Below are 123,369 nucleotides of genomic sequence, written 5' to 3'. Positions count from 1 at the left end.
GTGAGGGACGATTAGTACTCTTGTGGAGGACCAGGGAAGCCTTTCTGGAAAATGTATACAGAAACTGAAACAGACAAGTGTAAGAAAGCATTCTAAACAAAAGGAAAAGCACGTAATGTGCCTCAGGAGAGAGGAAGATCCTAAAGGCTAAAGTATTTTGGTATGGCTAGAACCTATTTAAGGGTGAAGGTGGCAAGTGCTGAAAAATGCAATTCGTTTATTATGGTGGTACTGTTGTTAGACTGCAAACAATGCTAAAGAAAAAATATAAATAGAATAATGCAATCTTAGATTTGGAAGAAATTTCAGCCATGATTACTAGCCTCATGTGTTAGGCATACTCTCTGGAACATCACTGACAGGTGATCATCACATCCTTTTCTTAAACAATTACACCAACAGGAAGTCACCATTTCCTGGGAAGCCCATTCCACTGCTAGACATCTCATTCAATAAATATTTCCTTGGTACCTCCTGTGTGTCACAGCCCAGCTAAAGGTTCAAATGCTGAACAAACTAGACATGGAGTCTTTCCACAGGAAGCTTTTAGTTAAAGGTGATACAGCTGAATCATCAATAGTTACAATACAGAGTGGTGAATACTACTTTTAATCTATTTCACAAATATTTAATGTGTCGGGCACTATTTAAAATGCTTGGACAATAGCAACTCATTCAAGTCATACAAATCTTAAGAAATAGTTATTATCCCTTTAACAGATGGAAAAACTGAGAAAAAGAGAAATCGAATTGCCTGAGGCCACCCAGGCAGGGGGTGGTAGAGCTACTTCTGTTTTGTTTTGTTTTTACCAATTCCTTTTCTAAAAATAGACTCTATTTTTTAATAGCAGTTTTAGGTTCACAGCAAAACTGAGAGGAAGGTACAGAGATTTCTCATGTACCTCCTGCCCCCACACGTACATAACCTCCCTCATTATCAACATCCCACAACAGAGTAGTACATTTACAGTTGATGAATCTACATTTATACATTATTCCCACCCAGAGTTCATAGTGTATATTAGGACTCATTCTTGGTGTTGCACATTTCATGGGTTTGGATAAATGTATAATGTCATATTTCCAGCATTTAGTATCATATAGAGTAGTTTTACTGCCTAAAAATCCCCTGTGTTCAGACTATTCATCTCTCCCTCCCTCCTAACCCTGGCAACTACTTATATTTTTACTGTCTTCATAGTTTTGCTTTTTCCAGAATGTTATATAGTTGGAATCATACAGTATGTAGCCTTTTCAGATTGGCTTCTTTCACTTAGTAATATGTATGTAAATTTCTTCCATGTCTTCATGGCTTGATACCTAATTTCTTTTTAGCACTGAATAATTTTTCATTTTCTGGATGTACCAACATTTCTTTATTCCAGTAGCTATTGAAGGACACGTTGGTTGATTCTAGGTATTGGTGTATTATTCTGTTCTCATGCCACTAATAAAGACAGACCCAAGACTGGGTAATTTATAAAGGAAAGAGGTTTGATGGACTCACAATTCCACATGGCTGGGAGCCCTCACAATCATGGTGGAAGATGAAGGAGGAGCAAAGGGACATCTTACATGCTGGCAGGCAAGAGACCATGTGCAGGGGAACTACCCTTTATAAAACCATCAGATCTCATGAGACTTATTCATTACCCTGAGAACAGCGTGGGAAAAACTTGCCCCCATGGTTCAATTACCTCTCACCGAGTCACTCCCATGACACGTGGGGATTATTACAATTCAGGGTAAGATTTGGGTAGGGACACAGAGCCAAAACATATCAATTTGCAAAGGAACACAGTTGCTATAAACATCTATGTGCAGGTATCTGTGTAGACATAAGTTTTCAACTCCTTTGGATAAATACCAAGAGCATGATTGCTGGATCATATGGTAAGTGCTATTGTTTGGATATTTGTCCGTTTCAAAATTCATGTTGAAACTCAATCCCCAATGTAACGGTATTGAAAGGTGGGGCCTTTAAGAAGTGATTGGGTCTGTCCTCATGAATGTATTGACCCATTCATAGATTAATGGGTTAATGGATTCATTTAGCTCCTTTACCATGTGATACTCTGTGCTGCCTTGGGATTCTGCAGAGTCCCCAGTAGCAAGAAGGGCCTCACCAGATATGGCCCCTTGACTTTGAAATTCTGAATCTCCACAATTCTAAGAAGTAAATTCCTTTTCTTTATAACTTACCCAGTTTCAGGTATTTTCTTATGAGTAACATTAAACAGACTATGACATTAAGTATAATGTTCAGTTTTTTAAGAAACCACTAAACTGTAGTCTGAAGTGGCTGTGCCATTTTGCATTCCCACCAGCCATGAATGAGAGCTCATGTTCCTCCACATCCTTGTTAGCATTTGGTGTTGCCAGTGTTCTGAATTTTGGCCATTCTGATAGGTGTGTAGTGGTATTTCATTGGTATTTTAATGTGCATTTTCCTGATGACATATGATGCACCTTTTCATATGCTCATTTGAGTACTATGTATCTTCTTTGGTGAGGTGTCCATTAACGTTTTTGACCCATTTTTAAATTAAGCTGTTTGTTTTTCGACTGTTGAGTTTAAAGAGTCTTTGCTTATTTTGGGTAATAGTTTTTATTGCACATATCTTCTGTGTTTTTCTCCCAGGCTGTGGCTTGTCTTTTCATTCTCTTAAGAATGTCTTTTGCTGTGTAGAAATTTTTAGTTTTAATGACACCCAGCTTATCAATTTATTCTTTCATAAATCATAACTTTTGTGTCGTATCTAAAAGATTATTGCCAAATTAAAGATCATCTAGATTTTCTCTTATATAAACTTCTATGAGTTTATACTTTTGCATTTACATTTAGGTCTGTGATCCATTTTGATTAATTTTTGTTAAGGGTATAAAGTTTGTGCTTAGACTGATATTTTTTTCTTATTTATGGACATTCAGTTGTTCCAGAACCATTTGTTGAAAAGACTACATTTGCTCCATTATATTGCCTTTGCTCCTTTGTCAAAGATCAGTTGACTTGATTTATGTCGTTCTATTTCTGAGCTCTCTATTCTGTTCCATGGATTTATTTATTTCTACTTTCACCAATACTATACTGTTTTAATTACTGTATTTTTGCTGTTGTTTGAATGTGTCCCCCTGAATTCATGTGTTAGAAAATTAATACCCAATACAACAGCATTGAGAGGTGGGATCTTTAAGAGGTGATTAGGTCATGAGAGCTCTGTCCTCATGAATTGAATTAATGCCATTATCACAGGATTGGTACAATATTGAGGGAGTGAGTTCCTGATAAAAAAGTGAGTTCAGCTCCCTTCTTTTGCACATATGCCTGCACTCTCTTGCTCTGTGAACTCCTGCCATCAGATGACACAACCAGCAGGTCCTCACCAGATGCAAGCTCCTCAATCTTGGACTTTTCCAGCCTCCAGAACTGTAAGAAATTGATCTTTGTTTTTTATAAATTACCAAATATCAGACATTCTGTGATAGCAGCACAAAATAGACTGAGACATGTACGCTTATAGTAAGTCTTAATGTCATGTAGTGTTAGTCCTGCAACCTTGTTCTTCTCATCCAATGTATTGGCTGTTCAGGTTTTTTTTTTTTTTTTTGCCTCTTCATATAAACTTTAGAATTATTTTGTCGATATCCACAAATTGCTGAAATTTTGACTGGGGTTACATTAAATCTATAGATCGAATTGGGAATTACTGATATCCTAACAATATTTAGTCTTTCTATTTACTAACAGGGAATATTTCTTCATTTATTTAGTTCTTTGATTTCTTTTATCATACATTTGTAGTGTTCCTCATATAGATTTTGTAAATAGTTTGTTAGAGTTATGACTAAGTATTTGTTCGTGTGTGCTAAACGCTATTACATTTTTCATTTTAAATTCTACTCGTTCATGGTTAGTATATAGGAAAGTAATTTAAAGTAACTGACTTTTCTATATTAACCTTGTATCCTGCAACCTTGCTAAAATCATTGATTAGTTTCCGAAGTTTGTTGATTCTTTGGATTTTGTACATAAATAATTATGTCATTGGCAAACAAAGACATTTTTCTTTCTTTCTTCTCAATCTATAAACCTTTTATTTTCTTGTCTTATTGCATTAGCAAGGACTTCCAGTATGAAGTTGAAGAGCAGTGATGAGAGGGGCATCTTTGCCTTGTTCCTGATCTTAGTGAGAAAGCTTCCTGTTTCTCATCATTAACTTTGTAGTTAGCTATAGCTTTTTTTGTAAATATTGATATATTTATCAATATCTCAAGGAAGTTTCCTACTATTGCTAGTTTATTGAGAATTTTTGTCATGAGTTCATTTTGGATTTTGTCCAGTGTTCTTTCTGGATCTATTGATATATGGTTTTTCTTCTTTAGTCTATTGATGTGATTTATTACATTAATTGATTTGCAAATTGAACCAGGCTTGTATTCCTATGTCTGAGTTCATTTTCTGATGCTTATAACAGAATACTTGAAACTGGGTAATTTATAAAGAAAAATATTTAATATTTACAGCTATGGAGGCTGAGAACACAAGGTTGAGGGGCTGCATTTGGTGAAATACCTTCTCGCTGTTGAGAACTCTGCAAAGTCCTGAGGCAGTGCAGGGCATCATATGGCAAGAAAGTTGGTCATGCTGGCTCTGGTCTCTGTTTCCCTTTTTACTAAGCCCTTTAGTCTCACTCCTGTGATAACCCATTAATCCATTAACTCATTAACCTATTAATCCATTAATCTATGAATGTATTGGTTCATTCTTGAAGACAGAGCCCTCATAACCCAATAATCTTTTTAAAGCCCCACCTTTCAATACTGCCTCAATGGAATTAAATTTTAACATGAATTTGGAGGGGACAAATATTCAGACTAGAGCAATCTGGAATAAATTCCACTCCATCATGGTGTGTAATTATTTTTATACATTGTTAAATTCAATTTGCTTAGTATCTTGTTGGGGAATTTTGTATCTACGTTCATGAGAGACATTGGTCTGTAGTACTTTTTTTTCTTGTAATGTTTTTGCAGGATTTTGGTATTAGGGTGGGTGTGGAGTTGTTCATAGTATTGCTCAGTTATCCTTTTAATGTTCATCAGATCTGTAGTGATGTTCCTTCTTTCATCTCTGATATTGATAATGTATGTCTTTTCCCTTTTTCTGTTAGCTTGGCTAGAAGCTTATCAATCTTATTTATGCCTTAAAAGAACCAGCTTTTGGTTTTATTAATTTTATTAATTTTGTTTACAATTTTATTGATTTCTGCTCAAATTTTTATTATTTCTTCTGCTTTCTTTGGGTTTAATTTGCTCTTTCTTTCTAGTTTCTTACAGTGAAAGCATATGCGATTTTAGATCTTTCTTCTTTTCTAATATATTTTTTCAGTGCTACAAATTACCTCTAAGCAATGCTTTGCTGCATCCCACAGATTTTGCTAGGATGTTTTCATTTTCATTCATTTAAAAATATTTTCACATTTCTTTTGATATTTTTTTCTTTGGACCATGTGTTATTTAGAAGTGTGCCATTTAATCTCTTATTTTGGAATTTTATGGTTATCGTTCTGTTATTGATTTCTAGTTCAATTACTAGTGGTCTGAGAGGAGGCATTACATGACTTCTATTCTAAATTTATTAAGGTGTGTTTTATGGTCCAGAATATAGTTTATTTTGGTAAATGTTTCGTATGAGATTGAGAATATGTATTCAGCTATTGTCAAATAATGTATAGATGTCTTATTACATCCAGGTGATTGATGTTGTTGACTTTATGTCCTTACTGATTTTCTGCCTGCTGAATCTATACATTTCAGATAGAGGTGTTTTGAATTCTCCAACTATAGATAGTAGATTCATCTATTTCTTCTTGTCATTCTATCAGTTTTGTCTCGTATATTTCTATACTCTCTTGCTAGGTGTATATACATTAAGGATTGTAATGAGCCACCATGCCTGGTCAGCACTTGAAATTTTAAGGAAATAATACTCTAATTCCATATGCTTTTTGATTTAGATAAAAGCTAGCAAATTTAAAAATGTATTTTTAATCTACATTGATCATGGAGTAAGACTGAAGATACTGAACTGTATTATTTTGTTCTCTGTATAGATGTTATTAGAAACACTGTTTTTATTTTTTTTATTGACTCTCATTGTTGTTTCTTTTCTATACACACTCAATTGATCTTTTCTATAATTCAAATTTCAGATTCAGATAATTGTGCATGAGAAGCATTAAGAGAAAACCAAAATGATCCACACGTAAAAGCTAACATTGAAAGGTAGAAAGATAGACTTTACTTCATTAAAATGTAAAATAGGGCAACTGAGAAATTTGCTAGATAAATGTCCAAGGATTAAAATCCTAGATGCACAGGGAGCCATTCAGATTTCCTAAGAGGCCAGGTGTGGTGGCTCATGCCTGTAATCCCAGCACTTTGGGAGGCTGAGGCAGGCAGATCATGAAGTCAGGAGATGGAGACCATCCTGGCCAACATGGTGAAACCCTGTCTCTACTAAAAATACAAAAATTAGCTGGGTGTGGTGACACATGCCTGTAGTCTCAGCTACTTGGGAGGCTGAGGCAGGAGAATCGCTTGAACCCGGGAGGCAGAGGTTGCAGTGGACTGAGATTCTGCCACTGTACTGCCGCCTGGCAACAGAGTGAGACGGTCTCAAAAAAAATAAAAATTTTTAAGAAAGTGAATAACAGCAGCACCATTAGAAAAATAGAGGTGGAAAATGAACCAGTAATTTACAAAAAAAAAAAAAAAAAGGCTAAATAACAGTGTAGTTGAAATATTCATCCTGCATCTACTCTTCACATATAGGTATGATGGACTATATATAACTAGATTCCAGGAGGAATTTGGACCTCTGGAACTAAAGTATCATTTGTGTTCATTTGTTTTCATGCTGCTGATAAAGACATACCTGGAATTTGGCAATTTACAAAAGAAAGAGGTTTAATTGGACTTAGTCCATGTGGCTAGGGAAGGTCTCACAATCATGGCGGAGGGCTAAAGGCACTTCTTACATGGTGGCAGCAAGAAAGAATGAGGAAGAAGCAAAAGCAGAAACCCTTGATAAACCCACCAGATCTCATGAGACTTATTCACTATCATGAGAATAGCACAGGAAAGATGGGCCCCTATGATTCAATTACCTCCCCCTGGGTCCCTCCTACAACATGTGGGAATTCTGGGAGATACAATTTAAGTTTTGTGTGGTGACACAGCCAAACCATATCAGTCTCTAAAAGACCAAGCCATAAAATTGAGTATAAATCTGAGACTATTTATATTAAAATTTGACTCCTGAATGCACATTAGTTCTGTATTCATTAAGTCAATATGAAGTATGGTCATATGTTTGAAACCACTTCCTGTAATCTTTTCATCAAAGGTGAAAATAACATTCCCTAGCCTTTCTTAATAACTCTCAAACAACATATTGGTAAATTGGAATGTAGTTTATGAAAATATGTTTAGCTTTATTAGCAGTTCAAGGAATAAAAATTAATAGCATCTACCTTACTGAGAATTATTGAGGGAATTACATAAGTTATTATTTGTAAGGCACTTAGGGCTTGGCATAGTGCAGGCATTACTGTTAGGTATTACTATTATTAAGTTTAAATTCTCTTATTTTCACTCATTGAATTCACAAGGACTAAAAGTAATTATTAACACTTAGCATGGTGCCAGATATTATGCATGCTTAATAAATGTTTTTTTTTATATTAGGTTTCATGAGAGCATGCTTAATAAATATTTATTGAGTTATTCTTATAATAATCAATGTAGTTTCCCTAGCTGCAAGAAGCAAACCCAATGAATATAACTCTAGGTGAGTTGCTGGTAGTTTTAGTCTGGAGGACATTGGCAAGTGATATGTTGTTTTCCTGAGAGAAAATGGGAGTTCCACTAAAAGTAATGATAACAGAATTTATTTATTTCGCCTGCTACAGTTAGTGATCACAGGTAAATTTAATTACAGTTTAAATTACCTAGTTTTAACTAAGCCAACCATCTCAAAATGATCACATATCCTGGAAAAATTGCCGAGAGGAAATTGCCGATTCAATATAGTTGCCAAGATACAAATGCAAGCAAATAATATAAAACTGTGAGAAGTGTTTCTTCTTATATTCCTGGCATAAACATCTCTTTAACACTTATTTTTAAATTTATTTCTACCTCATCCTTTTTAGGTTCAGTCGTTATGTATTTTGTAATATATTACTTTATTATAAAAATATACATGGTACATTTAGTTCAATGTACATATAGTACCTTCTGATTTAATCTAAGGGTTACTACTTCCACATTTGTTAGATAATGTCCTATTCTGGGTATGTTTTCTTATGTACTAGGAAACCTCCCAGTCTCAGGCAAACTAGGATTTTTGGTCACTCTACAATTTTTTTTTTTTTTTACTGAGCGGGATGTATCATCATCATCATCATCATAAACTACAGAGAATACTGTTTAAACTATCTCTTCACCATTTCTCCCAAGAGGTAGAAAACTGGCCCAACTATTATTGACAAGTCTGATTTCTTTGTCTCATATTTTGAAGTGATTCAGCAAATTCTGGGAACACACACTTATTTGAGTTTGACAACCCAAACTTGTCCTAGCAGGACAAGAGAATCTCCAGAAAAATTCACTACTTAAATCTTGAGTTAACTATTCTCAGTAGTTTGAAAAAGCTAAGCCTAGAGCAGTTTGTCTAGCAATTCCAAACTAACTGAAATAGGAGGGTTACTTAGAGTCGCTATTAACAGTCTACTCAGAGTAAAGGAACCTCAAGCAATGACAGGCTTCCCAAGATGTCCTGTCAAGAGGCTGTTGTTAAGATCACAAGACAGGCTTCCCAAGATGTCCTGTCAAGAGGCTGTTGTTAAGATCACAAGAAATAAAAAAGACATATCCTTGGCCCAGAATTTTCTCTTCTTGACAGTAAGAGGAAGACCCACTAATAAGATGGAGACGCTCTGCCTTTCTAGCCTCTGCTCATAGCTTTAGCATGGACCAAAGTCCTGTGAATAGACTCCATTTTCTGAGAACTGTCATGACTTGAAAGTTCCTATAGCAGTGCTAATTTAACACTCTTTGACAAGTACTTCTTCATCAGGAAATATGCTTCTGTAAAAAAATTTTTAATTTTAAATTTTAATCTGACTTAAAGAAAATCATATGCTCTTGAATGAATAAGAAGTATAAGGGGATAAATGAGTAATTATATTAAAAATCAGAGGATGTTTTAATTATTAATGAAAATGTTTAATTAAAAATCCGTGAAGATAACAAAATGATAAACAATGCAATAGGTAGAAAACTCTACATACATGTGAATTTACCTTTAGGTTATTTCATACCACAAGTTAAAAAACAAGTAATTATGAATGAGAATTTTAACAATGCAGTAGTTAAACAAATAGCAAAAGCTTACATTACTAAAAAGATAAGACTCTATATGCATGACGTCAAATAGCAATGTGATGGTTAATTTTGTGTGTCAATGTGGCTAATCTACAGTGACCAGTTGTTTGGTCATACTAGTCTAGATGTTGCTTTAAAGATTTTTTTTTTTTGTAGATGTGATTAAAATTTATAATCAGTTGACTTTAAGTAAATCAGATTATCCTTTTTGATGTGAGTGGATCTCATTCAACCAGTTGAAGGCCTTAAGAACAAAGATGAGTTTTTCTAAAAAGAAATCCTGCCTCCAGACTGCAACATAAAACATTTTGCCTGAGTTTCCAACATTTGGACTAGACACTGCAACAGCAACTCTCACTTAAATCTCCATCCTGACAGCTTACCCTAAAAATTTCCATTTGTTAGCCTACAGGATCCTGTGAGCCAATTACTAAAAATCTCTCTCTGCCTCTCCCCATCCCACTCTACCTCTTCCCCTTTCTCTCCTTCTCCCTCTCCATGTCTCTCTCCCCTATTGGTTGTGTTTCTCTGGAGAACCCTGACAGATATAAGAAGATGTAAATATAAAACTACTTGGCTTCTTTATAAAAAATAGCATCAATTGGCCAGGCGCAGTGGCTCATGCCTATAATCCCAGCACTTGGGAGGCTGAGGCAGGTGGATTGCTTTGAGCTTAGGAGTTCAAGACCAGCCTGGGCAACATGGCAAAACCCCATCTCTACAAAAAAAATGCAAAAATTAGCCAGGCATGGTGGCACGCGCCAGTGGTCCCAGCTACTCGGGAGGCTGAAGTGGGAGAATTGCTTGAACCCGGTAGGTGGAGGTTGCAGTGAGCCAAAATTGCACCATTGCACTCCAGCCTAGGTGACAGAGTGAGACCCTGTCTCAAAAAGAAAAAAAAAGTATCAATCACCCAGCTATGTGGAAATTCCTAGATATCTGACAGTATATAGCAAACAACGTTCAGTTCTATTAAAAATACATTTATAATGATTAAAAATAGTACATATATATATACACACACACACACACACACAAATATGTCTGTGATGGTTAATATTAAGTGTCAACTTGATTAGATTGGAGGATGCAAAGTATTGTTCCTGGGTGTGTCTGTGAGAGTGTTGCCAAAGAAGATTAACATTTGAGTCAGTGGATTGGGAAAGGCAGACCCACCCTCAATGTGAGTAGGCACCATCCAATTGGCTGCCACTGTGGCTAGAATAAAACAGGCAGGAGAAGGTGGAATGAGCTGACTTACTGAGTCTTTCAGCCTTCATCTTTCTCCTGTGCTGGATGCTTCCTGCCCTCAAACATCAGACTCCCGGCTCTTTGACTTTTGGACTCTTGGATTTACACCAGTGGTTTACCAGGGGCTCTCGGGCCTCTGACCACAGACTGATGGCTTCATTGTAGGCTTCCTGATTTTGAGGTTTGGGGACTTGGGCTGAGCCACTGCTGGCTTCTTTGCTTCTCGACTTACAGATGGCCTATCATGGGACTTCACCTTGTGATTGAGTGAGTCAATTCTCCTTAATAGACCCGTTTCATATATGCACATATCCTAGTAGTTCTGTCCCTTTAGAGAACCCTGCCAAATACAGATTTTGGTACAAGGAGTGGTTCTAGAGGAATAGAATTTTAAGGATTGATTTCTTTAGTTGGTTTTAGGGTTTCCGGAGTTGGATGCTTAATCTGATTAGACCCAAAGCAAGCAATATACCTTCACTGTCCTACCTGGGGGTATATCAGCTCTCCAGCTTTGTGTCCTAATCTTGTTTGCAGAAATATTGATCACTTTTCCCTTTCACAAGATATCACACTGGCCCATTACATTGATAACATAATGCTGATTGGATCCAGTGAGTAAGAAAAAGCAAACACACTGGACTCACTGGTGAGACATTTGCATGCAAGAGGATGGGAAATAAACCCCATTAAAATTCAGGGACCTTCTACCTCAGTGAAATTCCTAGAGGTCCAGGGCTGTGGGGCCTATGGGGATATTCCTTCTAAGGTGAAAGATAAGTTATTGCATTTGGCCCCTCCTATAACCAAAAAAAAGGCACAATGCTTAGAGGGCCTATTTGGATTTTGCAGACAACACATTCCTCATTTGGGTGTGTTACTCTGGCCCATTTATTGGGTAACTTGAAAGGCTGCCAGTTTTGAGTGTGGGTCTAGAATAGGAGAAGGCTCTGCAACAGGTCCAGGCTGCTGTGCAAGCTTCTCTGCCACTTGGGCCATATGACCCAGCAGATCCAATTGTGCTTAAGGTGTCAGTGGCAGATAAGATGCTGTTAGGAGCCTTTGGCAGGCCCCCATAAGTGAATCACAGTGGAGACCTCTAGGATTTTGGAGCAAAACCCTGCCATCTTCCTCAGATAATTACTTTCATTTTGAGAGAAAGCTCTTGGCCTGTAAGTGGGCTTTAGTAGAAACTGAACGTTTGACTGGGTCATCAAGTTACCATGCAACCTGAAATGCCTATGATGAACTGGGTGGCCCGTCTAGCCATAAAGTTGGGCATGCACAGAAGCATGCCTTTCTGACCCATCTAGCCATAAAGTTGGGCATGCACAGAAGCATTTCATCACCAATTGGAAGCAGTATATACATGATGGGGTACAAGCAGATCCTGAAGGCACAAGTAAGTTACATGAGGAAGTGACTCAAATGCCCATGGTCCCCACTCCTGCCATCCTGCCTGCTCTCCCCTAGCCTGCATCGATGGCCTCATGAGAAGTTCCCTGTGATCAGTTGACAGAGGAAAAGAAGACTAGGGCCTGGTTTACAGATGTTTCTGCATGATATGCAGACACCACCTCAAAATGGACAGCTGCAGCACCATAACCCCTTTCTTGGTATCGCTGAAGGATGCTTGTGAAGGGAAATCTCCCAGTGTGCAGAACTTCAAGCAGTGCACCTGGCTGTACACTTTGCTTGGAAGGAGAAATGGCCAGATGTATGATAATATAGTGATTCATGGGCTGTAGCCAATGGTTTGGGTGGGTGGTCAGGGACTTGGAAGAAGCATGATTGGAAAATTGATGACAAAGAAATTTGGAGAAGAGGTATGTGGATGGACCTCTCTGATTGGTCAAAAACTGTGAAGGTATATGTATCTCATGTGAATGCTCACCAAAGGGTGACCTCAGCAGAGGAGGATTTTAATAGTAAGTGAATAGGATGACTCATTCTGTGAACACCACTCAACCTTCTTCCCCGGCCAGCCCTGTCATCACCCAATGGGCTCATGAACAAAGTTGCCATGGTGGCAGGGATGAAGGTTACACATGGGCTCAGCAACATGGACTTCCACTCACCAAGGCTGACCTGGCTACAGCTACTGCTGAGTGCCCAGTGTGGCAGTAGCAGAGACCAACACTGAGCCCTTGATAAGGCACCATTCCTTGGGGTGATTAGACAACTATCTGTGGCAGGTTGATTGCATTGGACCGCCTCCATTACAGAAAGGGCAGTGATTTACCCTCATTGGAATAGACACATACTCTGGATCTGGGTTTGCCTATCCTTCACACAAAATGCTTCTGCCAAGACTACCATCCGTGGAATCACAGAATGTCTTATCCACCATAATGGTATTTTACACAACATTGCCTCTAACCAAGGCACTCACTTTATGGCTAAAGAAGTGCAACAGTGGGCTCATGCTCATGGAATTCACTGATCTTACCCTGTTCCCCATCTTCCTGAAGCAGCTGGATTGATAGAATGGTGGGATTGCCTTTTGAAGTCATAACTACAATGTCAGCTAGTTGACAATACTTTATAGGGCTGGGGCAAAGTTCTTCAGAAGCTATATATTCTCTGAATCAGCATCCAATATATGGCTCAGTTTCTCTCATAGCCAGGATTCACGAGTTCAGACATCAAAGTGGCACCACTCACCATCACCCCTAGTGATCCACTAGCAAAATTTTTGCTTCCTGTTCCCATGACATTACATTCTGCTGGTCTACAGATCTTAGTTCCAGAGGGAGAAATGCTGCCACCAGGAGACACAAGAAGTATTTTGTTAAACTGGAGGTTAGGATTGCCACCTGGTCACTTTGGGCTCCTCCTACCTCTAAGTCAACAAGCTAACAAGAGTTACAGTGTTGGCTGGGGTGATTGACTTAGACTATCAGGATGAAATCAGGCTGGGTATGGTGGCTCACATCTGTAATTCCAGCACTTTGGGAAGCTGAGGCAAGTAGATCACCTGAGGTCAGGAGTTTAAGACCAGCCTGGCCAACATGGTGAAACCCCATCTACTAAACATGCAAAAATTAGCTGGGTGCAGTGATGGGCACCTGTAATCCTAGCTACTTGGAAGGCTGAGGCAAGAGAATTACTTGAACCCAGCAGGCGGAGGTTGCAGTGAGCCAAGATTGTGCCACTGCAGTCCAGCCTGGGCAACAGAGACTCCGTCTCAAAAAACTAAACAAAAAAAACCAAAAAGATGAAATCAGCCTACTACTCCATAATGGAGGTAAGGAAGAGTATGTATGGAATATAGGAGACTCCATGGAGCATTTCTTAGATTTGCCATGCCCTGTGATTAAGGTCAATGGGAAACTAACAACCCAATCCAGGCAGGACTACAAATGGCTCAGACTCTTCAGGAATGGAGGTTTAGGTCACTTGACCAGGAAAAAAAGTTCATCACCCACTGAGGTGGTTGCAGAAGGCAAAGAGAATACAGAATGAGTAGTAGAAGAAGGTAGTCATGAATACAATCACGTGACCAGTTGCAGAAACGAGGAATGTCATTGTCATAAGTATTTTCTCCTTATTTTGTTAAGAATATGTTTGTGCATGTGTACGCTTGTACTAAGAAAGTATCTTCATTTTATTCCCTCTATTTTTCCTTTATCATGTGACATAAGGTTTATTGACTTCATTTAGACATTTAAGTGTTGTTAACTTTATGTAATAACATTTAGGTTAACGATGAGAGCACTTCCAGTTGTACAAAGGATAGCTGTAAATTAGACATAATTATAGCCTTATTATTGTCTTTATTTGGAGATTATATATGATTTCAGGAGATGTGTATTTTTCAAGTAGACAAGGGGTAGACTTGTGATGGTTAAGTCAACTTTATTGAAGGATGCAAACTGTTGTTCCTGGGTGTGTTGTAAGAGTGTCGCCAAAGGAGATTAACATTTGAGTCAGTGAACTGGGAAAAGCAGACCCACCTCAATGTGGGTGGGCAACATCCAATCAGCTGCCAGCGTGGCTAGAATAAACCAGGCAGGAGAAGATGGAAGAACAGACTTGCTGAATCTTCCAGCCTTCATCTTTCTCTCATGCTGGACACTTCCTGCCCTCAAACATCAGACTCCAGGCTCTTCGTCTTTTGTACTCTTGTATTTACATCAGTGGTTTACCAGGGGCTCTCAGGCCTTCAGCCACACACTGAAGGCTGAATTCTCGGCTTCCCAACTTTGGAGATTTTGAAACTTGGACTGAGCTACTGCTGGCTTCCTTGCTCCTCAACTTACAGATGGGACTTCACCTTTCGATCGTGTGAGTCAATTCTCCTTCATAAATTCTGTTTTATACATGCATATAAGCTAGTAGTTCTGTCTCTTTAGAGAGCCTTAATACAATAGCTGAAGGAAGCTGGAGCTTGCCTTAGTTGAGAAGAAAAATAGATAATTTACTTCACAGGAGTCAACAATTCAGCAGTGATGATTTTGAAAACTGAATTTATTAAATATTTTTTTCTTCAGAAAAAAGAAATGCCAGAATTGAATAATTCTCTGGTTTGTAGAGATGTTGTTGCCTATACTAATTTTGTATGGCTTTTAAAAGATATGCTGTTAACATCCTGTTATTTTCTATGGGGCATATTTAAAAATAAATCTCCAGAAGAGTGCGACTTTAATTTGCAGAACATATATTTACTTTTTAAAGGTTGAAAATTTAGTTAATTTTCCTTTTGAATTTAATTCATTGATTTATTCCCCCAACCACTGATTATGTCCATAATGTATAACATTATATGCTATCTGAAAAAACTTTCCTCAGTAACATTTTGTTTCTGAATGATGTTGATGGTATTCATAAAGGAAACTGCTAGTATATAAGGAAACTAATATCTGAAATGACTTTAGTTCTCTAAATGTACTATAACTAAAATGGAAATCCATTCTCATTAGAAAATTAAAGAGTGGAACACTTTGGTTATATATATGGATTTCTAATTTAAAATAATCTTAAGACTTTATTCTACTGCCATCCATTTTCCATACTACAATACATTTTCTGAGTTAAAACAAACATTAAATTTAGGTATCAGGAAAGAGTGTAGAAGATTCAATAAAGAATCAAACTGATGATAAGTTAAACAATAAACTATTCTTTTATTTTAACATTTGATAATTTCTTTTGTATATAAATGACATTAAAAGATTTTCAGAAGAAGAAAACTTAGGCTGAATGGATTAAAGGCTATCTGCTGAGGTGCTCTCCCCATTGGCTTCAGAAATGGATTTTCTGTCAAAAATGAAAACAAAACCAGAATAGTTAAGAGTTCAATTCATTTTCAATGGGAGAAAATAATCTGATTAATACTAAAACATTTTGATACATACGATTAGGTATAATAAGTTGTGGAGTCCCTAAAGTAAAAATAGAAGTTAATATTATAAAATGTTATAAAACAAGAAAAGATATTTCTTTGCTTTTGTGGCTTTTAGAATAAGACAATCAACTAACAAAAATTAGTTTGACTTTTTAACAAGAAAATGAAACCTTCCTACTCAATCCTACAGTATTTAAAACTCTTTATGATGCTTCCTACCAACAGTGTTATGTCAACAAATATTTCTTTTTTTTTTTTTTTTTTTTTTTTTTTTTTTTTTTTTGAGACGGAGGCTCGCTCTGTCGCCCAGGCTGGAGTGCAGTGGCCAGATCTCAGCTCACTGTAAGCTCCGCCTCCCGGGTTTACGCCATTCTCCTGCCTCAGCCTCCGGAGTTGCTGGGACTACAGGCGCCCGCCACCACGCCCGGCTAGTTTTTTTTTTGTATTTTTTAGTAGAGACGGGGTTTCACCATGTTAGCCAGGATGGTCTCGATCTCCTGACCTCGTGATCCGCCCGTCTCGGCCTCCCAAAGTGCTGGGATTACAGGCTTGAGCCACGGCGCCCGGCCCCCTCTTTTTTTTTTTTTTTTTTTTTGAGACAAAGTCTCGCTCTGTCGCCCAGGCTGGAGTGCAGTGGCGCGATCTCGGCTCTCTGCAAGCTCCGCCTCCCGGATTCACACCATTCTCCTACCTCAGTCTCCCCAGTAGCCGGGACTACAGGCGCCCGCCACCACGCCCGGCTAATTTTTTGCATTTTTGGTAGAGATGGGTTTCACCGTCTTAGCCAGGATGGTCTGGATCTCCTGACCTCGTGATCCACCCGCCTTGGCCTCCCAAAGTGCTGCTATTACAGGTGTGAGCCACCGTGCCCGGCCATCAAGAAATATTTCTAAAATACCTCTTGTGTTGAAGGCACAAAAGTTAAAAACAGACAAAGCTATAAAGTAGTTAACTTTATTTTTCCCACTCTTTCATTCCCAATTCAAGTCCCTGAAGAAAGGTAATTTGTTCATGTTGAATTTTTTGTATGCCAGAACTATTCATTAACAATCTCATTCATTTCTGTAATGTTCCTTACTCCAAATATTTCTCAATGTCTTTTCCACATCAAACTTTCCTCCCCAGTTTACCATTCTAATAGCATCTAGCACTTCATTAGGAAATAATCTACTTAAAAAAATAATTAATTTTTTGACCTTCTACTACATATTCAGCATGATTCTAGCTTTGGATATAATGGTTACCAGGAAAAAATAAAATCCCTTTTATTGTGGAAAAATGAGGAGAGAAAAATCTATACTCAATTTTAAAATTAAATAAATAAATGAGTAAAAATGATAATGTCAGAGAGCAATGAATGCTACAAAATATAAACTGGGTTAAATGATAGAAAATTTGGAACTTAGTTATAGTAATAGCTAAAATGTATTGAAAAATTACTTTTTGGGAGGCTTAAATAATTTTGTGTATTTAATCAAATGTAATTCTCTTAATCACCTCTTGAGTTAAACCATCTGATTCCAAGGTCTATATATCACTGTTATGCTATATTTCCTATCTCAAATAAGCAGCAAACCAAGATAAAATATGTTTTCTAATAAAGACTGATCAACAAAAAAGAGAAAAAGTACAAGTCAAAAGTAATAGGACATAAATGAAACATAACTACACACGAAGTACATGTAAAAATATAAGAGTATTTCATTGAAATGTGGATAGAACAGAAAATTTGCCAAAGTCTTCCACAAACCCAAATATCCCATAATGATTAAAAAAAATTAATCAGTAATTAAAATTACACAGAACACACTTGCATTAGAACAAAATAGCTTTACAGAGAATGTCTCCTAAACATTCAAAAATTAAATAATCAGAATCTTATACAAACTGTAACCAAAATACTAAAGGAAAAATTATTTCCAAATGCCAACTTTTTAAAATGAGGCTAATACAACCTTGAAGTCAAAATCAAGGAAAAATGCAGGAGGAAAATTATATGGCCAAGCACAATTCTAAAAATAAATGCAAAAAATTGTAAATAAAAAGTTAACAAGGATCTAGTCATCTCTTAAGGAAACCTCATGACCAAATTGGATTTATCACAAGAATGAAAGAATAACGTAATATTGTATTACTGGGACATCACTTAACTCCTGGTACCTTTTGAAATTTTACAGTGTAGCTGTGTTATATTAGAAACCCTTTGATACAGTTTACAACTTTAAGACATTAAAAGGAAAGAAATAGCATTTCAAGAGATGGAGGAAAAAATTGTTAAAGTTAACATTTATTCAAATTAAAAACTCAGCAAAATAAGGAAAAGAGAAAACTTTTATAACCTGGCAATGAAGACCAATGAAAATAATCTAAAACAAATATACACAATGGTGAAACATTGTCTCTGAATTCAAGAATAATAGAAGGGTGTGTCTACTGTTACAGCTTATGCTCAACATTGCACTGGAGAAATGGACTGTCTGTTAATATTTGTGAAATAAATAATGAATATAAAGAGTAGAAGAAAGAACAAAACTTGCATTATTTTTAACAGAAAAATGATTTGTCATCATATAAAATCCAAGAAAATCAATAAACTGTCAAATAATAAGAGAGTTTGGTAAAACTGTTAATAGACTAATATACAAAAGCATTTACATTTTTAAGCCAATAAAATCAATTATAAAATAAAATTCTAAAATATTTATAATAACAAATATATTACAAAAAGGACTATAATTTAATGTGCAAGACCGTCCTGTGGTACACGATGTGGAGATGGAAGATGGTTATATTGATGACTCCGATCCTGTGTAGGCCTAGGCTAATGTGTGTATTTGTATTTCAGTTTTTAACAAAAAGTTTAAACAGTAAAATAAAAATTGTAAGTGGAAAAAAGCTTATAGAATAAGGACATAAAGAAATAAAATACTTTGATATAGCTATAGAATATGTTTGTGTTTTAAGCTAAGTGTTACTACAAAAGAGTCAAAAAGTTTTTTTTTTTCCTCCTAGGAAGTTGTTGTTTAGGATCCTAATTCTAGTTTAGAGCTGCATTCTAAAGGATCTTGTCCATTGCCTTTTTCTAAAGCCAAGGAGAACCCCTGCCTTTTGGGTAACCTATTTGGTTTCCACTTTGGAGGTATATTCTAAAGTGTCTTCTCCCTTAATTTTTCTCCCAAAATTAATCTCAATTGGCTTGTCTGTGCATTTTTGTAAGAAACTAAACTTTCATTTTTATAGATAAATGAGAGACCACCTCAGCTCTGAAGAGAAAGGACATTTTGTTACTCCCAGCTGCAAGCTGCCCCTTGGGTGACTGGGGGCTGAGTGGGAATCGTCTCGGTGGTTTACCCCTTTTGCCATGCAGTGGCCCTACGGGGAACCCTGAACAAAATTAGTTTTAAAAGACTCATTCAAGAAATGCATATAGAGCTGTTCACTTGGCATTTTTAGCCTTCTCAGAGGTGATAGACCTCTGGAGAGAGAAACTGAGACACATAAGCAGGTGGAAATGACTCATTTGTACAACACTGCAGTCTTATCCAAAATCAGCACACATTGATCTACCACACAAAAAAATCCTAGGCCACAGCTCCATTCCTCCTTTTAAGAAAAAAAAAAAGTGGGCAACAATCTGAAAATGAGGAAAGACAAGGAGAATGATCCACTTTGGGGCGCCCTGTGAGTTTTAGGGTGCCTCTCTTTGCGAGTGTTTGTGCAAAATGAAAAAGTTTGAGGGCATGCCAAGATTACTAGTACTCAAACTAGTTACATATTATGGTCTGTTTTGCACATTTTAAGCTGATGGGCAAATTACATCAAAGAAAAATTCATAGCCCAAAGGTCAATCTGCAACTCAAGAGTTCCTAAGTTCTCTACTTCTCTATTTTCTTTTCTGCCTGCTTTAAATCTGCTGTTACTTTTCTACTGAGACAAAGCCCACTGTTTAGATCCAATCTTCTTCCTTTTTGTAAACCGGTGAGTTCGTATTAATATCTTATGGCTAGAGTTCTGAAATAAAAAATAGGATCTTTCTATGATGCGCATGTATGTGTTTATGTATTTTGTTATGGATTGTGGCCACAAGGTACCAAATTGGCTTAAGAGTAACCATAAATTAAATAAATAATAAGCCCATATGCTTTTCAAATTCACATGAATGTCAGGCCTCTGAGCCCAAGCCAAGCCATCACATCCCCCGTGACTTGCACGTCCGCAGCCCCTGTGACTTGCACGTATATGCCCAGATGGCCTGAAGTAACTGAAGAATCACAAAAGAAGTGAAAATGCCCTCCCCGGCCTTAACTGATGACATTCCACCACAAAAGAAGTGAAAATGGCCGGTCCTTGCCTTAAGTGATGACATTAACTTGTGAAATTCCTTTTCCTGGCTCATCCTGGCTCAAAAAGCTCCCCCACTGAGCACCTTGAGACCCCCACTCCTGCCCGCCAGAGAACAAACCCCCTTTGACTGGAATTTTCCTTTACCTACCCAAATCCTATAAAATGGCCCCACCCTTCACCGACTCTCTTTTCGGACTCAGCCTGCCCACACCCACGTGATTGAAAAGCTTTATTGCTCACACAAAGCCTGTTTGGTGGTCTCTTCACAGGGACGCACATGACAATGACTTAAGTAAAATCTTTAATAAATAAACTGGCTTTAAAACTCTTGGTAAAGTAACATTAGAATTAGAACTGTAGCATTTTTCTTTCTGTTTATTGATCAAGTGGGTTCATGTTTATCCCTGGCAAATATTATAAGGTGTCAAAATTTTGCATAAGGGTTGTAAAACTATAAAGCCAGCCCAAAACAGAATAATCTTTGCTTGTGTAATTTTTGCTGAATAAGACATTTGGTATTGTTGGTTTAATGAAAACAGCTACATACTGAATTATTGGTAAAATACTCATATAGTCAGCCTTAAGTTTATTTCTTGAGTAAACACCCACAATTCATAGGCTGTAAAAATGATTAACAGGGAAATAATTTTAAATGATGACTATCAGTCTTTATAAATACACTAGGTGAACTATTAAATAAATTAATGAGGTAAATGTAATAGAATAAATGTTTGTAAACACACTTGTCTAAAGTTTGTTTGAATCTAAAGTTATATTTAACATTGGATATTCATTAACTGGGCAATGTCTAGTTTGAAAAATGATAGGAAAACATTTTTTTAAAAATGTGTTCTTATTGAAAGGTAAATAATGTTTGTTTAATTCAAAGGTTATTTAAAAGTTATATGCAAAAGAAGGTAAAAGGAACCAGGAAATAAGAGAGACTTAAAGGAAGTTATACATATTAAGAGGTATTTTTGGTAAGAAAGGTTAAAAAATATTTTTGTATGAGAAATAATCTTGTGTGGTAAATTTTTGTCCTAAAATAAACTATCTAGTTGTTTAAGAAAGGGGGATGTTTAAGACAAACCTGAAAATTCAAACTTTTCACGAATGGTCTGTGTAAGTCATAATAAGATTAGCCAAAAAAAAAAAAAATTATATTTAAGTTACATTTAAGTTGGCTATAGTTAAAAGGAAATTTTAATAGTCTTTCTAGAAATTGGACTTTGATATTAAAATACACTGATACAAGACTATAAAATTGGTTAGAACAAGCTGTTATTAAAAATATTGACTTTTAATGGAAGACATTTTTAATTTTTATTTTTTGAATTTTTAAGTTCTGGGATACATGTGCTGAATGTGCAGGTTTGTTACATAAGTATGTATGTGCCCTGGTCGTTTGCTGCACCTATCAATTAATTTTTAAATTCTATAACCTGTTTTAATTTTAATTTTAAAATTCTTTAGATTGATGTCACAGAAGTTCAACTTACGCTGTACCCTGCTGCTTTAGCTCTTTCTAACTTTTGAGAAGTCCTGGGATGGTAACTCTTTCCTTCAATTTTAGTTGGCTCCTGTAACTTTTTAAAATTAATAGTCTAAAGTAAGGAAAAGAATATATGAAAACAGGCAAATAAAAAATCTTATAGGATCTGCTTTTGTTTGTATGTCTGTTTTATCTGTATGTTTATATGTGTCATATAAAAGTGATATTTCACTACCAAAATATGCAAGAGCTCTAATTAGTTGGCTTAAAGAGAAGTAAGTGCATATGAAACTAATAGAAGCTAACTCTGATACCTTTTAGTTCACATGACTTTAGTAATATTCATTCAGATTAATTTGGTAAATTTAATCTCAAAATTATCTCCAGTAGTTTAAAATCTCAAAGTCATGTTATGTTAAGTTAAATAATTTGTTTTTCCCCACTGGGAATTTGGGATGTTAAAAGCTAAAATAGCAGGAGAGTAAAAAGTGGTTTTTTTTTTTTTTTTTTTTTTTTTTTTTTTTTTTGGTGAAGTTTATAGAAACATAAGGATGTGATTTTTGCTAAAGAGAATATAATATTTTTGTTAGTTTAGAGGCTATTTGAGTATCTTTAAAATAAAGGAAACAAATATGCAGATAATACCAAATGGATGAAGAGAAAATTATAGGGTGGGGAGTAAGAAACCTTTGACTCTTGGGTGGCTATGTGGTCACCCATATTAAGGAGCTGCAGCTGGACTGCATTCAGTTACTAAAGGTAAAAGTTGCCAGTGCAATTTAGAGATGAATCATAGTCATACTCCCAGAGAGTTAGTTCACTGAATGTGTAAGAGAATGCAGACTACTAAGAAAAAGGCAAAATATTCAATCCCTTGGTTATTGTTATTTGTAATAGGTATAATGAAAGTGAAAGAGTGCTGTGTTTGGCCTGAAGGCTGGACCAAATTCAGATGTAAGTTAGCTCAGGCCACTATCCTCAAAGCTACCCACAAAGGGAAAAATTAACCAAGGCCAGTAAAAATTACCTCTAAGACCTGCGGTTACTAAGAAAATAGTCAATGTTGGCGAGCGGCAAAACCAAGCAACTATTAAAACCAGAGGGTATAAAGTAAAAAAAATTCTTCCATTTGGTAGATTCATATCATCAGATTCCTGAGAAACCTTTAGTATAATGGATTGTAAAAATAACTACTTTAAGGACAGTATCTTTAATTTTAAATGCTATGCAATGAAAGAGCATGTTTGGGTCAATGTAGGACCCGTAGTTCACTATTAAACAATTGATGAGTATACATGTGATATGGATGCACAGGAGGTTATTCCTGAGACAATGACCAGTCTAGTGGATTGGATAAATGCTACTGTAGGTTCTGTTTACCCTGAGAAGGAGACTGCCCAACTCTTCCTGTAAAATGCCAAGTGGAGGACCCCAGATGAGGCAGCTGAAATGCTTCATATGCAAGCCATGTGGGACTGGCTTTATGATGATGAGGATATTCACTCACCAAATATGGCTATTACCAAGGTCATGGTAAATGCTGTGCTTAAGGGAGCTCTTTTTACAGGGCACCCCAGATGACATTACTCCTATAGAACTGAACAACTGTTTGAGAAAACTTATCAAATTTGCTTTCCTTCATGGGTCTCAGAGATGCTAATAAAACATTAAGGTAATTAACAACAAAAAAGAGAAAGGTAAAAGGGAGTCAAAGGACTCATCTCAGAAGAGTGGAAATCTTTAAATGGTTATTAATAAATGAAATAAATAAAATGAAAATTCATGGAGTTCAAGGTCTTTACAACACTATCAAAGACTGGGTGGACCAAAGGCAATCACTGTCGATCCTCCAACATTAAATAGCACCACACCAGTGTTCTGCATTTGCCCCCAGATTGGGGAAATTTAAGAAAAATCAAAGGACAGATATTATAATGAGAAAGCTGACATTGCCTGGGGCACTGTTGAGGCAAATTTAGATGAAGATTGACAAAAGAGACTGAGTTTCTTGGCTTAATCCCCTGCTGGGAACCTAAATACATATTCATTAGTAAAGGTAAAATAGTCTAGTGGTAGAGAAGAACATTTCCTAGGACCAGAACATAAAAATGTAAAGGTTGATAGTATTATGAGATTTGAAATGTTGAAACAGGCTTTACGTAAGGTAGTTGTGACCTCCTTTACCTACATGTCTTATGAAACTGGGTATTAGATCTCACTGGGGATGTTTCCCTATGTAATACTATAAATCTGAAGGCATGAAAATCTGCCCTTTGTGAAATGTTAACTGGATATGCTAAAAGAACTAGTAAGGCTGCCCGAGCCCACAGAATATAGGGTAGAAGCTGAGTGCTGCTCAGGACAAATCTTCCACTTGATAACTCCTTATGGAGCATTTATTGGGGCCTATGGCAAAAATCTGTGAGCATTTCTTAATGACAACTACAAGGACTGTGGACTAGAGAATTTCCACTTATGGGGCATTTACTGCCTTGCTATGGGGTGTTAACTGAAGCTACCCTTGTGTTAATATAAATAATGGTGCCCCCAAAATTTTATGATAAAATAAAAATGGTTTATAAATGGTTTATATAGGATCTTGCTACCTGGGGAAACAAGGAGGAGGTCATGACCAGGAGGCCTCTTTTGCCCCTAGGTCTCACTCTATGTGAGGAGCTGCTAGATTCTACAGTTCCTGATAAACAGCTCTCATCTGACAAGAGCTACTTGGCTTGTGAATAGAAGTTCCAAGGTGAACAAACAGCATCTTATATCGAGGGCTGCTTCTCTGGTTAAAGAAGAGGCAAGAAAATCTTTTTCTTTTGAGTGACTTATGGTTTAGAGTAATTGGGTAAAGTACACTTTTGTGAGAAAATTTACCTTTCTCTCTACCTGAGTTCTCCAAAATTCAAAACAGTTCCTGAGTATTCTGATTTTATGACAATATAGTTATTTGCGTAAATCTACTAAGAGTCTTCTCTTTTCAAAAAGCACAATAGAAGACACTGGTTATTTTACCAAGGCTTTAACTAGAATAACATATGTTTAGATAAAATTACAGCAAAGCCAAATTGAAAAAAGTCTATATGGCCGATCAATTCTTGTTGCACTTTATGCGAATGATCAGGCCAAATAATAAACCTAAAACTTACTTTGCACACAAATTGGTTTTACTATAATTTCTCTTTAGTAGTAAAGGAGGATTAGAGAAAGAGGTAAATTGTTTCAAAGGAAAACTGTAACACTTGTTACTCAATTCTGGTGCTGACTTTTGTTGTTGAATGCAAATTGAATTATGAATCTCTCTTTGCTATAGTGATCCTCTAAAGAGTACCAGGTTATAATTTTTTATGTTTTTAGTTAGTGCTCTAGGGGAATAGTTTCCTTTTTCTGTTCTAACACACACATTCTTTTTTAATTGTCAAATTATTAATGTGATTGATCGCTCATGGTTTTCCTTCTTCCAGGAAAACCAGAATCATGGCATTCTGAGGACTACAGATGATTTGACAAAACCTGCAAATCTTCCTCATTTGGAATCCCATTGAGCCTGATCTGCTTTTCATTGCATATGCTCTGTTGCTAAAACAATACAAATACCCTCCCTCTAGGCCCAGGGACTGTTGTGCAAGAGGTGGTTGCATGAGATTACAAGGGCTGGTTTTGAGGGATATAATTAGTTCAGCTCTTCTCAATCAAGGATAGGTACACAGATGCCTAAACAGCTGGTAAAACAGGAACTTTGACTTCTGAGCTCTTATGTGGCACCTTTTAATCCATTCTAACCATAAGTAATTTGCTGCTTCCTGTAGAATTTTTTTTTTTTTTTTTGAGACGGAGTCTTGTTCTGTCACCCAGGCTAGAGTGCAGTGGCCGGATCTCAGCTCACTGCAAGCTCCTCCTCTCGGGTTCACGCCATTCTCCTGCCTCAGCCTCCTGAGTAGCTGGGACTACAGGCACCCGCCACTTCGCCCGGCTAGTTTTTTTTTTTGTATTTTTTAGTAGAGATGGGGTTTCACCATGTTAGCCAGGATGGTCTCGATCTCCTGACCTCGTGATCCACCCGTCTCGGCCTCCCAAAGTGCTGGGATTACAGGCTTGAGCCACCGCGCCCGGCCTTCCTGTAGAATTAACAACAAATTATTACTGAAAGAATATAAAGATACCCATGACAAAGCCTCCTGGGTATAATACTCCCAGTTGTGAGATTTATGCAGATAATTATATATAAAAAATTTTTATCAGACACCTTAGGACACATTACTAAAGACAACAAAAAGAAATGTGGCACAACAAAAATCTCTAAATTCCTTAGCTTAAAAGGTTTTAATAATGCTTATGTTTTGTGTAGCTAATTGCTGTTAAGTCTGTAACTAAAACCAACATTATAGCAGCTCAACGTATAGAAGTTAAAGGTAAGTCAATTTTGTATCTTCACCTTTGTGTTTTTGTTGGTTGGCTTTTATATTACTTTAAAAAATTTAACAGTTAGTGAATGCCTGTCCATGTCCATTCCCATCTGGGCTGTAACATTTAAATTGGCTATAAATTTTTGGATCTAGGTCCTTTGGCAATAGGGATTCCGCTGAGGGACAGGATGAACCTGGGGCAGGCAGCCATGCCACCCTGGCAAAACTATGGGATAAAGTAAATGTTTACTGGCCGTTGACTTTGCCTCTGGCAAATGTTGGCCAGAAGGAGGATAATGTAAACCAGAACTAGAATTCTAAGTCCCCCAACCATCTGAATGGACCCCTACTTTTGGCAAAGGGCATTCCAAAGTTAACCTGAAAAACTAGTTCAGGCCATGATAGGAAAGGGGAGGTCAGACATGTCCTGTTATACCTTCCTCCCTTTTTGGAATTCAGAAAAAGCTTTCCAGCATTAACACCAATACAGATCTTAAGTCTAATAGAAGAGACTCTTTCAATCTGATAAGAAGCATTTACAATCTAGTCTCTCAGAAGCCTGATACCTTGAGGTTTCATCTACTTAATAAACCCTTGGTCTCCACAACCCCTTATCTTAACCCAGCTATTCCTTTCTATTGATTGTAAGCCTTTAGACAATTACTTAACCAATTGCCAATCAGAACATCTTTGAATCTACCTTTGACTTTTGACTTGCAAGCCCCACTTCCAGTTGTCTTGCCTTTCTGGACAGAACTAATGTATATCTTGCATGTATTGATTGATGTCTTATGTCTCCTTAAAATGTGAAAAACAAGTTGTAGCCTGACCACCTTGGACACATGTTCTCAGGGTCCCTGAGGGCTGTCTCACAGGTCATTGGCCACTCATATTTGCTCAGAATAAATCTCTTCCAATATTTTGCAGAGATTGACATTTTGTTGACGCATGGCTCCATTTTTTTTTTTGCTCTGGTCTCACTGCCCAAAATTTATACTTTTAGCCTTTAAAATCATATTTGTTTTGAGAATGAAAAAGTTGATCATGAAAGAGAAACATGTTAGTTTTAAATCATAATTACTTTGGACATTGACTAACAAATTACTTCGGAATGGATTACTATTCTAATAACTAATAAAAGGAGGTCAATGAAAGCAAGTAAAAATAAGAAGCATTTCAACACAGTTATTTTCAGTGCAGCAGCAAATTGAATCATGGTTGTACCTCCTTCCTTTATGCTCTTTAGCTTCAGAGGGAGAGTAGTCAGTGAAGACAGCAAGAATCATCTGAGTTTAAGTATTAAAATTTATGACAAATGATTTATATCATCAGATAACAACAATCAAATCTTGTCCCTAATTTGTAAACTTGAGAAGCCAAATTTTAAAATATAATAAATATATGGAATCTTTACTCTTTAAATATAATATTATTTTTTGCTTACTGCAGAGGTTCTTTACACATTTATCTTCTTTCGAGCAGAGAGAGCAAGATTCTCCTTTAGAGTAAGGAGACGTATTTGCAAAATTTCCTCTGTAAAAAAGAGAAACATTGATTAGTCAAGTGGCTGTTAATTTCTCCAATTTTTTTCACGCATGTATGCAAGTTGTTTTAGTCATTCATTAAGTCATAAACGTTGAAAATGAAAAATAATATGTCTCAATTTTATTTTCATTTCTTTTGTTAAACTATTAAAACAATTCCTTACAGAATGAACCACATGGAAGTTCTATTCTTGAATATTCTATAGAACAATAATGAGATCTGGACCCAGTGTAATTATGCATGTGATGGTTGCAAAGTTTTTGTCATAGATAGTATGACTATTTCTTCATTCGGTACATGAAATAAGTAATATTTAAATTGCAAACATAAACATGTGTTTCATGTTTTAATTTTAAATTATAATATCATAGTCCTTATCTAGTTCTCTTTGATGATGTATGACTTGACAGCTATTATGCCTGATTTTTAATAGTATAAGTCATAAATTTTTCAAAGGCTCTTTATCTTCTATCTGTGAAAGACTTAAAAAATGTGTTACTTAGAGTACACACATAAAAACATAACAACATGAGTAGTATTCCATTAAAGAATATGCCACAATTTAGTTATATATTCTTCCATTGATGGGCATTTGGGTTGGTCAAGTTTTTGGTCACTACCAATAGGGTTGCTATGAATGTTCAAAGCATTCATACATACATCATTACAGGGACACAGATCTAACAGTGCGTGAGAATACCATAGCCTTCACATTGTCCCCAGCATTTGGCATGGCCACCCTCTAGCCATTCTAATAGTAGTGTAGTGGTATTTATTGTGACCTTAATTTGTATTTTTTAAATGACTAATGATGTTGAGCATTTTTATGTGTGTATTTGTTACCTATATATCTTCTTTGTATTAAAAACATTAAGATTGAGTTGTAAGTTTTCTTTATATTGAGTTGTGAGAATTCTTCCTATATTCCAGGGTACATCCTTTATTTGATATATGTTGCTGTTATTGTTGCTGTTTACAGACTTTCTTCCAGGTGGCTTGTCTTTTCATTCTCTTAACAGTGTCTTTGAATAGTAGTTATTTTTAATTTTAATGACATTAAATTTATATATCATAGTTTTAGTGTGGTAGTTTAAAAATCTTTGGCTATCTGAAGGTCATAAAGGTTTTTGTTCATCTTTTCTTCTAAAATTTCTGTAGTTTTAGATTTTACATTTAGGTCTGTTGATATGGTTTGGCTCTGTGTCCCCACCCAAATCTCATATTGAATTGTAATTCCCATGTGTTGAGGGAGGAACCTGTAATCCCCACGTTTAAGGAGGGAGGTGATTGGATTATTGGAGTGGTTTCCCTCATGCTGTTCTTATGATAGTGAGTGAGTTCTTATGAGATCTGATGGTTTAAAAAGTGTTTAGAAATTCTTCCTTTACTCTTCTCTCTCCTGCTGCACTGTAAGGAAGGTGCTGGCTTCCCCTTCACCTTCTGTCATGATTGTAAGTTTCCTGAGGCCTCCTCACTCACGTGGAACCATGAGTCAATTACATCTCTTTCCTCAGCTAAAACGGGCTGAAGTACAGCTTCAGCTCTTGCTTCAGAGGGTGCAAGCCCCAAGCCTTGGTGACTTCAATGTGATGTTGAGAGTAGCAGAAGGCAGCCAAATGCCTAGGCAGATAGGCTTGGGTCCCTGGTGAAACCCCACCTTCAAGCCAAAGACAGTTTATAACCTGAAAGCCAAGCTACAAGTTAAATATTTGGACTGGATTGAGAACTTGTTTTCTTGTTTGGTGCACTTTCCTCTGATTGATACCCACCCTTCACCTATTTTACATATGCCAACCCTTTCCTAATTAGTTTTCTATACTGTTGTCTTTACTTTAACTTTTTTTTTTTTTTTTTTTTGCATATTCACAGACCAATCAGCACATACTCTTCATTCTGAGTCCATAAAAGGCCCCAGAATCAGCCACAAGGGGGTACTTTCCAGCCTTTGGGTAGGGGAACCATTCCCTTCTTGCCACATTTCTCTTTGTTGAGAGTTTCTCTTTTGCTTAATAAATTCTACTCCACTCACTCTCCAGTATCCACACACCTAATTCTTCCTGGTTGTGAGACAAGAACTCAGACCTATCTGAGCTAAGGGGCAGAAAGACTGCAACGTGTTGGGCCTGTGGGTGCACAGAAGTTAAGAACTGAAGATTGGAAACCTCCACCTAGATTTCAGAGGACGTATGGAAATGCCTGTATATCTAGGCAGAAGTCTGCTGCAGGGGCAGAGCCCTCATGGAGAACCTCTACTAGGGCAGTATGGAAAGAAAAGGTGGGATTGGAGACTCCACACAGAGTCCCCACTGGGGCACTGCCTAGTGGAGCTGTGAGAACAGGGCCACCATCCTCCAGACCTCAGAATGGTAGATCCAATGGCAACTTGCACCATGCACCAGGAAAAGCCACAAACTTTCAGTAGCAGCCCATGAAGGAACTGCCCAAGGCTGTGGGAGCCCACCTCTTACATCAGCATGCCCCCAATATGAGACATGGAGCCAAAGGAGATTATTTCAGAGATTTAAGATTTAATGACTGCCCCACTGGATTTTGGACTTGTGCAGGGCCTGTATCCCCCTTGTTTTGGCCAATTTCTCTCATTTGGAATGGGAGCATTTACCCAATGCCTGTATCCCCATTGTATCTAGGAAATAACTAACTTGTTTTTGATTTTACAGGCTTATAGGCAGGAGGGACTTGCCTTTTCTCAGATGAGACTTTGGACTATGGACTTTTGAGTTAATGCAGAAATCAGTTAAGATTTTGGGGAACTGTTGGGAAGGCATGATTGGTTTGGAAATGTTAAAAGACATGAGATTTCGGAGTGGCTGGGGGCAAAGTGATAGGGTTTGGCTCTGTGTCCCCACCCAAACCTTATCTCTAATTGTAATTCTTATGTGTTGATGGAGGGAACTATAATCTCCACATGTTGAGAGAGGGAGGTGATTGGACCATAGGAGTTTTCCCCCGTGCTGTTCTCATGATAGTGAGTGCTCATGAGATCTGATGGTTTTAAGACTGTTTGGAAGTTCCTCCTTTTCTCTTCTCTGTCTTGCTGCACTGTGAAGAAGGTGCTTGTTTCCCCTTTGCCTTATGCCATGATTGTAAGTTTCCTGAGGCCATGTAGTCAATTAAACCTGTTTCCTTTATAAATTACCCAGTCTTGGATATTTCTTTATAGTAGTATGAAATGAACAAATACATCTACAATTCATTCTGAGTTAATTTTTGTCATTGTGTAGATCCAAGTTACTTTATGGATAACTAATTGTTCTAGTATGATTTATTAATTTTTTTTTCACTGAAATACCTTTGTTCATTTCTGAAAAATTAGTTGAAAATATGTGGTCAGCCATGTGTGGGTCTATTTCTGATCTCTGTATTCTATTCCACTAATCTATTTGTCTAACTTTATGCAAATACCACAATGTTGGGATTATTTTACAGTTTTAATAACTTTTGAAAACCATATTATTAGCACTTGAAAGCAATAGTATTAGTCCTTTAAATTTATTCTATTTCAGGTTGTTTTGGTTATTCAAAATTTTTGTGTCTCCACATGAATTTTTTGATCAACTTGTCAACTTATGTGGTAGAATTTTTGCTGGGATTGTCTTGAATCCATAGATCAATTCAGAAAAAAAAAAAGGACATCTTAAAAATACTGAGTCTTCTAACTCATGAACAACGTCTATCTCTCTAATTATTTGTGTCTTTGTTAGTTTCTCTCATGATATTATGCAGTTTTCAGTATATGTCTCTTTCTTTAGATAATTTATATTTTTGATGCTATTTTAAATGATATTTTCACTCAATTTCTGCTCGTTAACTGTTAGTATGCAGACATGTCATTAATTTTTGTATACTTATTTTGTATCCTAAAAGCTAAACTTATTAGTTTTAGATGAGTTTTGGTAGATTCCAGTGGATTTTCTATAGAGTAGCAATCAGCACAGTATGGCCCAGAGGCCAAATCTGTCCTGTGGTCTGTTTTTCTGTATTTTATATTTTATCTGTTTTATGCAGTCTGTAAGCTAATATATATATATTCACATACACACACATATATATAAAATATATATTATAAACCATATTTTTAAACCATATATATAAAAAATATAATATATATTATATATGTTATATATGGTTAATATAAATGGGATAATTGAATATATGGTTTAAAAACATGTATAAAACCATATATAAATATATATTATATAATATATAATGTATATCATATATAATGTATATAATATATATTATATATTTTATATATATATGCCAAGGACATGAACTCATTCCTTTTTATGGCTGCATAGTATTTCATGGTGTATATGTACCACATTTTCTTTATCCAGTCTATCATTGATGGACATTTAGGTTGATTCCATGTCTTTGCTATTGTAAATAGTGCTGCACTGAACATACATGTGCATGTATCTTTGTAATAGAATAATTTATATTTTTCGGGGTATATACCTAGCAATGGGATTGCTGGGTCAAATGGTATTTCTGGTTCTAGATCTTTGAGGAATTATCACACTGTCTTCCACAATGGTTTGACTATTGTGGAGTTTACATTCCCACCATCAGTGTAAAAACATTCCTGTTTCTCCACAGTATCTCCAGCATCTGTTGTTTCTGGACTTTTTTTTTTTTTTTTTTTTTTTGAGACGGAGTCTCGCTGTGTCTCCCAGGCTGGAGTGCAGTGGCGCGATCTCGGCTCACTGCAAGCTCCGCCTCCCGGGTTCACGCCATTCTCCCGCCTCAGCCTCGGAGTAGCTGGGACTACAGGCGCCAGCCACCACACCCGGCTAATTTTTTGTATTTTTAGTAGAGATGGGGTTTCACCGTGTTAGCCAGGATGGTCTTGATCTCCTGACTTCGTGATCCGCCCGTCTCGGCCTCCCAAAGTGCTGGTATTACAGGCTTGAGCCACCGCGCCCGGCCATTTTTAATAATTGCCATTCTGACTGGCATGAGATGGTATCAAATTGTGATTTTGATTTGCATTTCTCTACTGACCAGTGATGTTAAGCTATTTTTTTGTAGTTTGTTGGATGCATAAATGTCTTATTTTGAGAAGTGTCTGTTCATGTCTTTTGCCCATTTTTGAATGATTTTTTGTTTTGTAAATTTACTTAAATTCTTTGTAGATTCTGGATATTAGAACTTTGTCAGATGGATAGATTGCTAAAGTTTTCTCCCACTCTGTAGGTTGCTTGTTTACTCTGATGATAGTTTCTTTTGCTGTGTAGAAGCTCTTTAGTTTAATTGATCCTGGTTGTCCATTTTGCTTTTGCAATTGCTTTTGATGTTTTTGTCATGAAATGTTTGCCCATGCCCATGTCCTGAATAGTATTGCCTAGATTTTCTTCTAGGGTTTTTATAGTTTTGGGTTTTACATTTAAGCTTTTAATCCATCTTGAGCTAATTTTTGTGTAAGTTGTAAGGAAGTTGTCCAGTTTCAATTCTCTGCTTATGGCTAGCCTGTTCTTCTAGCACCATGTATTAAATAGGGAGTCCTTTCCTCATTGCTTGTTTTTGTCAGGTTTGTCAAAGATTAGATGATAATAGATGTAAGGTCTTATTTCTGAGTTCTCTATTCTGTTCCATTGGTCTGTGTGTCTGTGTTTGTACCAGTACTATGCTGTTTTGGTTACTGCAGCCTTGTAGTATAGTTTGAAGTCAGGTAGTGTGATGCCTCCAGCTTTGTTCTTTTCTGCTTAGGATGTCTTGGCTACACAGACTTTTTTTTGGTTCCATATGAATTTTAAAATAGTTTTTCTAGTTCTGTGAAGAATGTCAATGAGTTTAATGGGAATAACATTGAATCTATAAATTACTTTGGGCAGTGTGGTCATTTTCATGATATTGATTCTTACTATCCATGAACATGAATGTTTTTTTCATTTGTTTGTGTCTTCTCCAATTTCCTTAAGCAGTGGTTTGTAGTTCTTCTTGAAGAGATCCTTCACTTTTTTTGTTAGCTGTATTCCTAGGTATTTTATTCTCTTTCTAGCAATTGTGAATGGGAATTTATTCATGATTTGACTTTCTGCTTCTCTGTTGTTGGTGTACAGGAATGCTTGTGACTTTTGCGTATTGATTTTGTATCTTGAGACTGCTAAAGTTGCTTATCAGCTTAAAAAGATTTTGGGATGAGATAATGGGGATTTCAAGATATAGGATTATATCATCTGCAAACAAAGACAAAGACAATTTGACTTTCTCTCTTTCTATTTGAATACCACCCCCCTTTTTTTTTCTCTTCCCTGATTGCTCTGGCCAGAACTTCCAATACTACATTGAATAGAAGTGATGAGAGAGGACATTTTTGTCTTGTACTGGTTTTCAAGGGGAATGCTTCCAGCTTTTGCCCATTTAGTATGATATTGGCCATGGGTTTCTCATAAATGGCTCTTATTTTTTTGAGGTATGCTCCTTCAATTCCTGTTTTATTGAGAGGAGTTTTTAACATAAAGGAATGTTGCATTTTATTGAAGGCCATTTGTCATCCATTGAGATAATTATGTGGTTTTTGTCTTTAGTTCTGATGATATAATGAATTGCATTTATTGATTTGCATATGCTGAACCAGACTTGCATCCTGGGGATGAAGCCAACTTGATTGTGGTGGATAAGCTTTTTGATGTGCTGCTGGATTTGGTTTGCCAGTATTTTATTGAGAATGTTTGCATCAATGTTCATCAGGGATATTGGCCTGATGCTTTTTATTGTTGTTTCTTTGCCAGGTTTTGGTATCAGGATGATGCTGGCCTCATACAATGAGTTAGGAGGAGTACCTCCTTTTCAATTGTTTGGAATTTTTTCAAAAGAAAGGGTATCAGCTCCTCTTTGTTATTCTGGTAGAATTCAGCTATAAATCCATCTGGTCCTGTGCTTTTATTTGTTGATAGGCTGTTCATTACTGCCTCAATTTCAGAAGTTGTTATTCGTCTATTCAGGGATTCAACTTCTTCCTGGTTCAGTCCTGGGAGGGCATATGTTTACAGGAATTTATCCATTTCTTCTAGATTTTCCAAGTAATTTGCACAGAAGTGTTTATAGTATTCTCTGATGGTTGTTTGTATTTCTGTGGGGTCAGTGGTGATATCCCCTTTATCATTTTTTATTGTGTCTATTTGATTCTTCTCTCTTTACTTATGTATGATAACAGCTAGTTAGCAGTCTATTTGTTTTATTAATCTTTTCAAAAAGCGAGATCCTGGATTCATTGATTTTTTTGAAGGGTTTTTCATGTTTGTATCACCTTGTTTCACTCTGATCTTGGCTATTTCTTGTCTTCTGCTAGCTTTGGGGTTTGTTTGCTCTTGGTTCTCTAGTTCCTTTAGTTATGATGTTAGGATGTCAATTTGGGATCTTTCTAGCTTTTTGATGTGGGTGTTTAGCACTATAAATTTCCCTCTTAACACTGCTTTAGCTGCATTCCAGAGATTCTAGTATGTTATCTCATTGTTCTCATTAGTTTCTAAGAACTTCTTGATTTCTGCCTTAATTTCATTATTTACCCAGGAGTCATGTAAGAGCAGGTTGTTTAATTTCCATGTAGTTGTGTGGTTTTGAGTGTTTCTTAATCTTGAGTTCTAATTTGACTATCTTTTGTTCTGAGAGACTGTTATGATTTCAGTTCTTTTGCATTTGCTGAGGAGTGATTTACTTACAATTGTGTGCAGTTTTAGAGTAAGTGCCTTGTGGCACTGAGAATAATGCATATTCTGTTGTTTGGTGTGGAGAGTTCTGTAGATATCTATCAGGTCCACTTGATCCAGAGCTGAGTTCAACTTCAGGATATCTTTGTTAATATTCTGTCTCTATGATCTGTCTAATATTGACAGTGGGGTGTTAAAATCTCCCACTGTTACTGTGTGGGAGTCTAAGTCTCTTTGTAGGTCTCTAAGAACTTGTTTTGTGAATCTGGGTGCTCCTGTATTGGGCGCATATATATTTAGGATAGTTAGCTCTTCTTGTTGAATTGATTCCTTTACCATTATGTAATGCCCTTCTTTGTCTTTTTTCATCTTTATTGGTTTAACGTTTGTTTCATCAGAAACTAGGATTTCAACCTCTGCTTTTTTCTGTTTTCCATTTGCTTGGTAAATTTTCCTCCATCCCTTTGAATCTATGTATGTCTTTGCATGTGAGATGGGGTCTCTTGAATGCAGCTCACTGATGGATGTTGGCTCTTTATCCAGCTTACCATTCTGTGTCTTTTATATGGGGCCTTTAGGCCATTTACATTTAATGTTAGTATTGTTATATGTGAATTTGATCCTGTCATCATGATGCTAGCTGGTTATTTTTCAGACTTGTTCATATAGTTGCTTCATAGTGTTGTTGGTTTGTGTACTTCAGTGTGTTTTTTGTAGTGACTGGTAACCATTTTTCCTTTCCATATTAGTGCTTCCTTCAGGAGCTCTTGCAAGGCAGGCCTTGTGGTGATGAATTCCCTCAGCATTTGCTTATCTGAAAAAAAGTCTCATTTCTCCTTTGCTTATGAAGTTTAGTTTGGCTGGAAATGAAATTCTAAGCTGAATTTTTTTTTAAGAGTATTAAATATTGGGCAGGCATGATGGCTCACGCCTATAATCCCAGTACTTTGGGAGGCCAAGGAGGGTGTATCACCTGAGGTCAGGAGTTCGAGACCAGGCTGGCTAGCATGGCAAAACCTTGTCTCTACTAAAAATACAAAAATTAGCTGGGTGTGGTGGCGGGCACCTCTAATCCCAGCCACTCAGGAGGCTGAGGCAGGAGAATCACTTGAACCTGGGAGGCGGAGGTTGCAGTGAGTCAAGATTGTACCAGTGCACTCCACCTTGGGTGACAGAGTGGGACTCCATCTCAAACCAGAATGTTAAATATTGTTCCCAATCTCTTCTGGATTTTAGGGTTTCTGCTGAGAGGTCTGCTGTTAGTTTGATGGGCTTCCCTTTGTAAGCAGCCTGGCCTTTCTCTCTGGCTGCCCTTAACATTGTCTCTTACAGTTTGACCTTGGGAGAATCTAATGCTTATGTGTTTTGGGGTTGATCTTCTCATGGAGTATCTTACTGGGGTTCTCTGGATTTCCTTAGTTTGGGTGTTGACCTTCTTGCTAGGTTGAGGAAGTTTTCCTGGATGATATCCTGAAGTGTGTTTTCCAACTTGGTTTGTTCTCTCTATTTATTTCAGGTACCCCAATCAGTCATAGGTTCAATCTTTTTACATAATCCCATAGTTCTCACAGGTTTTGTTTGTTCCTTTTTTCTCTAATCTTGTCTGCCTGCCTTATTTCAGCAAGATAGTCTTCAAGCTCTGATATCCTTTCTGCCACTTGGTCTGTTTGGATATTGACACTTGTGATTGCATTGTGAAGTTCTTATGTTGTGTTTTACAGCTTGATCAGTTCATTTATGTTCCTCTCTAAACTGGTTATTCGGGTTAACAGCTCCTGTAATATTTTATCATGGTTCTTAGCTTCTTTGCAATGTGTTAGAACATACTCCTTTAGCTCAATGAAGTTCATTATTATACATCTTCTGAACCCGATTTCTGTCAATTCATCCATTTCAGCCTCATCCCAGTTCTGTGCCCTTGCTGGAGATGTGTTGTGATCATTTGTAGTTGAAGAGGCACTGTGGCTTTTTGAGTTTTCAGCATTTTCGAGTTGATTCTTTCTCATCTTCAAGAGTTTATCTACCTTTGATCTTTGAGTCTGCTGACCGTTGGATGGGGTTTTTGTGGTCTAATTGATGCTGTTGTTGCTTTCTGTTTGTTCTTCTTTTAGCAGTAAGGCCTCTCTTCCCTAGGGCTGCTGTGATTTGCTGGGGGCCTACTCCAGACCCTGTTCACCTGGGTCCCTCTGACCCCGGAGGTGTCACCAGTGGAGGAGGCAGAACACCAAAGATGGCAGCCTGCTCCTTTCACTAGGCACTCTGCCCCAGAGGGGCATTGACCTAATGCCTACCAGAATGCTCCTGTATGCAGTGCCTGGAGACCCCTGTTGGGAGATCTCACCCAGTCAGGAGAAATAGGATCAGGGACCCACTTAAATAAGCAAGAATTTCCCTTATCCAGACTACCCGGACTCCTCAGCGTTTGCCAGCAGAAAAGGATAAGATTGCAGTCCATGATACCGTGGCTTCCTGTCCTCCTAGGGGCTCCTCTCATGGAAATCAGAGATCTGTCCATAAACCGCTGGCTGGGGGTGCTGAAAATCCCTCAGGGAGAGGCCCTGCCTGGCAAGAAGGAATGTGTCAGGGTCTTGCTTAAAGAAGCAATCTGGCCACAAACTGTCACAGTACCTGTGTTGCACTGTGGGGAATTTCTCCTGGTCCAAATCACTCAGTCTTGCTGGCACCAGCAGCAGGGGAAAATGGTCAACTGGAGCCACAGTGGTGGTGGGCACCCCTTCCTCCTGGGACCCGGTCTTCTTAGGTAGTCTCCAGCCTGTCCCTCTGGCCAGGAGGCAGTCCAATTTAAGGAAATCAATTTACACTAAAGTTGTATCACAGCTAACTGATATGAATTTTATCTTTTTGGATATTTTTTCCCCTATGGATTCTATCTTGGATAATTTTTTTCTTTTCTTTTTTTAAAGAGATAGGGTCTTGCTCTGTTTCCCAGGGCAATCATGGCTCACTGCAGCTGTGAACTCCTGAATCACTGTCTTGGATAATTTCTAATGTTATGATTTTGAATTCATTCATCTTTCTTTTCTGGAATGTCTAATATTCCATTAATTTTAACTTCTAAAAAGTCTCAGACATTGTAGTCCTCTGTTTTGAATATTTTTCATCTTTGTTTAACATTTAAAAATATGGAATACAGTTATAATCATTTTAATGTCTCTCTTAATTATAACATCTGTGTAAGTTCTGCATTCGTTTCAACTTATTGATTCAGCTTCTTATTATGTCTTATTTTTTTCCTTCTGTATATGGCTGGCAATATTTCATTAGATTCCAGACATTGTGTTAGGTGCTGGGTATTATGTATTTCTGTAAACCTCCTTGAGTTTTTTGTTGTTGTTGTTAAAGTTATGTTGTTCTTTTCTTTAAAAGTATGTGCTTTTATAATCATTCTCAATCATTTCTTATGCGAGATACAGTCAGATTACATGGGAACATTTTGATCCTTTCAGGTTTTACATTATGAATTGTTAGGTGGGTCTGGAGCAGTTTAGTTCTGCTCACTGTGTGAGTGCCAAGAACTGTGTCCTCTTACTGTTTCAGATGCTTCTTAATCTGGCCTGTTCACATGCACGTGCTAATCAATACTCAAGGAATACCTTTTGTAGATCTCTAGGGTTCTCTCTGTGTAGTTCTCTTTTCTCTGGTACTCTTTTCCGTGAACTCTAGCTGTATTAGTATTCTTATACTTTTAGCTCCATTTCTTCAACTCAGGGAGTCAGTCGGTCAACCTCTGTCTTAGTAATTTCATGTGCCATGACTTGAAAGCTCTCATTGAGACAGAAGGCTGGGGGAATTATAGGGCTAACTTTTTGTTTGTTAGTTTTCAGAGATGACAGCCCTTTGTTGTATTATAACCAGTGTCTTTAAAACCATTGCTTCATGTGCTTCGTCTATTTTGCTTTTTTTGGCTTTTGTTTCAAGTGACAGGGTATATTGCTCCCTACCACTTGGCCAGGGGTGACATAGCAATATCCTCATATGCTTTCACAAGACCCATAAGAAATCTGTTATGTACACAGTTTGTTTGGACCCCAAAACCTGACTTATTCAAAGCAATATGATGCTTAACTGCTTTTTCATTAAATCTTGAGCCTTCATCCCCTATTATTGTTCTCTTTCCATTTCAAATCTTGTGATTAGTCTCCTTAAGAGAAAAGATAATGTGTCAGTAGTTTTATAATTTCTCTGAATCTATAGCAACTCTACTTTTCCCAAGCTATAAAAATTTGTATTTATCATTCTTGTTTTTGCTTCCAAGTGTAAGGTCATGGAAGAAAATACAGAGAGATATATACACATTTCTGCCTCTCTCTAGTAACTTTGGCATATCTCAGCTCCTTGTAGTCAATTTTGCATATTTATTCTCTGTCTTTGTTTTTATCTTTTCTACTGCTTGTTTTTAAATTGATATTTGTTGAACAGCTGGGTTATTAACTGTTTTTATATTCTTCCTAGTATAGATTAACTGAGATTAGAGTTCTAGAATTTCATTTTCGGAGTTTCCCTTTAAGCTTATGCTATATTTTCATCTAGATATGCAATTATCAGCAAGACAATTAAAGTTATGTTGTTCTTTTCTTAAAAGTATATGCTTTTACAATCATTCTCAATCGTTTTCTTATTCCACTTATTTTATATTATATTAGAGAAGCATCTGCCAGCCTTTTTGTGTTTCAGTATTTATATATTACTGTGGCAATGTATTTTATATTATCTCTTTTTTTAAACTTAACAGTCTCCATCATTTTCTCTCTCAAGTTTAAATATTTTATGACAGGTATAGTTTTTCTTTAAATAAGGCAATATTCTGCCACCATCTTCTATTTTCACCTATCTCATTTGATTAGCACTTTAAAGGGAGACATTACTTATCAAAAATACACTTGTCTCTACTATAAGATCCTCTTATTTGGCAACCATCATCAACATTAATTTCAATTAAATTATTTTTAAGAGAAAATAACTCACGCAGGTCCATAGTTGCATATAAACATTGCAGTTGAAGCTTCCCCAAGGTCAGGACACATTGCAACCGCGCAACCGACATAAAATGAATTGGCCCAAACTAACTATAAAGAAAAGGAATGTCAAGATAACATATGGAAAACAATTCTATTCTATGCAAACAATGCATTTAGAGAATTAGTATAATCTTTGTCATGCTACAAAAAATAATGTACATAAATACTTATTAGCTACATATTTTTTCTAATTTTTATATTTAGTTTAAAATTCTTATATTGTTATGGCTGATTTTATGAGAGCTACCAAGCTAGTTTTTCCATACTGGTAATCCTCATAAATCAAAAGGAGACTATAATATATAACCAAACTCATAATATAATATACAGCCAAAATAATTTCTTCTAGATTATTTATGAAATACATTTTTATTCTATCCATGGGAATATCATACAAACAATATTAGAATCAGACTATAAATGAAAACAATAACTTACATTTATTTGTTTTTCTCAGAAAAATTTTACTAATTACGTTTTAAATTTTGCAATCTTAACCATATTCTTACCTTTGTCAAGTCACAAGACATAGGTAAGAATTAAAAACATATTGAGTTGATTTTCAAAGATGCCTGCCATAAGGATGGTGAATCTTTATTTTTATCTATTTCCAAAGAATAGCAAAGTTATTCAAAAGGAAGAAGACTTCTATGGAAAACTAGTTACAGTAGATAGATAAAGAGGTAAGGAACATTACTAGTTTTTTGTGACAATGATAGAATAAATTTTTTTCATTTTCCAAATAAACAAAAAAGGGAAGAAAATACTGATTTACTCCATTTTGAAAATAACCCAAGGAATTTAGACACAGAATAAATTTTGACAACACAAATTTCGGATCTCATTTATTTTACAACTTTATTAGCAAAACGTACTAACGTATTTTGTAAATTGATGTATCAATTTTTTTCATAGGCTTGTTCTAGCCAGAATCAATAGTTTTGCAAAATATATTTTACTGGCTTTTTTTTTCCTGAGAGGCAGCAAAAGTGCAAGAAAAATCACAGTGAACTGAGAATTTAAAAATGAGTTTTGGGAGGTCGAGCTGGGTGGATCACGAGGTCAGGAGTTCGAGAGCAGCCTGGACAACATGGCAAAACCCCGTCTCTACTAAAAATACAAAAATAAGCCGAGCGTGGTGGCATGTGCCTGTAATCCTAGCTACTTAGGAGGTTGAGGCAGGAGAATCGCTTGAACCTAGGAGATGGAGCTTGCAGTGAGCCGATATCACACCACTGTGCTCCTGCCTGGGTGACAGGGTGAGACTCCGTCTCAAAAAAAAAAAAAATTTTGCTTTCAGCCATCTTTGTGGTTTTGGTGAGTAAGTGACAGATCAATTCTGAGGTAGTTTCCCACTTAATGAAATGAGATAAAGTGAGAAGATTAAAAGAGCATTTTTCCTTTTGAATGTTTTAAACAATTAATAAAAAATACAACTAAAATATATATATTTCCAAAAAATCATGTTTAACAATTTGACTTATGCATAACTAACTACACCATTAAATTCTATCTAAATTTTGACTTTTTGGGGCTTTTGAGATGGTGAGAATAAATATTCACTATGTAGGTTTATGATGTATTGGTTTCATTAAAGAAATTAGATGTAATATTAATATGAACATTGGATGTAACTCCAATGTGAATATCAATAGGTGGTAAATGCAATAAAATTTTCTCTTATTTTGTTTGGAACATTAAGCAAGATATAGTTGTTGATTTTATAAGAATATAACCATTCCTAATTATTTAACCTTAAGTGTAAACTAGTCAATAAAAAGTAAGCTCCCCTTTCTGATCTAGCAATACGAAGGGAGAAGGGGCATTTGAGAACCGGCTTTTCTTTTTTTGCTTTACAGCAAAAGAGAAGACAAAGGATATATAAAAGCTATGACTCAGCCTTGATGCCATATTATTAGGGATATTGCATCTTTTTTGTTGTCAGGACGTCTGACACTTGATTCATTCTTTCAATTTTCCCAGTAGTAGCCAAACCATATTCTTTACCAACATCTTTCCTGATGTCCTGGAGAGTGTCTAGACTTAGAACATCCTGTTGTTGAACGAAGAGTGAACATAAAGGGAACGTGGAAGTTGCTATTATTTGTTCACTGCACCTCTGATAAGAACGACTTGTTTTAAGACCCTATGTATTAATTCAACTTATACAAATGGGTAAGTCTAGAGAAGAAGGTGAGCTATTTATATTGCTTAAACAGGCTTTCCTAGGGGCTTAGTACCATGTCTAGCATTAAAGTTTGGCCGAAAGGTGAATTTTAGACACATTTACACTTCTACCTGAAATAATTTTAAAAATTGGGAAAATGATAGGAAGTAATGGTTTTCAAGACATTAGGCAACACAACGTAATACCCCTGAGATTTGGGGAAAAAAAGATGGAAACTCTATAATTGTCCTTGTATATTGCCTGGAGACAGTTTCTACATTATGGCTCAGAAGAAGTTTGATAGACTCTCATAATTGAGAGAGTCTGATTGAGAGTCTTGGGGAGACCAAGGATGCAGAAGTTTAGATGGCATAGTTCTGAAGAGGTGAGAAATGTACAGTGACACACTAGGACAATGTGCAGAGGGTCCTCATCATCTATTCAGCAAAGTACTAATCAAAACATGCATGTGAAGAAACTAGTCTAACCCATTTACAAGAACTAGAGGAAATAATACCAAGGTTTACACAAAATCAGAAATTGGACCCATTCCCACTTTCTGAATTGGACAACTTCATAATTCTCAGTGTGTTAGGTAGAGTATGCAGAAGAATCTTGCCTGGGTAGTGAGAGATCATTATCAGCTCTGGACTAAACACTACTTTTGCCGGGCGCGGTGGCTCAAGCCTGTAATCCCAGCACTTTGGGAGGCCGAGACGGGCGGATCATGAGGTCAGGAGATCAAAACCATCCTGGCTAACACGGTGAAACCCCATCTCTACTAAAAAATACAAAAAAAACTAGCCGAGCGAGGTGGCGGGCGTCTGTCATCCCAGCTACTCGGGAGGCTGAGGCAGGAGAAGGGGGTAAACCCGGGAGGCGGAGCTTGCAGTGAGCTGAGATCCGGCCACTGCACTCCAGCCTGGGTGACAGAGCGAGACTCTGTCTCAAAAAAAAAAAAAACAAAAAAAACAAAAAAAAAACCCCACTACTTTTATTCTACCTAACATATTTTAAAAGCAGGAACAAAGAGGATCGAATATGTCTCAGGTAACTTAGCTGTACCCAAAAAGATAGCTCAAGAATATTTATAGTATACAGATGAATCCAGCACCCAACAAGGCAAAATTTACAATATTGGGAATATAATAAAATTTACCCAACATAATATGAGGGAATAAAATTTGATGCATAATGAAGAGAAAAATCAATCCATTGAAACTAACACAGAGTTAACACAGATACTAGAGCTAGCAGGGAAAATATTAATTATTACAACTCTATCTCATATGCTTAAAAAGCTAGATGAAAGAGCAAACATATTAGGTATAGTCATTGAAGATGTAAAAATATTAAATTTGTAGAGATACGAACTTTAAGGTGCAAGAAGGAAAACAAACTGAATGGGATTAACAGGAGACTAAACATTACAGAAGAATAGATCAACAAACTTAAAGATGCAGCGATAAAATTACTTGAAATTAATCACAGAGAGAAAAAACCAAGAAAGAAAGAGACAAGAGCATCAATTTATGTGGAAAAACTTCAAGTGACTTTCTACATGAGTAACTTGAAGAGAAGAGAACTTCCCACTTCGAGGGAAGAGAGAGAGTGAGAGAAAGAAGTATTTTCAGAAACAGTGGCCAACATTTTTCTAAATTTGATTTAAGCTATTGACTTATGACTTCAAAAAGGCCAGTGAACTGCAGCACAAGAAACATACAGAAAACTTTGGTATATTATTATTAAATTGCTCAAGACCTATGATAAGGGAAAAAATTTAAAGGCAGCCAGAAAAATAAAGGCACTTTACACACAGAGAAATAAATTCTGGCAATTAAAATATACACAAATAAGAACTAATCAATAAAGATGTCAAATATTTACCTGTGTATAATGGCCACAGACTCTGGAACATGACAGATTATCAAAATCATAATATTGGCTTTCATTGTACCAAGCCATAATGGCAAGTCTTGGTGTGAATGACTTTATTCCACCTAACCAGATATTTTCTCCAACATATTCAAAAGCTGCATAGCATTTAAATGATTTATCCAAACAGTTGTTATGTTCAAATTTGCACTCGTCTGCCCATGTTTTAGCCATCTTTGCTAAACCTTTATCCCAAATCTGAAAGATAAAAATAATTTAAATTGAATTGTGCATAAATATTTGCATTAAATTATTCTAATGATTGTAATCAATTAATTTTTGCTTACATTTATTATTTTAATAAGATGTAGTTTTTCTTTGGTATTTATTGTGTTCACAGTTAGTCATTTCTCTGTAGTTCTACTTCAGAAATACTTATTTATACTCACTCTATGACAGTTCATTGTTATATTACCAGTACTTAGCAGATGGCCTGATACATTAGAGTCACTGAAGAAATAAATCGGAATGTGATTAAAATAATCCAGAATTTAAAGTCTAGTAATTCAGAAGTTCATGTTAATTTATTGCAATTAAAGGATGAATACACATTGATAATTAAAAAGGGCAAAAAAATAGGAATAGAAAGAAAATATGCCCTTAATTTGATCAAGATAATCTACAAACAAACAGACAAAAATCTTATAAAATGGTGAAATATTATAACTTTCCCTCAAGATTAGGAATAAAACAAGATATCTGCCCTCGTTATTTCTACTTATTATTATACAAGAAGTTAGGAAGTATAATAAAATGCATGAGTTGTAAATACATAAGACAAAACACGTTAAATGTATTGGGATTGTATCTATCATTATTCATAGATTACATGACTGGATGCATAAAAATTTAAATTAATACATAAACAATAGTATAAAAATAAATGAAATTATCAAAGTTGAAAGATACAATGAAAGTATGCAAAAATCTATTATATCTCTATGTATATTCTACAAATGAATAGCTCCAAAACATCCAATATGTATTAATAAATTTAATAAGTGATATACAAGACCTCTATGCTGAAAACTGCAAAAACGTAACTGAAATAAATTTTGAAAGACTTAAATAAATGGAGAGATATAAAATGTTCATGGACCAGAATATTCATATTGCAAAAGAATATTGATTATGACATATAATTTTATTTCTAATCAAATTCCAAGTAGCTTTTTTGGGGTAGAAATTGATTACAAAATGTATGTGGAAATGCGATGTTCCAAGTAAAGCTAAGACAATCTTTTAAATGTAGAATAAAACTGGAGAATTTCTCTCCCATATATCAATATTTATCATAAAGCTACATTAAGATATTGTCATATTGACACAAGGGTAGACAAATAGCTCAGTGGAACAGAACAGAGTCCAGAAACAACTCATGACAAAAGCAACAGGCTTAATGTAGGTATAATTGCCAAGGTTATTTTTAAGCATCTTTATTTTTAACTAATTATAAATTCACAAGAAGTTACAAAAATAGTACACAGGGGTCCTGTGTAGACTTCACCTAGTTTTCCCAATGGTAATGTTTTTTGTAACAATAGTATAATATCAAAATAATAAATTGACATTGGTATTATCCACAGACTTTTTAAAGATTTCAACAGTTTTACTTGCATTTATTTTTGATTATGTGTAGGTTTATGTGATGTTATCACATGTATAAATTGAAGTAATCAATCCCACAATATCTAGATACAGAACTGTTTCAACGCCACAAGGATCCTTCATACTATCCCGTTAAATCACAACCACTCACTACCCATACTATCTTTAATCCCTGGCGATCATCAATATGTTCTTCAGTTCTGTAATTTTGTTATTTCAAGAATGTTATATAAATAGATGGCAAGGCCTGGTGGCTCACGCCTGTAATCCCAGCACTTTGGGAGGCCAAGGTGGGTGGATCACCTGAGGTCAAGAGTTCAAGACCAGCTGGCCAACATGGTGAAACCCCATCTCTACTAAAAATACAAAAACTAGCCAAATGTGGTGGCTGGTGCTTGTAATCCCAACTACTCAGGAGGCTGAGGCAGTAGAATTGCTTGAACCCAGGAGGCAGAGGATGCAGCGAGCCAAGACTGTGACATTGCACTCCAGCCTGGGTGACAGAGTGAGACTCTGTCTCAAAAAAAAAAAGAAAAAAAAAAAGAAAAAAGAATGTTATATAAATAGAATCCTATGGTATGTATCCATTTTGAGATTGGCTTCTCTTCACTCAGCATAATGCCTTTGAGAGCCATGGAGATGTTCCATGTGTTGATAGTTTGTTCCATTTTATGACCAAGTCATATTCCATAGTGTAGATGTACCACAGTTTAACTTTCATCTATTGATGGAAATTTGGATGTTTACAAGTTTGAGCTATTACAAACATATATAGAGTCCCTAAACTCCTGTTTCTCAAGAGCATTGAATTGGGAGTATCCATAAATGTTTCTGAGCAGATTTTTATGTAGCAATAAGTTTTCCTTTTTCTAGGAAAAAAAGAAAAGGAAAAAGTGCCCAGCAGTGCAATTGCAAGTCTAAGTCATATGTAAGTGTATGTTTAGGTTTTTTTTTTTTTTTTTTTTTTTTTTTGTAAGAAACTGCCAAACTATTTCCTAGAGTGGCTATACCATTTTGCATTCCCACCAGAAAAGTATGACTGATCAATTTTCTCCATATCTTCACCATATCTTGATATTGTCATTATTTTTTATTTTTGCTTTCCTAATTGGTGTGTAGTGATATGTCCTTGTGGTTTTAATTTGCATTTCACTAATGGCTAATGATGTTTAACATGTTTTCATGTGCTTATTTTCCATCTGTATATCTCTGTGGTGAAACGTTAGTCTTCTGTTCGTTTTCTAATTGATTTTTTTTTTGAGACGGAGTTTCGCTCTGTCGCACAGGCTGGAGTGCAGTGGCTGGATCTCAGCTGACTGCAAGCTCCGCCTCCCGGGTTTACGCCATTCTCCTGCCTCAGCCTCCCGAGTAGCTGGGACTACAGGCGCCTGCCACCACGCCCGGCTAGTTTTTTGTATTTTTTGGTAGAGACGGGGTTTCACCGTGTTAGCCAGGATGGTCTCGATCTCCTGACCTCGTGATCCACCCGTCTCGGCCTCCCAAAGTGCTGGGATTACAAGCTTGAGGCACCGCGCCCGGCTTTTTTTTTTTTTTTTTTTTTTTACTGTTGAGTTTTGAGAGTTCTTTCTCTAGACAGGAGTTCTTTCTTAAATATATAGTTTGAATATATTTTCTCCTAGTTTGTAGTTTGTCCTCTCATGTTCCTAACAGGGTACTTTATAAAGTAGAAGTTTTTTACTTTGATGGGGTCAAATTTGTTGACTTTTTAAAAATAGTTTTTGGTTTTGAAAAAAATCAAAATAATTCATTATATTAGGAAGTTTCATCTAGCTCTGTCCTGAGGATTTTCTCCTGTTTTTCTTCTAATAATTTTATGCTTTGCATTTAAATTTATGATTCATTTTGTAAGATAATTTTTGCTTTTCAGGTCAAAGTTGTTTTTCTTTTCTTATAGGTATTAAATGGTGTTTCAACACCATTTCTTGAATAGACTGCTCTACTGAATTACTTTTGCACCTTTGTCAAAAATCTACGCAGAGGAAAGGAAGTCATTTTATGAAAAAGATACTTGCACATACGTTTATAGCAGTACAAGTTGCAATTCTAAAAATATGGAAACAGTCTAAATGCCCATCAACCAATAAGTTAATAAAGAAAATATGGTATGTGTATATATATATTTATACATATATATACAAAATATGTGTATATAAAATATACACATATTATATATATGTAATAGAATATGACTTAGCCATAAAAAGAAACAAAATAATGGCATTTACAGCAACCTGGATGGAGTTGGAGACCGTTATTTGAATTGAAGTAACTCAGGAATGGAAAAAGAAACATTGTATGTTTTCACTTATAAGTGGGAGCTAAGCTATGAGGATCCAAAGGCATAAGAATGATGGACTTTGGGGACTCACTGGGAAGAGTGGGAGTGGGGTAAGGGATAAAAGAATGCACATTGGGTACAGTGTACACTGCTCGGGCGATGGGTGCACCAAAATCTCATAAATCACTAGCAAATAACTTTTCTGCTGGGACAACGGGCTAGCCATATGCAGAAAATTGAAACTGGGCCCCTTCCTTACACCTTATTCAAAAATTAGCTCAAGATGGATTAAAGACTTAAATGTAAAACCCTAAATTATAAAAACCCTAGAAGAAAATCTAGGCAATACCATTCAGGACATAGGCATGGGCAAATATTTCATGATGAAAACATCAAAAGCAATTGCAACAAAAGCAAACATGGACAAATGAGATCTAATTAAACTAAAGAACTTCTGTATGGCAAAAGAAAGTATCATCAGAGTGAACTGACAACCTACAGAATGGTAGAAAATTTTAGCAATCTATCCATCTGACCAAGGTCTAATATCCAGAGTCTATAAGGAGATTAAATAAATTTAAAGAACTAAACAACCCCATTAAAAAGTAGGCAAAGGACATGAACAGACACTTCTCAAAAGAAGACATACATGTGGCCAAAAAACAAATGAAAAAAAGCTCAACATCACTGATCATTAGAAAAATGCCATCAAAACCACAATTGGATACCATCTTAGGCCAGTCAGAAAGGCGATTATTAAAAAGTCCAGAAACAACAGGTGCGGGCAATGTTGCAGGAAAAAAAGGAACATTTTTACATTGTTGGTGGGAGTGTAAATTAGTTTACCCATTGTGGAGGACAGTGTGGCAATTCCTCAAAAATCTAGAGTCAGAAATACCATTTGACCCAGCAATCCCATTACTGGGTATGTACCCAAAGGAATATAGATCATTCTATTATAAACATACATGCACATGTATATTCACTGCACACTATTCACAATAGCAAAGACATGGAATCAACCCAAATGCCCATCAATGATAGAGTGGATAAAGAAAATATGTGCTACATATACACCATGGAATACTATGCAGCCATAAAAAGGAATGAGATCAAGTCCTTTGCAGGGACATGGATGGAGCTGGAAGCTATTATCCTCAGCAATCTAATGCAGGAACAGAAAACCAAACACCACATGTTCTCACTTATAAGTCGGAGCTGAGCAATGAGCACACATGGACACATGGGGAGAATCAACACACATTGGGGCCTGTAGGCAGATGGGGGTGGGAGGAAAGAGAGCTTCAGGAAGAATAACTAATAGATGTTGGGCTTAACGTGTGGGTAACTGGTTGATCTGTGCAGCAAACCACCATGGCATATGTTCACCTGTGTAACCTGCACATCCTGCACATGTACCTAGAACTTAAAAATGGAAAAAAAAAAAAAAAAAAAAAAAAAACCTTTCCCATGCAACCAAATAACACCTGTTTCCCAAAACTATTATTTAAAAACCTACAGGATAAAATGGAAAAAAAATGAAACAAAATGATTTGATGTAGCGTTTTGCCAAATGGTTTTCCTGACTCTATTCAGATGATCATATAATTTTTCTCATTTAATCTATTAAGAGTGGCAACTTGTAAATAGCAATTAAATTCCCCCAATCCAAGTTGGATTTCTCACAGTTTTTTCATTTTCTGGGGAGTTTTCTGTTAATGGTATTTCTAGTTTTGATCCTGATTATGTTGATTAATTTTCAAGTCCTAATCCAACTTTTTATTCCTGAGATAAATCCCATGATATAATATTCTTTATATGTGTTGCTGGATTCAATTGATTATAATTTTGTTGAAGATTTTTTGCATCTACATTGAGCTATAATTTTCTAACCTGTAATGTTTTGTCTCATTTGGTGCCAGGGTAAAACTTGGCTCATAAAGTTCCAAAAGGTTTTCTCTTTCAGTTTCACAAAAAGATTTGTATAAGATTGGTGTTGCTTTTTTCTTAGAATTCACGTGCATTTTCTGTTAAGAATATTTTACATTACATAATTAATTTATGTAATGGCGTTAAGACTATTTAGATTGATGAAGATGCAGACGAATGATCTCATTAATAAATTGGTTAAATATCCCTGTTAAAAGATTTATATTGGGTTCAAAATCAGTCTGTAACCCAGGATTCTTTCATTTGTACAAGACAAAGAATACAATAGTCAAAAAATAATAATAGAAATCAAAGAAATAAAAATAATGAGCAATACTTTTATTAGGCAAAGGTCAAGGATTTAATGTTACTTTATAAAACACATAGTACAGAATGTAATATTTATGAGACTTTATGTGTTAAATAACATGGCATCCATATACGAAATAAAAATTCTAATCTTGATGTAGGTAGTTTCACTGACATATACATACGTAAAAAAATTGTACATTAAAACTAGTGCATTTTATGCATTTATGCACTAGTAATCCTTCAATAAACAACATATCAAAATATTGTGTCAATTTTATAGAATGTTGATTTTCAATACATTTGTCTATTTATTTTCTTTATGTTGTCAAATTCATTAGTATAAAGTTGTTCAAAATATTCTCTATCTATCCATTTAATGTTTGGAGCTTTTTAAAAGTGATTTTCCATTCCTAAAATTTATTTTTGAGTTGTGTCTTTCTTCATTAATCTTTTTTTTGCTACTGGTTTATCAATTTTATTAATATATAGTTTTAAAACCAACTTTTCATATTATTGATTTTTGTCCATCATACTTTTACTTTCAATTTCCTCAAATTATGATTATCTTTAGTTTTTAAAAAAATTTTCTTGTGCTTAATTTACACTTGTTTCCTACCTTCTTGAGTTGAAAGAATAGGTCTTGATTTTTAACTATTCTTCTTTCCTAAAATATTCATTTAAATCTATAAATATGCTTCCAAACACTTCTTTTGCTATATCCCACAAGTTTTGATATGTTGTGTTTCCATTAACATTCAAATCTAAATTATAGTAATCTCTATTGTTATTTCTTCTTTAACTTATGGACTATTTAGATATGTTCTGCTTGATTTCACATTTTGGGAGATTTTCCACACTTTATTTCTAGTTTAAGTCTATTTTTTTTTCAGAAAATATAGAACAAAATTTCAAATACTTTTAATTTATTGAGACTTGTTTTGTGGTTCAGCATATTGTTTATATTGATGAATGTAATGCATACTTGATAAGAATTTGTATTTTGCAGTGTGGTATAAATTGTTTAATGTCAATTAGGTAAAATTGTTTGATGTTCAAATCTTTTTTATTTTTACTGATTTTTACCTACTTGTTCTCTTATTCACTAAGATTAAAATCTCTATGACGGTTTTGTCTCTTTCTCCCTTTACTTTTGACAATTTTTGTGTATTAAAATACATTATTACATTTATTTGCATTGAAGATTGCTGTGTCTCTTGTTGAATCGGCCCTTTTATTATTCCTTAATGTCCCCTTTTATTTCTGGTAGTTCTCCTTGTCTTAAAATCTACTTTGGTAGCTATAAATATAGCTACTCTATCTTAATTTTAGAGTTTGCATAATGTATTTTTTCCATCTTTTTACTTTAATCTATTCATGATATGTTTCTGTTACAAAAGCATTAATCCAGTCTAATAATCTTTATTTTAAATTAAAGTATGTAGTAGTCATTTGCATTTAATATAATTTTAACATGGTTAAGTTTTAGTCTACCATTTGCTATTTTTAATTGATTCCCTCTTTGTTCTTTTGTTCCTTGTTCCTGTTTTCCAAAAATTAATCAAGGACTTTTAGTATTCTATTTACTGGATTTTTAGCTCTACTTCTTTGTATATTTTTAGTGGTTATTCTAGATATAAAAACATGCATTCTTAACTTCTCACAGTCCATCCGGAAATATTATTGTGATTCTTAACAATATAAGGAAGTTTCAGCAGAATAATTCTATTGACACTTCACTTCATTTTTAATGCATCAGTTATAATGTGTTTCTTTTCTACATTATTATAAACCCCACAATTCATTGTTATCACATTTTGCTTTAAAGAGTCAATGAGTACAAAAGAAATATAAAGAACATTTATTATATTTAACCCCACATTTACTCTTTTTTTTATCATACAATATACAATAAAACTCTAAAGGCATCACCCATATTACTACTAATATTAGTATTTCTGAATTCAGTTGAAGATTTATTTCTAGTTAATTTATGCCTTGGACAACCCCAAGCTGGTAAACATTATATGTTAAAATATCTTAACAATTCTGCATTAAAGAGATTAGTTTATTCTTGTTTCATTTCCAATATCTATTTGAATCTTTCTCCTCCTTCAAAATATAATTTTCTTATACAGTAGACTAGTACAGTTTTGAACTTATTTTAATGCCTGAGTTGTGATTTTATAATTACTATTATTTTGTTTTCCACTGGATAGAAAAGGAGAAAGCTGGAATAGACATGAATTACACTGTATCTATATCTGCATAGTACATAAAATAGACTAATACTATCAACGTTTATGCTCATAATGATGCATTTATAAACAAGAAAGAGTTATAATGCAAGGGAAATTTCCAATCACACAATTCATAGTCAAATATTTAACATTTTGTAAGTTCTATGGATTATTTTAATAATCCAATGCTTTTTATGCTTATTCTTCCATAGAGTACTGTCTTTTGCCTTATTTTCTATATGATGGAGGTCTGAAAGGACACAATTAGTTTAATGTTTTTGGAATTAAATTTCATGCATTTATTATTTTTCATGAAAACGACCATCTGATGTAATTCAATTCCTGATTTCAATATTCTCATCCTTGTAATATTTTTTCAAATAATACTACACATAAAGTTTTGTTTTGATCTTGGATTCATATGATATAAAAATAAGTAAGAAAACAAGAGAATCTCCATTCTTGGGCTATTTCTTTGATATCTTGTATCTTGGTTGTGGGTGATGCAAAGTGCTAGCCAAAAAATGGAGGAAAGGAAACAAAATAATCCTGTGTTAAGTACTTATAAACTTAGTGGTGCAACAAAGCAACTTCCAAACACCGCTCCAGCATCCCCACCTTCCCGGCGAGAGACAAGGAACAGCTTCAAGTTTTCCTTTCTTGTTCACTCCTATGACTGTGGAGGAGACAGCCCAGCCAAAGTGCGATTTTCTTTTTTTTTTTTTTTTTCTTTTTCACTGCCTATATATGAAGTCTGCACTGAATTAGTACAAGTTAAGTTTGTGAAATTTACCACCCAGATGCCTTAGGATGAGTCAGGGATTTAAGAGCCCAGCCCTGGTTCTTTCTCACCATGTATTTCATGTTGGCCGCGGGAGGGTTGACTTTGCCACGCCATTCGTTGTGGGCATCGAGGCAGTTGTTTATAAAGTTTGGGTCAGTGATGGATGGGATTTTGGTACTGGCTACCAAATACAGACCCAAGGTCCATAAACAACTGAATTTCTTCTTCAGAGCCATGGAAGGAGGTGGACGATACCCTGACTGCGCGGACCAGTAACGGCTGCGGCAACGATTTCTCCTCCCCTCCCCCTCCCCGCACCACGATCTCCCTTGGCTCCATCCTCCCGCACCGGCTCGAGCCCAGCGCGGGGATGCCCAGCAGGCTGGATCTGCTTGTCAGTGTCGCTGTGGGGAGGAACAAGCAGCAGGGTTCGCCTTCCACAAAGCTCTGAGCTACAGGGGAAAGCTGTGAGTCGCCCTCTGGTGGAGGGAGTTTCAACCATCCAAACTGCTTTCTGTGGATCCAATCTGTAATCTGCAGAGCGCGCCTGGATTGTAATGCAGATTGCAATATGCAAGCCACACAAATTAGGTAAAGAACAAGTGCGGGATGCTGACAATGGGCCAGTGGAGTGCAAAGTACTATATATTAGTTTTTTAGACGCAGCTTCCTTGTATAGATTTTTATTGTTCTAAATAATCTAGAATCATATTGCCACTTCCCTCAGAGATTAGGAATATAGTAAGAATAGGCAATTCTTATATAGTGACAATACCGTGATCTTAAATTATCAACTTGTCAAACAATTAATTTCCTTCTTTTTTCCGTCTGAAGAGACCGATTGCTTAGATAGATAAAAATAGATGCCTGGAAAACGTAGCCAAGTAATTTCTCTTGACAAATCTTCCGTTTTTGATAGTTTGGAACAGAGCCACTGTTTGGTGACTGGTAGACTCCAAGAGTTGCTTTAATTGATATGCTGAGACTGGGATGGACAGAGTACATTTGATTGTCTATTTTACCTGCAATGCAATAAACCAACTTCATTTGGCTTAATGTTTTAAATTCATTACGTCACTTATATTGATATTCAGTAATAAACCAGCATTTTCCCCCATGACATTAATTTTTTTAGTATTTCTGTTTCAAATAAATATCTTTACTTAGTGATTCGAAGTTGTTTACAATGTCATTTAATTCAGGTGAACACATATTTACATCTGCTGAATGTTCTGCCATAGTCAACCTTGACACAAAAAACAAACTACTTTGATGCGGCTGTTATCTTTTTAAAAATAAAAAGAAAATTAGAATATAAAAAAAGAAAATTGCAAGGATCCTAATGGAAATTCTACTGGGCAATAGATAATATATTTCCAGTCTACTACCAGCTAATGGAGAATTGCTGTATATACTACTTTCTTATCACATACATAGTCCAAACTGAGCTTCTGATATCCCACACCCAAAGACATGAACATATGCACGTGTATGTGTATATGTTTGCGTGTAGGTATACAGATAGATAAATCGATACAGATATGTACACCTGCATGTGTCTATACATATAGATCTCTTCCTGGATATACAGATGTCTATAGGCATATACTCATATACATATACACATATGTGTGTGTATATACACACATACATTTATATATGTAAAGTTCTCTATATAAATCTGTGTGTGTACACATATATGTATATGTATGTATGCCTATGGACATATATACATCTACACACAGAGAGAGATACAGATGTCTATAGGCACATGTACATATACATATGTGTGTATACAGAGAGAGAGAGAGAGAGAACTTTTAAAGACTTGGCTTCCGTTACTATGGGGGGCCACAATAAAAAATCTGAAGTCCTAGGTATGGCCCAAAAGACACTACATAATCTGACCATGGCTAGTTCTCTGGCCTCTTTCCTGCATTCTCTCCTGGCTTATTCTGCATGGGCCACATCCATCAGCTTGATAAGGATGCCCTCACCTCAGCTTCTTTGCACTTGCTGTTACTTTTGTCTGCAATGCTCTTTATAGAGTTCCCTTCAAGTGAAGTCTTCCCTGATCATCCTACATCTCCTATCTGTCACTGTCTATCCACTTAACCTGTTTTAGTCTTCTTCATTGCATTAATTACCTCCTGAATTTATGTTATTTATTTTTTTAACATCTGCCTTCTCTATCAGGTTGTAACCTTCACCACAACAGTGGCTTTGTTTTCTTCATTGCTATATCTCTAGCACCTTGAACAGGAACTGAACCTTTAGACCCTCAATAAAAATTGGTTGAAAAAACAAATGAGTTCTCTTTAACTTTCTAATAATGTGGTATACAACTGTAAGCTTCTTGAGAGCAGAAACTATATTTTAATTGTTATATATATGTATATATACATATGAGGGGCTCAATAGATATTTTTGACTTAATCGTATAACAGGAAATACTGGGTAGGCTTATATATTTCACTTTTTCTAACATTGGGTTTATGTGAAGATAGAAGGTGTTCAGTGGATGTTTGTCAAATACATAAGTGGCTGAATGAACAAATAAATGCAAATATAAAGTAAAATATTTTCAAGTAGCAGGTACTCAGTGAATGTTGAATGCATTAATGAATGATCAAGTAAATGAAAATTTAAAGTTGAGCTTCAAATGCAAACTATTTTGGAACTGCAAAACAGGAAAGGTTGATAGGGATAAGGTTAATAAGGATAAAGGTTAACAGCTAGTTTAGTTTCATTTAGTGTATAGAGAAATTAACTGCCTATAACAACAACAGGAATTTCATAAAGTAATGGATTTAAAGATTGGCAAAAGTAGAGAATATATAGTCAAAACATAATCCAAGATTATTGCTCTTCTAATAGACGTTTATAACAAAATGTCTGAATTGTATACATTATGTTTTTTAGACCATGTTCCCAATGGCGTAGACAGCTATATTCAGAAATACTAAAATAATTTAGGTGTAAAAAGTCTAATTGCCAGGATTAGACTCTGTGCACGTCCTAATGTTATTTTCTTGAACATCTATTTGTGGAATGGACAAGTTTAGCTGGGGCACCAGAATTTTTAAGGTCTTTTATAACTTTTTAAAAGTTAAATTTAGTTTTCTGTTTTATTTTTATGTGTGTTTTCTGCTATTTATTTTTGCTTTTCTTTCTATGTGGGGGTAATTGGTGGATTAATTTTATGGAGTGCAGCAGAAAAATACAGAGTGATTACATTATACCTCATTTACTTCACTACTTTTATACTTTAAAAATTTATTTGTATTTTTACTCCCAAACTGGCTCCAGGAAATACTGGAAATATTCATGTTTTGATACATACATTTTGAGGGGAGATAATTTTGAAAAGTTACTGCAGATTAGAAAAACAGGATTATGAAAGAACTGGATTAACCTTCATAAACTCTTACTTCTAATTTGAATATCTGACTCTTGGCTGTGTAATTTAGGAAAGTTAGTGCATGTTAGAGTGGAGTAGAACCTTGGAATTATCTCAAACCAGCTTTTTCCCTTTATAGATGAGGAGTAGATGCCAAGACACTGTGTACAGAGCATACATAAAAATATTTGGGCCGGGCGTGGTGGCATCCCTGTAATCACAGCACTTTGGGAGGCTGAGGTCAGGAGTTCGAGACCAGCCTGGCCAACATGGTGAAACCCTGTCTATACTAAAAATACAAAAAATTAACCGGGTGTGGTGGCGGGCGCATGTAATCCCAACTACTTGGGAGGCTGAGGCTGGAGAATCGCTTAAAGCTGGGAGGTGGAGGTTGCAGTGAGCCGAGATCGCGCCACCGTGCTCCAGCGTGGGCAACAGAGCCAGACTCCGCCTCAAAAAAAAAAAAAAAAAAAAAAAAAAAATTGGCAAAGAATAAAATGTAGGTTTCTTGATATCTAGGCCTTTGCCCTTTCCATACATCATTTTAATTTTTAATTATATATACACACAAATACACATACATGTATATGCAATTATTCATGTAATCATCTATATGTACATGGTCACACAAATTTAAAGTAATATCCAGTCTAATATCTATAATCTCTGTATAATATATTGCAGTCTTTTTAAAAAAAATAGTGCAAGCTCCTTGAGACAGATATTGCAGCATATGCTTAAATTTCTTCCCCTCAAAACATCATTCTGGGCCCTGCGCACAGACAGGTGCATTATGAAACATGCTAAATAAAATTCAATTAGACAAAGATTTACACAACAATCGCCGTGGATCCGGGCCGGGCTTTGGTCCTTTCCTTGCTCAGGAGAAGCGCAGGTGAGCGAGTCCGCTCCGGCTCCTCGCCGGGGTTTAGGGGGGCCGCGGAGCCAGTTCCCTGGGAAGCTCTGGCGGCTGCAGCAGAGATTTCACCCCTTTGAGTTTTCCAGTCAGCAAGTACTTCTCAGAGCGTGGCGGGGTCTTCGGCCACACGCTCAGTTCCGGTCAGCCAGACGCGGAACTGAGGAGGCAGATTGGCGGGGGCAGGAAGTGCCGTAGAACGTACAAGGGACTTGGACCGACCACCTTTTCGTCCCTGGAGGTAAGAGTGTAATCCGAGGTCCTGCGCTGCGGCGCCAGTTGCCGGGCAACCTGCAGACTCAGGCCTGGACTGACCAGACTCACCTGTCTGAAGCTTTCTGAAGGCGGTTTTTGGAGGAATCGCGCTAGTTATTTTTCTAGCCCTTCTAACTCTGAACCTCTTCTTACTGAGCTGTTAGGTGAAATCAGGCTAGCTGTCTCTTGTGCCCCTCGCCTGTCCTGTGCAGGAATCCCAGATAGGTAGGGGATGGGGAATTCCTTCTGCTACACTGCAGGTGCTCTGAAGTATAATATAATTTGGGAGCCAGGGGAGTGATGTGGGTGAAAAAGGTGTTACTCTGTTTTGTTTGAAATTAGGAATGACCTAAGTTTGAATTCAGATATCTGGGTCTGTAGTCGTGTGGGATCCAACATAGACTTGGTCCGTACCTTCATGTAGCTTAAATACTAATTGTATTTACAGCTCTTTCTTTTTTTCCTTATTTATGAGCTGAATTAAATCAGTTTATTTTTTTTTTCATTTTTTTTCTGATTTGGTATAAGTAACATAATAGCCAGTAATACTACCAAGAGAGAAGGGATAATAATTGGAAGTGGAAATAGTCATCCTTAAAAAAAAAAATGAGGGAAATGGGAAGTGTGTTCAGTTATTTTTGGTAGCGCTAAAGACATTAGCCAACAGTATTTATTATATGCTAGCAATATCACCCCATGACATGCAGCTGTTTGGGGACAGAAGCCATTTAGAAGTGCTATCCCTTCCTTTTGCTACTCCCTAGCTCCAATATAGCCCAGCTGGATATTCAGTGCTTAACGACAAAGACAACCCTTGGCATAGGTTTCAAAGATTTGCTCACAGCCAGTTGTTTGCTGATTCCTGTGCCACCAAGTTTAGATTTCTAATTCTTTAGTCCATATAGCTAATTCCCCTTGGATTCTTCTATTACCTGTACCAGTGAGGATGTAGTACTGAAAAGAGATCTGAAACCCAAGTAGTGAATTCGGGTCTGCAATAACTGGCAAACCATTTAGCAAAGTACAGTTCACTTTTCTGGGTCTCAGCTGGCTCGGTTTGAAAATCAGAAGATTGAGCTGTTTTTGTCTTTGAAGCCCTGTCAAAATCTTAAAATCATCTACATAGGGTGTCAGTTGCCTGACTGCTCTAATTCTATAGATCCGGAAGTGTTCCATATATGACGGCATTGCCCTTTGAATACTCTTACTATATCTACGTTAACCACTTTTGTGTTATGCCATTCTGATTTAACTGACTTTACTTATTTAATAAACATTTGTTAAGTTCCTACTACGTTGTGGGCTTTCTAAATCCTGAGACATAGGGTGAGCAAATATGAGGCTTACAGTCTAGCATTAAGGACTAATAGTTATAATGCAATGCTTTAAACATCTTATCTAATTGAAGATAGAATTTATATGTTGGCATTGTGATTATGTTACAGTTAGATGCAGATAAATGAAAGGAATCTAAGAATATGTGTAAAATGTATATATGTATTTTGCTATGCATTAATTTACTATTGACTAATTATTTACTACCTATGCTTTATTTAAGGGCAGGAGACACGAACTTTCATGGTCTTGACAGTTTATTAGGGAAATGAAAATCTAATGACAGTGAAGAGTGAAGACTGTCCTGATTGGGGAAGTAGAGGAACTGGGGGTCCTGGACATTTGAGGATTTAAATGTTGCTGCTTTTTAAATTTGCAAATAAATTATACTGATTTGAAATGACCTATAGTGATTTGAAATAGCTATAACTGTTACTAGGATATAAACAATTGAGAGACTAATGTGTGGAGAAAATCACTTTGCTGATTGTTCAGCATCCTTATCTCAACTTGGGTTGGTTAGCGAGTAATCATCATTGCAAATACAATAATTTGTGTGATTAAACAACCAACCTAACCCTGGCCTCCAAAACAAAACAATAGCAACTTTTAAAAGTTGCTTGTTTGTGAAAAATAGCTCTGGAAAGAAAGCCATCTGTAGTGCTATAGGAGAATTTTTGAGTCTAATGATTTGTATTTTTTTTCCAGAATATGTTTACTATTGGTTGATAAGTCTCCTGACTTGACTTAGAGTGGAATTCTAGGCTTATGGCAAGGAATTTTTAGAGGAAGAGGCTCTAGGGATGGGGTGAAGAGAACCATATAGATAAGTTAGTAAGGAATTGGGATATCTTTCAGGTAAGATTTCATTGGCCATGAAATAAAAATATATTTTAATAATAATGATGGCTACCATTTATTGAATGTTACATTATTCCAACAGGAAAAGTACTAACATTAAATTCATTTTACCTATTATGTAGAAACATTGGTTCATAAAGATTTTTTACTCTAACTTAAATTATGTGAAAGTGGCAAAAATCAGGATTACAATGTATGTCTGTCTAATTCCAAGCTGGCAGGATGTCACGCTATCTTTCCTTTAAAAAACAAAACAGAAATAATTTATTGTTAAAATAAATCCAAGACTATAGAAAAAGAAAGTATGAATAAATATCTAAATGTGAAATTGTCCTTAGTAATATAAAGGTGAAGTATAAAATATACAAAATTTCAATGAAATGTATTCATTTGATTTTTATTTTGTACATATTTGCAAGTTGATTACTTTCTTTTTCTTTTTCTTTTTTTTTTTTTTTTTGAGACGGAGTCTTGCTCTGTCGCCCAGGCTGGAGTGCAGTGGCCGGATCTCAGCTCACTGCAAGCTCCGCTTCCCGGGTTCACGCCATTCTCCTGCCTCAGCCTCCCGAGTAGCTGGGACTACAGGCGCCTGCCACCTCGCCCGGCTATATTTTTGTATCTTTTTTAGTAGAGACGGAGTTTCACCGTGTTAACCAGGATGGTCTCGATCTCCTGACCTCGTGATCCGCCCGTCTCGGCCTCCCAAAGTGCTGGGATTACAGGCTTGAGCCACCGCGCCCGGCCAAGTTGATTACTTTCAACATCCTTTTGTAAGCATTTTTACCAATCACCACATTATTACTAATTGGACCATTTACTCCATTTTATTCTTTGTTCTAGATGAAGAATACTGCTTGTTAAAAGTATTTTCATCAGGCTACTCTGGCAAAACCGAAACTCATAAAGGTTTGGGAAATGAGTAAAGGAGATAAAGGTATATCTCATGGTGGTAGTACAGAAGAGGGAGATGCATTGGTTTTCTATTTTTGCTGTAAAAAAATTTAAACTTACTGGTTTAAAACAACATACATTTATTTTATAGTTGAAGATCAGAAGTACAACATTAGTCTTAAGGGGCTAAAATCAGGCTGTCAACAGGGCAGGTTCTTTCTGGAAGCGCCAGAGGAAAATCCATTCCTGCCTCTTCTGCCTTCTGGAGGCTGCTCATGACCTCTTCCTCCATCTTCAGAACCAGAATGCTTGACATCTTCACCCCTCTCTGTCGTATGCTTCCATCCTTACATCTTCTCTGTTTCACTCTGTTCTTTCTGCTTCCCTCTTATAAGGATTCTGGTGGTTACACTGAGCCCACGAGAGAATCCAGGATAATCGCCCCATCTTAAAATTCTTAATTCAAACACATCTGAAGTCCTTTTTGTCATGTAAGGTGGTATATTTACAGGGTCTGAGCATTAAGACATGGCCTTCTTTGGGGGCCCATTATTCATGCTAACACAGGGCATAATGTGATTGCCCTACAAAAAGTTGATATTGGTAAAAGCACCAAAAGTGATTAACCATATGATTTCTTTCCAGGTAAACTTGTTAGGTAATTTGTATGACTTATTTAAAATTAGAGTAAGAATTATCATTTAACATTTACTCTACCTTTTTCAAAGTATACTGCATGATAAATACAGGAACTTGAATGGATTTAGAGGTTAAAGGAGTTGCTGCCACTTCTAGGAGCCAAATTCAGCCATTCTTTGGAAGAAAGAAGCCACTACAAGTATGTGAACTATATAATTTTCTTCTTTCAGGATGACTTATTAAATAATTTTTTGACCTTTTCTTCGTGTTTTGTGATTACTTATATTTACAGATATTTAGGATCAGCATTTTCTAGATTTGAAGAATGGAACCACCAAAATTGAAGATAATAATTACTTGAAAATTTGCCACTGCTTGAATTAGTTTTATTTTTAAAAATTAAACTTATTGTATAATTATTGTTATTTAAGAGTATCTGTTTAAGGAAAATATAAAAAAAGACAAAAAGTAGAATGTAATTTTTACGGTTGCTACCAATATCACAAAAAAAGCACAAGTCAGGTAACATTTCAGAAATAGGGTGTAAGTGCTGATGGGTGAATTATTTTCTATTTTTTTTTAACTTGAAGTTCTCCTAAGACTCATATATATCTTCTATTTCATGGTGGCTAAGCTTGTTGTAATTTTCATGCCTTGCACAATGTTTTTGGCAACAAGATGGAATGTTGACAAACACATGCATGTGTTTGTTACTTTCTTTCTCAAACCCTTCACTGTCTTCCCATTACCTTAAAAACAAGGTCCAAGTTCCCTAACTTGTACTATAATGTAACAACTTGGCCCTACCCCCCTCACACTCTGGATTTTACCCCTTTCCAAATGCTGACTCTTATCTGGAGGCCTGTGCAGCACAAGTTGTTTCCTAGCTGAATCAATTTTCTTTCTTCTCTTTTCTTCTCGCTAACTCCTCCTTATCTTTCAGAACTCCTGTTAAAGGTTGCCTTAAGAAAAAAACAAAACAAAACAAACAAAAATAAGCTTCCCAAATTCCCTAGAGTAGGTTGGGTATACTGCTATGTAGTTACTCTGTTACAGTCTGATTTTTCCCATTACTGTTTATTTGAGAGAACGTCTCCAGCAGAGTGCTATGTGGGTGGGGATTATCTGTCTTGCTTGCCATTTTATCTGTGTCTCAAGCACAGTAGGAAGGGGCTTAATACGCATTTATTATATGGCGTTTACTGAGAAAAAATATAATTAGCCTTATTGCATTGACTCATTGTATATCTCTTAAAGTATAAAGGGTATATTCATGTTCATACCGATTCAAAATTTTTTTTTTTAAATTAAAGCAAAGGTGGACTTCTGAATCATGGACAAACCGGAATTCTTGCCCATCAGTGTAAGTTACGTTTCTTCACATTTGGACTGTTTAATGGGCACATATTTATCATACATTGACTAATTAAAAAAAAAAGCAAAATTATATATGTAGCTATGATTGTGAACCACAGAAAAATCTATACACATATGGATAGCCTGAAAATTACTATACCAAAATTAAAATAGCTTTTGTGATAAGATGGTAGAATTATAGGTAATACTTCTTTGGTTTTTTTATTTTCCTTAATATGTTTTACATTTTCCTGAAAAAGTGAAAATATTATTTTATTTGGAAAATTCAACTATATGCATTTATTAAAGAGATATGTAAATGTTTATCCTTGTATAATTCATATAGTTGACATGAATTTAAGGATAATTATGTCTGTTTTAATTTTGAGGAATATGACAATTTTATCAATCTTAAAATTATTTTATTTTTGGTTTAGAATATATTAATTTGTGTTTTATGTTATATGTTATTTTGACTTTTAAAATTTGAAATAATACGATTTTTCTATTCTTTCAAGTATTTTAGATTATAGAGGCTTTTTAAAAATACAAATTTAAAAACTTAGTAATTTACTAGGCTAAACCAGAGAGTATTGACATTTCTGAAGATCAAAATGAATAAACATCAACATTTATGTGGTTCTGTGTGACAGATTACCTGTGTGCTCATCTTGACATAAAGAATAGAGTTAGGTGCAAGCACTAGATCCAAGATATTGAGTATGTAACAATGGCTGTGTTGTTTGTGTACAGAGAAAAGTTTAAGGACTGGTTTTCTGAAAGTGTATTATAAGTTTATTGTAAATTTTACTTGTTTATTATAAAGAAATTTAAGCATATATTAAGTTGATTGTAGCTTTTACTGATATAAAGGACATGTAGCAATCAATTTACAAATATTAATCAAATATATAGTCTCTCTTGTAGATTCCATATAGCCAGTAGATTTTCACATAATTGTCTCTCTGTTTTTTTGCTGAACTCTGTATCTCTAGCTAACCTATGGTTGCAATTGATGAACCTGTGTAGTTCCAGCATGAATATTGGTTAATATTTTTATTTACTTTAAAAAGTGACATGAGTGATTTCTTTGCTGAGTCAAATAATAGTTTTGACTATAAAACCACATTTCTTCAGTGTGTTTTGAGGCTATTCACTGTGTGACAGGTATAGACATGATATAATTTTAGGTTGAATCTGCATTGTTAACATTTTTCTCCAACACTTGTTACAGTTTCAGAAATCAACCAAATATTAAACCAAGTCCTATTCATAGCATTTGCCAATTGCAGTGTAAATAATCCCACCAAGGCTGATTTCAGTGTACCTATATGACATCACTGAGCACAGAATTGGAAAGAGGTGCACACTATTAAACTACCATAGAGATAGGATAGACATAGATAATCTCTAGAGCACAGATAATAGCAAAGTACAGTGACATCATTGGGAAGTGATGAATTTTGAGTATTTATTTTTAATATAACTTAATTGTAAATTTATATATATTTTTAATGATGGATGGGTTTAACAACCAGCTTGACAAATTACTGAGCATTTAACAAAAGCCTATCACAAGCCAGTAGAAGCCACGGCACCATTGGTTTCAGTGTACCTATTTATAAAAGATGTAACACATAAGATTTGCAGTTGTTAAAATTTCATGTTAAAAAGTTACGAGATACTTAGATTATTTCTTTCAGGGTCCCACGACTTGATTTGGGAAGCCTTGTTGACTCTGATGATGAGGTAATTTTTATTTAGTATTTAATATAATAAACATTAAAACACAATATTACACATAGAATATAAGAAGTATCATTAATTTTATTTTTTAGGACAATTTTTCATATATTCCACTTAGTACAGCAAACCCGCCAAATTCATCTTCTACTCTTGGTTGGGTCACACCATGTCAAACTCCATATACTCAGCATCATCTAAATAAATTGGCTAGTATTTATTTGCTTATCAATTTTCAGAATTATAGTATGCATTATTAGCACTGGATTTAATCTCAATAAAATTAAAAAATTTTGTTATGTTCAATCGATGTTTTGCCAAGTTTAAATATTTTATGTGTTAGAATACCAAACCATAATGTTAGTGAAATGATTTTTACTTGTTTTACATCTTGTCACACATTGAAATTGGTATTTTAAAATTTTTACATGAAATCAGTAAAGTACAGGTATATCCTTATATGGAATTGAGGAATTTTTTAAAATATGGCAAACTCTTAGATCAGATATTGCTAGTTTAGCAATGTAAGACTGGTCTCCTGGAAACTGATTCATACTTTAGGCTACTGGGATACTATGGAGTAAGTAGCTATGCTCATTCCAAGTTGTCTCCTTGGGACATGTTTATGCTTCAAACATATCTAGTGTTTTGTTCACAATGTGAATATAAATCCTGACTAGTATAGGAGGAGGGCTTTTCTGTTTTTGTTAGTCTTTTCATATGGCTGACTCTATTCATGTTCTTAGTTTCATTTTGGAAAACTGCATGAATAATATCCTGAAGCTTTGCTTCATCCTTCTCTGGGTTAGACATGGATATCCTCAACACTTTTCAAGGATTGGACTGGCTGTATAAAAAAGCTCCTTTTGGAGTGTGTGTCCCTCCCTGGGTCAATACAGTATGCCCTTGTATTTGTATAGCACTTCTTTTAGATTTCTCTTATCCACTGACTCCATTATCTCTCACTCCCATGGAAATATGGTAGGGAACCAAATAATATTTAGGTCACTGTTTTCTATTGGGAAAATAGAATGAAGTTTTCTGTAAGCACATGCTTTACTGAGTGGCAGCAAAATGGTTCAAAATATTTTTTAAGTAAAACTTTTATTTCCTTGAATGCAAATTCAAATGCGGACATTTGTTTACTTTTGGTTTAAGAGAAAAACAAATTTTATTTGCAAATGTTTCCATGTTTGCAAATAGATAGAATATCTTGATATTCTAGAAATGACAACCAATGCTCAGTATTAGTGATCTTCAATTGCTATGTCTATTATGAAAAGAAAGATTAACAGTGGAGTTCTTCTGAGGCAGAAGAAAAGCTTATCTAAAAATCCTAAGAAGAAAGATAAATCAATTTTTCTCCTCTTAAATGCTATTGGAACCAGAATGGATCTTCAGCTAGGAAACAAGGTACAAGCTTACTAGTATTTAAGGTAAGTGCCCATTCTTAGCAGTTCTGTCTGCTCTGATTGGTCAGTGATGCTGTCTATACCAGTTGAATGTCTAAATACTATCTCTGCTTAGAACATTGACTATAATGGTCATTTTTAAGGAGTAAATGCTAAGATAAATGATAAACCTGTTAATTCCAATAAGGAAAATTAGTAATTTTTTCTGACAGCATTCTTTTTTCTTTTTACCTATAGGATCAGAACATGATACCTGAAAATTTGCCAGCACCAACAGACAAATATAAACTAAAATATCAGCAATATAAAACGGAAATGAAAGAGGGCTATAAGCAGTATAGTCAGATAGATGCAGAGAATACAAACTCAAACGTTACACATCAACAGTCTCCAAGAAACAAGATAGATGAAAAGGTAATGTATGAGGCTTTAAAAAATTCTAATTAAATTTAAAGAAAACTGCATGTATTATAGAAATCTCTTTTTGGGTGACTTGTCTTGCTATTAGTCATAAGTATAATAGGTAACGTTTATTTCTGTTTATCAAGGACTGTTGTAAATATTTTAGTTATATTAGCTAGTTTGTTCTTCACAACAAATTTAACGGGTTATTGTAATCATTTTCTGACAAAAAAGTTATAGCCATATAGTTTAGTCACTTTTTCTCTGATAGAAGTTTTTCACGTACCTTGGGATTAGAAATAAGACAGCATTACGTATTTTGTTGACGTAGCTGTCTTGAACTCAGTTGGTCTGACAGTCTATATTTTAAAATTGATAAGTAGTTTGAGACTTTATAGTCTGTTTTGTGCAAAAACTACCATCACTTCATTACTGTCTTTTGTCACATTATGGGAAATGGTTTTTTAACATCATGAATTGCTGAAATTGTTATGTTTTTATGTAATATTAATTGGGTATAAATTCATTATTAATGAATATAATAATAAACATCTTAATTGTAATGGCTTTCATAATCATACATAAAAAGTCAGTCTTGATTTTTGGAAGGAATAATTTGAAAAATAGGATACTAGTGGCCATAAAGAAGAGAATATATAGATAGAATTTTTAATTCAGTTAACTTTTTGTAAGAATAATGTGTTTTCAGGATGGTTTTAATGTTGTATTTGCTTAGCATTTTTCTGTAGCTAAAAAATAATAAATTTATAAGTAGGTATGACATGTCAGCTATTTTTTAACCCGGTAGAAACTATCTAGAATTAAATAAATTACATAGTGTTTAGCTGAAAGAGTAACAAAATTAATGGGATTATTTAGTCTTTCTTATTTTAAAAACATTTTTGTAGACCCAAATATAAACACAGAAATATGATAATCTGGTGTCTATAATACTAGGCAAGATAATTTCATAACCTTTTAGCATCTCACCATGTATTGTTTGCAGTATATACAAAGTGATATTTAGATAGATCACTGTATAGATATTGGGAAAACAGAATGAAGGTTTCTGTAAGCACATGCTTTACTGAATGGCAGGAAAATGGTTCAAAATATTTTTTAAGTAAAACTTTTATTTCCCTGAGTGCAAATTCAAATGAGGACTTCTTTTATTTTTGGTTTAAGAGAAAAACAAATTTTATTTGCAGATTTTCCATAAAATTGGTAAGTATTTATATAGTAAGAATAAAGAGTTTTATAGAAGCCAATATGCACCTAAATTCTTCTGGAAAATATGCTGTTTTGCTGCTTTGATTTTTAGAATCTATATTAAAGGTGTGAAATTATTAAGTTTAATATGTTTTTAGTGGTTCTTTTAGAAGAACTTCTAGTTAAAAAGCATTTCTGTAGATTCTATATAATAATTTTGTGCTTAAGGGGTTTGAGGAACTTACTTGATGTCTTTTTAAAATATACCATTATGAGAATCAAAACTGCTATATAAGTGGCCTATTAGTAAGTTCTATTACAATTATATGAATTAACACTAGTAATCTCTGGAAATAGAAGACATCCCTGATATCAGAAATATAAGCCCCTCTTTAAAGCAGGGATCAACATGTAAATTGATTCTCTTTACTGGCAAAGCAAAGCTAAGATTAGAAATATTTAGGATCCAGGGCAATCACTAAAGGCTATAGTTGCTAACTAATCAGTCTTATACATGAGTCAACTGATAATCAGTTGAACTGTAAAATAGAAGTTTGACTTTGCTTGATTCTTGTCTTAGTTCATTTTGTGTTGCTGTAAAGAAATACCTGAGGCTGGGTAATTTATGAAGAAAGAAGGGTTTATTTGGCTTCATGAGTCTGTTGGCTAGAAAGCTGAAGACTGAGCACCTGTTAAGAGCTTCAGGTTGCTTCTACTCATGGTGGAAGGTGAAGGGAAGCCAGCATGTGCAGAGATCACTTAGCAAGATAGGAGACAAGAGAGCACGTGGAGGTGCCAGGCTCTTTTGAACAACCAGCACTCTTGGGAAATAATAAAATGAAAACTCACTCACCTCCAAGGGACAACATTGATCATGAGAGATCAACCTCCATGACCCAAACACCATTCCAACATTGGGGATGAAATTTCAACATGAGGTTTAGAGGGGACAAACATCCAAACCATGGCAATTCTAATGGTAAATTTCCTTTGTTGAGTTTTCCTTCCACTTACTATAAAAGCTGATGAATCTCTTGTCAGATTGTTTTGTTACCTAAAATGCAAATTTATGTGTACATGTCTATTTTTAAAATAATGAAACATCTTGAAATTAAACATGAAAATCATTAAACTTCAATTTTGTTGAAAATAATCTTAATTTCCTAATCGTACTTATTATTCATTCCAAATACATCTTTTTTCACTCTAAAGAAACCTTTTTAATTGTATAAATGATCAATATAATTTATTCATTTATTATTTATTCTTTCAACAAATAGTTGCTGAGTTCTTAACTTTACGCAATACCCCTGTCCAGGCACTGGGGGTAAGTCAGTGAATAAAACAGACAAAAATTTCTGCCTCTAAAGAGCTTATATCCTAATGGAAGGAAATGGCAAGGAGAAAAAAAAATCAATCAATGGAATGATTAATCATTCAGCCCAGCTAGTATGACACATGTGAAAAGTGTGGTGTATAGAAGGGATCTAGGAAAGTCAGGGCTTTGGGTATGGGATAGCAATTTGTATAGGATCACAGGGGAGACCTTTAGATAAGATAGCATTTTAGCACACACCTGAGGAGCAAGCTAGTCAGGAGAAACTCTGTGTCATGAGTAGGGGTGTTTAAGAAATATTGAGGAGGACAGTGTGGTCAGAGGAGGGAGAACAAGGGAGAGATGGAAGGAGGTTAGTCAGAGAGTTAAAGGGAGTTTGGGAGGCAGCTCAGGGAGGTCACCCAAGCCATGTAAGGACTTTGTCTTTTTCTGTGAGGCAGAAAGCTACTTTGTTCTTTTGAGGATGGTCTTTATTGAGAATAGGACAAAGATGAAAGCAGGAAGACCTTTGAGGAGGCTGTCACAATAATCGAGGCAAAATTTGATGATGATGGCTTGGACCTAGGTGATGGTAGCTTCAGACTCGGAACGTTGTAGTGTCTCACAAAGTCATATTGTTGATAGATTCTGAAGGTAGGGCTAAGAAGATTTTTGAATGGATTAGTTGTAGACTTGAGAGAAAGGGAAGACCAAGAATGACTCTACAAGGATTAATTTCAGGACATTAAACTAGGCACAGAAAGACAAATACTCTATGTTTTCACTTATATGTGGACTCTAAAAAAGTTGAGCCCACAGAAGCAGAGAGTAGAATATTGGTTGCCAGGGACTCGGGGGGAGGGGTTGGGAAAATGGGGACTTGGTCAACGGATATGAACTTTCAGTTATACGATAAATAAATTCTGAGGAACTACTGTATTTGTGGTGATTACGGTTAATCATACTATATTTTTTTCCTAGAAATTTGATAAGAAAGCAGATTTTAAGTGTCTTAATGACACACACACACACATACGCAGACAAATACAAATGGTAACTGTGTGGTGATGGATGTATTAATTAATTTGATTGTGATAATCATTACATAATCTATCTGTATATCAAATCATCATATTGTACACACTGCATATTTACAATTTTTATTGTCAATAAAATATTTTAAAATAAAAAAAGAATGGATCCAAGGCTTTTGGCCTAAGAGGGTTACCATTAACTAGAGGTAGGGGAAGACTGTAAAGAAGTCTGCTTTTGGGAGGTTAAATTTGAAATATTAAGTGGAAATATCAGTTTTCCTTTTGTAAAAGGTTGAAAACAAGGTGACACAAAATAAAATTATTTCGAAAGTGTTTTCAACCTGAACAAAATACAGTGCTTTGCTTATATTTGAATATATGCATTAAATTAATCTGCTTAATTTACCTATATAATGCTAAGCATTTTTTGGTGCCTGTTTAAATAAATCACTATTTAGAAAGAAGTATATTAGTGGGTAAACAAATAAAATGGTAAAGTATCCTCATAAATTGAGTTTTAAATAGTAAATACCTAAGCTAGGTTCATTATTCATTTATTGAATAAATATTTATCGAGTGCTCACGTTGTATTATCCTGTTCTGCAACCAGGGATATGGCAATAAAAATGACAGACAAGGTTCCTGCTTTCATGGAACTTACATTAGGAGAGGCAAGCAATAAAGCCTAAACAAATATATAACAAAATTTTATGCAGCAATCAAAGGTCATAAAGACAGAGAGGAGTATTAGGGTAGAGTATGACCTTTCAAGGAAGATCTAAAGTAAGAATAAGCCCTGGGAGGAAGAAATCTTGAAACCTGTAAAGGTTTTGACAAGTTGCTATCTTATTGGAACCTTTTTTTTTGTTTTGCTGAGGTAGCATAAACACATCTCATAGTCAAAGAACAATTTGATGTTTATCTCTTTAGTATCTCAAATAATCTTTTACCTCGAAGGTTACACTCATCTTTTAGTATTTTATTTCTGAATTAAATTTTATAATGGAGTAGACATACCCACATTTATTAATTTTTCAAAGATTCAAATTGGGCAATAATAATTATAATAGTTGCTAACTTTTATGTAATGCCTACTGTGTCAAGTAGTTTTTATAAAGTTTTGGGCATGTATTATCTCTTAATCCTTTTTGTTTCTGGTGAAGTAGTTTCTATTATTAATTCACATTTTATCTATGAGTAAACTGAGACACAGAGAGGTCATCTAGCTGGCAACTGGAAGAGCTGGATTCAAATATAAGCAATCTGATTTTCAGAGCCTGTACTTTTAACTGCTGTACAAATAGTCACTGAGATATTCCATGGTTATCTATTCCCATATTTTGTTAAAAACAAACATTCTAAATATGTGTATGATGCTTCATTTATTTCTTTCATGCATAGTGCGTGCAACATAAAGAAGCCAACACAGATGACCTTACAACTCTGGATAGGAAAGCCCTCTTACAGCAAGGTTATGCGGACAACCCTTGCGATAAACAACAGAGGGCAAGAAAATTGGATGCAGTAAGTTGTTAGCATTTTTACTTATTTGGTGAGCCATTAATCTAATTTGATTTCTAAGATTTTAAAGACTGAATGGAATAAATAATTGCAGCAATTGAATTTGGACTCAGGTGAATATTCATTAATGGAAAATTGAGTCCTCGTTTTTATAAATGATTGAATTGTGTTTGGTATTATTGTATATTATTATATATATCATATATAATATATATATTGTGTATAATATTATATATTGTGTTGGTAGAAAATTGTCTTGAGTCTTTAGGTGTTTGAAACATTTATTTTATACTGTTCAAAATGTGAGTTGGCTGCTATTTATGTTAGTGAGTTTATTTGGTGTCACCTCCTTGCCCCCGAAAAGCAGCCTGGTTATTTTTTTTGAAGTAGTGAGCTACTAACATTAGATACATTCAGGCTAGTTAAGGAAATTCCAGAAATAAGTTATTTTTCTTTTTTAGGAAAAGTGAAACAAAACTCCAGATGCTCAATATTAACTTTCAATTATGTCTTTTACAGAATCAATTAGGTTGGCAAGTATAGTTTAGCCCAGTTCTGGCACAAATAGATAATTAAAACATTTCTGTAATGTTCTGGGGTAAAGGTACCAAGCTGCTTGGAACTGGAGGTCACTGACCACCTCAGACACCCAAATGATTAATGTCTTAGGCATACTTATAACAGATTGTTGGAATGCCAGTGTGGTGGCTCACAAGTTGGGAAAAGTCTGGTTTTGATAGCATAAATAGTAACAAAGCAATATGGATATAGTTAGTTACATTACTATTATCATTGAGTGGAGATTCAATATATGTTTTATTTGGGTCACTGTCATCCAGAATCAATTATGTCTGAATTAATAGCAATATATAATCAATCTCTGGACTATGTGAACTGATTTTCTGTGGATGTCCTAAGTTGCAAATTTGTGAGTTCTTTTACTTAAACCACATGCACATTTTTTTCTTTTTGGTGCCTATTATTATTTGGGTATTTATGTTTAATAGAATGAGTATTATCAGGATTATCCTAAAAATTAAAAAATGCTACTTTTTAAGGAAAAAGTGTTTCAAATAAGGCTTATTTTGATATATCCCTGAAGTTATATTTGAAATGGGTGTTACAATAATTAAGGCTCATTGAATATTGTTCTTGATGTAATTCAAAGCAATCTGGATGTTAATGGATTTCTTTTCCTTACAACTACATTATTAGGAACAATGTTTCTAAATTCATTATCAAGTTTTATTTTATTTTGGTAGTACTCATTTAACTGTCTCCTCCTTCCTCTGAGGAAACGTTTACATGAGTAAGCTTTCAAGGCATCTGAAATTAGCACCAATTTGTTTTAAAAATGTAGGTGAAAACTTCTTTATTTAATTGTACACCTCTTAAGTGAAAATAGAAGCAATGAAACTACGTTTTTTGTGTCCACCGCATCCAGCTCCTTTTTCATTTTTTAGTGTTGATAGATCCTTGCATCAGTGTCACTTCTGCTTCTAATCTGCTTTATGTTTATACAGATCTCTAAATCAGTGTGCCTATGGGTTCTAACCTTTCCTACAAAGTATAAGCCACCATAAGCTTCCACACTCAAGGTGGGCTTTCTGCATGGGCTCTATGGTGTTAATTAATCTCCCCTCTTTGGCTTCTATCTGGGTTTTACATCTGTAAACACATCTGTGTTTGGCTGATGTGGATCTTTTCTGTGTATAATTTTAATGTTTTAGTCAGTGTCCACTTTATGAATCACTCTTAGATATTAAAAAATATACCTTGCTTTACTTTTAGGTTGTGCTAATTTTTAAACATTTATTTGCTGTTTTAAATTTATTACTAGATAAAAATCTTATAAAGCATCATGAGCTTAGAGAGTGACACAAGATGTATTAAATAACGTAAGCTTTATGTGGGACATATTAAATGTGTAAACTATACATTTTGAATTTCTACCAAACAAAAATACTAAATTTAGTGTAGGCTAAATAACATTTAAATAATGTTAAATAATAATAATGTTTAATAATAATTTAGGCTAAATAAAAGTGTTATTTAGCCTACATTTAAGTTTAGTTTTAACATTCTTATTAAAATTCTTATTAAATTTTGTTTTAACATTATTATTAAAACTAAATTTAAGGCTGGCCATGGTAGCTCATACCTATAATCCCAGCACTTTGAGAGGCTGAGGCTGGGGGATCACTTGAGACCGGGAGTTCAAGACCAGGCTGACCAACATGGTGAAACCCCATCTCTACTAAAAATATAAAAGTTAGCCAGCCGTGGTGGCATACACCTGTAGTCCCAGTTACTTGGGAGGCTGAGGCATGAGAATCGCTTGAATTTAGGAGGCAGAGGTTGCAGTGAGCCATGGTAGTGCCACTGCACTCCAGCTTGGGCAACATAGCAAGACCCTGTCTAAAAAAAAAAAAAAACCCAAAAAACTAAATTTAGTGTAGGCTAAATAGCATTTAAATAATTGTGCCCAACTTTTCCAATTTTCTTGCAAGTTTTACTTTTTGTTTCTATGATATGTCTTTAGACATTCTTATTTTATATTTTGTCTCAGTTTTAAATAAAGCACTTTTTCTAAGGTTACAAAGCCTCTATCTTAATTTCATTTATTGGAATGATCAATGGGGATGACAGTAATTTACATTCTAAAAACAGAACAAGCTTTATTTTGACTTCTTAATTTTTTAACCTCTTTTATTTGCCCCCTAAAGGTAAATTTTAGTCATTATAGCTGCATGACAATATAATTGGAATTGAATGATTACCAATATTTCAATTAGATATGACCTAAAAAAATCATAAAAATAGTTTCAGATGAATTGGAAAAGTGAAAAATAGTATGAAGTGGGGGACGCCCAAGATGGCCAAATAGGAACAGCTCCAGCCTCCAGCTCCCAGCACGAGTGACACAGAAGATGGGTGATTTTTGCATTTTCAACTGAGGTACCAGGTTCATCTCACTGGGGCATGTCAGACAGTCGGTGCTGGTCAGTGGGTGCAGCCCGACCAGCGAGAGCTGAAGCAGGGCAAGGCATCGCCTCACCTGGGAAGTGCAAGGGGGAAGGGAATTCCTTTTCCTAGCGAAGGGAAACTGAGACACACAACACCTGGAAAATCGGGTAACTCCCACCCTAATACTGTGCTTTACCAAGGGTCTTAGCAAAAGGCACACCAGGAGATTATATCCCATGCCTGGCCTGGAGGGTCCCATGCCCATGGAGCCTCCCTCATTGCTAGCACAGCAGTCTGAGATCTAACTGCAAGGCAGCAGCAAGGCTGGGGGAGGGGCGCCTGCCATTGCTAAGGCTTAAGTAGGTAAACAAAGCCTCTGGGAAGCTCGAACTGGGGGGAGCCCACTGCAGCTCAAGGAGGCCTGCCTGCTTCTGTAGACTCCACCTCCGGGGACAGGGCATAGCTAAACAAAAAGCAGCAGAAACCTCTGCAGATGTAAATGTTCCTGTCTGACAGCTTTGAAGAGAGCAGTGGTTCTCCCAGCATGGAGGTTGAGATCTGAGAACAGACAGACTGCCTGCTCAAGTGGGTCCCTGACCCCTGAGTAGCCTAACTGGGAGATATCCCCCACTAGGTGCAGACTGACACCTCACACCTCACACGGCTGGGTACACCTCTGAGACGAAGCTTCCAGGGCAAGAAAAGACAGCAACACTTGCTGTTTAGCAATATTCTATCTTCTGCAGCCTCCACTGCTGATACCTAGGCAAACAGGGTCTGGAGTGGACCTCAAGCAAACTCCAACAGACCTGTAGCTGAGGGTCCTGACTGTCAGAAGGAAAACTAACAAACAGAAAGGACACCCACACCAAAACCCCATCAGTATGTGACCATCATCAAAGACCAAAGGCAGATAAAACCACAAAGATGGGGAAAAAGCAGTGCAGAAAAGCTGGAAATTCAAAAAATCAGAGCGCATCTCCCCCTCCAAAGGAACACAGCTCATCGCCAGCAATGGAACAAAGCTGGATGGAGATTGACTTTGACGAGTTGAGAGAAGAAGGCTTCAGTCCATCAAACTTCTCAGAGCTAAAGGAGGAACTATGTACCCAGTGCAAAGAAACTAAAAACCTTGAAAAAAGAATGGATGAATGGATAACTAGAATAAGCAATGCAGAGAATTCCATAAATGAACTGATAGAGATGAAAACCATGACATGAGAACTATGTGACAAATGCACAAGCTTCAGTAACTTAACTTGATCAACTGGAAGAAAGAGTTCAGTGATTGAAGAGCAAATGAATGAAATGAAGTGAGAAGAGAAGTTTAGGGAAAAAAGAGTAAAAAGAAATGAACAAAGCCTTAAAAAAATATGGTATTATGTTAAAAGACCAAATCTACATCTGATTGGTGTGCCTGAAAGTGATGGGGAAAATGGAACCAAGTTGGAAAACATTCTGCAGGATATTATCCAGGAGAATTTCCCCAACCAAGCAAGGCAGGCCAACATTCAAATTCAGGAAATACAGAGAATGCCACAAAGATACTCCTCGAGAAGAGCAACTCCAAGACACATAATTGTCAGATTCACCAATGTTGCAATGAAGGAAAAAATGTTAAGGGCAGCCAGAGAGAAAGGTCGGGTTACCCACAAAGGGAAGCCCATCAGACTAACAGCAGATTTCTCGGCAGAAACTCTACAAGCCAGAAGAGAGTGGGGGCAAATATTCAACATTCTCAAAGAAAAGAATTTTCAACTGAGAATTTCATATCCAGCGAAACTTAAGTTTCATTAGTGAAGGAGAAATAAAATCCTTTCAGATAAGCAAATGCTGAGAGATTTTGTCACCACCAGGCCTGCCCTACAAGAGATCCTGAAGGAAGCACTAAATATGGAAAGGAACAACCAGTACCAGCCATGGCAAAAACATGCCAAAATGTAAAGACCATCGATGCTAGGAAGAAACTGCATCAACCAATGAACAAAGTAACCAGCTAATATAATGACAGGATCAAGTTCACACATAACAATATTAACCTTAAATATAAATGGACTAAATGGTCCAATTAAAAGACACAGACTGGCGAATTGGATAAAGAGTCAAGACCTATCAGTTTGCTGTATTCAGGAGACCCATCTCACATGTAGAGACACACATAGGCTCAAAATAAAGGGATGGAGGAAGATCTACCAAGCAAATGAAAAACAAAAAAAGGCAGGGGTTGCAATCCTAGTCTCTGATAAAATAGACTTTAAACCATCAAAGATCAAAAGAGACAAGGCCATTACATAATGGTGAAGGGATCAATTCAACAAGAAGAGCTAACTATCCTAAATATATATGCACCCAATACAGGAGCACCTAGATTCATAAAGCAAGTCCTTAGAGACTTACAAAGAGACTTAGACTCCCATACAATAATAATGGGAGACTTTAACACCCCATTGTCAACATTAGACAGATCAACAAGACAGAAACTTAACAAGGATATCCAGGAATTGAACTCACCTCTGCACCAAGCGAACCTAATAGACATCTACAGAACTCTCCACCCCAAAGCAACAGAATATACATTCTTCTCAGCACCACTTCACACTTATTCCAAAATTGACCACGTAATTGGAAGTAAAGCACTCCTCAGCAAATGTACAAGAACAGAAATTATAACAAACTGTCTCTCAGACCACAGTGCAATCGAACTAGAACTCAGGACTAAGAAACTCAATCAAAACTGCTCAACTACATGGAAACTGAACAACCTGCTCCTGAATGACTACTGGGTACATAATGAAATGAGGCAGGAATAAAGATGTTCTTTGAAGCCAATAAGAACAAAGATACAACATACCAGAATCTCTGGGACACATTTAAAGCAGTGTGCAGAGGGAAATTTATAGCACTAAATGCCCACAAGAGAAAGCAGGAAAGATCTAAAATTGACACCCTAACATCACAATTAAAAGAACTAGAGAAGCAAGAGCAAACACATTCAAAAGCTAGCAGAAGGCAAGGAATAACTATGATCAGAGCAGAACTGAAGGAGATAGAGACACAAAAAACCCTCCAAAAAAATCAATGAATCCAGGAGTTGGTTTTTTAAAAAGATCAACAAAATTGATAGACCACTAGCAAGACAAATAAAGAAGAAAAGAGAGAAGAATCAAATAGATGCAATAAAAAATGATAAAGGGATATCACCACCAACCCCACAGAAACACAAACTACCATCAGATAATACTATAAACACCTCTATGCAAATAAAGTAGAAAATCTAGAAGAAATGGATAATTTCCTGGACACTTACACTCTCCCAAGACTAAACCAGGAAGAAGCTGAATCCCTGAATAGACCAATAGCAGGCTCTGAAATTGAGGCAATAATTAATAGCCTACCAACCAAAAAAAGTCCAGGACCAGATGGATTCACAGCTGAATTCTACCAGAGGTACAAGGAGGAGCTGGTACCATTCCTTCTGAAACTATTCCAATCAATAGAAAAAGAGGGAATCCTCCCTAACTCATTTTATGAGGCCAACATCATCCTGATACCAAAGCCTGGCAGAGACACAACAAAAAAAGAATTTTAGACCAACATCCCTAATGAACATCGATGCGAAAATCCTCAATAAAATACTGGCAAACTGAATCCAGCAGCACATCAAAAAGCATCCCTGGGATGCAAGGCTGGTTCAACATACGCAAATCAATAAACATAATCCAGCATATAAACAGAACCAGAGACAAAAACCACATGATTATCTCAATAGATGCAGAAAAGGCCTTTGACAAAATTCAACAGCCCTTCATGCTAGAAACTCTCAATAAATTCGGTATTGATGGAACGTATCTCAAAATAATAAGAACTATTTATGGCAAACCTACAGCCAATAACATATTGAATGGGAAAAAACTGGAAGCATTCTCTTTGAAAACTGGCACAAGACAGGCATGCCCTCTCTCACCCCTCCTATTCAACATAGTGTTGGAAGTTCTGACTAGGGCAATCAGGCAAGAGAAAGAAATAAAGGGTATTCAATTAGGAAAAGAGGTGCGTGCTCGTTGACCTTTCTGACTTGACTGCAGGTTTGTGGTGGTCTGAGGCATCTGTCCTGCGCCAAGATGCTTCAAAGTATTATTAAAAATGTGTGGATCCCCATGAAGCCCTACTACACCAAAGTTTACCAGGAGATTTGGATAGGAATGGGGCTGATGGGCTTCATTGTTTATAAAATCTGGGTCGCTGATAAAAGAAGTAAGGCTTTGAAAGCCTCGGCGCCTGCTCCTGGTCATCATTAACCAGATTTACTTGGAGTACATGTGAAAGAAAACATCAGTCCGCCTGTAAATTTAAGCAAGCCGTGTTAGATGGGGAGTGTGGAACATCCCAGTACACTTGTATAAGTACCATTTACTTCATGGCATGAATAAATGGATCTCTGAGATGCACTGCTAAAAAAAAAAAAAAAAAAGGAAAAGAAGAAGTTAAATTGTCCCTGTTTGCAGATGACATGACTGTATATTTAGAAAACCCCATCATCTCAGCCCGAGATCTCCTTAAGCTGATAAGCAACTTCAGCAGTCTCAGGATACAAAATCAATGTGCAAAAATCACAAGCATTCTTATACACCAGTAACAGACAAACAGCCAAATCATGAGTGAACTCCCATTCACAATTGCTTCAAAGAGAATAAAATACCTAGGAATCCAACTTACAAGGGATTTGAAGGACCTGTTCAAGGAGAACTACAAACCACTGCTCAGTGAAATAAAAGAGGACACAAACAAATGGAAGAACATACTATGCTCATGGATAGGAAGAATCAATATCGTGAAAATGGCCATACTGCCCAAGGTAGTTTATAGATTCAATGCCATCCCCATTAAGCTACCAATGAGTTTCTTCACAGAATTGGGAAAGACTGCGTTAAAGTTCATATGGAACCAAAAAAGAGCCCACATTGCCAAGACAATCCTAAGCCAAAAGAACAAAGCTGGAGGCATCACGCTACCTGACTTCAAACTATACTACAAGGCTACAGTAACCAAAACAGCGTGGTACTGGTACCAAAACAGAGATATAGACCAATGGAACAGAACAGAGCCCTCAGAAATAATACCACACATCTACAGCCATCTGATCTTCGATAAACCTGAGAAAAACAAGAAATGGGGAAAGGATTCCCTATTTAATAAATGGTGCTGGGAAAATTGGCTAGCCATGGGTAGAAAGCTGAAACTGGATCCTTTCCTTACTCCTTATACGAAAATTAATTCAAGATGGATTAGAGACTTAAATGTTAGACCTAAAACCATAAAAACTCTAGAAGAAAACCTAGGTAATACCATTCAGGACATAGGCATGGGCAAGGACTTCATGTCTAAAACACCAAAAGCAGTGGCAACAAAAGCCACAATTGACAAACAGTATCTAATTAAACTATAGAGCTTCTGCAAAGCAAAAGAAACTACCATCAGAGTGAACAGGCAACCCACAGAATGGGAGAAAATTTTTGCAATCTACTCATCTGACAAAGGGCTAATATCCAGAACCTACAAAGAACTCAAACAAATTTACAAGAAAAAAATCAACCTCATCAAAAAGTGGGCAAAGGATATGAACAGACACTTCTCAAAAGAAGACATTTATACAGCCAACAGACACATGACAAAATGCTCATCATCACTCGCCATCAGAGAAATGCAAATCAAAACCACAATAAGATACCATCTCACACCACTTAGAATGGCAATCATTAAAAAGTCAGGAAACAACAGGTGCTGGAGAGGATGTGGAGAAATAGGAATACTTTTACACTGTTGGTGGGACTGTCAACTAGTTCAACCATTGTGAAAAACAGTGTGGCGATTCCTTAAGGATCTAGGACTAGAAATGCCATTTGACCCAGCCATCCCATTACTGGGTATATTCCCAAAGGATTATAAATCATGCTGCTATAAAGAGACATGCACACATATGTTTATTGCGGCACCATTCACAATAGCAAAGACTTGGAATCAACCCAAATGTCCAGCAGTGACAGACTGGATTAAGAAAAGGTGGCACATATACACCGTGGAATAGTATGCAGCCATAAAAAAGGATGAGTTCGTGTCCTTTGTAGGGACATGGATGCAGCTGGAAACCATCATTCTCAGCAAACTATCGCAAGAACAGAAAACCAAACACGGCATGTTCTCACTCATAGGTGGGAATTGAACAATGAGATCACTTGGACACAGGAAGGGGAACATCACACACTAGGGCCTATTGTGGGGAGGGAGGAGGGGGGAGGGGGGAGGGGTAGCATTAGGAGATATACCTAATGTAGATGATGAGTTAATGGGTGCAGCACACCAACATGGCACATGTATACATATGTAATAAGCCTGCACGTTGTGCACAGGTACCCTAGAACTTAAAGTATAATTTTAAAAAAGTGAAAAAAAATAGTATGAAGAAAGCTTAATCAAACTAGTAATTGAGAAAAGTTTATTAAATATTATTGATGCATTATATGCAGAGAAAATATTATACTTTTGATGAGGAGAGTTTTTGTTTTGTTTTTCCTTGTTTTAGATTTTTGATGAAAGGTCAAACAATTCAAACTCAGTTTTGCCTTCTTTTGCTGTGAATAGTGTTAGACTAAGCTTACTTTGTGTCAGTGTTGGTAGTCTTCTTGGAGCGGTTTAACATGCCTTTTGCAGGACATCTCTTGAGGGGAGGAATAGAATGGAAGGATGCCATAGTCTCTTTCTCCTTTAGTCTGCCCCGTAAAATGCAAAGGCAGCTCATGAAAATTCTGATAATTTTTACTGAAATGTAAGTGCATTATTTCTTAGAAAATAAATGATATTTGTAGATTAAATGACTGAAATTTAAATTTAGTAATGATGGAAAGTAATCTATAATCTATAATAGTAATCTGTTTCCATCTATATGTAAGATGGAAATCAGAGATATTTAATTTATGTTTTAGAACTTTTGTGTTAAATATTGTATGGTTCTACTTTATCGATGGGGAAATTGTCTTTATTTAATCTTCCCAGGAAATTGTGGCTGCAGAGAAGAAGAAACAGATTGTTGCAGAGCAAGTCATGATAGACCACTTATCTAGGTGAGAATTAGCAACTCACAATAGAAATCAATTCAGAAAATTTTCATTAAATTTCTTTTCATGCCTGACACTCATATCCTTGGTCAATTAAAGGTTAGCTAACTCAGAGGTTCCCAGACTTTCTTTGTTCACTGCACTGTTAGTGTTTTAGTAATTTTTTCACAGCACTCTTAGACCAATAGAAATACCTAACAGTTCTATTTGTTAAGTATTTTTCTCTAAACAACTTAATAAGTATTTATTTGCTAACAACTAATGACCATTTAAAAAATAATACACATAAATTGAAAGAAGATATCCTTACTTTATTCTTACCAAGGATCTGTATGCATCTTATGGGCACTGCACAGTCTCTCAAATCCTAGAATCATTTACAATGCTGCCACTTCCACTTTATATTCCATATTGATTTTTCACCTGATATTTGCTTTTTATCATAGCAACTATAGAAAACTCAGCTCTGCAAAGATGTAACATCGTGGAAGCAGTATAGTGTGCTGTCTTGTTGAAGCTGTGAGCTACCCTGAGGTTGAACTGGTAGTTTACCTGGTGTGTAAGTGATGTCAAGTATCACTGAGTTTCCCTCAAAAATTAAAAATATTCCATAGTACCCCTGTGAGTTCACTGTGTTACCTCAGGGTTCCTTGGTGCAGTTCGAGAACTGTGAGACTGTTAAGAATTTTAAAACTCGTTAGAAAACTAAAATTTTAACATATGCATTGCTGAATTGCATGATAATATGGAAATATGGTAGAATTTCTGAAGAGGTTGGAATTATCTACTTCAAGTAAAAAGTAAGACTTAGCTTTGAAAAAACTGTTTAGTTACATGGCAGAAGGAATGAATGACAGAAAGAATGATGCATGCTTCTACATTCACGTTTTTCAGTGAATTCTTTGAAATACCTAGAGTCTCCCTTGTCCCTCCTTCCATTGTCTCATGAACTTAGTGTTTTCACCTCCACCATGCCTCCAACAACTTTTTTCCAGAAGTAGTGAGATCCATATTGCTAGACTAACGGTTTCTCAGTTCTCATTTACTTGGCCCATCTGCAGCAGCTGTCTCATTTGAAACCTGATTTTCTTTGAGGCAGGTTTTTTGTTTTGTTTTTTTTCTGCATGGCTTCCCGCACGCGACACTTGACTGTTCTCCTACCTTTCTCCCCTTCTCAGAATCTCTTGTGGTTCTTCTTCATCTTCCCAGTCTTTAAATGTGGGTGTGCCCAAGAGCTCAGTTCTTGGACCTCTTTTGTATTTGCTTTTTAAGTGATCTCATCCAATAGCATGCCTTTAAAAACCACCTATATTCTGATACTTCTCTAAGATTTCAATTTAACTTTCTCCAATCTGGGTGTCTGAAGCTTTACTGCCCTCTCTTCCACCATGACCAAATCTTTAACTTTCCTCCATGGCAAGTCAATTCTTCTTGTTCCTAAGACCTAAAATCCTAGTGATGCCTTTGACCCCTCTTTCTCTCAAATACCATATCTAGCTTGCCAACAAACCCTCTCAGTCCTACCATCAACATAGATTTACTCCCTCTGCTGCCACCATCCTATTCAAACTTATTTTGTGTCCCCTGGATTATTTCAGGGACTACTTAAATGGCCTCATTGTTTCTGCATTTGCCGCTTACTGGTTTATTTTCAACCCAGTACCCCATAGTTAATCTATTAAAAGGTAAGCCAGATAAAACCCTCCAGGAATTTCTCATTTCAATCACAGTGAAAGCTACAAGGCTCATGTATTAATTATGTGTTGCAACAAAAATCACTAGCTTAAAAGAACAGTAATTTTTGCTCATGTGTCTTTAGGTTATCTATCAAGGCTAGGCTTGGCTGGAAGGTCCTTACTTTTTGTTTTGCCCAGTTGTATATGAGCAAAAATGGTCTTAGGTTTGATCTTAGGCCTTAAATGATCTCATGTGTTTCCATTTGCCCTTTAGTGCTTCTGCCACTTTTGAGAGAAGAACACTGCTTGGCTAGTCTGGTAGTCTCAAGAAAAAGGTCCTTCTAGAAATGCCACTGAGCTACTTAGCTGAGACCATCCTAGATAAACAGATTTCCAACCAACCCGCATTTGTATGAGTTAGTTCAGTTGAGATTAGCAGAGTCATATAGCTGTGTGTAACTGACCAAAGCAAGTCAAAAGCTCAAGGTCAAGGGGTAAGAAAGTACACACCACCTGTAATGAGGCCATAGCAAGGATATGGATCAGGATTACTAAAAAATTTGGGCCAATAACACAATCTATCCAAGCCCACCATTAGACCTTGGACCTTGGACCTTGGACTTTTCTCCCTCTTTCCTACTCTCCTCTAGCCATTTGACTTCTCCCTGTTCTGGAACATACCAGGTTCCATTCCTGTGTTAGGTACTTTGCATTTATTTTCCCCTCTTCTTGGAATGCCTTTTCCCCAGAAATTTGTATGTCTGCTTACTCATTTTAGCTCCTGTCTTTACTTAGAAGTCACCTTGGTGAGGCCTGCCTTGGCCTTACTATAAATAAACCATAAATAAATTTAAATAAATAAATTGACCATAAATAAATTTATGATCCCTTGCTCAAAATTTCACATCTTCTTACCATTTCATTTTTTCCTCCATAGGGACATGTAATTCATGTTGTATTTTCTCTGTTTATCATGTTAATTATCTTTCGGCCTCTTCAGAATGTGAGCTTCATGAGGGCAGAGCACTTTGGAAGTTTTGCTCACTATTACACTCCCATTGGCTAGTGTAGTAGCTGTATAGTAAAACTTGTTGAATAGGCAAATGAATGAATGAACTGGAAAAGAGGACTTAAATAGAGTCAGCAGAATTTGGTTTTAGGTTTAGCTATGTGACTAATTCGCTGTTTGAGCTTTCATATTTTCCTTCTGTATGTCTTGATTTTTGCTTCTGCCAAATTAACATTAAGATTTCTTATAACTCTAACATTCCGTGTATGTATATTTAACACAGAACTGATAAATAACGTGTGAGAATAGAATAGGTGCCACTTTTTATAAATGCCAGCCTTTTTCATTTGGGAAATTTAAAAAATATCTTAATGCTCAATTTAAAAAGAGGATTTAGTTCCTAACTTGGCACACAAATGAACAGAATCTACAGTATATGGTAGACATGACTAAAGCTTTTCCTGAATGTTCCAGCAATGGAAATAACTCAATAAATTCGTAAGTTCTATCTTTGAATTGCTGTTTCATTTTCATAGTTTTGAAGGTTCATGATACCCTTTAAAAAATGTCTGCTCATTTATTCTTTTATCTAGTTATTCATCAAATTTATTCAGACTTAGGGTTTTTCCAGGCAAGTAGAAAAAACCAGAGAGGGCAAGATTGTGGAAAAATCCAGAGAGGGCAAGATTGTTAAAAGGTGGGTACAGGATTCTCTTTTGATGAATCATGGAACCCAACCTGCTAAGGAGGAAAGTAAGTGTTACTGGATAGTGCCATGTAGTTCCAGGCTCTTGGTGTCCTGAACAAAGAATTGGACGAGACGCACAGAGATAGCGAAGCAAAGCAGCAGAAGTGTATTAAGCGCAGTATTACACTCTCGGAGTGGGAGAATGGACTGAGTTCTGTGAGATAAATCAACCTTAGTTTGGTCCTTTGGGTCCTTTTACGTGTTTTGTTTTATTCTCTTCCCAAGGATGCCTATTCTCTAGCCAGTGTCTGCCTTTTGATTAATAGATGTTGCTGAGTTAATTTGGGCCTTGTGTGCTTGTGTGTCATCTCCATCCCATCATTTTAAGTACATGTATGATATGCAGTCCATATGCATGAAACTTAAGTAGCTAATTACCATTTTGGGTCATTTTAAGGATACTTCATTTTAATGAGCATGCCCCTCTCTGGGGAGCTGCCCCTGACAGGTTTGGTCCGAACCTAGCTGGCCATGGGGGATCCTTACTCACTTTTTTTTTTTTTTTTTTGAGACTGAGTCTCGCTCTGTCACCCAGGCTGGAGTGCAGTGGTGCGATCTCGGCTCACTGCAAGCTCCTTACTCACTTTTTTATCTCACTTTTGTTTTGGCTGCTGAACCTCTGCTTCTTATCTCGCTTCTTGCTCAGTCACCCCTTCACCTTCTTTCTGCTCTCATGCTTTTACTTATTCTGTTCTTTATCCAACTTTTAATTCCTTTTGCTATTTTCCTGCATCATTTCCCCTGTTTTCCTGTCTCATAAGGATATGAGGATAACCTATTATTCTTACCCTTAAAATAATATTAATAACAACAATAACAAATCAAAACTATTACCAGTGGTGGGTGTCCAGGTTCTTTGCACCTTGAACAAAGAATTGGACAAAACATAAAAGCAAAGCAAGGAAAGGATGATGCAACAAAAGCAGAGATTTATTGAAAATCAAAATATACTCCACAGGGTGGGAGCAGCCTGAGCAAGTGGCTCAAGGACCTGATTGCAGAATTTTCTGGGGCTTAAATACCCTCTAGAGGTTTCCTATTGGTTACTTGGTGTACATGTAAATGTATGTAATGACAAATACATACATACATTTCTTTTTACTTTGTCTATTTACATACTTTGTCTACTTTGTCTATGTAAATGAAGAAGTGGCCTGCAATCAGTCTAATTGGTTGTGGAAAGTGACCAATTGGAAGCTGAAGCGAAGTTACAAAATTACACCCTATGCAAACATCTGATTGGTCATGGGAAGTCACCAGTCAGAGGCTGAAGTGAGTTACAAAGTTATCCTCCTATTGAAATTTAGACTTGGCCGACAACCATCGTGACTGGTCATGGGAGGGGACCAATCAGAGGTATTTTCAATTTTTCATCTGCCACACAGAAAAGGGGGGTGGTTGCAAAGGAAGTAGCCTCTGGCCCTTTTGTTACTTGAGTATGGAAAGTTGGGGTTTTCCTTTTGATTTAGTTCTAGGAAGTCAGGGTGAATGGACCTTAGGTTTCCTGCCTCCAGACCCTATTCTCCTGCCTTAAAAACACAATGACACCTATGTTCCTTATATTATTAATTGAATCTCATTTCACATTGTTCAGTTACTATGGATCTTTCTACTTGATGACCTCAAATCCAATTAGTTTTCTAGTTCTGTTGATGTTTCTTGAATTTATTCTTTCTACTATGTCTATTTATTTACTTTTTATTATTTTTTTGTTTGTGTTCTTTTGTATTTATGTATTTTATAGTTTTGGGGTACATGAGATAATTTAACAATATAATTTATAAAGATCCAGTCAGTGTACTTGGGATAACCATAACCTTAAATATTTGTCTTTTCTGTATGTTAGAAACATTTTAATTATTATCTTCTAGCTACTTTAAAATGTACTACATATTATTGTAATTATAGTCACCCTACTGTTCTATGGAACACTGGATCTTTTTTCCTCGATCAAACTGTGTGTTTACTGCCACCTTAGTGTAGACCCTTACTATCACTTTTCAAAACCATTGCAATGCCACCTGATGGGCTATCATGCCTCTATATTTATCCATATTCAGTAAAATATGCAGTAAAAGGGAAATTAGGAGGCAAAGCCTCAACTGTTGAGTGCTTTTATAATACTTAGTGGATTATAGGTACTCCCCTAAACAATATGTACATGTTAACTAATTTATTTAATCTTCACATCACTTCTGTGTGGGAGATACCATTATTCTTTCTTTTATTAATGAGAAAACTTTGGCCCAGAGCAAATTGACCAGATAAGGCTACACGGCTAATTATTGTGGTAGGCAAGGATTGAATCCAGGCAGTCTAGTTGCAGAGTCTGTACTCTCATCCATTACACTGTGTACAGTCCTCAGGTGTGTCCTCACTGTGCTGTCTGCTGTGGCTGTACACATATTGTTCCTCTGCTTGTGGTACCCTTACTCCTTCTCCTCTGAGTGCTAACTTGTACTCACTTTTTTTGGATTGTATCACAAGAATCTTTAATGTTTACTTTAACATTAACTCATGGTGGGGTTGAAAATGTGTTTAGTAAAGTGTGCCAAGTGCCCACATTGAGACCAACTCCATTCAAATCAGTTCACTCTGCGAGGATGTTTCCTGTGCCCAGCAAGGTCGTGAAGAGAGGGGCCTTGACTTTTCTCTTTGTTAGGGCAGCTTTGCTGGTGAGTTCTTCCAAACTTGCCAGGAGCAGCCTACCCCAGTACACATTATCAGTCCCATGTAAAAGAATACGATGGAAACTTTCTCAATATATTTCATCAGTTTAGCACGTCTCTGGTACAAAAATCCAAGAAAGGCAGCACAAAAGCAAAAGTGCCAACCAAACTTACTTATAAACAAACATGCATATGTCCCAAACACTACACAGTAGTACCCAAATGACAACATTGCATTAAAAGGTATAAAAGCACTGTACTGTAAAGTTACACGTGAATACTGCACTGTAAATCCTGAATACTCTAGTGACCCACCCCCACCGCTTCCACAGGCCTGGCGAGGGTCAGAAACCATTCATCTGCCTCCAGACCTTGCTAGTCCTGGGAGACACTGTTACAGGAGCAGTAGGCAGTGGGATTAGTCTCCTGCAGAGCTCTGGCCTCCTCCATACCTTCCCAGTATCCGGAAGGCTTGGGGGTCTTTCTTAAAGACCATGGCCAGGAACTCCATGATTTGCTAGTTGGTAATTTCGCGGCCGGCCCGGGAGCCCCAGAAGAACTCATACACCGGCTGCTGCACGTATGGGCCGTGCCAGTACTTAAGGTAATTCTGCTGGACAAACTCCTTGGTGATGAGGTTCCGCACGTCCCGAAGGTGGAAAGTGGAGTGCTTTTTCCAGGGCCGCAGCCCCAGGACGCGCAGCACGTTCCAGACGGCGCTCTTTCTGGCGCTGCAGCCTTTCAAGTAGATGAGGCTCAGGATCGTGAGAAGGCCTCTCAGGACCATGCTGTTGCTCAGAGCCACCCTGTCCAGCTCCTCGGGCTCCAGCGCTTTGACCAGCTCAGACTCCATGGTGTGGAGGCTGGACAGCCTCTGGTGCAGCCTGGTCAGCTTCCATGGTGCATTCGGAACACCTGGGCGAGAATGAGTCCGGTGAGCCTGAAGTTGCCCCTCCATCACTAATTGTAGCTGCCGATGACATCCTTCCATGTCTGGAAACCAAATGATGATCTTCTGGTCCTTGACCCGCACGTACCACATGAGCTCGTGCGCCTTCTTCAGCAGCTGTGCTGGGCCAGACTGGGCCGTGCTAGGGGCCTGGTGGGCGCCGCCCTTCTCCGCGGCCTGCTGCAGAGCCTTCGGGTCGCTTGTGGTCTGGGGCAGTGGTCGGGTCTCGAGGAGGGATCTGCGGCTCTGGGGCTCTGCCAGGGTCGCAAACAGAGGAACGCCTACCGAAACCCCAGGGTTGCTATGCACCGCGGAGCTGGAGGCCTCGGCTGCAAAGTTGGGGTCGCTCAGATCCTTCCTTTGTTCCCACCGGTCTGCTCCCTCTGACAAGAGCCTCTGCGTCCAGGAGCACTTTGAGTCTGCCCTCCCTCCGCGGACTCCTGGAGAGGAAGTCTTGTACTCTCACCTTTTAAGAATCAGTGCAACTATCTCCTCTTCTAGGATGCCTTTCATAAACTCTTCTCTATGCCTTCTAGGAATTAAGTTATTCTCTTCTATGTTTGTTCGTTGAATTTCTGTTGTGGTATTTATGACTTTGTATTCTTATTTTACTTTACCTGTGTTCTCTCCTACCCACCTCCCACACAATCAGAAACCAGCATTGTGTCTGCTTGTTTAAAGATAGTAAAATAAATACTTGGAGCTCTTAGCTCCCTCCGAAATTTCAATTCAGTTTTAGATAATACTTCTGGAAAAAGAGGAATATTCACTTTCTTATGGAAAATATTTTTAAATACATTTAATAAAAATATTATTCTGACAGCGCTGTAAATTTGCATTTGGTATATGAACTTTTAGAACTGCTTAAAAATATGTGAATTTTAAAGTAATGCATGATCATATTTAATTGTCGGACTTTTTATTTTCCTGTATAGGGCTGTAATCAGTGATCCAGAACAAAATGTAGCCAGTGATCATATCCTTCCAGATTCAAAGATGACACCTCTTCGATTTAGAAAAAGAACACTACATGAAACAAAGTAAGAAGATTTTAATTACATAAAATGAAGATGCACTATGTTCTAAAAGTATTTTTAAAATGTACTTCTGTGTCTAGCTGGAGCTTCTGTGTTCGTTTCACTTTTTTCTATATAAAGAAAAGTGGAATTTTTTTAGTTCAGCTCCCAATTCTGCTACTTTATGATATTAGGGGCAATACCTTATTTTACTCTCTTTGCCCTCCAGATTTTTAATTTGTAATTTAGGGGGAAAAAAAGCCACAACCTTTGGAGATAATGGATGTGAAAATGTATCATATAGTTACCAAGATATTTTACGTGTGTTATATATAATGGCTAAATCTCATTGGCATGTTAAAAATTGGTATTGATTATACTTTTTTTTTTTTTTTGCATTTTACGTTGTAGCTTTTTCAACCTTAGAATTGGTATGATCTTTTACAATCCTCTGATGCTGTCCACTTAAATTCTTCAACAGTTTCACTGACATCTAACCTCAGCTTTAGTAGACATAAAAAAATCTACCAGTACCCACAGTAACTTTTTTATATTTTCAGAGTACTGTAATTGTTAGTATTTTCGTATCTTTTTTTAATCGTTTTGTCTCATTCTTATTTTCTGAAAGCCCTTGCTTTCATCCATTCAAATATTTAGAAGCATCATGTGTTAGTTTCCTATTGCTGCTGTAACAATTACCATGAGCTTAGTATTCTAAAACACAGATTTATTCTTTAATTGTTCTGGAGTTCAGATGCCTAAAATCATGGGATTGATAGGGCTACATTCCTTCTAGAGGTTTTAGGGGTGAAGCTGTTTTCTTGCCTTTTGCAGCTTCTAGAAGCTGCCTTCATTCCTTGGCTCATGGCCCTTTCTTCCATCTTCAAAGTCTGCAATAGCTGGTTTCATGCTGCGTCACTCTGTCACTCTTTTTCTATAGATACATTTCTCTCTACATTCCTCCAATAAGGACATGGATGAGTGCATTGAATCTTCCTGGATAATGCCAATAGTCTCTCCATTTTAATGTTCTTAATTTATCACATATGCCACATCCCTTCTATCATATAATGTATTCCCATGTTCCAAGGATTAGGATGTAGACATGTTGGGCCAGAGGAGGTCATCATTTATGTACCACACATCTAAACTTTCCTTTTTAAAAGTAAACTTCCATTGAAATAAAACGTACATTCACAGTGCACACATTTTAGGTGCACAACATAGGAGTTATCAAAAACAGAACAACACTCATATACCAAATGCCCAGATCAAGAAACAGACAATTGCCAGTACCACAGAACCTCCCCTTATGCTGCCTCCCAGGTACTATTCATTTCCCCTGCTATAACGGGTTAATCTCTCTATCTTAGTATCATAGATTAGAACTGCCTGGTTATGAAATTTGTGGAAATGAAATTACAAGAAATCTAGACTCTGTGTCCAGCTTATTTTTTTCTCTCTAATGGCACTTATTTATTTAGTTGTATATAAGATGTATAACATGATATTTTGATATACATAGTGAAATGTGTTTGGCTTCTTTTACCCAACATTATGTTTGTTAGTTTTATCCATGGTGTTATTTGTAGTTGTCTTTTTTTAATCTCATCGTTGTATGGTATTTCATTGTACCACATGCCACAACCTATCTATTCAGAGGTTGATAGATATTTGGCTGTTTATGAATAGTGCTGCTATGAACTTCCTTGCTCATGCCTTTTGGTAAACATATGTACTCATTTCTGCTGAGTATATACTTAGAAGTAGAATTGTTGGACCATTTAGTATCCATATGTTCAGCTTTAAAAGATGCAGCCAAATAGCTTTCCCAACTGGTTGCTGAAATTTACACTCCCACCAGTAGCAGTATGAGTGTTCTTGTTGCACCATATCTTTGCCAGAGCTTGGTATTGTCTGCCTTTTTTTATTTGAGTTCTTCTTATGGATGTGTATTAGTGATTTTAATTTGCATTTCACTGGAGACTAATGTAGTTGGGTACTTTTCCATATGTATATAGGCCATCTAGATATTCTCATACAAAATTTCCATTCAAGCCTGTTGAGTTGTCTGTCTTTTTAGTATTTATTTGTGGATCTTATTTACATGTTTTAGAAATGAATCCTTTTTCAACTATATTTGTCACACATATCTTGTCCTACTCTGTAGTTACCTTTTCCTTCTCTTGATAGTATCTGTCTTAAAAACTAAAGTTAGAAATAGGAGTTCCTAATTTTAACATAGGCCAGTTTTCCTCTTTCCCTATATTGTTAATGTCCTTTGTATATTCCTTAAAAATAATCTCTGCCTACCACTAAATCATTTTCCTTCTGACTTGTAATGCCACATGTCATATGTCAAGTTGTTATATGCATGATTATGACATGACATGTTATGTGCATGTCTAATGCATGGTTGGTTTCTAGACTTTTTCTTCAGTATTATCTGTTTCCCTGCGTCAATATTATCCTAATTAGTATTGTGTTGTATTAGAGTAAATACCTGCAACTTGTTTCAAACTAATCTAGTTCCATGAGAAATCCTGTTGTGGTATCAATTAGAATTAATGAATTTGTAGCTTTCACTCCTCTTACCCCCATTTATTCTTCCCAGAGGAGGAGAGAGTTCTGCTTCATAAATTTAGAAGCAGGAATTGGCGTGGGTAGTGCAGCCCTTCCTCTCCCCTTTGTTTGGGAGGCAGCAGCCTGCAGAAGCACACATTCTGCCCTGTGCATTGTTTTAGACGGTCCCTCCCCAGTGGAAATGAGTGGGTTAGTCTGTTTAATTATAGTGGTAAGGACTAGCTTGTGGTTGCTTGCATACCTAAGCTGTGGTTTCTAATAGCTTTACCAATACTAAAATTCGTACTTTAATCTTCAATCTTTCTGATTCTTCTTTATGTATTGGTAAGGAACTTGGGTTCCTAAAAGGAATTGGGCACCTAAAACCCAACACGGCACTTTGCATTTTATAGTGTAAATACATATTTACTTTTATCTTTTCGAGAAGACTACAGGGTCCTTGAAGCTGCTACTTCCATTTGTCACTGTTAAAGTGAGTTCTGTTTACTATTGAAAAGCAATATAATGTAATGGTTAAGAGCAAAGTTTTTTCTAGCTCTGCCATTTACTAATCATATGGCCTTGAGCAATTTACTCATCGGTCTCTGTTTCTATAAAATTTATTTGAAAAATGGGAATAATAACACTTAACCTCAGAGTTATTGTAAGTAGTAAATAAACCAATACACATTAAAGTGATTTTAACAATGACTAGTGTCTGGGAAATTCTCAATAAATGGTAGCCATTACTGTTGCTGTTATTTTCTCAGCATTTAGAATTGTTTCAGGCACATAGTGGGCATTCAATAAACACATTAATCCCAGTGGATTAAATTGAATTGAGGTGGTTAAGCTCCCATGGCTCTACTCTGTGCTCACAAACTCTCATTTGGTGCAGGCTCATGTTTCCTGTCCCCCGCTTCCTTTTTGTAGATACCCAGATTTTATAGAGGTGTAGCTTTCAAGATTTCAGTGACCCACACACTTACTTACTAATTACATTACTGCCATTTCATTATACCTGCAGTTTTATGGGAGAAATATTATTGTGTGAAGCAAAGAAGAAATGTATCATTTAGTCTTCAGATCTCTTAATATATAGGAGATTATTGGCAGTAGGGTGCTTTGGTTTTGCTTTATATTGTTAAATATAATTTTAGGGCTGGCAGCCTTTATGAGATCACTCAGTACTGTCTGAAGACCATAATGCTTAAATAACCTATTGATCTATGACAAGGTTCGAACTTCATTCAGCACTCTTCCTCACTCTTTGGTTATTCTGGTAAGGAATGTTTTCAGTTACACATCACTGAAAAACGATTGATAGTGGCTTAAACAAGTCAGAATTTATTTTTCCTATATAGTTAGCTGCTTGGAGGTAGGCATTTATTGATTTTGGTTCAGTAGCTTAGTGATGTTACAGCACTAGGCTGGCTTTCCTATATCTTTTTGGTCATTCTGATGTGGTGGCTTGATTTCATGGTGACTATAGTGGCTCCTAGCATAATATCCCTGCCATGTTCACAGGCAGGAACTCTTCTCATGCCACTCTCTTACCAGGACAAAAGAAAGTCTTTCCTGGAAGCTTATTGGCAGAACTAGGTCCCTTACTCATCCTTAGTTGCAAGATGCTAAGAGCAAATTCTGTGGTGGGAGGGAAGCAAAGAAGAGGGTTAGAAATGGCACTCAGGTAGCCCTGCAACAGTGCCAGTCACAAATGTTGTATCTCTGTTCAATATTTACTTTTATAGCACTTTGATGGTATAGCTTCTAATATAAAAGTCATTCACATATTATATACTATATCTCAGAGTTATTTCTTTTGTGTCTGCTACAATTAGCAATCTGAAAAAGAAGAGTACCTTTATCTTTATCCAATCTGTGTGGTTTCAAAATGTTCACATAACTTTTTTTGTACATTTTAATTTCCATCAAGTTATTAAGTATCTTAAAAAGTTACTGACAAAATGTATTTCTTAACAGGATAAGAACTCATTCTACATTAACTGAAAATGTGCTTTCTCATAAATTACAATTTGATGGTAGGATCATGTCACGGTAATTGTGATTTTATTAAAATTTTTAATCCTATGATTACAAAAACATATTCTCTTTTGAATAGAAATAACAGTAATGAGATTAGATAGGTTTGTATCATTTAAAAATATGTGAATTTAGAATACACATTTTAACGTAATATCTAGTAATCTGTTATAAAAAATAAGAAATATGAATCTGTAGGAAAAACATTCTAATTAAAAGTTATCTTTGAAGCGAATTTAAATGTTTTTTAAAAAGTAACTTAGCAGTGAATTTTTAAAAGAGTTATATTACTACCAGAGTATTGTAAACTGAAAACTAATGTTTTATAAGCTGCTTTATTTAATTTTGTCTTAATGATTTAACAGATTATCGATAGATGCAGTGACAAGGAAAATAATTCTTAAATCTATTATTTCAGTCTTATAATCTTCCAGTAATACATAATTCTACTTGATGTTCTTTCTATATTACTAGTAAAATGTGTATTTTAAATTATCTTATTTGTTTAGTGATTTTAAAGCTTTCTATGACAATAAAAGATAATAAATTTGTATCTATGTGTGCCTTCTTGCAAGCTCAACACTTTTAAAGATAATTCACTTTATCTTAAAAGTCTATGTTGAATTAATAATTTACATTGTAAATATATCCACTTTTCATGTCAGTGTAATATTTTTATTTCTGCATTCAGATCTAACTTTTAGTGGACATTTCAGCAAGCTGTGTTTTTGTGTTTTCCCTACAGTTTCCCATAACCTTCACTCATTGCCACATACATAAGAGAGTTAGCTATCCCTCTTGAGATGCACACTTTTTTTAGTTAATTAATCTAAAAATTATTATATTTGAAGATATTTGATATCATTCTATTTTTTCCAGTAATGGACGTGATGCTTGCAGAGAGCTGATTGGGTTCTTTTTCACTCACGACCAATCCCTTACAATTTATGAATATCGACAATTTGGGAAAAATAGGTATGCCATAAAACATTGTTAGAACTCTGGAGATGATCACTTCTGAGAGAAGCTAAATAACTTTCCATTTTTTTCTCATTTACTTTCTAGAACAATTGTGCTTCCTTTTATTCAAAAAAGCATTTATAGTCATCAATGTGGACGAAGAAAAGGAAAACAATACCGACTTGGTGATTTTTATGTTGTAAGTTGTGTGTGTGTGTGTGCACACATTTAATACCAGATGGTGGATTTTGTGGAGTCCTCTGGAGGTAGAGGAACAGGGCTTCTAGTCTTCAATTTATTTCCTCTCCTCCGTCCTGAACAGGGTCATTTATGTGGGCTAATGGTCCATGTTTTCCCAGGAACTTCTGCTTCCTAGCCCCAAATCTCAAGTCTGAATACAAGCATAGCATTTATTTTCTGTAACACCCCCCTTCCCATTCCACAATGTGGCTTGTCTCCAGATGAAGTTGTATCTTCATACTTTGAAAGGTTCTTCAAAGCTGTGTCATTGGCTAAGTGGCTATCTCAATAGCACCAGGAGATATTCTTTACCTAAAGTAGGTTTATCCTCTGAGGATAGGCAGTTTCCTCCATGTGAAGGGGTATGGGCCTCTGGAGCTATCACTTTTCTGACAGATAGCCTATCTTCCTTGTGATTTTCCCACTTCAGGAAATTCCTGGCATTTGGTGTGTCACAAGGATTCCCTAGAATGGGTGGAGCATAGATAGTGTTACAGTTTGTGTAGTGCTCTTAAATTTTAAATCGTATTTACACTTTATATCATGATTAAAATACAGCACTATCCACAGTGATCATTCAGGTAATATATGTTTCTGTCCTAAGATCTGTAGATGGAGCAGTAAGTTAGACTCATTCCCTGCTTTTGTGGAGCTGACAGTCTAATTGGAGACACAGATAGATAGGAGGGCCAGATAGGAGGGGCAATGTGGGCCAGATAGGAGGGGTGACGGCCCAGTTTTGTGGAATCAAAGGAGGTTCCCTAGAGAAAGTGCCATCTACCCTTGACTAGGAGTTAGCAAGGCTGGGATAAGGGGATAGGTGAGGGTGGGGAAAAGCTTCCAGGTGGAGAAGACAGCTTGTGCTAAGAACAAAAAGGAAGAGAGCACATGACTTATTTGGAGAACTGGAAGTAGTTCAGTCTGATTGGAGGAGAGTTCAAGGTGGAGGCTGGCAAGAGATGAGTTAGAGCTTATTAAAAAGCAGCCTATGTTAAAGAGTTATCTAACATGTATTGGGGAGTCACTGGAAGAGAAGATGTGGATGGAGTGGGGGAAGGTGGCATGATCAGATTTGTGATTTTGAAAGATCTGTCTGGTTACAATGTGGGGAAGGAATTGAAGACTAGATACACAAGGGCAGGATGGGATTGAATTATATTAATCAAGGAGAGAGATTATGGCAACCTGAATAAGCAAGTGACTCTGGCTATGAAGCTAATTAGACAAATAAAAATTATTTGATAAGTAGAGCCAGTACAGTTTGGTACCCAGTTAAGGGAGAAGTATGGGTTGAGGAAAAATTTTACATCTTACACTTAAATACACTATACACTATACATATGGCACTGAAGCCTGCCTCTTGAGATCTAGAGAAAATCAGCTTCGACTCCCATTTCACAACCCGTAGAAGAATGTTTAATGCATATTCCAAGTTTAAAGTTTGAGTTTATGTCTCCAAAAATTTAGTGTAGTTTATGATTTATTCTCACTATCCTCATTCCATATTTCTTTGAAGTAGATGTGGAACTCTGTTCTTTTTTATGATTTCCAAGAAAGAAAGAAAATAAAGAAAAAGAAAAGAAAGAAAGAAAAAAAAGAAAGAAAGAAAAAAGAAAGAAAGAAAGAAAGGAGAAAGAGAGAGAGAAAGGAAAGAAATTCAGCCAACTATATGTAAACCACATATATGATGCTTTGTGTGTGTAGCAGACATTTTGAAGGGGATATCAAAAGAGGTTCACATTGTAGCATTGTAAGCAATTTACAATTTATTATTAGACATCCCTACTGTTAAAAATACATCCCTTGAATATTTCCCATGGTAAAAGCACTCTTCTCCATTTTTTTAACTCTTCCACCTCTTGTTTCTCCCCACCAATCTATTGTTTTATGCAGAAATATTCAACTCTATCCCTCTTTTTTTTTTTTTTTTTTTTTTTTTTTTTTTTTTTTTGATGGGAGTATTCTGTTTTGTTTTCCAGATATGGCTGTGGAACTTGTCTTTTCATGTCTATATGCCTCATTAAGTCTTTTTCTAAACACTCCTTAAAAGAAATTTTGGTGCCAGTTTTTAAGATAAATACATGAATGTGCACATGTGCCCATAGATGCGCCTGCCTAAAGGTGTACCCACATAGGTATTCACTCATATGCACGCATATATGCACTGACGCAGGCTGTTCCCTTAGGCACACATGTAAGTATACACATATGCTTCTATGCATAACACTGTTACACAGATCACATATTCTTAATTGCTTAACATGATAATTATTTACAGGAGACTCTGAATCTTCTCATCCTCAGTCTTACCCTCACTCAACTAAAAAGTCAATCTAAACTGCTATGTTCTACTAAGTGTTCTGCCTAGATTATTATAATCTAAATCCAGGATAATATTTCACTTTATCACTCATAGTTCTCCATCTTCCAATCTGAATTGCAGATTCTTTGGCTCTTCCTTTATATATCTTCTTTTCTATCTCTGGTAGTTTTTTCTTTATTTCTTTCAGGTTTTTGTTTTGTTTTGTTTTTCGTGCTGTCAGAAGATCACTCATTTCTCCAAAGCCTTCCTAATTTCTGGGTGTTATTCTATTATGAAGATCTAAAAGATTAAAAACTGAAAGAGTCCAAATCTGAACATAGTATCCAATATAGCACTCCTACCCTTCTCTGTTCTTTTAATGGGCTTAATTTTTCTTCATAGTCCTGACCATATAGTATGTATGTATATTTTTATCTATTCATTATTTTCTCTGACATGACGCTATAACCCCTTGAAGGTAAGGACTTATCTATCATGACCCCTACCATATTCCTAGCAACTGGAAGAGTGACAAGTACTTAGTAGACACTGAATACATGTGTATTTAATGAATGGATTTAAATGTGATAAGTTGCAACTTGTGCAAGTGCCTTAACCGCTCTCAATCCTGAAGGGATATTTTTAATATCTCTATTTTTTGTATTAAAAACATGAAGACAAAGCAAACATCATATGTGTCCAGATTTTTCGTCAGTGAAGACTGGATGAAAGACTAAATAAGTGCAAAAGAGCGATGTTGGATATACACTAATTGCCATCATGCTGACAGCTATGGTGGTGCAGCATCTTGCTAGCCGGTTTCCCAAAAGGCTTTATTTGCCAAATGCTGGGAAGGTGAAATATTTGCCCAGCAGGAAAAACAAACAAACAAATAAACAAACAAACAAAACCCCACAAAGCTTTAAATTTGAAGTATAGGTAAATTTTGCCAAGTTTTGTAGTCAAATATGTTTAAATTTTTAACTAAAAAATTGAGAATTCTTTTTTTAGTTTTCATCTTACCTTTAGTTGTTGTTGTTTTTCTTTCTAAATTGAGACACGGTCTCACTGTGTTATACAGGCTGGTCTTCACCTTCTCATAACTTGTCCACAGGCTGTTGTTTGTCCTTTGGTCCCATTCAGCAACCAAAGGGAATCATTTACAAAACACAATCTGGTCTTCCAGGCCCATTCATTTACAACCTCCCCCATTTCCCTCTCACCAATGAGGAGAATATTTAAGTATCAACCATCTGGCTTTTTGAGTTTTCTTTCTTTTTTTCTGTTTCTTTTTTTTTTTTTTTTTTGGTATGGCTCCTATGCTTATGCACATTAGTAAATTTGTTATGCTTTTCTCTTGTAGACTTGTCTTTTGTTACAGGGATGTGGGCAGTGAGCATTATGATGGGGAGGAAAGGGATCACCTCCTTCCTACCCCTAGACATACATGTTTTTGGTATAAACAATAACTAGTCCTCAAGTAAGAAGACTTTATGGTACCATTTGTCACACAGTTTATCCTAGATTGACCTGGTAATTAGAGTGACTATCTATAGTAGCTAATTGGCTTTATCCAGGGGAAGAAAAAAACAAACTTTTCATATCTTTGTGACAGGAGGTGGTTTTGCACTTAGAGCAAGGTGCCTAAGGAAGTTAGGCTCCCACCCTCTCACAGAAACTGGGAGATAGCAGTACTCTCTCCCTTGATGTTTACACTCAAAGAGTGGCTCACGGGTCCTTGAGAAAGCCTTATCTAGGTCATAAAACTGACAACAGGCTTATCTAATTTTCAGAAGTATTTGTATACATTTCAAAGAGAGGAGAAAGTACTGACATTATAATTACAAATTCTGTAAAGTAAATGTGCTGAGAAAATGGAGGGAAAGGACGTCCTTCCCTTCTATGCGAAAGGCAGAATTAAGCCCCTATTTAAAATTTGTATTTGTTGGCCAGTTGGCCAGGTGCGGTGGCTCACGCCTGCAATCCCAGCACTTTGGGAGGCCCAGGTGAGCGGATCATGAGGTCAGGAGTTTGAGACCAGCCTGACCAACATGGTGAAACCCCGTCTCTGCTAAAAATACAAAAAAAAATAAAAAAATAAAAAATAAATAAATAAATAAAATAAAAATCAGCTGGGCGTGGTGGCGGGTGCCTGTAATCTCAGCTACTCTGGAGGCTGAGGCAGGAGAATTGCTTGAACCCTGGAGTCGGAGGCTACAGTGAGCAGAGATCGTGCCACTGCACTCCAGCCTGGGCGACAGTACAAGACTCCGTCTCAAAAAAAAAAAAAAAATTGTATTTGGTATTTGTCCTTGTACTGGTTATGTTTATTAGAGAAGCTTAGAAATTAAAATAATAATTTTATAAGTTTAGATTAAGATTTTTTGAGAGGAATTTTGTGGCTGAAGTTTTGATGTTCTCATTAGGTTGAAATTAGATTTTATAGTTAGGAAATGTCTGTCATCAAAAGTCCAGCTGAAAGAGTATGAGAGATCTTCACAGTTCTTCAATTTGTGGTATATCATTTTGTGGGCCAATAGCTCTATTTAGGGATGTCATAATTTCAATTAATTTATTTTTTCTTTTTTCCTCTCATTCTCATTAAAAAAACTGAGTTTATTATATTGCTGGCTTTTTTTATTCTCATGGATTGTTAAATAGAAGACTGTTCTGAGATTGACAGAGATATTAGTTTCTTTATCTGTATAGTTTCTCCAAATACATATAAGCATTCTCCAAATATACTTTTTTTACCATTATTAAAGTATATCATGTCACATTAATCAAAATCAATTATTTTAAATTAATGTTAGTTGTATTTTATTTCTTATATACTTTCTAGCTTCATTCATCTGTTCATTTCTTTAGGACGCAACTTTGACATTTTTGAGTTCTGATCATGCCAGCCTTCCAGAAAGCATCAAAGAAAACACATTTCTTAAACTCCGAATCACACATATTGATCAGATAGCTTTGGATTCTCTCAAGTAAGTTAAATATGCATTTGGCATTTTGAAGCAGGTGAAAACACTATTTTTAAATTATCTTAAAATGACATTCTACTGCAAGGTATTTATAACTTCGCTAAGGTTTGTATTTTTAAAAAACAAGCACAGCTACGTGTGTCTATTTTATGTACTATCTCGTACTCAAATACACTTCATGTGTGGGAACAGTTATAATCAATCAAATATTTTAAAATATTCATTTTTATGTTAAAGATACCTTATTAATTTTCCTTTGCTATAACACTTTTATTTTACCAAATATTACCAAAAGGAATAAATTTTTTTAGAAAAGGGTATCAATACAATATTGTAACAATTTTTTTTCACATTGTTATTATGATGACTTTTTTAGTATCTAAAAAAGTCTTAGGGTCCCATATGCTTACAGTATTTATTGATTGATAAAATGCATAGTGAAAATTAGTTCTATACATCAAACATTGCTTTTAAAATGATTTTTTAAGTAACAGGAATATATACATGTGATTTTAAAAACATAATTCCCGTGATTTTATATATGTATGTTAGAGGCTATATCCTACAAAGTGGCTGTGAGAAGTCTGTGTTCATCATTTACTATATTGCTAAAAATGAACGCATTTGAGGGGGCTTTTAAAAATAACATTTTTTCATCTTATGCTTTGCAAGGTAAAATTGCTTTTAAATTTAATAGTTTTAATTAAATATTTAAAACATTAAAATTGTTACAAAAATGAATGTTGACTAGGTGCAGTGGCTCAGTCCTGTAATCCCAGCACTTTGGGAGGCCGAGGTGGGCAGATCACAAAGTCAAGAGTTCGAGACCAGCCTGGCCAATATGGTGAAACCCCATCTCTACTAAAAAATACAAAAATCAGCCAGGCATGGTGACAGGCGCCTGTAGTCCCAGCTACTCAGAAGGCTAAGGTGGGAGAATCTCTTGAACCTGGGAGGTGGAGGTTGCAGCGAGCCCAGATCGCGCCACTGCATTCCAGCCTGGGTGACAGAGCGAGACTCCGTCTCAAAAAACAAACAAACAAAACAAAACAAAGACCAAGAATGTTTACAAGTAGTCCTTATAAGATTTTAAGGATTTTAGCTCTCAATTTAATCTTCTGGGGCATCAAAGCAGAAGGCAGAGTTGGGACTTGATTAAATTCTAAGCACTCTTCCAAGTGTGAGAGTTTCTTTGAGTCTGGAGCAGGGAAGAGCTTAGAGTTTTATACTCAAGATTATAAAATAGAATATATATATATGTATATATATAATATATTTCATCCCTGTGAACATGTCAATTGCAGAACTGCTTCTATGGACCAGGAGGATGATATAGTCATTCAAGAAACCAATGATAGGCTGGTCTTCAAGGCAATTCAAGGTATGTGTTATTACTATACTCTCAAGTACTTTGAATTTTTGATCCTTTTTTTTTTTTTATAATCAGTAAAACAACATTTTTCCAGATACTTCTCAGTGGCACTTGATTTATATTTACCCTTTGCTTATTTAAAAAAGTATACATACATACTTTTATTGTTTAGGATTTCTAAACGTTTTAAGATTTTTCTTACTTTAATGGTCCTAACTAGTATTATATGAATTATAAAATTAAGTGTTTTAGAAATTACTAGATAATATGGGTTTTACTCATAAGCTGAATGAAATGTAAAAGTAATTTTTGTAATATAATACTTGTCTTATGTATTACATAATATCTTGAAGAAGTTTGTGATGTCCTAGCGTAAAAGAAAAAAAATGCGAGATTGGGAGCCAGATTCATGTTTGGACTCTGTTGTTCAAGACACACATGACTTTGGAGAAATCCCTTGCATCTCTTTCCTCATCTCTAAAACAGGGATGATAATACTTCTCTTATTAAATTTCCAGGGTTGTTGTGGGTGATAAATTAGATATATTTCAGTTTTGGATACTAAAACATTTTCCAAATTTTGGAAGATGCAGTATAGTAGACTCGATTAGACAGTTAGTCTGTTGGATCTCGTAGTCTAAAATGGAGAAAGGTATTAAACAAGCAATCACAGAAGTTAACATGTAATTTATGAACCTTTTTTTTTTTTTTTTTTTTTTTTTGAGAGAGAGCCTTGCTCCTTTGCCTGGGCTGGAGTGCAGTGGCACAATCACAGCTTACCTCAGATTCCTGGTTTCAAGTGACCCTCCTTGCCTCAGCTTCCTGAGTAGCCAGGACTACAGGTGCATGCCATCACACCCGGCTAAATTTTTTTTTTTTTTTTTTTTTTTTTTTCTGTTTTTGTAGAGACAGGGTCTTGCTATGCTCTCCAGGGTAGTCTGGAACTTCTGGGCTCAAGTGATCCTCCCATCTCAGCCTCACAAAGTGCTGGGATTATAGTCATGAGCCATCACACTTGACCTAATGTATGAATTTTCATGACTCCTGATTTATCTTTTAAAGATAAGGCGCTCACAGTGAGAAGGCAAGAAACAGATTTGAAAAGTTTTGTTTGGACTCTCAAATGTTCTTGATGCCAAAGTTTGTAAACAGTTTTCTCTATTATATCATAGTCAATACAGTATTTGTCACAATTGAACTTAGTGACATTTGTTTTTTTCTCTCATGTATTATATCTAATAACTGCTTTAGTAAAGTTACCAATCTATTCTTAAGTAAATATGGTACAAAGCGCAGTAAGTGAAATAACAGCTACAAAGAGAATGACAGGGATCTAAGCAAATAACCTCTTATGAAATATGTAAGTGTAGGATAGAATTCAAAAGCCTTGATGCTATTTTATATACAAGTTACAATTTGAAGATTTCAAACTATTTTTAAAATGTTGAACTGATAATTTGTGAATTACTTGACTGTCATCAATTTTGCAATTCAGTTGATAAAAACTAAGAAAAGGAAAACAGATTAAAGATATGGGGGTGGTTAAAGAGGTTGTCTACGCAACAAAATCTAAGATTTTATTTGTAATATTTTCTCTTGGTGATAAAGTGAAACTGTATTTTTCTGTTTTAAAAATATAACACTTCCACCACACAGTGGTGCTATTGTTCTGGCATATTTACATGTGATTTTATAGCTAATCCTCTTGATTAAAAACATCCTATTTTCCAAAGTCTTTTGTCTTACATTTGATTTGTTTGAATATTCACAAATTCCTGATTTTAGTTACATCAACTTTAATTTTCTTATGAAAGATAACTGCGGCTTTATACATTTATGCATAGGAACAATTTGTTTTCATTTCTCTTGTTGAACAGATGTGCTAAAAGAAAAACTACATAAAAGAGGTGTTCGTATTTTGACTGGATTGGGAAAATACTTTCAACAGTTGGACAAGGAAGGAAATGGACTTTTAGATAAGGCAGATTTTAAGCAAGCTCTAAAAGTGTTTCACTTAGAAGTGTCTGAAAAGGTATGTGCCACAGAAAATTCTCTGCAGCAGATAATATGTTATTCTTAGGTGGCATTATTCACTGTTCTACTGAAATTTTAGTTTTCATTTATTTTCTCCTTCTCTATGCCCTGTTATCAGTGTTAAGCTATCAGGTGACAAGCCCTGTTGGTTTTTAAAGTTTAAATATTGTTCCATTCTATATTTATAAAGAGCTTAATAACCAGGCATTGTGCTAAGCTCTGAGATAATACTCTGTACTCTTGAGATCACCGTAATTGAAGGAAAATGAACATAAAACAAAATATGTATTCGATGGAGAATGTTTTTGGAACACATGGGATAGATACCTGATTCCAAGACAGGTTCTAGGGAAGGAGAGCAAAGATCATGGAAGGATGCCTGGAGGAGGACATCTAAGCTGAGTTTTGAAGGTTGAGGAAGAGTTAACCAGACAAGGGCGAAAGAGGAGTGTGAATCAGACAATGTGTATTTTATGAAAAGGAGACACATATGTGAAAGCTTGGAGGGGAAGGGAGTGTGGCCTGTTTCTGACACTGCAAATGATTAATAACCTTCACACATACGGTTCCCTCCACTGTGAATAATCTACTAGATCTTTGCTTGCTGGGTTTTCTTAGCATTCAGGCCACAGCTTTCTCTGTCAAGAGCATTACCCTGACACTTCTGTCTAAAGGAGCACTCCCATTTGATCTTTGGTCCTTTTGATACCAATTTCTCGTTTTATTATCATTTTTTTTTCATGCCACGTTGTAAGTATTTTCTGGCTCTGCCTGTAAGTAAATCATTAAGTCTCATCAGGGTGGGGACCAGAGTGTTTTTGTGTTCCTGCTCTTTTTCTAACATCTGAAATAGAACCCAGCATATGGAAAGTTAAGCAGATAATGCGTTAGTTTGAATGGATAAATTTATGGAAGGAAGGAAAAGAGACGAATGGAGAGAAACGTCTGGTACATTAAAGTCTTGCACGTCATACTAAGAAGAATGGGTTTTATTCTAAAAGCATATGAATCACATTTGTCTCAAGGATTTCAGATAAAGGATCTCTTGCACTGTTCTCTTTTGCTTCAAAAGATCTTGTCACAAGATGTGTATTTTGTAGAAAGAACACTGAAAATTGAACTTAGGACACTTAGGTTCAAGTTCTGGCTTTACTATTTGAACTGTATGATCTTGGACCAGTCTTTTAACTTTTTTGATTGGGGGGCTCTGCCTGAGCAATCCAGAGGTAATTGTTATTGTTAGAGTTGCTTGGAAGCTCAAATGAGAAAATTACATGGGAATCTGCCATATCAGCTGTACAATTCTGTGCTAATATCATGTTGCCTAACATTGTTCTGACATACCCATCTTTTTGGTTTTTATGATGTTTAATCTTTTGCCCACCTAGTGATACATACTAGGGATAATCTAACTTCCTCTCTTCCTTTTGTAGATTAAAACAACAACAACAACAACAACAATAATAAAGCAGCAATAGGAAATTAGAAAACCTTGTCTTTGCTTACAATCACATGAGTGAGAATGGAAAAATCACACAAACTATGTTTCCTCTGCTTTCACACAGCAATAATCAACACAGAATACTTCTGCAACCAAATGCATGTGGGGGTTCCACCCATACTAAGCAGTTGAAACCCAGTGGACAGCCTCTAATTCAATTCAATTCTGACATTATCTACCTAGAGATAGACTCAGATCCCACAGGGTGAGATCTCAGTTCTACAAGACAACCCCTGCCCCCAACACACTCTGCATAGGGCACCAGTCACAGGTTTGGGTCCCTGGAACTTGTGGTCAACTAATTTCAAGTTTGGGGTTTCCACGACCCGCTCCTTGGGTTCAGTTAATTTGCTGGAGCAGCTCACAAAACTCAGGAAAACTTATATTTACCTGTTTATTCTCATGGATATTACAAAGGATACAGATGAAGAGATGAATAGGGCAAGGTATGGGGGAAGGAGTGCAGAGCTTTCATACCCTCCCTGGGTGCCACCCTCCAGGAACCTCCACAACCTTAGCTACCCAGAAACTCCCTGAACCCTGTCCTCTTGACTTTTCTATGGAGACTACATTGGATAGACATGACTGATACATGGACAACTGTGTAGAAATGTGATTGGACAAAAGTGTATGACCTAATACTGATAGACTGAAGAAGGAAACCCAGTAAGGAATGCCTGTTCAGACTCTTCTTGGCCTCTGTGCAGCATTCCTTCCTCCATGGTGGGGGCAGGACCCCTTCTGAAATGGCGGTCTTATGGCCTACAATTAGACAAGGTAGGTCAGAGAATTTTTTATGGACAGCTCCAACACAGAAAGGCAGGAGATGATTCCTGCCTTGAAGAGGGAAAAGAGCAGGTGAAAGAAGGGCAGGAGAAGGTCAGAGAGGGAGAGAGAGAGATTCCATTTTCTGAGGCCTAAAGTGCCCTAATATTATAATAAAAGATTGTAACAAGAACAAGGAAGGGCAATGGGAATTATAAACTGGGCCTATGGATGAAATCATATATATATAATATATATGTATATATATGTGTGTGTGTGTGCGCTTGCGTGTGTGTGTATATGCTTGTGTGTGTATGTGTTTATAAAATCACAAGTAATTAATAGCTGATGTAGGACTAGAACCTAGTTAATATGTTCCCGTCTAGTACTTTTTCTGTATCATAACAATACTTCCCTTTTTGATTAATTTGCTAAATTGTTATGATTAGGTCTAGGAACAAAAACTATAGTAATTATATAAGACTTCTAACATAGAGGGAACATATTATGAAAATATGAGCACGCGTTCTCCTTTTCTCATATATTTTAATAATATTTTATATTTTTTCTGTAATATCACTGTAAACTGCTCATGCAATGATAAGCACATACAAACAGCTTGAGAAGAAGAACTTAGGAATCACTAACCTAGGTCTAATTTTGAAACTAGAGAATGTTTGTGGGAAGGCATAGTCAGCCATTCTCCCTGATTTGAGATTTTAAAAAATTGACATGTACCCTAAAAAGCCTAATTTATATAGAGAAACTATCAGTGATTTCCTTCAGCTTTTTTAAATGTAATTATTTTCCATTGTGTACCATATCTTTGAAAGAAAAAGTATATAGATGTATATCTCTTAAGTATATATAAATATAAATATGTATTTCTTGTTGACGATTATGTTAAATTACTCAAATCTTGAAAATTACTTCTTTTAAGCTTTAAGAAGTATCTTTCAATTCTAGTAATCCATGAATTGGATGAGCAAATTGGTCTTCTCCTGTGCATATTACTCATGATTTTAAAGGTCAAGCTTATCTTCAGTTTAAATGCACAGACGCTTAAAGTCTGCATAATGTGCAGTACATTATGATAGACAAAGATGTATGGGGTTGTTGAGAACTGAGGGAAGGCAGGCATCTTTAGATTGTTTTTCTAGTTAAAGTTTTCTTTGAAAACAAAAGGAGGGAGTGGAAAATGATATTTTTTGAGTACCTATTATTTGCTAAGCACCTTGTTAGGTATTTTATCTACATTCACATTTAAAGGTAACAACTTGATTAAAACATTGAAAAAATATATTTACTTGAGTTTGAGAAAATGATGCTGTAATTTCTTTGTTGTTGAGGAAAACTGTGTTAGAACTTTCTATTAAATAGTGCATTTGCTGAAGAAGTAAATGGTAATGTAATGGTAAAGTGAATAAACTGGCATAAGGGGACTTACTAAAAATTATACCTTTCAGTGTAAATTATAGAATGATATTAGAGTCATTCAAATCTATATTTTCAAGCATGAAGACTAGCAGAAATATAATTACTGGTTATAATGCCATTGGAAGCACTCCAGGACCGAATGTGACTTTTGAATTAACACAGATATAATACATTAAAAGTATTTAAATGTTTAAAATTGAGTAAATGGTAACCACACATACACAGACACACACAGATATCTATATATCTCTATGTAGATAGATGTATAGATATAGAAATAAAGTTGAAAAGATAAATTTGTTTCCAGAGCATGGGGAGGGGGGGTTGGTATACAAGGAAAATAGAAAATTGGTCAAAAGTACAAGTTTTCATTACACAGTGGATTAAGTTCTGGGTGATCTATTGCACAGCATGGTAACTGTAGTTTATAATAATGTATACTTCAAAATACCTAAAAGGGAGGATTTTAAATGTTCTCATCACAAAGAAATGATAAATATTTAAGATGATAGATATGACTGTATTATTCTACAATATACACATGTATTGAAATACATGTATTGAAATATCATATTGTACCCTATAACTATATACAATTATTATTTGTCCATCAAAAATAAAACTTAAAAAAGATAAATTTGTGAGCTATTGCCACTCCTAAATGGCTCCTATCTTTACAGAACTGTTTACCATAGGTTCCTGTAAATCACTTTTTTAGTGGCTTTGATTGGACTTTTTTTGTAACTTCCTCAATTTTCTTATTAAATGAGTTATCGTATTTAGGACTACAGAAGATGTAACAAAATACAACTAAGATGATTTTGTTGTGACAATATATAACTTAAAATTGCAACACTTATCTCTGATTATTTCTAGGATTTTGAGTCTGCATGGCTAATTCTGGATGACAATGGCAATGGTAAGGTTGATTACGGAGAATTCAAACGTGGTATTATTGGTGAAATGAATGAATATAGGAAATCATATGTTCGAAAGGTAACTTTGTTAAGTAATCTTTCAAATTGTTATTTTTAATAGATTGTTAGGTTGAGTATTTTAAAAGTTTAATGAATTACCATTTAAAATGTTTTAAATCTATTTACTTGTAACATATGTTGGGTTTAGTAAAACAGAAAACAAGTCCATATGCATACAAATCGACCCAGAATGAAGCAAAATAACTTGTGTATATATTTTAGAGAAATACTATGAGGGGAAAATAAAATTTGAAATCAAATTTTGGTTAACAAATTACTAGCTCCATAAGTTGTTGCCTCCATAAATTACTAGCTATGTGAATATATGTATTATAAAATATTCCTAAGCCTCAGTTTCCTTTCTCATAGAATTGGTGTAAAGATTGAATAAGATAATGCATATACAATTCTTAGCATTGTGGCTGTTCCAGTGTCAATACTCCAGACATTTTGTTTTAGGATGATGACTAAAAAATGTTTCTCTGGTGTTTAGAATATGCATGATAAATATTAACTTGCAAATTAAAATAATCATGTTAAATTGGAATGAAGCTACGTATTACTTGAGTTTTGGTAGCCATTTTTTGGATCATACTTTTGAGCAATGTAGTTAGCTTTTTTTTCTTTTGTATATGTACTTAATATTGAAACAAAGCTATTCTATATAATGTAAATAATTATATAAATCTCAAATACAGAAATTAGTCTCTACTGGGCAAGAGACACAGTAAAAACCTTAAATTAGACAAATTCACCACATAATATTTATAAATGTGTACTTATTCATGCTTTCCATGTCCTTCCTGGTGATAGGTTTGAGAATCTGGAATCGAAATTGGAGACTTGTGTCTTTCATAAATCTTGGTAATGGGAACAGAGGGCAAGAGAAGTGTTATGCAGTTCTGTATTAGTTTGCTTGGGCTGCCATAACAAAATACTACAGACTAGGTGACTGAAATAACAGAAATTTATTGTCTTATAGCTCTGGAGGTTAGAAGTTCCCAAACAAGGTGTCAGCAGGTTTGGTTTCTTCTGAGGCCTCTCTCCTTGGCTTGCAGATGACTGCCTGTTCTCTGTGTCCTCACATGGTCTTCCCTTTGTCTGTGTTGCATCCTACTGTCTTTTATTTATTTATTTTTTGAGATGAGTCTTGCTCTGTTGCCCAGGCTGGAGGGCAGTGGTGTGATCTTGGTTCACTGCAACCTCCCTCTTCTGGGTCCAAGCGATTCTCCTGTCTCAGCCTCCCAAGTAGCTGGGATTACAGGCATGTGCCACCATCTTGGCTACTTTTTGTATTTTTAGTAGAGACAGGGTTTCACCATGTTGGCCAAGCTGGTCTTGAACTCCTGATCTCAGGTGATCCACCCACGTCAGCCTCCCAAAGTGCTGGGATTACATGCGTGAGCCACCGTGCCTGGCCCTACTGCCTTCTTATAAGGAGACACCAGTCATATTGGATAAGGGGCCACCCTAATGATTTCATTTTAACTTAATTATCCCTTCAAAGGCCCTACCTCCAAATACAGTCATATTCTGAGCTACTGGGATTAGGTTCAACATATGAATTTTGGAGGAACACAAGTCAGTCTACAATAGCTTCCATATTTCTATGAATGCAATATTGTGAATAACCAGACTTGATTCTAGTTTTGACCCCACTGCAAATGTAGAATGTTGCTTTGGGTAGCTTGTGTCTTTCTAAATAGTGAATACTCTTCCAATGAAATATTTCCTGATATCTTATGATACTCAGAGCTACACTGAATTAGAGGAACAAAAACACAACTACATTTTAAAAAGTGTATTAAATTTCAAGAAATAGAGTAACATAACTCATTTAAAAAGTATTTCACTTTTTCATTGATTTTAGGGAGGAAATATTTGCAAATTCACTTCTTGAGTTAAAATATTCGTCTTGGCAATCTCTTTTGGCCATTTATACGAAGCCTAGAGCTGGAAGTTACCTGAGAGGTCTTTTACCCATCTCTTCAGTTTTCAGGGGAGAGAGGTCATGGAAATAGAGGTCAGGTTACTTTCTCAAGGTCAGGATGCTAGAAAGTGGCAGAGCTTTCTAATTGAGTACAGATTTCCTAATATCTTGCTTCACTATCTTTTTCTCCTGTATTTATAACGGTTCTTTCATATATCAGTATAGTACTTTTAAAATGCCATGTTTATAGCTCAGAAATAACCTACTATAAAATAGAAAATTAGATTCCTATGTCTAATAATTTTACTTAAAAAATAACATTTGTCAGGCTGGCCATGGTGGCTCGCGCCTGTAATCCCAGCACTTTGGGAGGCCAAGGTGGATGGATCACCTGAGGTTAGGAATTTGAGATCAGCCTGACTAACATGGCGAAACCCCATCTCTATTAAAATACCAAAAATAGCTGGGCCTGGTGGCAGGCGCCTGTAGTCCCAGCTACTCACTTGGTAGGTTGAAGGAGGAGAATTGCTTGAACCTGGGAGGAGGAGATTGCACTGAGCTGAGATCACATCTTGCACTCCAGCCTGGGTGACAGAGCGAGACTCTGTCTCAAAACAACACAACCAACCAACAAACTAATAATAATAACATTTGTCTATTAGGCCTTTATGAAACTGGATTTCAACAAAACTGGCAGTGTGCCTATTACAAACATAAGAAAATGTTACTGTGCAAAGCAGCATTCTCAAGTAATTTCAGGTAATTATTCAGAGTTAAAATGCATTGGACTTTGAAAATATTACTTAAAGATAATATCTTTATATTAATTTAAACCTTAGATTGAGGCATTGGGGGGGGGAATAAACTATTTTTTTGAACCAGAAACTTAAGAACTATTTGCCTTTCTTCATTTAATAGTTCTTAGGTCTATTGCCTGTACTCGTTTGTTTGTTTGATATTTATTATCAATATAGAACTCATTTCCTATTTAGGAGATAGTAAGGGATTTAAGTTAAAAAGAATGAAATAGCTTTAGAAAATAGATAAATACATATGCAGGTTCTCAGAGTTATTTCTACTATATCTTCTTATATAGTTATCCATACTTAAGGATTTAAGCGAAATGAAGGAGTGTCTTTCTCTAGGGATGGAGCTATGCATAGAATGAACGTACATATATCTATCAAAATTCGAGGATATTGTAAATTCCATAAAGTAACTCTAGAGATTCATATCCTACTGTATTTTTTCTAACTTTTTTACATAATTGTTTTATAAGTACATCCTTTTTATAAAGAAAGCATTTGACCACAACTCTCCTCTTTACATTTCCTTCCATAGAAGTCAAAATTATCATTTAGCATATATATTCCAGCTAATACATTATGAATTTTACTTATTCTATGAATTTTCATGGCTATGTGCATACTGTAAATATTTAATACTTTTTGAAGTTTTTTTGACATGAAAGGTACACTGAAGAGAATGTTATATAATTTGCTTTTTACACTCACCAGTATGTTTTGGAGTTCTTTATATATTAATCTACATTGAGCCTCGTTATTTTTTATCTTGCAGTATATTATTCTTTTTATAAGTCAATATACTATCATTTACCTAGCCATTGTTTTATTGTTAGATTTTAAGTTCTAATTATTGATCAACAACTAATGAAGCAATAAATGCGCTTATTTGTGACTCTTCAGGCCTGTTTTCTACTGCTTCCCTGGAGTGATATTAATACCTAGAATTACTGGGATGTCTGCATTTAAAATTTTAAGTGATACTTCCAAATGACATTGTAAAATGACTATACTAGATTATATAGCCATTTGTTGAAGAGATCTTTTCCTCCACAACTTTGCCAAAAACTTTCACTTTGCCAATCTGATAGGTTAAAAAAAAAAACATTTTACTTGGAGTTCCTTCATTACTAGGGAGGTTAAACATATATTTGTACATTTATTGATTGTCCATCTTTAAGGAATATTTATTGACCATATTTTATAATAATTTCTTTTCAACTTATAACTTTAATTCTGTACTGCTAAATACTATAGAATACTATTATTTTTAGAATTTTATTCCTTACTATTAAAAGAGAAACACTGTAATTACTTTGGTTTCTTATCATCATTAACTCTTATATATGGTTAATTTGTCACTTTTAATTATGAAATGAAAAACGTGAGATTTGGTTATGAAGATTAAAGCTAATCATCACTGGATTCCAAATTTCTAATTACCTATTTCTGGTCGAAATAGTTTAATTTGCTTATTCATGACATTAAATAAATTACAGCTACTCTAAGAGAATTTCTAGTGTATATTTAATTGGTGCTAGTATATTTTTTTCCTTTAAACACATGTCATTGTCTGTTTCTTTCTCTTAGTCATACTAAATATAAGAACGAAATAGTTTAACACCATGTATTTTTTCTCTTTCTCTTTTCTCATCTAATAATATTAATTAGGTTGCTAAAATAGCTTCAGGTTTATTATGTTTCATGGAATTTTTGATGAGGGTTTTATTTTTGTTGTTGGGAAAGCCTTTCTTGGTTTCAGAAATTCCATAATTTGTCTTTGCGTTCACATTAAGAATGACAATAGGTAAGCTAAATATTCCTAAATAGAAGAAAACTTGTCACTGTATTTCAAAGAAGAAAAAAAGTACCCCATTATTATTTATTATTGCAAATTATAATCTATTCATATGCCCACCTCTGGGATATAGTTTGTTCACAATTTACAATTAATTTCAAGGTAAGGCTCTTATACCACATACAATTTAATTTTAACTATAGAAAATATTCCTTCTTAAATTTGCTTAAGTAATATATTAGAAAAAAGTATTTTAAGGTTTAATATAAGTGGGATATCCCAAATATATTTCTATGTAACAGTTTTAGAAATATAACATTTGTTGCTGTAAATATTTTCTAGTCCCCGAGAGGACTGAAAAAAATTCAGTTATAGATGATAGGAGGTAGGTATTTCCTGGGTGAGGGATATAAAGGAGGTATGAAATTCTTCACTATTTGAAATATAAATCAGAGTGAAAAATGTTTCCTCAGATGAAAATTGTGTTAAAACTCCTCTGTTCAAAAGTATGGATGGTAAACAAAGAGGGAAATTTCTCCACAATTTGTTTTTATATAGATGGGATCTTGATTAGTTTTTAACCTTGACTAACATTCAATTAAAACTTCATTTTATTATTTTATATTACCATCTCTATGTAGCATCATTATTCAGTCTTTCTACATTCAACTTGTATTTTATAGAATAATCACTTTTTCTCTATTTCTTGTATATGTTTTTAAAAGAAAGCAAACTTCTTAATATTCAAAGCAGATTTCATTCCTTTAGTTTGGAAGACACTTTGCAATGCATTATTGTCTATGTCCATTAAAGAACCTCTGGTTTGAGGGAAAAAAATTAACTCTCACCTTAATTTTGTCCACCCCATTAGACAAATGGTTTGAGTGGTGTTCCCATCTAAGCCTGTTATTTAAAACATAACCTGACTTTAAAACGTTTTAGATTCCAAGTCTTTGCTATTGTGAATAGTGCTGCAATAAACATATGTGTGCATGTGTCTTTATAGCAGCATGATTTATAATCCTTTGGGTATATACCCAGTAATGAGATAGCTGGGTCAAATGGTATTTCTAGTTCTAGATCCTTGAGGAATCACCACACTGTGTTCCACAATGGTTGAACTAGTTTACAGTCCCACCAACAGTGTAAAAGCGTTCCTATTTCTCCACATCCTCTCCAGCACCTGTTGTCTCCTGACTTTTTAATTCTCATTGTGGTTTTGATTTGTATTTCTCTGATGGCGAGTGATGAACCCAAATGTCCATCAGTGACAGACTGGATTAAGAAAATGTGGCACATATACACCATGGAATACTATGCAGCCATAAAAAAGGATGAGTCCGTGTCCTTTGTAGGGACATGGATGCAGCTGGAAACCATCATTCTCAGCAAACTATCGCAAGAACAGAAAACCAAACACCACATGTTCTCACTCATAGGTGGGAATTGAACAATGAGATCACTTGGACACAGGAAGGGGAACATCACACACCTGGGCCTATTGTGGGGAGGGAGGAGGGGGAAGAAGGGAAGGAAAGCATTAGGAAATATACCTAATTTAAATGACGAGTTAATGGGTGCTGCACACCAACATGGCACATGTATACATATGTAACAAACCTGCACGTTGTGCACATGTACCCTAGAACTTAAAGTATAATAAAAAACAACAACAAAAAAAACGTTTTAGAGGGTCACATAGAAGTTTTTTGACCCCTTTTCTGCTATTGTATATGGGCCTCTGTTTATTCTCTTTTCAGTGTTATCTGACCAGTCACTATAGCTTCCTTTCATCTTTCAATTCCTCTGTTCTTTTTAAAATTTTATGATAAAAAAAAATTGTGTTCTATGCTAGGATCCTGGAGATAGATCAGTGCAGGAGAGCAGGGGGCAGGGAAGGAGTGGCAAATTGAATGAGATGAAATAATTCCAGTTCATGTGTAAATAAATTGGCTGGTAGTTTGACAAAAGATTTCAAATTGTTGCATGTATTTCATAAGATGATTAAGTATTCCTTTATCATCATCAGTCATTTCACTGAACTTTTTAGGAAACTGTTTCATACTCAGTACTATTTTACAGGCCATTCAACAGAGGAAGAAATTAAATCATCCTTTCTAGAAACGTTAAAAGTTGCCTGCAGCAAGTCTGATGAAGTTTCATATGGTGAATTTGAAGATTACTATGAAGGTTTAAGTATAGAAATAATAGATGATGAAGATTTTGTTACCATCTTGCGTACTCCATGGGGGATTTAGTCTTTAATAATAACATATGTCATCAGCACTAAGCATTTTATTGGAGAGATGATTTCAGTGTAAAGGATGATCAAACACTGGAATATATTTTCCTAGGACTTCCTTTATTCTGTTTTTTTTTTTTTTCGTTGAGTCTGGAAAGAACTATCCAGAAGGATAGATGTAGGGGCATGTGAGTGTTTGTGCATGTATATGCCTGCTCACATGTTCATACATTTGTAAAGGTGTCTTTTTGGTTTATTACTTATCTTGCATATATTTTAGAGGTCATTTTTTTATTAACTTCAATAGAAAAGTTATGTCTGCATCAAACAATATGGCAGCATATATTTATTAACCAAGTTTCCTGTCCTTTCACATTGTTTTTAGCTATCTCTTCCTCAGAATATATTTGCCACCATTGTCAATTTGATAAATTAGAATTGGGCCTAAAGCCAGTGAAATAATTCAACATGTTTTTAACATATGAATATATTAAAGGATATGCAAGAGAAATGTTTCAAGCAGTGTGATTATAGATGTTTTCTGTATATAGAATATTTAGAATGATGGAGGTTTACCCCTATGATGCTCATTTAAATACTGACTTGTCTTGTAAATCTTTGTCTTCTAAATTATGTACTGTTGTTGGTTAAATAGAGCACAATGTAGTTTTTCTAATGACCAGTTGTATTTGTTCTTTTATTCTGTTTTAAAACAGCATCCTTTTTACCAGCATACAATTGTTATTTAGCTAGAAACAATAGAATATGAATGGGAAATGTTCTTTATTAAGATCAATACATTATCTTTTTAAACAAAGATCCTAAAAGTGTATTGTTGCAAATATGAATCTAAGGAATAGTTCAGTAATTATTGCCTAAAATGTGAAAGCATATTTTGTATCCTAAAATGAATGCATCATATTCTAAACATCTCTTTTTGTATAACAAACAATTGAAACATTTCCTTCTAAATATATGTTATTTAATAGTTACATGTATTGTAGTCATTCTTTCTAAATTCTTTGCTAGTCATTTCTTCCTGGGAATGCAGAGAAAAGAGACAACTTTATGAGTTGTTTCCAACTTCATAATTTTAAATTTTCTATGTTAATGTAACATAAATTAGAAAAAATAAGTGATTCAAAAATGAAAATATTTACTTTGTAGAATATGACTTTAGACATCACTGTATCCATCTGTACTTGGCAGCAACATGAGAAGTGTGATACATGTGTACCCAACAAATTCAAAGTTGCGCTTTTCAAGATTTGAGGAAGTACTAAAACTTAGTACTAAGATATGAGAGGGAAAATATGTGTAAACCTCTTAGTGCTATTTTCACTGGCTAAATTCTTTATTTCCTGACTTTTTAAAAAATTTGGTTATTAAAATTAAAACAATATGCTAGAAGACATTTTGGCAGAAATAAGTCTATAACACTATTTTTGTCACATATCTTTTTCTTGGAAAAATTTATCCAACTATAGAAATCTTAAACCATACAAATTGTTCTTGTTAAAAATGACTAATACTGGAGGTGCTCAATATGCATATAGTGCGTTTTTCATTGATAATTTTTATTTAGTTCTTAAGAAACCTATTCTTAATGTTGGCATGTCATATTTTTCTGTTTCTATAATCAGAAACTGTGTAGTCCGTTATACCGTAAAAAAAATGGGAAGCTACTTTTGGAATGTAACATGTTAACATGACAGCATACTCCTAATAGTCATCTTAATCTTCCTAATATAAGCATTCACATGTGGTTATTTGTAGGAAATATCTCTACTTATGAGATTTTTTTGGTGTATTTTGTTAGAATTGGTGACACAGTAAATCATTCTGCTTTTGGATTTGCCTCACTGCCTGCATTCTTCTTTGATTTTGGTATAGTAAAACCTGTTATTTAGTATTAAACTTAATAAAAGAGCATTTAAGAGAAGTGACATTTCAAACATCCACAACACAACTGACTTTTGAAATCCTATGCTAAGTCTTTGTAATTCTAAAAGACCTTTTGAAAACTTTAAAATATTACATTATATGTTGTAATGTTGTTACATGAATTTTATAGTTATGTATATTTTATAGATCTCTATATCTTTGTAAGTTACTTGCTTGTATGCTATATAATTGCTTTCTCAGTTAACCATACTGTTTATGGAATTGTATATATTGATTTTTCTATTTTTACATTTTAAAAATAAAAGTTTAGTGAATTTTAAGGAAAAACTCACATTTTATTAAAAAGACAAGGGATATTATATAGGAATTTTAAGCTAACTTTTAATGGAAAGGACATACATATTTGAATGATGGAGCAATTATAGTATAGTTAAAAATGTATGTCCCTGTTTTAAATTTTATAGTATATAAATATATGTGCTAATGAACCAGTGACTCTGCAGAGAGGAAGTCACTTAGAGTAATTCATGATTTTGATACAGCTATAGATCATATCTTATTTTACATATTACTTTTGACTTCCTGTTTAAGTTGTTATCAGGAGAGAATTGTGTACATTAGGCTATGTTTACTGCAGATTATGTAACATGCTTTTATCAGATTATGGTTTGTAGTGCTTGCAGATATAAAACATGTACCTTGATAAGCTGTAATCACTACCAGGTTGACCAGCAAGGACAAACATGAAATGCTTACAAAAAACAAAGTACTTTTAAAAAAGAAATAGAAGGTAATGAGCATATATAAAACAAGCCAAGCAAGAGAAGAGCAAAGAGAATCTGCAGAGTAGACATGGATGTATTAGTTTCTGATCATGAGAAGAAGCTCTTGTCATATCCTTCCATTTTTATTTTAAAGTTCTATAAACTACTGAGGAAAATTGATTTCTTGGATGTACTTAATAAAGAATAAATGCTTCATATTGGAGCCACTGTGCACTTAATCATTATTTATTCTGCCAGTCAGTCATTTGTACAGGGTGAGTGGCACTACCCTTGCTGTAGGCCAAGACTCTGAGATATTCTAGATTTTTCTCACACTCTCTATTATCCACTCAGTCTCAGGTGTATTGGTTCTTGAATTTATCCATTGGTTCTTTAAATTTCTCTCATTCACTGTTTTCAATGCTTATGCCTTAGTTCAAACTCTTACCACTTGTCATGTGTACTCCCCCTCATCAACTCTGCCTCCTTCCCAATGCTGTTTCAACCCATTGATGTTGGAATGCCCTTTTGCAATATACATTACTTCCTGAATAAAATTCTTCCCTGATACCTCATATCTCTCAGAAAAGTTCAAGCTGTGACCTTAACACATAAAACCTAAAAGATCGGGTTTTCTTAAGCTCATCTCCCTATACTCAGCTCATTCCCCACATTCTTCCAGTCATTTTGAACTATCTAACAGCTTTTAAAATGGATTGTGAGGTTTCCAACCTCTGAGCTTTCATATCTATTCTGCTACTTTTATCTAAAATTATTTTCTGCACTTAGTGCATTAAATTAATTCATACTGATCTTCAAATACCTCCTTAAGAATAATGTCTTCTGAAAAGTTAGACAAACTCTTGAATCTGATATATTGGGATCCCATTGGCACCCTGGGTGTACCTTTACTGTAGAATTCATCACTTTCTACTGTAATCATAACTCTGCTTGTGTTTCTCTCACTAGACTGTAAACTTCTTGAAGGTAAGAACAATATCTTATTCAGCTTTGTGATCCTGGTGGGTGTCTAGCAGTGTCTGACATGGGGTAGGCGTTAAATCAATTATTAGTTGGCTGGGTAAATGTGTGATTTATTGAGCAGAAATTGTCAGGGTTCTTGTTTTGGAGCACTTTTGCATCGAAACACTTTAGTAGACTTCACGTAAATAGTATGAACATGCAATTTTGTGCAAAATTCACCTATGGAGGCAGTAAGTTACCCTAATAATGCACAGAAGGCATGTTCTAGCTGGCCACTTGTCCACAAAGCCTCACTGCTTAGGGGCTACTATACTCACTCTCATTTCTTGGAACTCAGTCAACATCAGCTAATTAGGCTTCTAAGCATAATTAATTCCATCCATGAAAATGGTGTGCTCTTAGAGCCTTAAAGGAATCTTGGTCCACCCATGGATCAGAAAGATTTCTGGTTGTTCGACTGATAATAAAGTAAGCAGACCCTGTCCTGGAATGTTGCTGCTACTTCCTTTTTGAACCTTTCGTGCAGAGTGATGGCTGAAGTCTCTAAAGGACAAACTGCTGGGATTGTACTGATTTTACAAAACAGATTGTGTAAACTTTTTTGGCCTCCTTGCTAAGAAATGTTTGTTTAATAAATGTTTATGTGGCAGAACTTATTCTCAAATGTATGTCATTACAACCTAGAAATAAGGCATGGGGTAGCTAATTTCCACCTACCTCAAAGACTTTTTTGCAGAGAGGGCCATGGTTACCTACCACAAGGAACCTATTACTTGTGCATGGCTTAATTGGCTTAAGTCAGTTCATAGCTGCCGTTCTCTGTCAGACACTGTAGTATGCATCACAGACCCAAAAATGGCATGGCATTTAGGCAAATACAGTGCCTAAAGTAGTAAAGTTAAAGATTCAAATACCAGAAGTCCATAATTGATACAACATGGACATAAACTATGTATAGCAGAGCATTTAAGACCTGCAAATGTTATCCTAGGGGAGTAATAATAATTCACTATTCTGAAAACATATGATTCATTAAGGTATTATTGAAATGCAATGGAAGTATTTTAATATAAAATACTGAAATGGGAAAAGATTTTGGAGAATTGATTGTATAAATTGTGAAAATGTACTAATGGATACACATTTTCAGATTTCTCTCTTTAATCTTATATAAGCTGATTTGTATAATTTTTGGATAGCCAAGCAAAATAAAGCCATTTGGAAGGATTTGAAGAAGCAATTACCTATCCAGTGGACAAATTTTATTCAAGGAGAAAAAAAAAATCAAGTTTCTTTTTGCTTTTGACTTTCCCTTTTATCAAGTTAGGATGGGACTTCCAAGCCATGTCTAAATGAATTTAGTTATAAAGTGTGAAGATTCTCACCTTCGCAAATACATGTTGAATTTCCTGGGAATGTTTAATGATGATAAAGCTGATATGAAACAAATGACTGTGTTTCAAGGAAATTGTGTTTCTCTTATGAAAGTTGCATATTTAGTAGCTGAAGAATTTTATTGAGGAACTTTTTAGAAAACATGTTATAAATGAAAAGTTATTTTGAGGAAGCATTCAGATGACCCTTTTTATTAAGAAAAAATATGTACTTATATTAGTATTTTAATATAAATTATGTGGAATGAGCACAGGCTTTGAAATCACTGAATACTGACTTCAGACTTGAGCTCTTCTACAAATTAGCTGTACGACTTTGGGAAGCTATTGAGTCTCTACTTCAACTGCAGGTTGATGTGTGTATGGAATAGATATGGATATAACAGAGATGTAGATATAGGTATAGTACTTACCACAGTCTAGCACATGCACGTGCACACACACACATATATGTATTCCGAATACTCTATTTCCTCTGTTTTCTTCAATTAAGTAAAAGCTTCTCTTTTTTTTTCCCTGATTATCCTGAATGGCAATTATAAGAGCTATTCTTTTAAAAAAATATTTTTACTAGGTAGGAATAATTTGTATGCCACCACTTCCTCCTGAATTTAACAAGCCTCTCATTATTATTTATTCTCTTTCTTCAGCAGAGTCCACGAAAGATAATCAAAACCTTGTATTAGGGCTATTAACTCTTTTCCTTCAAAGCATGTAACAAAGTGGCAGCTTATAAAAGGAGGTAGTAACAAAATTTGTTGTTATTCAAAGTAACTGGAAAATAATACATATGTGAGGCTAATTTTATCTTTAAAGACCTTAGGCAGCATTGCTATTTTCTCTGGTGTACACACTAAGACCACTGATGACACTGAATTCTGTAACATGTGTTTTCCAAACACAGCTGCAATAGTATCTCTCATCCCATATACCTTTACATAGTGAACTTGACTTTGCATCAAGAGATGGGCTCTGTGTCCCCTCTGCTTGAATCTGGGTGACTTGTTAGTCTCTTGCAGCCACTAGATTGTGTCTAAAGTGATACTGTGTTACTTTCCAGACTAGGCAAAAAAATGCAATGTAGTTTCTGCCTTGTTCGCTGGGACACTGAAGCCATCAGGTAAGAAGTCACACTACCTGAGACTGCCAAACTAGAGGGGCCACATACAGGTGCTCTGGTTAACAGCTACAGCTGACCTCTCAGCTGAGAGCTAACTTCAATTGTCTACATGTAAGTGAAATGTCTTGGGTTTATTGCACCTCTAATCAACACCTTACTACAATCATCTAAAAGATCTCAAGTGAGAACTATGCAGCCAAGCTCTTCTCTATTCTTGATCCCCTGTTTTGTGAACAAAGTAAAATGGTTGATTTCAGTTGCCAAATTTTTGTGTGTGTGTGTGTGTGTGTTTACAATAGTAAGTAGAGCAAATCCTTACATAGAATTTGAATAAGAGCAAGAATATTAAAAACATTTTGTCAGATATACTGAGGAGTTAATTAATACGACCCACAGTTGACAAAATTCTTCTGAGATATTAAAAGAAAAATAATACGGTAAGTCTACATGATCTAAGTTATGTGGAATAAAGTGATCTGATAGAATAAAAGAGATACCTCCTGCTCAATTACAATAAGTCAGGCAAACTTTTATCTTTGTTGTCTCACAGTCTGAGGCAGAAATTGTGAAGAACTAAATTCAGAATCGGAACCATACTATGATGGTTAATACTGAGTGTCAACTTGATTGGATTGAAGGATGCAAAGTATTGTCCCTGGGTGTGTCTGTGAGGGTGTTGCCAAAGGAGATTAACATTTGAACCAGTGGAGTAGGAGAGGCAGACCCACCCTCAATCTGGGTGGGCATCATCTAGTCAGCTGCCAGCATGGCCAGGATCAAAGCAGACAGAGGAATGTGGAAGAACTAGACTGGCATCTTCCAGCCTCCATCTTTCTCCCATGCTGGGTGCTTTCTGCTTTCAAAGATCAGACTCCAAGTTCCTCAGCTTTTGGACTCTTGGGCTTACATCAGTGATTTGCCAGGGCCTCTCAGGCCTTTGTCCACAGAGCGAAGGTTGCACTATCGGCTTCCCTACGTTTGAGGTTTTGGGACCTGGAC

General features: G+C 35.7%; 2 protein-coding genes and 2 pseudogenes across 6 annotated transcripts; 2 read left to right on the top strand and 2 right to left on the bottom strand.

Annotated features, from left to right (window-relative positions):
- Positions 1 to 15,492: 15,492 nt before the first annotated feature.
- Positions 15,493 to 54,230, bottom strand: GLIPR1L1 (GLIPR1 like 1). 2 transcript variants are annotated; one of them, XM_001117580.5, is made up of 6 exons: positions 53,887 to 54,230; positions 44,602 to 44,847; positions 40,495 to 40,595; positions 27,735 to 27,823; positions 16,056 to 16,082; positions 15,493 to 15,957 (listed from the first exon to the last, which is right to left on the bottom strand). In XM_001117580.5, exons 1-6 carry the CDS (start codon positions 54,052 to 54,054, stop codon positions 15,866 to 15,868), a joined length of 723 nt encoding a protein of 240 aa, XP_001117580.3. In that variant the 5' UTR covers positions 54,055 to 54,230; the 3' UTR covers positions 15,493 to 15,865. The 2 variants fall into 2 exon arrangements, with proteins under 2 accessions (XP_001117580.3, XP_001117584.3); XM_001117584.5 differs by lacking the exon at positions 16,056 to 16,082.
- Positions 54,231 to 58,165: 3,935 nt separating this feature from the next.
- On the top strand, positions 58,166 to 119,095 carry CAPS2 (calcyphosine 2). 3 transcript variants are annotated; one of them, XM_077953205.1, is made up of 18 exons: positions 58,166 to 58,375; positions 62,205 to 62,314; positions 63,429 to 63,478; positions 65,175 to 65,220; positions 65,310 to 65,423; positions 66,864 to 67,040; positions 71,988 to 72,110; positions 82,125 to 82,192; positions 90,173 to 90,277; positions 94,799 to 94,873; positions 95,738 to 95,833; positions 95,924 to 96,017; positions 101,229 to 101,347; positions 102,649 to 102,725; positions 104,594 to 104,748; positions 109,330 to 109,449; positions 112,023 to 112,119; positions 116,044 to 119,088. In XM_077953205.1, the coding sequence occupies exons 2-18, from the start codon at positions 62,234 to 62,236 to the stop codon at positions 116,217 to 116,219; spliced, it is 1,773 nt and encodes a 590-aa protein (XP_077809331.1). In that variant the 5' UTR covers positions 58,166 to 58,375; positions 62,205 to 62,233; the 3' UTR covers positions 116,220 to 119,088. The 3 variants fall into 3 exon arrangements, with proteins under 3 accessions (XP_077809331.1, XP_015007757.3, XP_077809330.1); XM_015152271.3 differs by lacking the exon at positions 65,310 to 65,423 and having other exon boundaries at positions 116,044 to 119,095; XM_077953204.1 differs by lacking the exons at positions 65,175 to 65,220; positions 65,310 to 65,423 and having other exon boundaries at positions 116,044 to 119,095.
- On the top strand, positions 79,152 to 79,404 carry LOC100423136 (ATP synthase F(0) complex subunit j, mitochondrial pseudogene; annotated as a pseudogene). The gene has a single exon (XR_001448096.3). The product of XR_001448096.3 is annotated as an ATP synthase F(0) complex subunit j, mitochondrial pseudogene (transcript).
- Positions 88,664 to 89,899, bottom strand: LOC107000935 (necdin-like; annotated as a pseudogene).
- Positions 119,096 to 123,369: the final 4,274 nt, after the last annotated feature.

Source organism: Macaca mulatta, chromosome 11 (assembly GCF_049350105.2).
Source record: "Macaca mulatta isolate MMU2019108-1 chromosome 11, T2T-MMU8v2.0, whole genome shotgun sequence".
Lineage (NCBI taxonomy): Eukaryota > Metazoa > Chordata > Mammalia > Primates > Cercopithecidae > Macaca > Macaca mulatta.
The sequence above is the reverse complement of the archived record's forward strand: the minus strand, read 5'-3'. Positions and strand labels throughout refer to the sequence as shown.

What these genes read in the sequence shown, in the direction of transcription:
- GLIPR1L1 (XM_001117580.5), bottom strand. Translation starts at nt 54,054, where the DNA reads ATGGCTCTGAAGAAGAAATTCAGTTGTTTATGGACCTTGGGTCTGTAT. An exon ending in CGGCCAACATGAAATACATG is followed by an intron (nt 44,848 to 53,886) that starts GTGAGAAAGAAC and finishes TTTATCTTTCAG; the next exon opens with ATTTGGGATAAAGGTTTAGC. An exon ending in ATATGCAACTATGGACCTGC is followed by an intron (nt 27,824 to 40,494) that starts GTGAGTTATTTT and finishes TCTTTTTTACAG; the next exon opens with AGGAAATTTTGCAAATACGT.
- CAPS2 (XM_077953205.1), top strand. Translation starts at nt 62,234, where the DNA reads ATGGATTTAGAGGTTAAAGGAGTTGCTGCCACTTCTAGGAGCCAAATT. An exon ending in GAAGAAAGAAGCCACTACAA is followed by an intron (nt 62,315 to 63,428) that starts GTATGTGAACTA and finishes TTTAAATTAAAG; the next exon opens with CAAAGGTGGACTTCTGAATC. An exon ending in GGGCAAGAAAATTGGATGCA is followed by an intron (nt 72,111 to 82,124) that starts GTAAGTTGTTAG and finishes TAATCTTCCCAG; the next exon opens with GAAATTGTGGCTGCAGAGAA.